Genomic DNA, 144,179 nt, shown 5'->3' with positions numbered 1-144,179 from the left:
AATGAGTAAGGGTTGTCACGTAAATAAAACATGCCAATTCGTTACCTATACAGTACACCGGTTGTGTGTTGGAGAGTAAGATAATTGTTTTTTTACCCTTCTATCTGGCAACAAAACTGACACCTTTTTACAAGGAGTCATGTTTGCATAGACCGCAATACCTGCAGTCATAATACAAACAAAGAACATAACTCTGATAATGTGCACTGTCCTTGAAGTTGATTGGTCCACACCCGAGACAGCTTTCCTTAGAGCCTAGTCTCACATGGGTTGGACCAGGTTGGACCAGGTTGGACCAGGTTGGACCAGGTCCAACCCATGTGAGACTAGGCTCTAAGGAAAGCTGTCTCGGGTGTGGACCAATCAACTTCAAGGACAGTGCACATTATCAGAGTTATGTTCTTTTGTTTGTATTATGACTGCAGGTATTGCGGTCTATGCAAACATGACTCCTTGTAAAAAGGTATCAGTTTTGTTGCCAGATAGAAGGGTAAAAAAATATATATTTTTACTGGCAAATGAGGTTCCCATAGTGTTGGAGAGTAAACCCACTACAACATTTACAATTTACTCTCACCCCTGCCCAAGGCGCTCCACACAGAGACGCCCAGATATCTTTAAGCGCACACGCGCGCGCGTGTAGGAAACCAGAGGACAGTTAAACAGCACCTGTGCACTCACTACGAAGCCATAAACATGGAACAAATTAAGCAGTCAAATAAGATTAACAATACCGAACTATACGTGTTGTTTTACAACGGGTATTTTCCTTGTTTTACGATGATGGCGCTGGTTTCAACAGTCAAGTTAAGCGAAGTGTCTGCGGCTTGAAACTATCTCGCCCTCCCTACAGGAGGCCGTGGGTTCGATCCCGACCACGACGCCTGTATTATTTGTAGTTTGTATCTCTCGCTAGCAAGCGCCATGACCTCGCCAACTTCGCCTGTGCTCAGGCGAAGATGGGCGGTTTTACAGAACGAGAAAAAACATGCTGGAAGGTGACACTGACGGCTGCTCTGTGGTGCTTCCAGTGTTCAGGGGCCTGCTCAAGGCGTGGCTCCGGCTGGAGCATGCGTACCACACACATGTCGGTGATGTGCAAGTCTTCTTCGAACGCTGGGGAGCCTGAAAAGCCCTCTGTACCAGCGTGGACGGCACCCTCGTGTTCACCTTCTGAAGCGCTCGCTCGTCACCGGTGGCGTGCGCGATGACCACCACCACCACCACGTGGCTTTTCTGTCGTGTTGTGTGCGGTGCTTTTAGCGCCACAGCGCGTGGATTTGTAGCGTTTATTTCATTTGTTTGCTGGTGACTTTGTGTGTTTCATATCAAAATCGCCTCCAGTGCTTTTGCTGCTGGCGGCAATAAAAGTTGTTTAAAAGTCAAAAGTCTCTCTCTCTCTCTCTGTGGTCGCGTGGATTTGTCTCCAGGTCCTCCGGTGTTTCCCTCCACATTTAAAATCAACGTCACGCGTTTTAGAGTATTTGGCTGCTATACATTTCCACGTGACGATAAGCCACTTGAATTGTTGCCAGATCGCTTCTGAATGAAAGAGCTATATAGCGCAGTGGGGCCTTAGCTGGTAAAATAAAAACTTAGCTTAAGTTTTATAGTTATAGAAGGGACGATGGCCGATGGGCGAGACTAACTGCGGAATGGCAGCCAAATGAGATGAACGCGCCCGAGAGGAAGTCCGTTCGTGGAGAGACGGAGCGATGGAACCGGCTCGTGGGACACGACTTGGATTGTTCCATCGGCGGCACTGCGAAGGGTGGCGACAGCTTATGGACGGCCTGCACGCAGCAGTGGATAGATCATGGCTTACGATGATGATGATGGTGAGGATTGGGTGATGGTGCACACCTCTCGATGTAGCTTCGACTTCCATTCGGGAGGTGTGCGCACTGTCATCTACACAGCGGAGATGTGTGTGTGTGTATTCGTGTCCAAATAAACACAAAAATGCCCCGAACGGGGGAGCGGTGGTGTAGCGGTTAGCGCGCTGCGTTACGAACCCGGCGACCCGAGCTCGATTCCTGCTCACGGCCAACACCGGTGACGATTATGTAAACCGGCCCTGGGTATCCCCTAGGTCGACTCAGCATTAAATGAGTACCTGGTGCGGTGTGTAAACATCGCTACTGGGGAGACAAATGCGGTCGGACGTGGTGCTGGCCACCCACCCCCTCGTGTACCGTGATGGCATTCGTAGGTGCTACTCGCTACCAACATTTGCCCACCATTTTCCGTTGAGGCTATAACGGGGGGCGGGGGGGTCGTTGTCTTTCGTGCGTCCGAACACTCATCCCGCTGCGCGTTTACAGCGATGAGCATCATCTTTTAATGCCTCTACACAATCACCGTTCGTTGTTCCACTCGCGGCCCATAATTATGGTTATAAACACCGCCGCGTGCTCCGCGCCTTGGCCAAAATGCTAAATATCGGCTTGTCCCAGCGCGATGTGTTGACTGCGGGGGGTGCGGGGGGGCTCTTTATAGATTCCAAATGTGGACGGTAATTATTGCAGAACCTCCCCGATGGTGGAAGGTTCGCAGCAGGTAGTCACATTCCTAAAGAGATTCGAGCTCGTTTCGTTGCGTTTCTCCCGAGCACGGCTGTTGTTGCGGGAGACATCAAGGACAGATTAAAAAGAAAGAGAGATGTAATTATATTAATATTCTTAGGTTTTTTCGGTAAAGTCACGGAGGTAAAAAAAAAAATTACAATTAATAAAAGTAAAATAAAATAAAAATAAAAATCACGACGTTTCGGAGGCAACACAAGCTTCCGTCTTCCACCTGAAGACGGAAGCTTGTGTTGCCTCCGAAACGTCGTGATTTTTTTTATTTAACTTTTATTGATTTAAAATTTTTACCTACGTGACTTTACCGAAAAAAAACTAAGAATATGAATCCTTGCAGTCATGAAAGCTTCAAATCTAGAATTATATTTACGTGCGGATTGCAACCAAGAGGAGTGAGCTCGTCAGACAAACTGGCGCCGTGAAAGACGACCGAGCGAAAACTTCATGTGGACATTCGTGTATTTTATCTGCCAATCTTCGCCCAATGCCGCATCGCCTCCTCCACGCAAGGCGGCCAATGAATGAAGTTGGTCACGCGCGGCCAATGTGTGGCGAGAATCAACCGGAGGGTAGTGTCTTAGGAGAGGGCGATATCACACGCAACACTTGCATTGTATGTGTGTGTGTGTACGTTGAACTTCTTTCGCACCGTACGTAGCCAACCGTGATAATCGAAGGTGTGGACGTTTCGCTGATAGATACAACACGCATCTTCGCGCAGTTGTGAGAAATCTGAAAATGTTCCCGTTGAAAGTGTCCAGCACTTTAGACGTGGCCGTTTCGTACGTCCGTCCCTCCCTCCATCAAACCAGCCAGCCAGCCAGCCAGCAAAACTTTAAAACACGGCATGGAAGCTTGTGTAAGTTGTGGGGAACAGATCCGGCGCGTCAAATGCAACCCGCGACACTAAACGTCGATTGTGCCAAACCAAGTTCACTCTCGTGAGCGGTGGATTAGCGCTCCTCCAATCAGCACGAGTTGGCCACGTACGGCGCAAAAGAAGTTAGGCACACGTGCACCGTGTATTTATTGGGTGGCCCCTACTCACGCAACCGCTCTACTTCTGTTTGTGCGTTCGCACCCACTGCCACCGAAGCGTCATCACCAAACAGCCCAGTACGTAACACGCACTATACAATTACGATACTAAATATTACCTTATACATTGTATTAAACATTACAATTGTATACTATTTATTATTATATACACGGGCATAATATGACTTTGAAACCCCCCGCCCACCTCCTACGCATTTCACAAGTAGTACTAATCCCATATCTGCATTTCCCATAAATATGCTAAATTACTCTTGATATGCAAATTATTTTGTCAAGGTGCTCTTCCCCCTCCAACCCAGCTTAAATATACGCTCCAAGCGTGGTGGTATTTCATTCAGACGCTGTCTTCCCGACAGACCTGTTCTTCACCTGAGGACGGCTGCTTGCGTTGTGGCCGAAACGTCGTGAGAATTATTATGTTTAATTTTTTATTATTTTATTATTTCCCTTCTACGTGACTTTACCGAAAGAACCAAGAAGATGAATCCCTGCAGTCACGACAGCTTTAAATCGCTGTACTTCTGTTTGTGCGTTCGCACCACTGCCACCGAAGCGTCATCACCAAACAGCCCAGTACGTAACACGCACGTGATCAAAGTGTAGAATGTAGCATCCGTGCCATCGATTTCTGCAAGTTAGAAGCACCAAAGAAAATGTTGCTTCTAATATTTGGCATCGACCTGAGAGATCCCAACCGTTGATGTTGTCGTGATCGTAGCAGCTGTTATGCCCCTGGAGCTGACACGTGCTTTTTGTGTTAAGTTCATTGTTCTTTCCCCGCACCTCCGATTAGTGTACGGTGTGAAAGAAGTTCAACATACATACATACAAGCGCGTAAATCAAATGATGTAAATGAATTGCCATACTACTCTCGTAAAAATTGTACAGCCCTTTGTCAATCCACTGATGGTTGATGTACACTCCATGTCCTATGAGTCGTAGCGTTTGACCGTACTTGAACAACAACAACGACGACGACAATTTCTACACAGCCGCCGTGACATGACAAGCGATGACGAGAGGTGACACGGCTGGCCGGTGTGTCTTGTTGAAAGTAGTGAACGTAGACGTCGGAGCAAAGTACAGTACAACAATGAATCTTGCCGCACTTCCTTTCTGCCGACAACGTAGCCCTACATTATCATCATCATCATCCTCATCATCATCCTCATCATCATCCTCATCATCATCCTCATCATAATGCTCATCGTCATCATCCTCATCATGCTCATCGTTATCATCATCATCATCATCCTCTCCTAATAATCATCATCATCATCCTCATCATCACCCTAATCATCATCCTCATCATCCTCATCATCATCCTCATCATCACCCTAATCATCATCCTCATCATCCTCATCATCATCCTCATCATCATCATCCTCATCATCATCATCCTCTCCTAATAATCATCATCACCCTCATCATCATCCTCATCATCATCACCCTCATCATCACCCTCATCATCATCCTCATCATCATCATCCTCATCATCATCATCCTCTCCTAATAATCATCATCACCCTCATCATCATCATCATCATCCTCATCATCATCCTCATCATCATCATCCTCATCATCACCCTCATCATCATCCTCATCCTCATCGTTATCATCATCCTCTTCATCATTCTCATCATCATCATCCTCATCATCATCAACATCCTCATCTTCCTCATCATCATGCTCATCATTCTCATCATCATCATCCTCATCATCATCAACATCCTCATCTTCCTCATCATCATGCTCATCATTCTCATCAGTATCCTGATCATTATCATCATCATCCTCATCCTACGACAGCAGGTGTTGATTGCCCGCTCGTCTACCACCACTCAACTCACCTTCTGGCAATCTGCAGAGCAGAGCACCCCCTGACAGCGACAAGACCACCGAATCCCGATGGATGGCAGCCCTGGGGGCAAACACCAACCCGCTGCAGACATCCACAATCCTCCAACTAGGATCTGACCTACCGAGGAACCTGCTGGGTCCTTCTCGAATCGGATCCGGACACTGCACGGAAGATGCGGGGACACTTTCCCCACGGATGGAAAATTAACGAGAATCAAGTTTGTGACTGTGGTGGTGGTGGTGGGACATCACAGCCCGTGCAAACATCACGTGACTGCCCCCAATCTCATCATTTAACGGCGATCTGAAATAAATCATGCGGCTACTCCCGAAGCAGTCAAATGGGGATATCAGATCTCAACATCAATTTGTCACCTGTTGCAATCCCCCAAAACGTCATACGAAAGAAGAAGATGATGATGAAGATGAAAAAGATGTACTCGCCGGGCTCAACAACAACAACTTGTGGTTAGCTTGCGAGATCTGGCGAGATCTGCTGAGATCGGGCGCGCAGTTCGGGTCGAGTGCTGTGGGTGCAACCGAGGACGTTAGAAGCAGAGGAGCCACACTTCACATGTCATTCCCAGCAGCCCACGGAGCTTCTTGAGCAAAAGACAAAGATCCCCCGTATAGCCTGAACAAACTGTTGGGGCGAGTGCTGTTAGCGAGCACCTATGAAGGCCGGCCCAGCGCATGAGGAGGTGGGTGGCCAGCACCACGTCCGGTCACCTTTGTCTCCCCAGTGGCGATGTTAACACACCGCACGAGGTACTCATTTGAGGCTGAGCCGACCTAGGGGGAGGCTTAGGATCGGTTCAGGTAATCGTCACCGGTGTCGGCGGCCGTGAGCGGGAATCGAACTCGGCTCGCCGGGTTCGTTGCGCTAACCGCAACACCACCGCTCCCACACACACACGCGCACACGCGCGCTCCTTGCTAAGCAGGTCACACACACAAAATGAAACTTGGGAGGATTTTTTCTCTCTCTCCCTTCTCTTCCCTCCTGCTAGAAGTGTCCCGCAGCAGTGAATGGATGGAGCGCAGTCCCCTCCGTGTCACCAGCTTAAGCGAATCGAGCCGAACGGCCGCTTTTGGCCCGTGGCATCATACATCATTTCATTTTCACTCGCACCGGCCCGTGTAAGTGCGTACGGCAACCGTGCATATCATCATTAGTGGGGGGGGGGGGGGGGGGGCTTTTCATTAGTCAGGCGGTCGTCTGCAGTTCATCAGCCGTTTTGAGCCCCGCTGATGCATCGAGTCACTCTTTTGGGTGGCAAAGAGATTTTATGTTTTCATGAAAAAGCCACTCGCGATCCCGGCGTCTGTACGGGCCTGTGAGTACAACGCCTCCGTTCTTCTTGGTTCTTTCGGTAAAGTCACGTAGAAGGGAAATAATAACATAATAAAAACAAAACATAATAAAATACAATAGTTTTTATTATTTTTTATTTTTATTATAAAATACAATATTTTTTATTATTTTTTTATTTTCCTTCTACGTGACTTTACTGAAAGAACCACGAAGATGAATCCCTGCAGTCACGAAAGCTTTAAATCCAAACGCCTCTGTTGTTACGTTTGGTGAAGGATTTTCCACGCGCAGGACGCTGACGATATGTCTGGGACAGCTGGACAGCATCTCACGTGGCATCTCACGTGGCATCTCACGTGGCATCTCACGTGGCATCTCACGTGGCATCTCACGTGGCATCTCACGTGGCATCTCACGTGGCATCTCACGTGGCATCTCACGTGGCATCTCACGTGGCATCTCACGTGGCATCTCGACCTGTGCTGCGGTTTTTTGGCCCCATGATCCCTCCTTAATAGCAGATGTACCGCACCTACGATCAGCACGGTTGGCAACGTACGGTGCGAAAGAAGTCCAACATACCGCACCAGTCACTCATCTGAAGCTGAGTCGACCTAGTGGAAGCCTGGTTCCGGTGAAGATTATCGTCACTGGTATTGGCCGTGAGCGGGAATCCAACTCGGGTCGCCAGGTTCGTAGCACAGCGCGCTAACCGCTGCACTACCGCTCCCCACAATCAATTGGAATAGCACATCCAATATAAGTCCCTGTACCTTATTCATCCAGGCGTCGTTCTGTGTGTGCTTCTGCATGTGTGTATGTCTCTTGGTGTGGTGTTGCTCTGGTTGTCCCTCTGGGCTGCCAAACAATATCTTTACCTGTGTGTGTCTTCTCTGTTATATGTACCTCGTGTCTGTCCACGAGTCCTTGTCCTCTGTTTTACGTCGGCATGTTCAGCCCAGACGATGAACACGAGAGATTTCGCAGTTTTTTGAAATACGTGGTCAACCAGGTTAGTGTCTAACTGTGTTGGTGGCCGACTGGTTTGCGTCACGTGATGTTTCTAAGGTCTGTTGAGTGTCTCGTCTCCCATCTTCTTGTTGCATTTCCTTACGTGCAGTTTGCCGTTCTCTATGTGCTATGTACGTGGTGTCTCCCTGTGTGTTTCCTCGCTGCGTGTTTCCCCCATTCCCACCTGATGATGAGCGCTTGTGTTGCGTTCGAAACGTCGTGATTTATTTTAATTTAATTGTATTAATTTACATTTTATTGTATTTCTACACACGTGACTTTACCGAAAAAAACAATGAGTATAATTTCTACAGTCACGAAAGCTTCAATCCTACATTGGAACAGCACACAGACACACAGATACATACACACACACCAAGACACAGACACAGTCACACAGACACACAGACACACAGACACACACACACAGACACACACAGATACACAGACACACACACAGACACACACACACAGACACACACAGATACACACACACACAGACACACAGACACACACACAGACACACACACACAGACACACACAGATACACACACACACAGACACACAGACACACAGACACACACACAACAACAACAACAACCGCCATTCGCCACTAAGTGGCGGTGACGTCACCACGATGCTTGTGCCAGGCCAAGTGCACACAGACACACAGCAGCATCAGCAGCAATCATCGCCTCCCTTTTGGCTGGACTAATTCACCGTTTTCAGACCAGGTGGCTTGAGTCACCATGTGGCGCACAGGGCCAGCTGCCACCGGGGGTGCCCTTCACGAAACGCGACGGGACGAGAGCTTGTTCACGTTCAAGCGCTCAGAGATGTCGCGGCGTCGAAGGAGGGACGCTCTGTCAAAACAAAACAAAAAAAACTAAAATCGGAATCATTATCCTTGCCTGGTCAATCCTCGAGGGCATCCGTCACGTCTGAAGTCGATGCATTTTGTTGTGCGATTGTGTCGCGAGGGCGTGGATTTACATTAATAGGCCGGATTCATCACACGGTGGATCTCTTAATCATCACACGGTGGATCTCAACGATCGTGATCCATTGAGCTGATGTCAGGCCGGGTGGCTTCACGCTTCGAGTTCAAATCCCGGTCGAAGAGATGCTGCTCAGTGCTTCATGAGCATCAGCATCGTCAGCGTCGTCGTCGTCGGCATCAATAATTATTGTCAATAGATTATCGTCATCATCATCATCATTAATCATCATAATGAATCATAATCAACACCGATTATTGATCACCGTAATTAATAATCATCATCGTTGGCATCAATAATAATCGTCAATAGATTATCGTAATCATAACTAATCATCATCAACACCACCAATTATTGATAATCATTATCAATCATCATCATCGTCGGCATCGATAATCATCGTCAATAGATTATCATCATCATCATAATTAATCATCATCAATACCAATTACTGATCATCATAACCAATCATCATCACCATCATCGTTGGCATCAATAATCATCGTCAATAGATTATCATAATTTTCACCATTATTTCTAGATTTGAAGCTTTCGTGACTGCAAGGATTCATATTCTTAGGTTTTTTCGGTAAAGTCACGTAGGTAAAACATCAAAATTAATGAAAATAAAATGTTTATTTTATTTTATTTTCATTAATTTTGTTGTTTTACCTACGGGACTTTACCGAAAAAACCTAAGAATATTTCACCATTATCATAATGAATCATCATCAACACCAATTATTGATCATCACAATCCATCATTTTCATCATCACGAGTTGAGAGTCACAAATTCGAGGGACTGTTTAAGACGGACAATAAAATGGACTGACTGCACCCCCTCCCAACTCAACATAGGAATGTGGAATTGCCACTGTTGGCAACACACGGCGACCAGCCGATAGGAGCACCCACGGCCGCGCTCGCCTGAGCCGAGAGACTCCGACGGTGAGCTGACGCTTATTGAGATTGACCGTGCTTCGAGAGTTCATAAATATTCCGTGCGTTTGAACGCGGAGAGTGCAACGGAGGCAAACAGAAACCGTTCAAATGTTTTTTTTATCCACCCCGTGATCAATCACGGCTATAATTCTGCATCGATTTATTTCATTGTGTTTCTCTACGTTTTTATTCATGGCCGGACACTTGTGTGGGTGTGCGTGTGTGTCGGTGTGTGAGTCTGAGTGTCCGTGTGCGTGTGTCGGTGTGTGAGTGTGAGTGTCCGTGCGTGTGTCGGTGTGTGAGTGTGAGTGTCCGTGCGTGTGTCGGTGTGTGAGTGTGAGTGTCCGTGCGTGTGTTGGTGTGTGAGTGTCCGTGCGTGTGTCGGTGTGTGAGTGTGTCGGTGTGTGAGTGTGAGTGTCCGTGTGCGTGTGTCGGTGTGTGAGTGTCCGTGCGTGTGTCGGTGTGTGAGTGTGTCGGTGTGTGAGTGTGAGTGTCCGTGCGTGTGTCGGTGTGTGAGTGTCCGTGCGTGTGTTGGTGTGTGAGTGTGAGTGTCCGTGTGAGTGTGTCGGTGTGTGAGTGTCCATGCGTGTGTCGGTGTGTGAGTGTGAGTGTCCGTGCGTGTGTCGGTGTGTGAGTGTGAGTGTCCGTGCGTGTGTCGGTGTGTGAGTGTGAGTGTCCGTGTGAGTGTGTCGGTGTGTGAGTGTGAGTGTCCGTGTGTGTGTCGGTGTGTGAGTGTGAGTGTCCGTGTGAGTGTGTCGGTGTGTGAGTGCGGTAGTGCAGCGGTGAGCTCTGCGCTGCGCTACGAACCCGGCGACCCCGAGTTCGGTTCGCGCTCACGGCCAACCAACACCGGTGACGATTATTTGAATCGGTCCTGGGCGTCCCCTAGGTCGACTCAGCCTCAAATTAGTAACCTTGTGCGGTGTGTAAACATCTGGCCACACCACCGTCACGTGCGCAGTGCGTGACCTTCATAGGCGCTTGCCCACAACAAGTGTGTTTTAAGGCTATACGGGGGATATTTGTCTGTGTACGTGTTCGCATATGAGTGCGTGTACGTGAATGCACGCGTGCGTACACGCATCAGCACACGTGCTCGTACACGCGCGCAGTTGTTTTCGAATTAGCGCATCTCCCCTGTTTTTGACATTGCGGGGGCTGGGCATAAAGCCCCCCACAGCCTCCCATAGCCCCCCCCCCACAGCCCCCCTCCCCCGATACTGCCTCGGGCATCAAGAGTTCTGTTGCTGCTGCTGCTCCTATAGAGGTCTGGCTGGGGGGCGGGGGGGGGGAGCAAAAAAAAACATAATCTGCAACTTGTATGGAAACGACTGTGGGACTGCTTTCCCATAATTACTCCCAAATGCAGGCGAGACTCTGGCAATTAATCAAAGTGACAACATTTTAACTCCACAAAGTCAAAGCGGCTGCGGTCTTCTGTCGGAGACGCGGCGCGTGCGTGGAGCCGCGTCTCTCGCGCGGGTCACAGCGCCGGGGGTCTTCTGCCAGCAGCAGACACCGTTCCGGCAATTACAAAGTTTGATTTCCATTTATATTTACGCTTGTATGTATATAAAAAAAAATTGATTACAAAACAAAAAAAAACCCAAAACGAGCTTTTAATGCTGGAACAATAATTTTCGAATTAATTATACGGCACGTTCAGTTTATTGACTCATTCGCGCGAACACACACACACACACACAACATTGTGGATGCATACATAAAAATGTGAAAAGGGATCTCTACCTTGTCATCGTTGTGTTGCCGCTGTGGGTTTGTGCACTGCGTGGGGGAGCGGTGGCGCAGTAGTTAGCGACGAGGCGAGTTCCATTCCCGCTCACGACCAACAACAGCGGCGTATCATCTTCTTGGTTCTTTCGGTAAAGTCACGTAGAAGGGAAATAATAAAATAATACAAATAAAACATAATAAAATAATTCTTACGACGTTTCGGCCACAACGCAAGCAGCCGTCCTCAGGTGAAGAACAGGTCTGTCGGAAAGACAGCGTCTGCCAAGCCTGGTGGTGTTCATTCAGACGCTGTCTCCCCGACAGATCTGGTCTTCACCTGAGGACGGCTGCTTGCTGCTATTTGTTTTGCAAATTATCAAACGTTTGAAAGGAATGGGGTTAGTGGGTTGAGGTGGGTAGGTGGGTGGTGGGTAGGTGAGTCGGGGTAGGTAGGTCGGTGGTGGTGGGTAGGTGAGTGGTGGTGGTGAGTAGGGGTGGGTAGGTAGGTGGTGGTGGGTAGGTAGGTGGATGGTGGTGAGTTGGGGTGGATAGGTAGGTGGTGGTGGGTAGGTAGGTGGTGGTGGTGAGTAGGGGTTGGTAGGTAGGTGGGTGGTGGTGGTGAGTAGGGGTGGGTAGGTAGGTGGTGGTGGTGAGTAGGGGTGGGTAGGTAGGTGGGTGGTGGTGGTGAGTAGGGGTGGGTAGGTAGGTGGTGGTGGGTAGGTAGGTGGATGGTGGTGAGTTGGGGTGGATAGGTAGGTGGTGGTGGGTAGGTAGGTGGTGGTGGTGAGTAGGGGTTGGTAGGTAGGTGGGTGGTGGTGGTGAGTAGGGGTGGGTAGGTAGGTGGTGGTGGGTAGGTAGGTAGTAGTGGGTAGGTGAGTTGTGCTGGTGGGTGGGTGGTGGTGGTGGCTAGGTGAGTAGAGGTGGGTGGTGGGTGGGTGGTGGGTGGCGGTGGGTGGGTGGGTGGTGGTGGTGGCTAGGTGAATAGGGGTGGGTGGTGGTGGTGGGTGGTGGTGGGTGGGTGGTGGTGGTGGCTAGGTGAGTAGTGGTGGGTGGTGGGTGGTGGTGGTGGTGGTGGGTGGTGGTGGGTGGGTGGTGATGGTGGGTGGTGGGTAGTGGTGGGTGGGTGGTGGTGGCTAGGTGAGTAGTGGTGGGTGGGTGGTGGGTGGGTGGTGGCTAGGTGAGTAGTGGTGGGTGGTGGTGGTGGGTGGGTGGTGGTGGTGGCTAGGTGAATAAGGGTGGGTGGGTGGTGGGTGGTAGTGGGTGGGTGGTGGTGGTTAGGTGGGTGGTGGTGGTGGGTGGTGGGTGGGTGGTGGTGGTGGCTAGGTGAGTAGTGGTGGGTGGTGGTGGTGGTGGGTGGTGGTGGTGGCTAGGTGAGTATTGGTGGGTGGTGGTGGTGGTGGGTGGTGGTGGGTGGGTGGTGGTGGTGGCTAGGTGAGTAGTGGTGGGTGGTGTTTGAATGTTTGGGGCTATCACGCAACTGCAGTCAATTCCGCGGGTTCTGTTACCGCACAGCACAGCCATTACTCGGGCCAAAGCTTTCATTTCTGTGATTTATTAACTTGTTGTCTTTCTTGGTCACATAACACGGCTAGGGGAAGAGGGGAAAAAACTCCTACACACACACACGTGTGCAAGTACTTTCATTTTGTTGTTGTAACAGCTGTGCTCGCCCACCGCCTGGACAACACAATTCCTTGTACCCGGTACGCACACGCAGCTGCGTTTTCACGGGTGACGGACCACGCTGTGGATCGCATACCCACACGCGTACACACACGTGTGTGTGTGTGTGCGTGCACATGCGTACAACAACAAACAGCACAAAGTGTGGCGGGCTTGTGCCAGGCTAGGTGCATTTTGAGTGCGCGTGAGTGGCAAGGATGTGTACAAAGACAAAGATTCCCCCCCCCGGATAGCCTTTAACAGACTGTTAGGGCAAGTACTGTTAGCGAGCACCTATGAAGGCCGGCACGGCACACGAGGGGGTGGGTGGCCAGCACCATGCCCGACCGCCTTTGTCTCCCCAGTGGCGAAGTTTACACATCGCACCAGGTACTCATTTGGGGCTGAGTCTACCTAGGGGGAGGCCCAGGACCGGCTCAGATCATCGTCACTGGTGTTGGCCGTGAGCGGGAATCGAACCCGGGTAGCCGGGTTTGCATCGCAGTGCGCAAACCGCTACACCACCGCTCCCCACACACACCAAAGACAAAGACCCACCATGTAGCCTAACATGGGCTGTTGGGGCAAGTGCTGCTGTCGAGCTCCGATGAAGGCCCGAGCACGGTGCACGAGGGGGGTGGAGTGGGGAGCACAACCGACGCCCGGCCGCCTTTGTCTCCCCTTTGCCGATGCTTTACACACCACACCAGGTACTCACTTAAAGGTAAAATTGTCCATTGATGGCCATGAGCAGGAACGGAACTCAGGTGGTCGGGTGAATACTCTTTGGTTCGTTCGGTAAAGTCACGCAGGCAAAAAAAAAATATAAATAAATAAATAATTAAATCACGACGTTTCCGATTGCAACACAAGCAATCATTTTTAGTTTTTTTTAGCTTTATTGTTTTTTTTCCTGCGTGACTTTACCGAAAGAACCAAAGAGTATGGATCCTTGCAGTCACGAAAACTTCAAATCTGGAATGGTCGGGTTAATGTCGCAGTGCGCTAACCACCTTACTAGCGCTCACCCCCCCCCCCCCTCCACACATAATCTCTCACCCCCCAGTCTCTAGAGTTACAACTTCTACAGCAGCAGCAGCCGCCACAACATCCTCATTCAGAGACTGCAAATCACCCGCCCGTGCTCTGCGCCAAAGTGAAACTAACGGAACGTCTTTCGTCTTAGTTTGCGTGACATATTTGTTTAACAATTACAACTGGCTTTGTGTTACTTCAGTTATTGTGTATTAACCCTAATCATGCCCATTATTATTATTTTTTGACCCAGCATAGCCTCAGTATTGTAAGGAAGGGGGGCCCCATTGTTGTATGGCAAATCCCATTTGATGGCTTCTGTTACAATCCACACCCCTGAGTTGACTCTACTGAGCGTGTCATGAATCCCTCCCCTCTCCCCGCCCACTGCGAAAACAGACACCGCTCCTCTTTCTCCTCCTCCTCCTCCACGCAGCTCACTTCTTCTCGTTTCTTCCTTTTCTCTGCTCCCCTCTCTTCCCTCCTCCCCGCTCATCATCATCATCACCACCCTCTCATCATCATCACCATCATCACCCTCTCATCATCATCATCATCACCATCACCACCCTCTCATCATCATCACCACCCTCTCATCATCATCACCATCACCACCCTCTCATCACCATCATCACCCTCTCATCATCCCCGACATCTTGGCCCGGTCATTCCTCCCCCTCCTGCTCCCACTCCTCGCTTGCTGCTGCTCATTTTGAGTCGTGCCCCCCACCCCCTCCTCCTCTTTGTCCGTCTCGGGGGGGGGGGGGGGGATGCCCGTCCCGTTCTCCATTTCGAATCAGAATATGGATTCGGATTCGATGATGGGGGGGAGGGGGAGAGAAGGTGGGGGGGGGGGGGCGCAGTCTCCCCATAGGACAAGCCCCACAGTTGACTGTCGACAAATTGGGACTTTATTTAATCGACTCCGGAGTTGAGTCAACCCCACGACCATAACTTAAATATATCTCAACAACAACCACAACAACCACAACAACCAAAGACTTCAAAACGACGCCAACCGTCTCTGCTGCTCGCGACCACAGCTCTGCGACGTCGACGTTCATTCGCCACGCCGCGTGTCCTTTGTGACGTAACAGCCAACGTCATCGCTCGGACACCACGCGGTACAACTTGAACAACAAGCTCACCGTGTCTATGTTTATGTTTAAACTATTTTATTTTATTTTACCAGGTAAGGCCCACTGAGCAATGCAGCTCTTCTTCAGAAGCGACTTGGCCACAAATGATAACCCACAACAAAGTGTATCATCGTCACGTGGACATTTACAGCAGCCAAATACTCCAAACGCACGGGGAGAGCAGTCATACTCCCAATAGACAACAGGCGTAGGGGGCGAGGATCGAAGCCGCGACCTCCTGCACACCAGGCGAGAGAGAAAACATCCCACGTGGTACGCACAGAGGGCCGCACGTCACGCAACGGCAGCGGAATAAGCGACGCCGTCATTCAAATTTTCATTTCAGAGGGAGCACGTGGATGTTACAAACAAGGTATCATTCTTATGCCGCGTGGCGGGGTGATGAGCTTCGTGGTGTGTGTTAGCTACGTGGTGTGTCACGTGGTGTGTGTGTTCGCCACGTGGTGTGTGATGAACCACGTGGTGTGTGTGTTAGCTACGTGGTCTGTCACGTGGTGTGTGTTAGCCATGTGGTGTGTGTGTTAGCCACGTGGTGTGTCACGTGGTGTGTGTGTTAGCTACGTGGTGTGTGGTGAACCACGTGGTGTGTGTGTGTTAGCAACGTGATGTGTGTTTTAGAACGGGCAACACCACCAATAGGTGGTGCATTTTACTCTCTCTCTCTGCTGTCCGCTATTGCCACAAATAACAACAACGACAACAACAACAATAACGACAACAACAATGACTACAACAACAATGACTACAACGACAACGACAACAAACAACAACATTGACAACAACAAGAACGAACAACCCGTCCCGTCTGCTGAGATAGACATCCATCCGATCTCGTCTCTCGAAGCGCTCTGGAACAATCTGCAGAAAAATTAATTAACAAAAATATAAACAACAACAACAACAAAATATAAACAACAACAACAACTCCCCCTTCCCCCCCCCCCTCCCAACTCCACGGTCTGGTGGCCGGCCTCCTAATTAGCTCCAGCTCCACGCGTAATGGGGGCCATTTGGGATGACTGCCATGGGATCGTGAAGGCTTTCGATGGGGGATTTAATTGAGGCGGGGGGTGGGGGGTGAGGGGGGGTGGCGGGGGGAGAAGTGGGCGGCTTCGTGCCCAGCTCTTGTTTCTGCGGTGGGGCGGGTGGGGGGGAGCAAATAAAATACGGAGATGGAATTTCAAACGGGGAGCAGATGAGGTATTTACACCGCTTGCCCTCGGGTCTTCATTGCTTACGGAATGCGGTCAAAGTGGTGGCCGGCCGCACTCGAGCTGGAGTGTGACGAGCGATGGGAAAGCCTGGGTGAGGTGTACCCGGAGCGAGAGTCCCAACACAGGGCAAGGCACGGCTGTGATGAAGCACACACTGCTTGACGTGCCGACCACGACTGCGCTGACTTAGTGATACCTCTCATTCACATCGTGTTCAAGCAACGCACTGCGGGTCTCACCAACACACTCACTCGGTCAGTCACTCACCTACTAACCCAGTCTATCACTCACCAAATCACCCAGTCACTCACCCAGTCACCCACCCACGAACTCACATACTAACCCAGTCACTCACCCACTCACCCACCCACTAACTCACATACTAACCCAGCCACTCACCCACTCACCCACCCACTAACTCATCTACTGACCCAGTCCCTCACCCACTCACTAACTCACCCAGTCACTCACTCACCCACTAACTCACCTACTAACCCAGTCACTCACCCACTAACTCACCCACTAACTCACCTAACTGACCCAGTCACTGACCCAATAACTCACCCATTAACCCAGTCACTAATCCACTCACCCACCCACAAAACACCTACTAATCCACTCACTCACCTAATCACCCACTAACTAACCCACGAACCCAGTCACTCACTCGTCCACTAACCCAGCCACTCACCCACCCACTCACCACACTACAGGTCACCTCACCTCGCGTTCTGTTACTTCCCCCACACTGCTCAACTTTGGAATTCTCTCTCGCATCATCACCATCTCCACCATCACATCTTTTCCCCAAGTTATTACTTTAATAACCTTGCTTCAACTCCAGAAGCATATCAACTCGTCTATTATGCCTGCTGTAGTGCTGTTAGTCACTGGTCGCTTGATATGGAGGGCCTTTGGGCATGTGTGGGGCAATCGTGATTTTAAATAAATATGTTTTAGCTGTTATGAAAATTCATTCCCCTTTTGCTTTCCGTCGGTAACTTTGTCTAAAAGCCCCGGGAACTAAAGCCTGCAGCAAGAGTATAAACACAAGGAAATAAAATCCTAATAAAACCCACAAATGTATAATGATGTTTTAATGCTGCAGGTTGTAAATGTCAGGACAGAAAACACCCACGCCCACACACACGCACACACCCACCCACCCACACACACGCGCACACACACACACACACAAACCCACACACACGCACACACACACACCCACATACACGCCCACACACACGCACACACCCACCCACACACACACACAAACCCACACACACGCACAACACACACGCACACACCCACCCACCCACACGCACACACACACACAAACCCACACACACGCACAAACCCACACACACGCCCACACACACACACACACAAACCCACACACACGCACACCCACACACACGCGCGCGCTGAGAAACGAGACATAATTTAGACATGCCAGCGGGAGGAAATTGGCAAGATGAGTATTTATGCGTGCAAAGTGAGATTTGTATTAGAGCCTAGACGTATAAATATCGGTATTATGTCCTGATTGTAAAACGTAATTTATATCGAGTCATTATTATTTGTACTCGAACACAGATGTTGAGCACCGTTGTTTAAGTTGCCCCTTCGGCGATGATCCACTCATAGAAGCTTTAGCAATGTTTATTATAAATTAGGAATCCCCGTGCCATGCTCTGCCTGGAGGTTCATTGACCATACTTCACCTTGAAGTGGGGGCGAGGGGGTGGAGGGGGTCCCAGGACCAGTTCAGATCTCGCTCGCCACTGATGTTAGCCGTGGCCTAGGGATCGAACTCAGAGCGGCCGAGGTCGTAGCCCGTGTGCGCTAACTGCTGCGCCACCGTTCCTTCACGAATGACATGCGTTAATCATTTGTCTTGCCGAAATGACACCCAGTGCGTGAACAATGACCGATATTTAAATATCCACACATTGCAGGAGATAAGCGGACTGTTGCATTGTAAGACGATGTTTATCCAAAAGGGGGATAAATTATGGCAAATGAAGATGAAAAATAAATGTAAAATTTTAAAAATGGGGCAAATTTTTGTTTAAAGTCTAACATTAGAAAACAATATAATCACACCCATCCTTGCTACATCATCATCATCAGCCATGATCAATCCACTGCTGGAGGAAGGCTTCCCCAAGCTACACGCTACTTCTCACGCGATCCAGCAATTTAACAAATCCATGGGGGAGCTGCAACACGAACGGATTTTAGAGGGACATTTTTTTGAATATAAAAGCACCGCCCCCCAAGAACCCCCCACTCCCTCACCCCGCCACCCCGCCCCCCCCCCAAGAACCCCCCACCACCCTTCACCCCCATCCCCCCCTCACCCCGCCCCCCCCCCAAAGAACACGAGACTCACGGTATAAAATGCAGCCACCGGCTTCTCGCGTGTCCGTGCCATCATTTCCGTGACCGTGGTTCCAGGGCCACGTGTATACCCCGAGGAAATCACTGAAGAGCAAAGGGTCCTCTTACGTACTTGGGTGTCCTGATGGAGTTGTGAGCATTGGGGGTTGGGGGGGGGTGTAAAACGGGGATGGATTTGGGGGGGTCCATTCTCGGCCCCCTCCTTCACGAACGCAGAGGTTCTCGCAGCCGCACGCACGAACGCGGTGACCCAACAGCCGCTCTCGAAAACGTGTGCACGAACACATCAACGCGCACATGTGGCACAAAGACAAAGACACACCTCCCCCCGTATAGCCTCAACAGACTGTTGGGGCAAGTGCTGTTCGCTCTCGAAAACGCGTGCACGAACACATCAACGCGCACATGTGGCACAAAGACAAAGACACACCTCCCCCGTATAGCCTCAACAGACTGTTGGGGCAAGTGCTGTTGGCGAGTGGCATCTATGAAGGCCGGCACGGCACGGCACTTCGAGGGGGTGGACAGCACCACGCCCGGATGGTTTTGTCTCCCCAGTGGCGATGTTTACACACCGCACCAGGCACTGACGTGAGGCTGAGTCAACCTACACACAATACGAAGATCTCCCGCATAGCCTTAATACTCTGTTGGGGCAAGTGCTGTTAGCGAGCACCTATGAAGGCCGGCACGGTACAGGCACCGTATCAGGTATATTCGTTAAAGGCTGAGTCGACCTAGGCGAGGTTCTGGGCCGGTTCAATGTTTCGCCACTGTTGTTGGCCGTGAGCGAGAGTCGAACTCGGGTCGCCGGGTTCGTAGCGCAGCGCTCCGACCGCTACACCGGCCCCGCCACACACAAAACAACCTCCTACCTCCTCGCGGTGCCGGACGGGCAACACTGTCGTCGGCAGTGCTGTGAGAGGAGGGCCAATGCCCATTGGCCTCTCCCCTCATGGCGTCTGTGACCACCACAGTGGCTAAACGGGGGCTTTGGACGGGTGCGAGGGGCTGGTAACCCCTCCACCTTCAATTAACCACCACTAAACTACGAATTAAACATAAACCTGTAACTAATAAGCTTGTGCCGGAGGCCCCGGGGGGACAGGCTTTTATGACGTCTCCTGGCCAAACCCCATTTGGTGGAGCCAGGAGATTGAATTTTCACCCTCGGGGCTCCTCCAGAAACAACAAAAAACCATTGCGGATGGCCACGTGGAATGTTCGAACGCTCACTGCAGAGGAGAGGCTGCCACTCCTCTGTCGGGAGCTGGACCGGTACCGCCTGGATCTCTGTGGCATTCAGGAGGTCCGGTGGACCGGTTCTGGCTCCTGCCACCATGAGGGGTGGACAGTCCTCTACTCGGGGCAGGAGACTGCCAAACAACAGGGTGTGGCTCTTCTTCTGAACAAAAGAATGAAGGGGGCGTGGGAGCGTGGCGGTGAGGTGTGGGAAGTTGTAAGCCCCAGGATACTTTGGGCTCGCCTTCCCATCAACCAGAGGCGAGGAGTGGTGGTCGTGGTTACTTATGCCCCCACCGAAGACGAACATCCGTGGAGGGATGCAGGCAAAGCCGATGAGTCAGACGCTTTCTATGACCTCCTGTCACAGGTGCTGGCTAAAGTGGCCACTCGGGACAGAGTCATCTTGTTGGGTGACTTCAATGCCCGAGTTGGTCATGATGCTGGCACCTGGTCTGGAGTGATTGGAAGGCATGGGCCAGATCAGCTCAATAATAACGGTAGGAGGCTGCTAGATTTTTGTGCAGCCCATGGGCTTGTAATTACCAACACGCTCTTCTGGCATCGGCGCATCCACACAACATCATGGATGCATGCCGGGTCCAAGCAAGAACATCTGCTGGACTACATAGTGACGGACCAGCGGATGCGAGCCCATGTCCTTGACACCAGAACCTACCGTGGAGCTGATCTGCCCTCTGACCATCGACTAGTCATCTGTAAGATGCGCCTGCCTTTCTTCCACTCCGGTGGTGGGTGTACACCCAGGATCCCATTCCAACCAAAAGTGGCCTGGTCTCAGTTAGCTGATGAAAGTTGCAAGCGAGAATTTCATCATCGCTTGCAGCTGGGGTTGGCATCGTCCCCCACTCCACGTGATGTCGAGGGTAAATGGGCGAGGTTTAAGACTGTGACTCATGCAGCTGCAATGGCTGCTTTGGGTACGCGGTCCAGACCTCCCCAGAAACCCTGGCTGACAGAGGAGGTGTTCAGGTTAATTGAGAAAAAGCGACAGGCCCACTCTCATCGCCTACAGCATCTCACGTCAGAGAATGTGGAGGTTTACCGCAGCCTTCGCTCGGAAGTTCGGAGAGCCGTAAGGCGCTGTAAGGATGGGTGGTGGTCGCGGGTTGCTGAGAAGATGGAGTCTGCCTCAGTGGCCCGTGATCACAAATCACTATTTAACTCCATCAAAAAAGTAACCTGCAGCGCCACACCTATTACCATCATTAGAGGAAAAAACGGTGATCCAATCTCCGACCCCCAGGAACAGGTTTGCAGATTTGCTGAGCATTTCTGTGAGGTCCTGGGGGAGGGAAATTCTCTCAGCCAGGAAAACATCATGGCACAAAGTGGTGATAACCCTGCTGAGGCTGCGGTGCCTCAAATATTGGAAGAGGTCACCCCCTGTGAGTGGCTGGCTGAGGTGCCAGCTGTTGAGGAAGTACTGAGGGCGATCCGGAGTCTGAGACCAGGGAAGGCACCGGGCAGAGATTATCTCCCAAGCGAAATGCTGAGGGAGGGTGGCGTTTGTGCACATATTACCCTATATGACATCATAACAACAGTCTGGACCACTGGACGGGTTCCGCAGGACTGGACGGATGCCCTGGTGGTCCCCCTCTTTAAGAAGGGGGACCGTACCGACTGTAACAACTACAGGGGCATCTCACTCCTCAGTGTGCCGGGTAAGGTCCTGGCAAGGATTATTCAACATCGCCTTGCTAGGCACGCTGAGGAGAGGCTTGCGGAGCCCCAATGCGGTTTCAGGAAAGGGCGGTCCTGCACAGATGCCATATTTTCTGTCCGTCTGCTACAGCAGAGGTGTAGGGAATTCCAAAAAGACCTACATCTCTGCTTTATTGACCTGGTCAAGGCCTATGATACCATCAGTAGGACTGGGCTCTGGGTTGTTCTTCGTGCTTTCGGAGTCCCTGACCCTCTGCTCACGATCATTAAGGACCTTCATGATGGTGAGCGGGCCCGGGTAAAACTACGTGGCCGGGAGTCGGAGCCTTTCCCTGTACACATTGGGGTGCGACAGGGATGTCCTCTGGCTCCCACATTATTTAACATCTATTTTGACCGCGTAGTTCGTGAAGCCTTCAATAGCTGTACCGGGGGAATTTACATTTGGTACAGATATAATGGGAGGCTGATCGATGCCCGGGTGCGATCAAGGGATGACTCCCTTTTGGTCAACCACGTTATGTATGCCGATGATTTGGTAATAGCTGCTCATTCAGAAGAGGAGTTGGAGACGCTGCTGCTGAGACTGGAGCGTGCCACTAAGAGGTGGGGCCTTACCATCAGCCCCACCAAAACTAAGCACCTGCCTGGGTATTTTGTACCATCAGACACTCCACCCCACAACTCCCAATTGGTGACGGGGCAGTTGTGGAGAGAGTGGAGAGTTTCCCATACCTGGGCAGTGTGCGGAAATACACACACAGAAAGACACACACAGAAAGACACACACAGAAAGACACACGCGGAAAGACACACACGGAAAGACACAGACAGAAATACACACACAGAAAGCCACACACAGAAAGCCACACACAGAAAGACACACGAAGAAATACACACACAGAAAGCCACACACGGAAAGACACACACGGAAAGGCACACACGGAAAGACACACACGGAAAGGCGCACACAGAAAGACACACACGGAAAGACACACACAGAAAGACACACACGGAGAGACACAAATAAATACGAAGCACGCGGCTGGCTGTGTCATCTCTGGTTTATTTATTCTCTTTCATCTCCTCCGGGATGGGGCAATTCGCATTCTCGAGATGCTTTGGCACGTGGACGCTCTCTTCCCGGCTTATGCGCCGGGGTGAAAATGTACAACTGTCAAGTTCGCTCTAAAACAACCTATACCTCGAGACTATATATATTCAGAGCGTGTTAGTGTTTGTATTATGTATGTATGCTTCCACATTCACACACACACACACGTATATCTATCAACAAGCCTATGAATCCAGCGACAAGATCATATTGGTCAATGTTCGCACCTGTATATTTTCTCATACATGTATTATGTATACACACACACACACAAATACACACGTATTCATACGTGCGTATGTATCTGTATTATGAAGTGATGCATCTGTTTGTGTGCAGGTGCTGGATGGATCCTTGCATTGCAGAATCGTGACAGATGGAGGAGGCTTTCATCCAGCAGTGGAATGACTCGCGCACCAGAATCTGGTGTGGCCAGAACCACGCGCAGCCGCCTTTGTCTTCCCTGTCCTGATAGCTACATATCAAATCTGGTACCCATTTAAGGCTGAGTCAACCTAGGGAAGGGGGACGTCTTAGACCGTGGCCGGAAATCGAACTCGTGGTGGCTGGGTTCGTAGTGTCAGGGTGCGCTAACCAATAGGCCCCCCACTCCTCTTCGATCCACCAAAACGCGAGGATTCACTCACCCAGCATCTAACCCGTGCTCAACGTGGCTTCTGATTTGGAGCCCAAATAGAATAATTAGCTGGGTATCGCAATTGTCTACTGGCCTTAGGCCACTAATCTCAAATCATGGATCCGCAGAGTTGGGGGGGGAGGGGACCCCTCCCTCTGAGTTACCAAATCGAATTTGGCCCGGCCCAACGCTGGTTTCAGTCTCTAAACTGGTGCCAAACTTGGCACAGGCACCGCTGTGCACTGCCCCATCGAGCACTTTGGTGCACAAAGACAAAGATTCCCCGTAAAGCCTCAACACAATGTTGGGGCGAGTGGTGTTAGCGAGCACCCATGAAGGTCGGCACGGCACACGAGGGGGGGGAGGGGGGTGGCCAGCACCACGGCCGACCGCCTGCGTCTCCCCAATGCTGATGTTTTACACGCCTCACGAGGTACTAATTTGAGGCTAAGTCAACCTAGGGGAGGCCCAGCACCGGCTCAATTAATCGCTACTCGCCACTGAAAATCGAACTCGTAGCGCAATGCGTTAACCAATAGACTACGGCTTCTCACACCACGTGCGTGTACACACACACACGCGTGCGCACGCACACATGCGTGTGCACGAACCAAACGCACATGCATATGCGCACGCAAGCACGCCCAGTAATGTTGAAAAAAAAAAACCCCAACCCCCATCACCGCCACGAGCCATCCATGTCTCCCCCGGGGCGCCCAGTCGGGGAAACGGGGGCGACCACTGATTTACTGCTCTGATTCCGGATAATAATTAAGGTCAGTAATCACCGCCTAAATAATGCAGGGTCTAGCGATCCATCATGAACCCAGCCGACTCTGTGCGTGCGTGAGTGCGTGTGGCGGACGGGTCCTTGCTGTGCTCCACCGAGATTTGTGTGAGGGTGGTGGGGGTGGTGGTGGGGTTCGGTGGTGGGGGTGGTGGTGTGGGTGGTGCGGGTGGTGGTAGGGGTGGTGGTAGGGGTAGTGGTGGTGCGGGTGGTGGTGGGGTTTGGTGGTGCTGTTGTAGGCCGTAGTGGTGGTGTGCGTGGTGGTGTGGGTGGTGTTAGGGGTGGTGTTAGGGGTGGTGGTTGCTGTGTGGATGGTGGTGCGCGTGGGAGTGGATCTGTTGGTGATGACGCTGCGCGCCGAACCCAGCCACCCGAGTTCGATTCCCGCTCACGGCCAACACCAGTGACGATTATCTGAACCGGTGCCAGGCCTCCCCTAGGGAGACAAAGGCGGCCGCGCGTGGTGCTGGCCACCCACCCTCTCGCGTGCTGTGCCGGCCTTCAAAGGTGCTCGCTAACAGCACTTGCCCCAACAGTCTGTTAAGGCTACACGGGGGATCTTTGTCTTTGGTGGCGCTGGAGAGGTCAGGGGGCAGCTGAGCAGGCAGAATAACAACAACAACAACAACAAAAGCCAAGGGGCGAGCCACCCAGAGAGACGCACACTGAGACAAGAGGCAAAGGAGACTCAATTTTGGCAAGGACGCCAAAAGCCCTCTCTGTTTGCGATGATTTATTCGACAGTGCCACGATCGCGCGGTCCGGTGCTGCATCAGATCGGTCGGGGCCGGGCGTTTGCGACAATTTGGCTCAAGAATTGAAATGCACCGTTTGTATTAAATCAACCGAGTCGCTTCAAGCCGAATTATGTTTTAAGGACCCTTCGACGGATCACTCGAGGGCACGTGCGTTATTGTGACGTCTTCATCATGTTCGACAGGAGGAGCCTAAGTATTTAGTACGAGGAATTATAATATTTTTTTATAAAAAGCAAGCGTGCAGAGATGCACGTTTGGAATTATGTTGAGAGAGAGAAGAGGTGACACGTGGTTTAGAGAACACATGCAGGCTAATGATGTCATTCAAGCTAAAATAGAGTTTTTTTGGGTGGTTAGATCACTTAAATATAAATGTGTCGCTAAACCCGCCAACACCCGACACATCCCATTAGTAAGATTTTTCACGTAAACAAATCATGGCAATTAACATAGCAAACTTGACGTGGCATGCTTTTTTGTTCACGTGACAAACTTTACTAATTGGCTGTGTCGGGTGGTGGCGGGTTTAACGACACATTTATATTTGCGCGAAAGCCCTGCTACTACAACGTGTTCAACTGCCATTCAAACTATGCTCTTTGGTTATTTCGGTAAAGTCACATAGGTTTAAAAATAATAAATCACGACGTTTCGAACGCAACACAAGCAACCGTCATCAGGTGATGAACTCGGGTGGCTGAGTTGGGATCGCAGCGTCATCACCAACAGCAACACTCCCACACGCACCACCATCCACACAGCCACCACCACCCCCCACAAAGACAAAGATAAAGATCCCCCGTATAGCCTTAACAGACTGTAGGGGCAAGTGCTGTTAGCGAGCACCTTTAAAGGCCGGTACGGCACACGAGGGGGTGGGTGGCCAACACCACGCCCAACCGCCTTTGTCTCCCTAGCGGCGATGTTTACACATCGTACCATGTATTCATTTGAGGCTGAGTCGACCTAGGGGAGGCCAAGGACCGGTTCAGATGATCGTCAATCGTGTTCGCCGGAATCGAACTCGAGTCGCCAGGTTCGTAGTGCAGCGCGCTAACCGCTACACCACCGCTCCCCCTACCACCACACACACCACCACCCACACCACCAGCCACACCACCACCCACACCACCACCACTACCGCCTACGCAAGCAAACGTCATCACCTGATGACGGTTGCTTGTGTTGCGATCGAAACGTCGTGATTTATTATTTTTCTACCTACGTGACTTTAACGAAAGAACCACATTTTATCGATTCCTGCAGTCACCAAAGCTTCAAATCAAGATCGTCATTCAAACTTTTAAGAAGAGTGAGCGTGGGGTCTTGGGACGAGTCGTAAGGATGGCCGATGGCCAACGATACGAACGGAGTGGCAGCCAAGGAATTGGACGCATCAAAGTAATTTCTTAAGTAATTCTAATTGACAATTGGAATTATGTGAGATGTTTTTTTAAAATATTTTTTTCAAAACCGAGACCTGTCCTCGATCACTATGAATCGTGTGTGTGTGTCTTTGTCTTTTGCCTGTCATTGCGTCCACGTGTTCAACGGCGGTGAGAATCCCACGTTATTAAGGCAGGGAGGGGGTCAGGAACGGTCACGTCACCACTGGTGGTGACTTTCCACAAAGCGGTAGTCATTGTATCGAGCCAGGCGATATGATGGGCCAATGTACACCAACACAAGTGCCCCTCCGACTCGCGACGATAAAGTTACACGCAACACACACTCGCACTCACTCAAGAAAGTAATCTTGAGTCTGTGAAGACAGAGGTTGGATAGCTACGACGACGAGTCTGACGATGATGAGTATGGGACCACTACGACCAGAAAGGATGACGAAGAGGAGGAGGAGGCAGTATGGGGAAGGGGAAGCAACAGGGAGCGATGGTGCGTGATTGCGCTCGGCCGCCATCTGCTCGGTGTCTGCGGGAGTCGCCCTCCGCGTGTCCTACGGGGCTGCGCGCGCGCATATGGTGAGCGCCGAGAGTGGCGACTCTGGGCCGGCCACGGCGACTGTGATGGATGCGCGGATCTCTTGTGGGGTGAGGTGGGGGGGATGTTGGAGGGGTGGGGGGGGGGACAACGGGGTGGAGGGGAGATGCAGGGTGCGCAGTGGGGAGTGTGGGGGGGGAGATTATGCGGGGTCGTGGGAGATGGTGGTGGGGGGGAGATGAGTGGTGGGGGTGGAGATTATAGGGGGTGGTGGGATATGGTGGTGGGGGGGAGATGAGTGGTGGGGGTGGAGATTATAGGGGGTGGTGGGAGATGGTGGTGGGGGGGAGATGAGTGGTGGGGGTGGAGATTATGGGGGGGGGGGGAGTGGTGGGGGTGGAGATTATGGGGGGGGGGGGAGTGGCGGGGGTGGAGATTATGGGGGGGGGGAGATGAGGGGTAGTTGGTGGCGAGGAAGAAAAATAAAATAATTCACTTCACACGAAGTGTCTGCAAGCTCCAAAATGAAAATAATGATGCTTCTGCAGTAATTTTATACGTCGGCTTTCACGACCAATATTATGACTCGTAATGAGTTTCCTCTCGGTTATAACGTCGTGTGGGTATAACGTCAATTTATAACCCCCCTCTCCCAACACCCGACAAGCCCGATCAAATCAAACTTGTAACTTCTTGGGCAAATATGCTAATTGGGTTGGTTCATCAGCAAAAACGAATTTTTTTAAAAGTCATTCTTTTTTTCTTACAATTATTTTACTGCCGTAACGCAACGATGGTAATGGTGTAATAATGACAGAGCGCCCACAGGCACATCTACCGAGGAGATGGAACGCTAAATCAAGTTCGTGTGCAGGATTGTTACATTGCAAGATCGCGAAGAGAGGTGACAGCAGATTGGGATAGAGGCCTTCATCCAGCAGTGGATCGACCATGGCAGCTGTTGATTTATCGTGGAAAAACGAAACGTTGCTGGGGACTAAAGAAACTTAATCTGTACAGCATCCAAAGAAGCATCTCCGTCTGTAGTTTCTGTATAACGTTTTAAACCACTCTGGCTCTCCGTTGTGTTTTCAGGAGTTGCGACCACACCGGCGTGTGGCACAATGTCCAACGTTTCGGACACCGTGCCGTGCAAACTTGACCTCGCTTCCTGTAAAAGCAGCTCGCAGTAGGTGGAGCGAAACGTCGGACATGGTCGTGCCCGACAACGCGTGGCGGTAGAGCTGCAACAGGAGGCTTTGAAATTCACACGTCATCTGAATAGCAAAAGCTTAAGGGCCTGGGCCAATTAACTTAATTGGGCACGAGTTTTAAAGAAGTTCCTTGTTAGATGTCCTTGTTAATCGGTATATTTGCAGCTTATTCATTGGACGACTGTGAAATTATATTTGATGGGGTCAATTTTTTACTGAGTTACTCGGTCATTTCGTGGTTAATATTGGCAACAAATGACCAGGTCATGTTCTATATTACTACAGCAATAACAACCGGGTTCGTCCACTCCCTGGCTTTCCGTATGAACATTTGAAAAGTGTTTCATTCAGAAGGAGCGGACAGCATTTTCAGTGTATATTGAGGTCGTATTAATCTATGAAGTTAATGTTTTTTTTAATTGTTATTTTGATTTGCACTTAACTCGTCTTGATATTTTATTTCACATTACGTTAGAAACATGGAGGCCCTGTTTTTGGTGCCAACTAAAGATGTTTATGAGAACATTATTTTTGAGAGCAGTTTAAATATATATTTTAAACATTGGAGGAAATGTGTTTTTTTTGGCGTTTATAAAAATTAATTTTGCTCATCGGAGCGCTTTTAATGAGAACTTCATTTACTAAAACCGTCGTGTTTAACGATTACATCCTCATATATTTTTCATATTTTTTTGTCAGTTTATCATCCCGCCGCTCATTAAAATGAATTGCATATTTTTACAACTTTCAGCGGCGAGCAGTATTTTTTTTTCTTTTTTTTCTAAAGATATTTTCATCATCTGGAATGATGACTCGTACGGCGTTCAACGCACGGGCAGCATTCTTCATTTCGCTTTGTTGCCAACTGAATATAAAACGTCTCCGTTGTTCGTGGAAATGATCTTCATCATCGTACAACACAACTTTGTACTTGATCGTTATATTAATACAAATACCCCCCCTTCCCCCCATCCCCCGTCTCCTTATGTGGGGGGCGGGAGGGCGGACGGGCGAGCGGGTGGGGGCGCACACATTTATACTTTTTTTTTACCAAAACAAAAGATGCCTTCTTTAATGCGTGGTCGAAAAAATGCTACCTTGGCATTCGGCAATGCATTTTTTTACAAAAAATGTTCCGAAAGCATTACCATGGCACGGCGCAAGCTTTATTTTATTTTTTTTGCAACAAATTAAAACGTTCCTTACGACTCCTGGGAGAGTGCAAAGGTTATTTATTCTGCAATAACAAAAAATACCATCGACTGTTTTCTTGCCTCGTCGCCCCCCCCCCCTCTGTTGTTGTTTTTGTTTTTCCCCTTCACACCAAGAACATTCTGTACCGTGTACCATCTCTCAAGATCAAGAGGGCATCGTCGTCGTCATCATCACGATCCATGGGCAGATAGCCCGTTAGGTTTAACACGCAGGCTTTCGCGACCAATGCTATTCATAATCAACGTTTTTGGGTTTAGATCGCGTTATTTATAAATGTGTCGTAACCCTCCACCACCCGACACGGCCAATCAGTAAAAAAGTGTCACGTTGACAAAAGACAAATAGTTCGCTACTTTAGCCCGTTAGGTGTCCACATTTCATCATCGCCACCACCCACCCCCCCGCTGCCCACCACTTTCCTCCCCGTCTTACAGTGCCAATATGCTCAAGTAGTGAGCCACATCCTTCTGGCACCAATCTCTTCTTGTGGTCCTCGTCGTCAAGCCGTCAAGAGGGCAGCATCGGGGCCCCTGAGCCGACCAAGCGCGCACCACCACCGCACCTCGCCAACGCCTTCCACCCTCACCGCCGGATCCCGCAGCTGACGCGACCTTCGGGAGATGCCCCCTCGGCAGTCACCAACCATCTGCTCTCAGCACTTCCCCTCCGTCACCCGACTGGTGGAGACGACTCCAATGCTCGACTCGGCTATAAGCCTCCCCCTCCACCATCCTGTCCCTAATCACATCTACGCACGCTTAGCCTGGGTCCTGGGTGGGAGCCGCAATGGTGAGATGTTGATTATCTCGCCTGGTGTACAGGAGGTGTGTGTCTATCTCTCATTATCATCACGGTGGCTAGGAGATGTTAACTACCTCGCCTGGTGCACAGGAGGTCGTGGGTTCGATCCTCGACCCCGAAGCCTGTTGCTGTATATTTGGAGTTTGTGTGTCTCTCTCTCATTATCATCACGGTGGCTAGGAGATGTTAACTACCTCGCCTGGTATACAGGAGGTCGTGGGTTCGATCCTCGACCCTGACGCCTGTTGCTGTATATTTGGAGTTTGTGTGTCTCTCTCTCATTATCATCACGGTGGCTAGGAGATGTTAACTACCTCGCCTGGTGCACAGGAGGTCGTGGTTTCGATCCTTCGACCCCGAAGCCTGTTGCTGTATATTTGGAGTTTGCGTGTCTCTCTCTCATTATCATCACGGTGGCTAGGAGATGTTAACTACCTCGCCTGGTGTACAGGAGGTCGTGGGTTCGATCCCTCGACCCCGACGCCTGCTGCTGTATATTTGGAGTTTGCGTGTCTCTCTCTCTCTCTCCGTGGTCGCGTGGATTTTTCTCCGAGTCCTCCGATTTTCCCTCCGCATTTCTTATCAACATCACACGTTTAGAGTGTTTGGTTGCTATGAAATTCCACATGAGAGGCCACTTCGTTGAGCTATCATTTGAAAAAGAGCTACATTGCTCAATGGGCCTTACTTGGTAAAATAGTTTAGGAGTTTAGTATTCTCTTCCCAATATCCAAGTTAGAGGGGTCTTTTTGGGTTAGATCGCATAAATATTTAAATGTGTCGTTAAACCCGCCACCACCCGACACAGCCAACTAGTAAGTGATGTCACGTAAACAGAACGCTTCATCAGGCGACAGCCAAATTTGAAGCTAGTTGTAATTACTGGCGAAACGTCGTACTCAGATTGTAAATGTTGTGGCTTGGCTCTCCAACACACCGGTGTTGCTGTACTAGTAGAATTGGCCACGTTCTGTTTACGTGACAACCCTTACTAGTTGGCTGTGTCGGGTGGTGGCGGGTAACGACACATTTCTATATTTATGCGATATAACCCCAAAAAAACCTCTATTATGGATGATATTGGTCGCGACAGCCTACTACGTATTAAACTAACCTACAAGTTGTCTACACCGTCATCCGCCTTGCTGAACACGTCCCACCCACAGCAGCCGTTGTTGCCTTATCATGCGGAGTGCATCCTGATCCTCGGATTTCAAACTGCCGAGAGATCACGGAGGACGGCACGTCCAGAAAGTTTGGCATCCACCGCTCCGAATCATGTCCCAGTGCGCAGTGCCACGTTTGGTGTTCTCGCCGGACTCGTTAAACACACCGGATGGAAAACCCAAAATACCATGGCCTTACATTCAGAATAAATACCATGGCATTACATTCAGAATAAATACCATGGCATTACATTCAGAATAAATACCATGGCATTACATTCCGAATAAATACCATGGCATTACATTCAGAAAAATACCATGGCATTACATTCAGAATAAATACCATGGCATTACATTCAGAATAAATACCATGGCATTACATTCAGAATAAATACCATGGCATTACATTCAGAATAAATACCATGGCATTGGATTCAGAATAAATACCATGGCATTACATTCAGAATAAATACCATGGCATTACATTCAGAATAAATACCATGGCATTGGATTCAGAATAAATACCATGGCATTACATTCAGAATAAATACCATGGCATTACATTCAGAATAAATACCATGGCATTACATTCAGAATAAATACCATGGCATTACATTCAGAATAAATACCATGGCCTTACATTCAGAATAAATACCATGGCATTACATTCAGAATAAATACCATGGCATTACATTCAGAATAAATACCATGGCATTACATTCATAATAAATACCATGGCATTACATTCAGAATAAATACCATGGCATTACATTCCGAATAAATACCATGGCATTACATTCAGAAAAATACCATGGCATTACATTCAGAATAAATACCATGGCATTACATTCAGAATAAATACCATGGCATTACATTCCGAATACATACCATGGCATTACATTCAGAAAAATACCATGGCATTACATTCAGAATAAATACCATGGCATTACATTCAGAATAAATACCATGGCATTACATTCAGAATAAATACCATGGCATTGGATTCAGAATAAATACCATGGCATTACATTCAGGATAAATACCATGGCCTTACATTCAGAATAAATACCATGGCATTGCATTCAGAATAAATACCATGGCATTACATTCAGAATAAATACCATGGCCTTACATTCAGAATAAATACCATTGCATTACATTCAGAATAAATACCATGGCATTACTTTCAGAATAAATACTATGGCCTTACATTCAGAATAAATACCATAGCATTACAATCAAAATAAACACCAAGGCATCACATTCAAAATAAACACCAAGGCGTTACATTGAAAACAAATACCATGGCATTACATTCAGAATAAATACCATAGAATTACATTCAAAATAAACACCAAGGCGTTACATTGAAAACAAATACCAAGGCACTACATTCTAAATAATAATGATAAAACAACGCAGCATTATATTCAAAGTGCATGGGACAAGGAATAGCAAGGAAAAGCTAAAATAGTATGGCACTATTTATTTACTTATTTTACATCTGCACCCCCACCACCCACCACCCCACCCTGGTCAACAAACATTGGCATCAGTGACTTTGCGCGGCTTAAATGACAGGCAGGCAGCCATCGCGTCCCTCGTTACCGGGTGGTCGCGCTCCTAATGAGACACGCCATTAATCTCGCTGACCCCGGCCAACCATGTGGCCAGCGCACTGCTGATGGCAGCAGCCCAACAGCACTCCCACCCCTCCTCCCTGCCCCCGCCCCTGCCTCCCCCCCCCACCGGAGCTTCAAAGCCCCTCACCTCAGCCAGCTTGTCCCCCCCACCAACCACACTTTGTCCCTAACCCCGTGTCTCTGTCCTTTACGCAGGCACCAGACAATTAATTTTGGTGACGCTTTTAATTTATTAATTAAGCTCTCTTTATTTCTTTAGCATTGTTGTTTTCATTCGGGGGGGGGGGGTGCTTTGGGGTTACGAGTGCGCAGCCCAAGCAATGGGAGACGCTCCCCTTGAGTGTCCATCCGGGCCGTGGAGACGAAGCAATCAAAACATCAGCTGCTCGTGTTGGAGCAGGCGCTCAGGTGGATCATCACATGGGCGGGATCGTGAGGGATGGCGGTGGGGGGGGGAGATCTTGAACCAGCAGTGGATTGACCATGGCTTGCTGCTAGCCCTGGTGGTTGATGGCACTTCCCCGCCGGAGCCAGTTTAAGTTGGGAGGTCCCTGTACGACTCTATAACGGCACCAGTGGAACGAGGGTTATTATTTTATTTTCTCATAAAATACCTAAACAATATATATTCTGATCTAAAGCTTTCGTGACTGCAGGGATTCATCTTTTTGGTTCTTTCAGTAAAGTCACGTAGAATGGAAATAATAAAATAATAAAAATAAAACATAATAAAATAATTCTCACGACGTTTCGGCCACAACGCAAGCAGCCGTCCTCAGGTGAAGAACAGGTCTGTCGATAAGACAGAGTCTGAAATATATATTTTTTTAACGCAACACATCCAGGGTGTTGCACTACAGGCCACGTGCAAAGCCACCAACCGCTCTCGGCTATGGATGAGCGTCGTTGCGTTACGAAAAAAAAGTCGTCGCGAGTCGAGAGTGGAACGAACCGGATTCAATTTATGCATTTATCTATCCTCGCGTTGATCAATCGATTGCGCGACGCGGTGGCTCTCTGCCTGCTCTCACTATGAATGGATTTCTCCCTTCGTTAACAAACAAACAAACAACTGCTCGGAGACTTTGATTAATTTGCCGTCGTGTTTTGTTGCCAAGGTTTTGCCGAGCCGTAATTTTTTTAACGCCGTTTCGTAAGGTTTCTGCGTAACGTCTCAATTTCATTCAGCTGGCTGCTTCGTTTAATCGTTCATTGGTTGGTTGATTGATTGATTAATGACCCTGGAATTAATGAATTCAGGTCACCGCGCTTGGGATGCGAGATGCGCAGGGTTCGAGCCCCGTGTCTGATGTCTCCACCCCTTTGCCATTTTGGGCCCAGCAAGCGCGTCGACTGGAGCGTCTGTGAAACAAAGAGCTTCATAGCTCATCGGATTCCTCCGGTATAAATCGAATCAATATTCTGATTCTTATCCCCCCCCCACCACCAGTGTGCAGGGCCGCGTCACGCAGTGTCCAAACAGCACTCGTCGAATGGTCTTGGAACAGAAAGATTCAAGGGAATGCTTTGGCAGTGGGTATGCAGACTAAATATCAACAAATATTCGACAGTCTTTTGAATGAAGACTGGTGTCTTAAAAACCGAGACCGATATTCATTGTTCAGCCAGTAAAAGCAATTGTTGACGGAGGCTTTCGTGACTGTAATATTACTCTGAATTATAATGATTTTATTTTGGGTTAGATAATCGTGTAGGTACGATGTTACTGGTAGGAACCTCCTGGTTACACCAGCCCACAGGGGATTATTGTGTCCGTCCGTCCGTCGTGCAACCAAAAATGGGAGGGGTGGGGATGGGTAGAGAGGGGAGGGTGGGGAGGGGCTGGGTGGGGAGGGGAGGGTGGGAAGGGGCTGGGTGGGGAGGGTGGGGCTGGGTGGGGGGTGGGTCTGGGTGGGGGGTGGGAGTGGTGGGGCTGGGTAGGGTGGGGCTGGGTGGGGTGGGGCTGGGTGGGGAGGGACTGGTCACCTCGTGGTGCCCTTATAAAACTCAACGTTTAACCTACTCACGCCGGCTTGTGCCCACCCTCACAGTCGGCCATATTTGCGGAATACACCACGCCGCCGTTGACCCTGGCCATTGACCGAGCAACCCAACGTTCCTACCAGCTCCCTCCGCAGGAATGTGTCCTAAACTATAACCCTCCACCACCCGACAGAGGCAACCAAGTCAAGTTGTCACGTGGGGGGCAAATGTGCCACGTGCTTCGTTTTTGTTCGGCGCAATCGGAGGAACATTGCAGCGCAGGCGAAGCAAAGCGTCAGCCAAATTTCACGGATGGCTACGTCCGATGCGAAAGAAGTTCAACATACAAACAACTAACCTCCCACGACTCGGACGATGGTGGGGGGGGGGGGTCCCCATCCAGCAGCGGGTCGACATCAGCGAGCCCGTATGTATGCTGAACTTCTTTCGCACCGTACGTGCGAATCGGAGTTTTAAAGAAATGAGATTTCAATGTAGATGAGTTAAAAGTGCGCATGCCTCCAGTGGCTTCCTCATAGTTATCGGGCGTTATTGCAGCCTGGAGGAGGTCGTGGTGGTGGTGGTGGAAAGGCCCAGGCACAGTTTATTTCATGAGATAGGCAACAAGTACAATGGAAGAAAAAATAATCCCGAAGTAAAACCCCCCCGGTGTAAAATCCGTCGTAAATGAATGTCCCTACAGGCACAAGGTGTGTGGGTGTGTGCGACTGAGCGCACACAAACACACACAGACAAAGATCCCCCGTATAGCCTTAACAGCCTGTAGGGGCAAGTGCTGTTAGCGAGCTGCACCTATGAAGGCCAGAACGGTAGACGAAGGGGTGGGTGGCCAGCACCACGCCCGACCGCCTTTGTTTCCCCAGTGGCGATGTTTACACACAGCACCTGGTACTCATTTGAGGCTGAGTCGACCTAGGAGAGGCCCAGGACCGGTTCAGATAATCGTCACCGGTGTTCGCCGTGAGTGGGAATCGAAGCCGGGTCGCCAGGTTCGTAGCGCAGCGCGCTAACCGCTACACCACCGCTCACACACATACACACACATATACACACACATACACACATACACACACACACATACACACACAGACATACACACACACACATACACACAAACACACACACACAAACACACGCACATACATACACATACATACACGCATACACACACATACACAAACACATACACACACACATACACACACATACACACAGACATACACACATACACACACACACAAACATACAAACACACAAACATACACGCATACACACACATACACAAACACACACACACATATACACACACATACACACATACACACACACATATACACACATACACACATACATACACACATACAACGCGACAAATGCAGAAAAGTCAAAGTGCCTCCCGACTGCGTTCGTGCTGCGTCGCTCTGCGATGTGTTGTTGTTGTCGTTGTTGTTCGCGTTGTGCCGCGTGTGCCGTCCAGCACAACCATGTCCGACGTTTCGCACCGTGCGCTGGGAGCTTCATTTAGAAATTGAACGCGATTCGGTTTCCGCTCCCGCCGCGTGGGAGCGAAACGTCGGACATCGTTGTGGCGACCACCACTCGGTGCAAGGGGGACGCAAAGTCGCACGGTTGCAGCCACTCGCCGCTTCGCTGCCCACTTTTGGTGGTGCTCATCCCCAGTTGTGGTACCACGGCCAGCAGTGGACATTCCACATTCGTATGACAGGGTCCAGTCTGTTCCCGTACGACAATCGTCGTTGTCCTTTGCACGACGCGGCGTTAGACCCGGTGGGGAAGGGGGGGGGCAGCAGATCCCATATCACTCCCCTCCGATATCAGCCGTGGCCGAGACTCGCCACTGGTTCGCCAACATCGTTCGCTAAGCGAAGCGCCACCGATCAAATATAAAAATAAATATCGATTTAAAGCTTTCGTGACTGCAGGGATTCATCTTCTTGGTTCTTTCGGTAAAGTCACGTAGAAGGGAAGTAATAAAATAATAAAAATAAAACATAATTATTTTATTTTATTATGTTTTATTTTTATTATTTTATTACTTCCCTTCTACGTGACTATACCGAAAGAACCAAGAAGATAAAAATAAATAAATAACCACCCACAACCCCCCGACCCCCACCCCGACCCCCACCCCCTGCACGCCCCCTCCTCCCCCTCCTACCGCCCACAAAACAACCATCCAGCAACACAGCTACATATTCACACGGCTCCAAATTGAAGCCATACATCACGCGCCCATATTAAATAAGCAGCAACGGGCAGCGTTTGTTTTTGAGACTTAATTACGGCAACGCCGGGGGGGGGGGCATGTGGGGGGTGGGGGGGATTGGTGCGGCATGCGCGAGCTCGGAGTTTAGGTTTGCGGGTCCGCTAATTACTTTTAATTAGTGCGCTTTTATTAGCCTAGGAAACGATGATTGAGAGGCACGGCTGGGCGCTAATTGCCATGGGGGGGAGTTGGGGGGGTTGATACCTGTGGGGCTTGGGACTCTGAAAATGAAGGTAGGGGGGGCTGCCCCCCCCCCACCACCACCCCAGCCCCCCTCGATGGCTTCCTGGGAGTTTGTGGGTTTAGGCTGAAGATGCGCGGCTCCATCATCGAGGCGACGATCCCTTTTTGGATTTTACGGAGAAAGCAGCGGCGTGGATGGGACAGTTTCTGTCTGCATACCTGGGGGGGAGGGAGTTGGGGGGGGAGGGAGTGGGGGGGAGTGGGGGGGGGAGTGGGAGGGTGGGGGGAGTGGGGGGGAGTGGGGGGGGAGTGGGGGGGGGAGTGGGGGGGGAGTGGGGGGGGAGTGGGGGGGGGAGTGGGGGGGAGTGGGGGGGGAGTGGGGGGGGAGTGGGGGGGAGTGGGAGGGTGGGGGGGGAGTGGGAGGGTGGGGGGGGGATTGGGGGGGGAGTGGGGGGGGGAGTGGGGGGGAGTGGGGGGGAGTGGGGGGGGAGTTGGGGGGGGGGGTGCCACCTGTCCTGATTTTCCCAAGATTGCCATCTTTTCGTTGTTGTTGTTGATGATGTTACTCGCTGTTGTCCTAGGGAAATAAGTATACGTCTGCCGGGCACGTTTTGGAGTCTCGGTTGTGTTTTTTTTGTCAGCTGCTGAATAAAGTCGTGAATACACCACTCGAGACACGGGACATGTTATTGCGAGATACAGATGTTTTCCCATTGCATGTCCCGGTTTTTAGTTTTTTTTGTTTGCCCCTACGAGGCGGCAGCTATAAACGCGCTGCTCACAACCCAGCAGAAGCGCCCAATCCGGGGTGTCAGGCGGGGGGCAGCAAAACGTGTGCCCTGTGTGTGTGTGTTGAACTTCTTTCGCACCGTACGTAACCAACCGTGCTAATCGGAGGAGGCGCGGTTGGCATGAGAAGTTGATGTCGAAAGTCAACCAGCCATAACGCAACCTGCTACGATGTGACACGGCATGGTTTTCGTTCCTGCCTACATAAGAAAGGCAAAGGTCCCCCGTATAGACCGTGACAGACTGTTGGGGCAAGTGCTGTTAGCGAGCACCGATGAAGACCGGCACGGCACACGAGGGGGCGGGTTGCCAGCACCACGCCCGACCGCCTTTGTCTCAATCGTGACGATGTTTACACACCGCACCAGGTACTCATTTGAGGCTGAGTCGACCTAGGGGGAGGCCCAGGACCGGTTGAGATAATCGTCACCGGTGTTGGCCGTGAGCGGGAACTGAACTCGAGTCATCGCCGGGTTCGTAGCGCCGCTACGCTGCCGCTCTCCATCACACACTCACTCACTCTCACACACTCACTCCCATACTCACACACACACTCACTCACACACTCACTCACACACTCACTCACTCACACACTCACACGCTCACACACACACTCACACGCTCACACACACACTCACACATACACTCACTCACACACTCACACACTCACTCACACACTCACACACTCACTCACACACTCACACACTCAGCCACATACTCCCACACTCACACACTCACACGCTCACACACTCACACACTCAGCCACACACTCCCACACTCAGACACTCCCACATTCACACACTCACACACACACACTCCCACACTTACACACTCCCACACTCACACACTCCCACACTCACACACACACTCACACACACACTCACTCACACACTCACACACACTCACTCACTCACACACACACTCACTCACACACTCACTCCCACACTCACACACACTCACGCACTCACTCCCACACTCACACACTCACTCATACACTCACTCCCACACTCACACACCCACACACTCACACACCCACACACTCACACACCCACACACTCACACTCACTCCCACACACTCACACTCACTCCCACACTCACACACTCACGCACTCGCTCCCACACTCACACACTCACTCATACACTCACTCCCACACTCACACACACACTCACTCCCACACACTCCCACTCACTCCCACACACACAACGCGCTCATTGACAACGAACAGGCTCACACATGCCCATGCTGGAGCTTGCTGAAGAAGCGTGGTTCTCTATTTTGGGTGGGGGGGGGGCTCCTTAGGGAATTTACGGATTACAAAAAAGTGCATTACCCATGATGATGTAGAGCACAATGCGATGACGATGGCAATAGCGCAATAACGATAGCGCTGGCGACAGGACGTGCAATATCCATGTATACATTGCGAGCATTGCAGTTTGTTGTTATACGAAGTAGCGTCTGATAGACACATCGAGTTATCCTCCTGTGGCGGGTAATGGGACTCTGTTTAAGTTCCAACTCCACGTGAATGGAACGTCTGGTCGTGAATGGAACGTCTGGTCGTGAATGGAACGTTTGGTCGTGAATGGAACTTCTGGTCGTGAATGGAACTTCTGGTCGTGAATAGAACGTCTGGTCGTGAATGGAACGTTTGGTCGTGAATGGAACTTCTGGTCGTGAATAGAACGTCTGGCCGTGAATGGAACTTCTGGTCGTGAATAGAACGTTTGGTCGTGAATGGAACTTCTGGTCGTGAATAGAACGTTTGGTCGTGAATGGAACTTCTGGTCGTGAATGGAACGTCTGGTCGTGAATGGAACGTCTGGTCGTGAATGGAACGTCTGGTCGTGAATGGAACTTCTGGTCGTGAATGGAACTTCTGGTCGTGAATGGAACTTCTGGTCGTGAATAGAACGTCTGGTCGTGAATGGAACGTCTGGTCGTGAATGGAACTTCTGGTCGTGAATAGAACGTCTGGTCGTGAATAGAACGTCTGGTCGTGAATGGAACTTCTGGTCGTGAATGGAACTTCTGGTCGTGAATAGAACGTCTGGTCGTGAATGGAACGTCTGGTCGTGAATGGAACTTCTGGTCGTGAATGGAACGTCTGGTCGTGAATAGAACGTCTGGTCGTGAATAGAACGTCTGGTCGTGAATGGAACGTCTGGTCGTGAATCGAACTTCTGGTCGTGAATAGAACGTCTGGTCGTGAATAGAACGTCTGGTCGTGAATGGAACTTCTGGTCGTGAATGGAACTTCTGGTCGTGAATAGAACGTCTGGTCGTGAATGGAACGTCTGGTCGTGAATGGAACTTCTGGTCGTGAATGGAACTTCTGGTCGTGAATGGAACTTCTGGTCGTGAATAGAACGTCTGGTCGTGAATGGAACGTCTGGTCGTGAATAGAACGTCTGGTCGTGAATAGAACGTCTGGTCGTGAATGGAACTTCTGGTCGGAAAGGCGCGGGCGTCGGAACACACGGCAACCACCTATTGCAGGACACGTGTTCGCTTTACCCCCTCCACCCTCCACCCTGCACCCCTCCACTCCGGCATTGCAACAAGAGCAATTTCCAAATTAATGACAAGTATAAATTGCCTTCTGTTCGCCGATTGCATTCGTAATGAATCCGAGCGCAAGTTAAACACATCGGAGGGGCTGTCGATGCTCAACGATTTCTGAACAGATGTTTTATTTCATTTTTTTTTAAGGCGAGTGGTTCATATTTTATGAAGATGTATGTACGGTAAATTTCTTTCGCACCGTACGTAGCCAACCGTGCTAATCGGAGCCGCGGGCGGGGGGGAAGGATAACGAACTGAACATAAAAGGCAGCTCTGAAGGCACGCGTTTCAATCTGGATTTATTTAAGAGCGCCCAGCTCCACTTGCTTCCCAATATCAGAAGGAAGAACGTTCCAGACGGCCGCAGAAACACGATGCAGTGACCGACCGACGCTGCCGCTGTGGCCTAAACGCCACGCGCGTCGCCACGTGCAATCCAGAGATTGCCAGTTCCATTGGCTCTAATAGTGTTTTTGTTTTCAATGGTCAAGTTGATTCAATCCAATCTCTGTCCACCCAACAGAATTAATCGCCACACCGCAGTTTGGTTCTATCGGAAGGTCGTGTGAGGTGGTGGTTTGGGTAAAGCGTGGGTGACTCGCCACATCCTCCGAGACGTCCTGTCAGCGTGGAAGAGAAGATCCAACATGCCCTTCTCTCTCTCTCTCTCGCTCTCTCCCTCGAGAGAGAGAAGGGAGCTCTGTCGCCCAGCAGTGTCGCGAGCGGGCAATTTGCAGGGCTGCGCCTTTAACCCGTTTACATTTTATTTTTTTCAAACCGTCTGCCTGCAATCGCTTTAGGCAAATGAGCCGCCAGGCTGGTGCGTCAAGAAGCATTACCGGGATCGTTCACAACGCAACGTTAACGCCACTCCATCTCACGCACCAAGTCCATTTATTTGATCAAAATCTCAACCTCGTTACGGGGGGAGGGAGGGGGTGGGTGGGTGGGTAGGTGGGGGGGGGGGATTTTACGAATGTAAAAAACAACAACCAAAAGGGCTTTACTGAGCGGTGGTTGTGCAGCGGTCAGTGTGCTGCGCTTTGCACCTCGAATGACCCGAGTTTGATTGCTGGCTGTGGGATTGACATCTGCACTCGTCCTGAGTCACCAATCTGCAGTGACCAGCATGGTGAAGTGTGGCCAAACGAGTCACTCCCTTCCCCCTCCCATGACCAACACGGCATGTGACGGTTTCATCCAGCAGTGGATCGAGCAAGGGCTGTGGATTGTTATCGTTAATTTGACGAAACGGCACTCAGGATGTCTGCACCCATAGTTTGATTTATATGACGCCAGCTACTTGACTAATTGTTATTCAATCTCACCATCGGAATATCACGGATCATTACTTCATTGGGCCGATAGGTTATTTTTTGTTGTTGCAGAAATAATGTTACAGTCGCCAGTTTCCTTGAGAAAGATAAACAAAGCAATGTTTTTTTGTTAGTAATAGGGCAGAGTGAAAGATACGTAGGAATATGTGACATTTCCATATTTCTATGAAAAAAAACCCCAATGGTCTCTGGAGAACAACCACGATTGTATTCGAAGAATGTTTTTACTGACCACCCCAAAAACGATGATGTGCATATTGGCCCTTATAGCATGGATCACGAACATGGACATTGATCTCTCCTCCGCCAAACCGTTCCCCGTCTCCTTGTGCACAATCACCGTTTCCGCCCTTTTTAAATCCTTTATATTAAGTTCGCTTGCTTGCGTGCTTGCTTGCTTGCTTACGACCGTGCAAATCTTTCGGTCGTTTTTTAACCCACTTCCCGTGATCCAATCGAGCTGACATTTTCCACACAGACTCGTTGTGCCAGACAATTAATTTTGGTGAAAATTTTTTTCCAAAATTTTACACTGTTTAGGGAAAAACATTTAAATATTTAATTACCAATTGCTTAATGCTGGCAGACAATCATCTGACCCATAGGTGGCAGCCATCTCAAGCCAGAGGACGAGAGGACTCTAGCCGCCACGCATATAAAGGATTTATAGTGAAAAATTTTGTTTTTACGGGTTATACTTATTAAATCCTTTATATTAAGTTCGCTTGCTTGCGTGCTTGCTTGCTTAGGACCGTGCAAATCTTTCGCTCGTTTTTTAACCTACTTCCCGTGATCCAATCGAGCTGACATTTTCCACACAGACTCGTTGTGCGTGACAATTAATTTTGGTGACATTTTTTTCTCCAAAATTTTACACTGTTTAGGGAAAAACATTTAAATATTTAATTACCAATTGCTTAATGCTGGCAGACAATCATCTGACCCATAGGTGGCAGCCATCTCAAGCCAGAGGACGAGAGGACTCTAGCCGCCACGCATATAAAGGATTTATAGTGAAAAACTTTGTTTTTACCGGTTATACTTGTTCCCTACATGCTCCTCTGAGCTGGAACAAACTTCCCCTCCACGTGAAGCGAGAAACACCCTCCCCCTGTCGAGTTTCCGCTCCTCCCTCAAGACCCCCACCTCGTCTCCCTGACCCGCTCTTCCCTCCATCCCTCGGTACCCCCGCAATTCCCGTGCTCACTGACCGCCATCCCTAGACCCCATGCCTATTCACCGTATCGCTTTTAGTTACCCTAATTGTTACCACTCCTAACCCTTGTCAAGCGCGTAAATATAAAACAAGATACAAAATGCGAAAAGTGTGCCAATTCGCGTGGGGCAGCTGAATGCTTGCAAATACACGTACAGGCAGACAGAACGAAGAGCACGTGGATTAGAGAAGATGCACAGGTTAGAGACAGAATGTTGACTGCTCAGGAAAGCACGCGGGCCTGGGGAGGACCCGGAGAAAAATCCACGCGACCACGGGGAGAGAGAGAGAAAGACACGCAAACTACAAATATACAACAGCAGGCGTCAGAGTCGGGGATCGAACCCACGGCTCTCCTGCATACCAAGCGAGGTAGTTAACACCTCCTGTTTGATTGCCAGAAAGGGTAAACATATATTCTAATTTTTTCTACTTTGCTAGTGGCCCAAAAGAACGGCCCCACGTTGCTCGAGCCAAACGACTCGAGCGATATCGCTGCGCTTAGCAAGCCAATCAACACAAAAACACACGCGCGCGACACAGGAAGAGCGAAATAACAAGATAAAGGTGCCCGTATAGCCTTGACAGACTGTTGGGACAAGTGCTGTCAGCGAGCACCTATGAAAGACCGGCACGGCACACGAGGGGGTGGGTGGCCAGCACCACGCCCGGCCGCCTTTGTCTCCCCAGTGGCGATGTTTTTACGCACCGCACCAGGTGCTCAATTGAGGCTGAGTCGACCTATCGGATGCTCAGGACCGGTTCATATAATCGTCACCGATGTTTTTTTTTTTCCACTCGCGGAAAAATCGAAACTCCGGTCGCCAGGTTCGTAGCGCAGCGCGCTAACCGCTACGCCACCGCTCCCGCACGCACGCGCGCACGCACGCACGCACGCACGCGCGTCAACTCCGCGGAGTTTGTAAACGCGCCACGGTCTCTGAACGCGACGGGGTAGGAGGGGGTGGGGGGGTTGCTGCCACGTTGACGGTCGCGGCACGCCGTGCATTCGAGGACGCCTCCACGGGCTGGCATCGCGACGTCGGGGGAGTGTGGGAGATTGAGTGCCTGCGAGCGAAGAGAAAAGACACGGATCAGCTCATTAAACCTGGCCGCCGCTGGCGCCTCGCCGCGTTAATGGCACTCCCACCGCATCTAACTCCAACTGCGAGCCAGCAACTCATTAGCGAAGTTTGAGAGAGCCAAAGTGGAGGTGGCGGTGGCGGCGGTGGTGGGATCGGTGGTGGTGGTGGCGCTGGTGGTAGCGGTGGTGGTGATAGCGGTGGTGGCGGTGGTGGTGGTGGAGGCGGTAGCGTTGGTGGTGGTGGTAGCGGTGGTGGTGGCGCTGGTGGTAGCGGTGGTGGCGGTGGTGGTGGCGGTGGTGGCGGCGGTGGTTCGCGCGCTGTGCTGCGAACCTGGCGCTTGCTGCTCACGGCCAACACCGGTGACGATTATCTGGACCAGTCCTGGGCCTCGCCGAAGTCGACTCAGCCTCAAATGGGTACCTGGTGCGCTGTGTAAACATCGTCACTGGGGAGACAAAGGCGGCAGGATGTGGTGCTGGATACCCCCACCCTCGTGTGCTGTGCCGGCCTTCATTGGTGCTCTTCGTGAACAGCACTTGCCCCAACAGTCTGTTAAGGCTATCCGGGGGGCGGGAGGATCTTTGTCTTTGTACAAACAACGGCTGGAGAAGGGCCGTTCGTTGCCGAGCGGGTCGCAATGAAGAACCCGGATTTTTGCTCCGAGTTTGGAGTGGCGGCAGATTGAGGGGCCTGAACTTCATCCAGCGAGTGAATGATTTACTTCATTTGACTAACGCTCGCGTTCTTGGGTCTTTCGGTAAAGCCACGCAGATAGGTTCAAAGAAAATAACAAATAAGTATAACCCGTAAAAACGAAGTTTTTCACTATAAATCCTTTATATGCGTGGCGGCTAGAGTCCTCTCGTCCTCTGGCTTGAGATGGCTGCCGCCTATGGGTCAGATGATTGTCTGCCAGTATTAAGCAATTGGTAATTAAATATTTAATTTGTTTTCCCTAAACAGTGTAAAATTTTGGAAAAAAATTTTTCACGAACATTAATTGTCTCGCACAACGAGTCTGTGTGGAAAATGTCAGCTCGATTGGATCACGGGAAGTGGGTTAAAAAACGACCGAAAGATTTGCACAGTCCTAAGCAAGCAAGCAAGCACGCAAGCACGCGAACTTAATATAAAGGATTTAAAAAATAACAAAAAAGGACGACGTTTCGATCGCAACTACAAGCGGTCGTCTTCAGGAAAAGGTTAACGATGTCAATTCACTTGACCGCAAATTCCGAACAACTGATGCACACAGCTTGGAAAATATGCAGCATGGTTGGCTACGTACGGTGCGAAAAAAGTTTAACATACATAACCATTAACGACTATTTTTTATTTTACCAGGTAAGGCCCACTGAGCTATTATCGCTCTTTATCAGAAGCGACCGGGCCACGAGTGGAGAGAAAAACCTGAGGATCCGGACAAATATCCACGCAACCACGGGGAGAAAGAGAGAGAGACACCGCAAACTCCAAATGTACAACAGGGATCCAGGATCGGGATAGAACTCGCGGCCTCCTGCATACCAGGCGAGGTAGTTAACATCTCATTAGGCCTTAACTGGTAAAATAAATAAAAACTAGTTTAGTTTAAATGCAGGAATTCATATTCTTTGGGTTTCTTTCGATAAAGTCATAGATAGGTTCAATTTTTATTTTATTTTTCGTGACTTTATCGATTTTGTTTCGTGCGTCAGACGCTGTCTTTCCGACAGCCGCTGTTCTTCACCTGAGGACGGCTGCTTGCGTTGTGGCCGAAACATCGTGAGAATTGTATTAAAAATGTATTTATTATTATTATTTTATTATTTCCCTTCTACGTGACTTCACCGAAAGAACCAAGAAGAGGTGTGGAGATGTTCAAACACCAAAGTGCGCAACCCTTTGCAAGGTATCAAGTCTGCATTGACCACACGTACTTGTGGCAAAACGTGCAAACGTACATGCTCTGATGATATGCATTGTCCTTGAAACGCATTGGCCATTGCAAGAGACAGCCTTCTTCATGGCCTTGTCTTACCAGTGTTCGACCAAAATGCGAACAGGACGACAATGCATATATAATTATCAGAGAATGTTTATTTGCCACAAGTATTTGTGGTTAATGCAGACTTCATGCCTTGCAATAATTATTGCACATCTTAACACCTCATGCTTTATTGCAAGAAAGGGTCAAACTTATATGCATATAAAAACTATTTTATTTCTTGATACTGGCAGAAAAAAGGTCCCGTAGGTGCACGGCGCTTCGAGCCCGCACGTGACTCTGGCGCTGCAGCGGTGACTCGCATCCCACACGTGACTCGCATCCCGCACGTGACTGACTCGCACCCCGCACGTGACTGACTCGCACCCCGCACGTGACTCGCATCCCGCACGTGACTGACTCGCACCCCGCACGTGACTCGCACCCCACACGTGACTGACTCGCACCCCGCACGTGACTCGCATCCCGCACGTGACTGACTCGCACCCCGCACGTGACTCGCACCCCACACGTGACTGACTCGCACCCCGCACGTGACTCGCACCCCGCACGTGACTCGCACCCCGCACGTGACTGACTCGCATCCCACACGTGACTCGCACCCCGCACGTGACTCGCACCTCACACGTGACTCGCACCCCACACGTGACTGACTCGCACCCCGCACGTGACTCGCACCCCACACGTGACTCGCACTCCACACGTGACTCGCACCCCGCACGTGACTCGCACTCCACACGTGACTCGCACCCCACACGTGACTGACTCGCACCCCACACGTGACTGACTCGCACCCCGCACGTGACTCGCACCCCACACGTGACTCGCACTCCACACGTGACTCGCACCCCACACGTGACTCGCACTCCACACGTGACTCGCACTCCACACGTGACTCGCACCCCACACGTGACTGACTCGCACCCCACACGTGACTGACTCGCACCCCACACGTGACTGACTCGCACCCCACACGTGACTGACTCGCACCCCACACGTGACTGACTCGTTCCCCACACGTGACTGACTCACACCCCGCACGTGACTCGCATCCCACACGTGACTGACTCGCACCCCACACGTGACTCGCACCCCACACGTGACTGACTCGCACCCCACACGTGACTGACTCGCACCCCACACGTGACTGACTCGCACCATATACGTGACTCCCACCCCGCACGTTCGTCTTGCCCGCGGCTTGGCCCCAGTTCGCCACTTGCTGCAGTCGGCAGCCCGCCACCGTGGCCACGTCACTCAACGGGCGGTGGCGGCGACGCTGATGCACGTGGCCGCCCGTAATCCAGATGTTGCGAAACATCTGGATGGCGGCGAGATGTTAACCACCTCGCCTGGTATACAGGAGGTCGTGGGTTCGATCCGGGATCTGACGCCTGCTGCTGTGTATTTGGAGTTTGCGTCTCTCTCCGTGGTGAGATGTTAACCACCTCGCCAGATATACAGGAGGTCGTGGGTTCGATCCGGGATCTGACGCCTGCTGCTGTGTATTTGGAGTTTGCGTCTCTCTCCGTGGTGAGATGTTAACCACCTCGCCTGGTATACAGGAGGTCGTGGGTTCGATCCGGGCCGTGACGCCTGCTGCTGTGTATTTGGAGTTTGCGTGTTCTCCCCGTGGTCGCGTGGATTGTCTCCGGGGTTTTCCCTTCGCATTTGGAATCAACACGCGTTTAGATTATTTTGCTACTGCTATAAATGTTCACGTGATAAGCCACTTAATTGGCCTATCAATTGTGGCCAGGTCGCTTCTGAAAAAAACCGAAACAGAATTAACAACGGCGCATACGAACGTAACGGTGGAGATGAGGTGAATGAAATAAGAGGAAGCAATGGGCACATCGGTGATGCGTGAATTCGGTCGAAGCGAAATTGTTGACAGCAAATGATGATGAATGGATTTCATGAATGGGGGTAATTGGGGAAAGCCTTCATCCAGCAGTAGAACATCGCGGATGACAATGATGATGACGATGATGATAGAGAATACACTGCACGTCAACTGATGACACTTTTACTTGTGAACTCAGCATCCGCCGTGAGATATCGCACACCGATGTTTTAATTTATTTGTTTGTTTTCACGCACATTGGCGAGTCCATTAAGCTGAGATCTTGGTGGGAGTAGCTTTAACTTATGACCTACCCCTTCCTGTATAAGCAGCCGCAATATTTGTCACTGAACTAAGATCATTCATCAACTCGCTCCCAGCTCCCGGCCAGTGGTGGGATTCGCATCTTCTGCCAGTTGCTCAACGGCTACCAAATGATTCGTTTTCTCCTCGGTCGGAAAGGCGAGAAAATGTTTGCGCACACACACACACACAGGGCTCTCGAAAAAACTTCTTCCTTAAGATAGAAGAAGAGTGAAGAATACGCTGCCTTTGAGATTAAAGCCGTGTTTCTTTACAACAACAACAAAACACGTCTTGAGAATACAAGGAGGAAGTTGCAGAAAACTATCGACTGCTATGTAGTTTTTTTTTTTACGTGGACACACTTAACGAAAGTCTGATTTATTTATTCGAGTATTTATTTCCTTAACCGATTAACCTTGCGGTGGTTTACTGGTCGCCTTTCGGTGGTCGATAAGGAATCAGAAATCTTGAATGTAAGATGTTCATCCCCAGGTCCACCAATGATCACCATCATCAGCCAGTCAACTCACTGCTGGATGAAGGACTCCCCAGTCAGTCCCCCCCCCCTCCTCCTTTGCGAGGGGTTTGGCGATTTCAGTATCAGACTGTGATGCAGGCCATCTGCAACTAAACTAAAACGATTTTTCAAAATGTATTTCACCAGGTAAAGCTCACTGAGCTACGCAGCTCGATGTTAGAACGAGCGACCTGGTCCATCACAAATGATAGCTCAACGGAAGTGGCTTGCCACGTGGACATTTATAACAGCCAATTACTTTAAGCGCATGTTAGTTCTAAATGTGGAGGGGGGGGGGGGGGAGGAAACCGGAGGACCCGCAGAAAAAATCACGACACCACGGGGGAGAGAGTGAATATGCATCATGCACACGGGACATAGTTCAACATTCGCCATATAAATACAATTAATATTAAAAAAGTAAATACAATAATTTACAGCGAACATTCACGGGCAATTTAAAACAGTCTAAGCGTTTGGTCGATTAGGGCTCTTGGGGGGCCGTTTTAAATCGGTAATAAAAGCAGACGGGCTTGCACAAACAATAAAAAAGGCCTTGTTTTATTTCAGCTGCAAAAATACGTTTAAACATAAAGCAACATTTATAACGACTGCAATTTGTCTCGCGGAGATGAGCTTAACCTCCCTTGCCGCTTCACGCAAGCGCTGCTGCTCTAGTTCCAAACATTACAAAATAGACACAGTATCTCAGTGGGCCTCACCTGGCAAAAGGAAATTTTAAAAAATAGATTGTTTTAGTTAGTTTTCTCTGGTTTTCACTCCCAAATCTACCCTTTCCGAGTGGCACTCTCAAAAAGAAAACCCCGTTCCCAGCTTGAATAAATCATCCTTGGCCCGCGGTGTCTATATTCCCTCGCAAGATTCCTAATTGCTTTCTCAGTTCGATTGCACCTGAGTTCTCCCCGCGTGCCCGCGATAAACGCCGTCTAAGGAGTCTCTCTCTCTCTTTCCTGTCTCTCGCTTTCATGCCCGAGTGGCGCGCGCAGTTGTTGTTGTTGCTGCTGCTGCTGCTGTTTGCGTCCCTTGCACGAAGCGAATTAACGCGCCACGCGCCACGCAACGCACCTCAGCGCGCGCACGCAATTAATCAACACTCCCGCATGGAAAACAACAGCAGCAATGCACACAAGCGCAGGCGGATAGGCAAGCGTCGAGACGTCTTGAATTGGGCTAGCGTGTAAAAGGCAAAACGTGCTATGTTAAAAAGGGTTATCTCTCTCTCGGCACGGCTCCGGCTGGAGCACGCGTACCACACACATGTCGGTGATGTGCACGTCTTCTTCGAACGCTGGGGAGCCGGAAAAGCCCCTCTCTGTACCAGCGTGGACGGCACCCTCGTGTTCACCTTCTGAAGCGCTCGCTCGTCACCGTGGCGTGCGCGATGAACACCTCCACCACCACCACGCGGCTTTTCTTTCGTGTTGTGCGCGGTGCTTTTAGCGCCACAGCGCGTGGATTTGTAGCGTTTATTTTCATTTGTGTTGCTGGTGACTTTGCGTGTTTCATATCGAAATCGCCTCCAGTGCTTTTGCTGCTGGCGGCAATAAAAGTTGTTTAAAACTCAAAAGTCTCTCTCGTTCTCTCTCTCTCTAGAGCTCCCGCTAGTGGGAAGTTATTCCGCCAGCAGTGACTTCGAGCAAGCAATTTCAGGGCTGCGCCCTTATGTTATTGTTGTTAAATTATGTAATAAACTACTTCAAATGAAAATTAAATCGAGGATGCGTAGTGTAAATCTTGACCTAAAGCTTTCGTGACTGCAGGAATTCATATTGTTTGGGTCTTTCGATAAAGTCACTTTAAGATGTTTTCATGTTTTTGTTTTCTGCGGTTGCACCCGATTCAAGAGCCGAATGGCTCACATGGCTATACCTAATACATGAACTTGAAGTCACGTAGATAGGTTCAAATAAAATAACAAAAAAACTGCGACGTTTCGATCGCAACACAAGCGGCCGTTATCAGGAAAAGGTGACGGCCTGTTGTGTTGCGATCGAGACGTCGTAGTTTTTTTTGTAATTTTCTTTGAGCCTATCTACGTGACTTCACCGAAAGGCCCAGAGAAGATGCGTAGTGTGGTTCAAATTCAAGTTTCATTTATTTGGTATAGCCCTGTGAGCCATTCGGCTCTTGAATCGGGTGCAACCGCAACAAACAAAAAACTAAAACATGAACAAGAAAACATCTTTATGTGAATATGTGACTAAGTGCAAACAGAAAATCCAAGAAAAGACAGCAAAATATTGCAGAAAAAAAACACCGTACACCAACGCTGTGTGCAAAAATCCCAGTGGGATGCAAGTCTGGGCAGCAGAGGGTAGACCAGCGACGTCCATTGGTGTAGCGGCACTTCTCTTCTCAAGTTGTCGATGCTCCTCGTGCCTTCATGGAACCCTCCCCCCACTGCCAGGCCAGATGACATCCATCAAAATGACCCCTTGACGTTTACAGGGGCTCAAGTTTCACGGTTATTTATTTATTTATTAGGGATAGCCATGTGAGCCATTCGGCTCTTGAATCGGATGCAAACGCAACAAACAAAAAACAAAAACATGAACAAGAAAACATCTTAAAGTGACTATGTGCGAACAGAAAATCCAAGAAAAGACAGCAAAATATTGCAGAAAAAGCACCGTACACCAACGCTGTGTGCAACAATCCCAGTGGGACGCAAGTCAAACAACAACAACCACAAGACAACTTAGATTAAGGCCATCGTGCCGACCGGCACAAACACGCGCGCATTAAAATAAATGGACAATTAATTATGGTGTTTACGAGACGTGTGTTGAAAACGTGTACAATTTAGTTTTTTTAATAAAAAAAAACTCGACGAAAATGTAGATATAAGAGCAATGCATACACAATCGCCTAAATATTATGGTTGACAAAAAAACACACCCACATTTGGAAGAGGCGACAGGGTAATTATCTATTCTTGGCAATGATTGAAGGCGGGCCGGGATCAAGACGATCAAATAAAGGATGCGAGTGAGAGCAGGGCGGAGTGCTGTTGTGAGATTTAATTCGATAGAGGAACACAGCAAAGTTCTTACCGGTTCTCTGGCTCAGTAAGCCGCCCGCATTCTAAAGGGTTCAGTCCCGGGTTGTCTTTTTGGTGTGAGGGTTGGTTCAGCCCATCATCCCACCCTCTGGAGGTCGATACAATAAATACCACCTTGTGGGGGGAAACAACGGTGGTTGTCCTCTGGCAATGTGGAGCCTTCGCCACTGGCTGCCCTAAGGGGTTCTTTAAATCAGGGGATCAGCACCAATGCTTGAACGCTCATTTGAGAAGGAAAACCACCGAGGGGTTCCTTTGAATAAGAAGGTTGTCAATCAGTGCATACTTCCTGGCATGACACGTGAATCGTAAAATGTAGACTCTGACAGGTGAATCCACTGCTGGATGAGGGCCTCCACACAAGGGGCCGGTTGTAGGGGTTGACCTGATTGGATAGTCGGTTAGGGGTTGGGCTAGCGTCAGTGGGAGGGTTTGTATCAAAGCATGGTTAGCTAATTGGTGAGGGGTAGCGGGGGGGGGGTGATATTCGTGGATGATTGGCTCCTGAGAAAGGGCAGGGTTAGCGATCGATTGGCTAGTGCGGTTATGGGTAGGGCTAATATCTATTGGCTGATTGGCTAGTTGGTGAGGGGGTGGTGTGAGTGGGAGGGCTCGAGCTCACGCGTGATTGGATAATGGATTAGGGGTAGTGGGGGTGATAGTCGTGGCTGATTGGCTCCCGAGTAAGGGCAGGACTAGCAATCCATTGGCTAATATGGTTATGGTTCGGAGTAATACCTATTGGCTGATTGGCTAGTTGGTTAGGGGTTGGTGTGAGTGGGAGGGCTCTAGCTCACGCGTAATTGGCTGATGGGTTTGGGGGAAGTAGGGGTAGCGCTAAGTGGCTGATTGGCTAACTTCAGGATTTGGGGTGGAGCCAGAGACAGTGGGAGGGGGAAGAATACTCGTGGCTGATTGGTCAGTTGATTCGGGTTAAGCAGGGCCAGCATTTCATTGGCTAGTTTATTTCGGTCAGGGGGAGGGCGAGCATTGGATTGGCTTGTGGATTTAGGTTGGGGGCAAGGATAGCTATTGGCTAGTAGATGTGCATTGAGGGTCGTATGGCTGCAATTTAATTGGCGATTGCCCTGCAGACGTTTCACTTTAATGCTGTGGTATATACAGCTGGATAAATATCCATGATCAATCCACTGCTGGATAAAATGCCTCCCCAAGCTGCCGCCACCCTCTCACGCGATCCTGTGATGTAATTACTCCACCCCAGCCCCTTGCACGCGAGCGGATTTCATCGCTCCACCTCCCCAGTGGACGTTCTCAACGGCGACGTTTCGCTCATTGGTTGCCACTCCGGTTATTATTCCGATGAGGAATCAAAACTCCACATTTAGTCACACGTGTTTAGACTATGTACGTTACTTGGCTTCTACGAATGTCAAAATGATAAGCCGCTTTTGTTGAGATATCATTTGTGGCGAGGTCGCTTTTGAAAAGAAAGTTAATACGACAGTGGGCTTTGCCTGGTCGGATTGGTATGGTTTAGTTTTACTTGTGTGTGTTTTGGTGATTAGATTTCTTGTACACTGCACCCCTATCAAGTTTTTTTTGTATTGTTTGTTGTTGGAACGTTCTTACCCGCCCCGACTGGAAATTTGTGAAAAAAAGCTTTATAGCTCATCGGATTCCTCCACTATAAATACTGATTCTGATTCTGAACCGCCCGTGATTAATTCTGCGTTCTGAAGCAGAGCGTGCTGATGCTTGCTGTATATTTGGACTTTGCGTGCCTCTCTCTCTCCCTATGATGGCAATGAATTTTTCTCCACCTGTGTATAGTTTTATCGACGGAGCTCAACGACCGTATAAATAATAAAGTCATCTCGTATTTACAGCCCTGAGCCAGTGTTGGAAATTCCACATTACTATGGCGAGACCGGGGGGGGGGGGGGGGAGGGCGTGGTAGTCTCTCCCAAAGAGTGGTCGTAATTTGATTCACCCGGTGGGAGGGATGGATGACGGAGCTGAGTCAACCCCACAAACACGATTTCACTGTGTCACAAAAAAAGTTGTTCCTGGGTAGTAAGTGTTATTTCCTAATTGCTTATGCCTCAAAAGTACAGAAAATGGCTATTATTTCCCACAAACTTTGCTTTGTTACCAAGACAGTGAAATTTAGAAATTTACCTACAGTATTTTCAATGAGAAAACGTGTGCATTTGTGTCTATCGTTCACAAATTTCTGGTCACAAAGCTAAGTTTGTGCGGAATAATAGCCATTTTCTATACTTTTTAGGCATGAGCAATTAAAAAAGTAACACTTAGTACCCAGGAACAAAAATTGTGTGACATAGTGAATTTTCAAATCGCATTTTTTTAATTTCCGAGCCTCTCGCTCTATAGCCGCCCAGCCACCTGATTGGTGGCGAGAGACACCGTTATCACACTCATAGGATTAGTTACACGGTGGCTAGGAGATGTTAACTACCTCGCCTGGTACACAGGAGGTCGTGGCTTCGATCCCGGCCCTGACGCCTGCTCCTGTATATTTGGTGTTTGCGTGTCTCTCTCTCATCATCATTACGGTGGCTAGGAGATATTAACTACCTCCCCTGGTATACAGGAGGTCGTGGGTTCGATCCCGACCCTGACGCCTGCTGCTGTATATTTGGTGTTTGCGTGTCTCTCTCTCTCAACAGCATCACGGTGGCTAGGAGATGTTAACTACCTCGCCTGGTACACAGGAGGTCGTGGCTTCGATCCCGACCCTGGCACTTGTATATTTGCAGTCTGCATGTGTTCTTTCTCTCTCTCTCCATGGTCGCGTGGATTTTTCTCCTGGTCCTCCGTTTTGTCCTTCCACATTTAAAATCAACATCACGCGTTTCGAGCATTTGGCCGATAGAAATTTGCACGCGGCGATGAGCCGCTTTGCTGAGCTATCGTTTGCGATGGGCCAGGCTACATAGAGCTCAGCGGGCCTTACCTTCTCAAATGAAAACAATTGTTGTTTAATATTTTCCCCGCCCTGATAGATAGACGTCTGACGGAGCAGCTGCGTTCATATTCGCACGACGTTTATTTGCATAGCAGCCGCCGCAGCATCTCTTCTGGACGCAATTACGGCCCAAGTGGGTGTCGTTACTCAATCATGCTTTGCGCCTTAATAAAAGCGCGCTAATTAAAAGTAATTAATGGATGTGCAACGACAGGACGAGGGGGGAGGGGTGGCGGGGGGCGGATCGGTGGTGGTGGAGGGGGGGGGGCGGGGGGCAGGCTGGCCGACGCAATTCAGCCCAAAACAAATGTTGGCCGTCTTCGCTTATTTAATATGGGCGTATGATGTATGGCTGCAATTTGCTCACGTGAATATGTAACCGCACGATATGGGGGTGAAGGAGGTGGGGTGAGGGCGTGGGGGGCGGGGTGGGTGGGTGGAGGGGGGTTTGTTTATTTATTTTGGGTGGGTGTTTGTGTGTTTTATTATTATTATTAAGCTGTAGTACACTCGGGCAGAAGACGACCGCTGTCGCGAGTGATTATCTCGTGATAAAAAGTTGGGGAGGAGGGCGGTGCTGTCACGGTGTCTGTTGCTTTGTAGCGGTCGTCATGTTAATTGGGGGGGGGGGGGGGGGGGTCAGATGTTAACTACCTCGCCTGGTATGCAGGAAGTCGTGGGTTTGATACCGACCCTGACGCCTGCTGCTGTATATTTGGAGTCTGCGCGTCTCTCTCTCCCTCCCCGTGGTCGCGTGGATTTTTTTTTCTCTCGGTCCTCCACATTTAGAATCAACATCACGCGTTTAACACGTAGGCTTTCGCGACCAATATCATCCATAATATAGGTTTTTTTGGGTGAGATCGCTGTCGCTTGATGAAGCTAGTTGTTATTACTGGCGAAACGTCGTACTCAGATTGTAAATGTTGTGGCTTGGCTCTCCAACACACCGGTAAGTGCTGTACTAGTGACGAATTGGCCACGTTCTGTTTAGTTGGCCGTGTCGGGTGGTGGCGGGTTTTAACGACACATTTATATATTTACGCGATCAAACCCCCCCAAAAAACCTCTATTATGAACATCACACGTTTAGAGTATTTGGCTCATGTAACTTTCCACGTGATAAGCCACTTCGTGGGGCCATCATTTGTGGCCAGGTCGCTTCTGACAAAAAGAGCTCCATCGCTCAGTGGGCCTTACCTGGTTAAAATAAATAAATAAAAAACTCTTTTGAGTTTTATTTCGATTTAAAGCTTTCGTGACTGCAGGGATTCATGTTCTTGGTTTTCTTGGTTCTTTCGGTAAAGTCACGTAGAAGGGAAGTAATAAAATAATAATAATAAAACATAATACAATACAATTCTCACGACGTTTCGGCCACAACGCAAGCAGCCGTCCTCAGGTGAAGACCATTCAGACGCTGTCTCCCCGACAGACCTGGTCTTCACCTGAGGACGGCTGCTTGCATTGTGGCCGAAACGTCGTGAGAATTATTTTATTATGTTGTATTCTTAGTATTGTATTACTTCCCTTCTACGTGACTTTACCGAAAGAACCAAGAAGACCGTTGAGTTTTATTACATAAAATAAAACGCAGCGAAACGTCAGACAATCCGTGCCGAACAACACTTTGCCTCTCATCTGAACTGGTCCCGGTTCAGGCGAGAGCCACACCGCTGTTGATCCGTAGCAGCCCCGGGCACCGAATCCAGTTGGTCACTGGGAATCCGCATTCATCTCTCTCTCTCCCACGTACACCACTCGCGACTACAATCAGCAACGACAGACGCGGCACGCTGACCGACTGTCTTTCGCGTGTGTGTGCACGCTAACTATATTCAAGACCCCCCCCCCCCCACCCAGTGTTTGTCCGTGGCCCCGCGCGCCCCGGCAACTATATTCAGATGTAATGTATTCGCTACGGCGGCGACACAATCCGCGGAAAAGGCCGCTCATACATAAAAGATCGTTGCGATTGCTTGGCACGCGTGAGCTTGCAATCATCTCATCTCCCCCACCCCCCCCCGCTGCTCCTCCTTCTCTCTCAAGAACCGGCAGACCTCGCTCCCACTTGTTACGTGACCCCCCTCCCCCAAACCAGTTTGAAACGCGACGCGCTGCACTGGCCGCCTACTGAACACACGGCCGCGTGTACGTTCTGCCGACTCGTCGTCAAGAGTCACCGTCAGTCTGCTCCGTACGATCTCGCCGATTAGCGCCACCCGAAATCGGCTCCCGGCTGCGATGCGCGGCTCGCGGCGACCCGCGCGCGCGTGAACCTCGCGCGCGTGACCCACACGGCCGTCAGTGCCGGATGAAGTTCGTGCGGGGGCCTGTAGCATGATGCTATAAAGGGGCCCTACATTATAATATAAAAAACACACAAATATTAAAACACGTACATTTGTAACTTGCAATGTAAAGTAATTGTATTTTTTTCATTTGCTATACGGCCAGCTAATACGACAAATCGCTAACCTTAAACACCCAGTCGTTCATAAAAGTTGAAGGCAGTATTGTACTATAGTAATAGAGCAAGTGCAGAACCGGAATTGATAGCTTGAAAGCATTTAGCGCGGGGCCCATCAAAGTGCGGGGCCCGTAGCTACTACACATGTAGCTACTACACATGTAGCTACTACACATGCAGCTACTACACATGCAGCAGCTACTACACATGCAGCTGCTACATATGCAGCTACTACTACACATGTAACTACTACACATATGTAGCTACTACACATGTAGCTACTACACATGTAGCTGCTACTACTACACATGTAACTACTACACATATGTAGCTACTACACATGTAGCTACTACACATGTAGCTACTACACATGCAGCTACTACACATGCAGCAGCTACTACACATGCAGCTGCTACATATGCAGCTACTACTACACATGTAACTACTACACATATGTAGCTACTACACATGTAGCTACTACACATGTAGCTACTACACATGCAGCTACTACACATGCAGCAGCTACTACACATGCAGCTGCTACATATGCAGCTACTACTACACATGTAACTACTACACATATGTAGCTACTACACATGCAGCAGCTACTACACATGCAGCTGCTACTACTACACATGTAGCTACTACTACACGTGCAGCTGCTACATATGAAGCTACTACATATGTATCTACATATGCAGCTACTACTACACATGTAACTACTTGTGCTACGAGGATAATCCGGCACTGATGACCAGCGCAGTGTCGCGGGTCTCCGGCACGAAGGGCTGGAACACGCCACCAGCTCGCGCTCAGCGGATCCATCCCCGAGTCTGAGCCAGGTTCTGCAACAGACTCACAAACGGTGTTTTTTGTCGTGTTCCCAGAGCCCACTCCAACGCGTGATCGATACGCACTCGTGATGTACTGGACTCATAAGAGTGCGCGATAACAAGTGTTCTTCTTACTCAGCTGAAGGGCCTCCACACTACACGGAACTCCACACGAGAGAGAGAGATAGAGCCCGCTAGAGAGGGGTGCTTTTGCCGACTCTTTCGCACAGGCCACGCATCTGTGAAATAAGTTGGAGTGCCCACGCTTTACCCCACCGACAGGGAGACATCCCGATCGGTTGCGGTGTGACCCATTCACACGGCTGGTTTGGACGGAGATGGTGGGTTGGGGAAGAATTTGACGCCGAGCTCATCGGAGGGACACCGTCCGACCACGCTCTGCTTGAGAGATGAGCGTTGAATCGCAGTCAAATAAGATGAAACATTGAGATACAACAATGAGATGAAACAATAAGATACAACAATGAGATAAAACATTGAAATGCAACAATGAGATAAAACAATAAGATACAACAATGAGATGAAACAAAAAGATACAACAATGGGATAAAACAATGAGATACAACAATAAGATACAACAATGAGATGCAACAATGAGATAAAACAATGAGATGCAACAATGAGATAAACAATGAGATGCAACAATGAGATAAAACAATGAGATACAACAATAAGATTCAACAACAATATAAAACAATGAAATACAATAATGAGATGAAACAATAAATTACGTCTCTGGGCTGGGAAAACAAATGAAATGTGCGATTCATTTATATGTGGGGAGCGGTGGTGTAGCGGTTAGCGCGCTGCGCTGCGAACCCGGCGATCCGAGTTCGATTCCCGCTTCGCGGCCACCAACACCAGCACCAGTGATGATTCTCTGAACCAGTCGTGGACCTGCCCTAGGTCGACTCGGCCTAGAATGAGTCCTTCGTGCGATGTCTAAACATTGTCACGAGCCGGGCGTTGTGCTGGCCACCCACCCCCTCGTGTGCCGTGCATGTCTTCATCTGTGCTGCTCGTCAACAGCACTTGCCCCAACAGTCTGTTCAGGCTATAACGGGGGTCTTTGTCATTGTGCGTGTACACGTGTGTGTACACGTGTGTGTCGGTGTGAGCACGTGCGCGTGTGCATCAGTGACTTTGCGAAATTGCGCTGATTCAGGCTGCGTTAATTAAACTTTAATTGGACGCCGCATTGTGTATGGCCGCGGATTATTATGCTGACAGTATTCCCTCGGTTGTTCGCTGCATTATTACTGACTAAATGACAAATGAACTATGGGCAAATGCTCCCCACCCCCCACCTACCCCCCCCCCCATCGCTCCCACCCCCCACGCCCACCCCCCCACGCCACCCAAATGAGACTAGTCGTCTCACACAGTGAATATAAAATGCTCCTTAATTTAATGACGGAATTATCTTTTGGCAGGAGGCGATTAAATTTTGGCAAACAAATGAGGAACAACGAAAGTGATTCTTGCTTAATCTGGTTTTCTTAACTCTAAATTGAAAATCATAAATTATTAGGGGAATTAAGGGCTTATTCTCTCAAGTTCAAATTAATATAAAGGCAATAGAAACACATTTTCGACCCGTCCCAAAGTTCTTACAGTCCAAGTTTAAACAAACTCCAGTCCATGCTACACGGACGTGTCTTTATGTGTACACGCGTTCCACGTGTGTTTATGTGTACACGTGTTACACGTGTCTTCATGTGTACACGCGTTCCACGTGTGTTTACGTGTACACGTGTTTCACATTTGCCTGTGTACACGTGTTCCACGTGACGCAGGCAGCGCCAGTTGCTTAGCGCGTCACGTGTTTAACAATCATCCGGTGCGTGCAGCGTGGTGGTGGGCCTCGAGGATTGGAGTTGGGGAAACCCTTTCTTACACTAAGTTCCCGTGGGATTCATGTTTTTTGTCATATAGAACAACTTCGGTTGTTATTATTATGAGATAACCTTTAACCGCCCGCTGGAGAGATATACTGGACATATATGATATGAAATCAAACTATCTCAGGAGTGTACGAATACAATACATCGAATAGAATAATACGATAAATATCCAACACAGTTAACATTGTTAACTAAAGATATTAACGATCGTGATGAAGAACAATTTGAAAATCTCTTGAAAGCCAAATTTATTACACCGCTCTGTCACATTACACCATAGCATAATTGTTATTAACAGATATACAATATATATTGTATTATTCATCAAAAATAACGTGTGTTTTTAATATCAGCAATTAAATAGGCTCCCTATTTTTTTTATGAGAGAACCCATTTGATATTAATGTTCTATTTAATAATAATGACGCTAGTACCTAGTTACCATTCCTGAATAAATTACAAAATATAACTTGTTACTTTTTAAACAAACACGACTGCGATGAATATTTTAAAAGCCTACAATATTTTTACCTTTTCCACTCACCATCATTATCGTCATCATCATTGTAGAGTGGGGTAGTTATCACACAGTGTGCAGGCGGTGCAACTGCACCGGGGCCCACGGGCCGGTAGGGGCCCAGACACCGAACTATCAAGTGGGGGGAGGGGGGCAGGAGGGGGGGGCAGGAGGGGGGGGGCAGGAGGAGGGGGCAGGAGGGGAGGGGCAGGAGGGGGGGGGGCAGGAGGGGGGGGCAGGAGGGGGGGCAGGAGGTGGGGGGGCTCAGGAGGGGGGGGAGGTGCCCCATTTAATTTCACCAGGGGCCCGTGCCAACCACGCCACGTCACTGTAATGATATCTTTGTTGTAATCTCATGAATGTCAAAAACCATCATGGCCATTGTCAACAGCCTCCTTATGAACGGGGCTTCATTTCGGCGGACGCGGAAATATTTGTGGCGCCCGGCACACCACATCCAGCCGAGCTCTCCCTATGTCCCCGTGGGCTACTTGAATCGCGTGCCGCCATCTCCTCCCCTCTACGAGCAGCTTCCCCACTGTGCAAGTGGCAAATTAGACCCCTGCTCGTAATTATCAGTCGTCATCACTACCAACACCTTCAGCACCATCATAAACATCCTCTTTGTTGTTGTCATATCACAACAACACACCTCAAGTGTCCCCTACACCTCTCTCGATCTGTAACATTTATTCACGTTTTTTTTATTCGAGAGCGACTTGGCTTTTCGTCTAAACGTCCAATTCATCGTGCCACGTCGCCCCCCCCCCCCTCTCTCCCCTCTCTCTCCCCCCTCTCCCTTCTCTCTCTCTGCCCCCCCCCCTCTCTCTGCTCCCTCACTCTCGACCCTCTCTCTCCCCCCTCTCCCTCTCCCCCCCTCTCCCCCCCTCCCTCCCTCCCCCTCCCTCCCCCCTCCCTCTCCCCTCCACTCCCTCCCTCTCCCCCCTCTCCCCCTCCCTCCCCTCCCTCCCCCCCTCCCTCCCCTCCCTCTCCCCCTCCCCTCCCTCTCCCCCCTCCTTCTCCCCCTCCCCTCCCTCCCCTCCCTCTCCCCCCCTCTCCCCCCCTCCCTCCCTCTCCCTCCCTCCCCTCTCCCCTCCACCCCCTCCCTCTCCCCCCTCTCCCCCTCCCTCCCCTCCCTCCCCCCCCTCCCTCCCCTCCCTCTCCCCCTCCCCTCCCTCTCCCCCCTCCCTCTCCCCCTCCCCTCCCCTCCCTCCCTCTCCCCCCTCCCTCCCCTTCCTCTCCCCCCCCTCTCCCCCCCTCCCTCTCCCCCTCCCCTCCCTCCCCTCCCTCTCCCCCTCCCTCCCCCCTCCCTCTCCCCCCCTCTCCCCCCCCTCGCTCTCCCCCTCCCCTCCCTCCCCTCCCTCTCCCCCTCCCTCCCCCCTCCCTCTCCCCCCTCCCTCTCCCCCTCCCTCCCCTCCCCCCTCCCTCTCCCCTCCCTCTCCCCCCCTCCCTCTCCCCCTCCCTCCCCTCCCTCTCCCTCCTCTCCCCCTCCCTCCCCTCCCTCCCCCCCTCCCTCCCCTCCCTCCCTCTCCCCCTCCCTCCCCCCTCCCTCTCCCTCTCCCCCCCTCCCTCTCCCCCTCCCTCCCCTCCCTCTCCCCCCCTCTCCCCCCCTCCCTCTCCCCCTCCCTCCCTTCTCCCTCTGCCCCCCTCTCTCTCCCCCCTCCTCCCTCCCTCTTCCTCCCTCCCCATCCCCCAAACAACAAAAAAGAGCCCAGGTTCTCGCGATCCATATCCACGCCGACATCCGACCGCCTAACAATTGGTTGCCCGGCGGTCGGGTGAGCGATGGGGCTGACTCTGTGGGTTGTTGAGGGAGATGGTTGGGGAGACGGGGGGGGGGGGTGCGTGGGTCTGTTGAGGGTTTTGGTGTCGCGGGGAAGTGGTGGGAGAAAACGTGATCATTTTAAGTGGTCGTGCGACACACGGCATGTGAGGCCACAATTAATGCCACTGGGCCCTGCGCTTGAGCGATGCTGACCGGAGTTCGATTCCCGCTCGCGGCCGCCAGCACCGGTGACGAATAACCAAACCGGTGGTCTGGGTGCCTCAAATTAGTTTGCACTTTACCCGGCTCAATAGGTGCTCGCAAACAGCACATCGGTGACAAGTTGCATTTGAATTTGTACTGGGCCTCCCGTAAACGATGACCACGTGGGTGCCTCTTGTCTTGTGCGTATGTATGTTGAACTTCTTTCGCACCGTACGTAGCCAACCGTGCTAATCGGTGGTGGACAGAGACAAATGAGGATTGATGATGGAGTCTTCGTGGTCAGCTGTGCTCACCCATGACCTGGGCTTCTTTCCTGGCCGTGACGAACGACTTTGTTTTTTTTCCTTCAGATTATTATTATTATTATTATCCGAATCTGGCCTGGGGTTCCCCTACATTGATTCGGCCCAGCACGACTTACCTGTTGTGTGTGTGGTTCGAACATCAAGCGCTGGTAACCCGGCCTCTCCGTGTCCACCCGCGCTGGGGCGCACGGCTGTGTGTGCACATCGCACCGAGCCACGCCATTCAGTGGGGCCCAGGCACCGGTCTACTGAGATGGGAGATTTTGAACAGAGATGGGGGGCGGGCGGGGGGGGGGGGGCTCTCATCTCACTAACTGCATCAGGGCCCATGCCAACCGCGCTACGCCACTGGGATTAAGTCGACCGGGCACGGTGCTTGCATCGTCAGCCTGAAATAGGTGCTCGCTAACAGTCGGGATAACCTCTGCGCCTGTTTGTATGCGCATGTGCACATAGCCTGGTACAAGCGTCGTGGTGACGTCACAGCCACTTAGTGGCGATTGTTGTTGTTGTTGTGTGTGCGGTAGTGTAGCGGTTAGCGCGCTGCGCTATAAACTCGGCGACCCGGGATCGATTCCCTCTGACACCCAACACCGGTGACGATTATCTGAACCGGATCTGGGCCTCGCCTAGGTCGACTCAGCCTCAAAATGATACGACGAGGGCGGCCGGGTGTGGATGCTGCCCCCCCCCCCCACACACATCGTGTGCCACCGTGCCGGCCTTCATAGGTGCTGCTCGCTAACAGCACTTGCCCCAACAGTCTGTTAAAGGCTGTACGGGGTGGGGAGGGGGGTCTTTGTATTTGCGTGCTGTGTGGCTTTATGAGCGATTGTGCGCGTCAGTGCGGTTTTACGCGCAAGGCTCACTCGTCAGGAACGGGGGGGGGGGGGGCGAACGGCGCGCTCAGAGAGTAAAGAGAGAGAGAGGAGCAATTTATGAAGATGTCAGACGGGGCCGCGTGGACTTTGACATCGCAGCTGACTCATTCCAGCGGCCCGCCACCACCCCCCTCACCCCGACCCCGTAGCCTCTTCGCCGCACGACAACCCCAGCTTGTTATAAATCTCTTAGGGGGTTATAACGATTCAGCCGCCACAACGCCCCCCCCCCCACCGCCAACATCTCTCCGTCCCTCCCCTGACCCTTCACTCCCTGCCTCTCCCTCCTCCTCTTCCACCGATTTGATGAATTGTCATGATTAAGGGTCACGATTTGAATCAACGATCGAAAAGCTTTTTGTTTCTATCTCGTGGTGAACGTTGCAGCAACTCGTGGTCGCAAAGAATAAATGTGAACCTCTTATATATTGTAAAAAATACTAAATAAACCCCAACATGTATTATTGTTGTTGTTAATATCACCCCTCTTTTGGTAAGTCCCTGCTGGATTGAGAGGCCTCACCATGGCGTGTCCAGGGGTCATGAGCATCGTTGGACCATAACCTCCACCGTGCTGTTCATTGGCCGGTTAGTTGAAGATGTTGGCGGTCGTGACGAAGCTACCACCAGGACCGGTTCAGCAGACGGCACTCGCCACCGAGGATCACCTGGGCCAGGATTCGAACTCGGGTCACCGGGCTCACAGCACAGTGAGCAAAAACCACGGTGACCTCCCACCCACCATCACCACTCACCCACCCACCCACCATCACCACCCACCCACCATCACCACTCACCCACCCACCATCACCACTCAGTGGCGATGATTTTTGCACACAGGAGCAGGCAGTCATTTGAGGCTGAGTCGACCTAAGGGAAGCCCAGAACCGGTTCAGATAATCGTCACTGGTGTTGGCCGTGAGCGGGAATCGAACTCGGTTGGCCGGGGTCGTAGCACAGCGCGTTAACCGCTACACCACCCCTCCCCATACGTGTACATATCCATCCATACACACGAACATATATAGATACACACACTCACGCATACAAACACACACACACAGAAATACATACACACGCACGGAGACAATCTCCCCATCGTGTAAGGACGCAAGGGCAATTGTAATTGTGAGCAGACAAAAAAAACCCGTAAAATTCAACAAAAATCCATACATCCAATGGACAAACCCTTGATCCAGCCCCCTTCATGTGTATCAACGAGGGCAGCACTGAGTAATGAGCCCTCGTGTCGAGCACTCGAGAGGTTTCCCGTTGCTGCAAGTGAGCCTCAGCGGAGGCCGCCTTTTGGACTTCTCAAGCCCAAGAGACACGAGGCGGCCAAGCCGCATCTCATCCCTCGGGTTCACGTCACCGCGGGTCTGCTCCCAGCCAGGAGGTGATGATGGCAAACAAAGAGATGCAAATTCTTTTTGTCAAGGCGCTCTTCCCCCTCCAACCCAGCTTTAATATACGCTGCCAAGCCTGGTGGTGTTTCATTTAGACGCTGTCTTTCCGACAGACCTGTTCTTCACCTGAGGACGGCTGCTTGCGTTGTGGCCGAAACGTCGTGAGAATTATTTAATAATGTTTTCTTTTTATTATTTTATTATTTCCCTTCTACGTGACTTTACCGAAAGAACCAAGAAGATGAAAGATCCATATTCTTGGTTCTTTCGGTAAAGTCACGTAGAAGGGAAATAATAAAATAATAAAAATAAAACATTATATTTAAATATATGCTCCAAGCTTGGTGGTGTTTCATTCAGACGTTGTCTTTCCGACAGACCTGTTCTTCACCTGAGGACGGCTGCTTGCGTTGTGGCCGGAACGTCGTGATAATTATTTTATTATGTTTTATTTTTATAATTTTATTATTCCCTTTCTACGTGACTTTACCGAAAGAACCAAGAAGATTAAAGATCCATATTCTTGGTTCTTTCGGTAAAGTCACATAGAAGGGAAATAATAAAATAATAAAAATAAAACATTATATTTAAATATATGCTCCAAGCTTGGTGGTGTTTCATTCAGACGTTGTCTTTCCGACAGACCTGTTCTTCACCTGAGGACGGCTGCTTGCGTTGTGGCCGGAACGTCGTGAGAATTATTTTATTATGTTTTATTTTTATAATTTTATTATTCCCCTTCTACGTGACTTTACCGAAAGAACCAAGAAGATGAAAGGGATGGGGGTTTTCTTCCTATTCTTCTAAATTCACTTGCTCAGAGGTCTGTCAATGCAAAAAGGCCCGTATTCACTCACGTTCATGAAAGCGGATTAATCACATGGAAGTCTATCGATTCTCTGAGATGGAGATAATCAGCGTGAGCTGTATTTGCGTTTACGTTGCTCTATTAATTCACATTACCCCCATTTACTTTCAGGGATGTTACATTCATTAATTGCATTTAACCTCCATTTAATTCTGCATTTCATAGAGCTCTATTGCTTAATTCATTCAAGGAATATCAATTCACTTAGAACTAAAGTGAACACCATAGTGCAGTGCTTATGTGTGTGTGTGTGTACTGTGTGTGTGTGTGTGTACTGTGTGTGTGTGTGTACTGTGGGGAGCGGTAGTGTAGCGGGTAGCACGCCGCGCTACAAACCTAGCGACCCGAGTTCGAATCCTGCTCACGGTCAACACCGGTGACGATTATCCGAACCGGGCCTGGGCCTCCCCTAAGTCGACTCAGCCTCAAACGAGTACCTGGTGTGGTGCATAAACATCGCCACTGGGGAGACAAAGGCGGTCGGGCGTGGTACTGGCCCACCCACCCCCTCGTGTGCCGTGCCGGCCTTCATAGGTGCTCACTAACAGCACTTGCCCCAATAGTCTGTTAAAGCTATACGGGGGATCTTTGTCTTTTTTACTGTATACATAGAGTTGTCTTGCATTAGACATAGCCATCAACTTCGTGGTGAGAGATAAGGATTCCGGGATATCGCGAGAGGATAGAGAAATGCAGTGGATTGCTGTCCAGGTCTGGGTCGCTCAAAGAGAGACCTCAACGGACACAAATATCGATCACTTCCACATATTCCCATTTTGTATTAATTAAACAAAGAAGTTAATCACTAGGCTCAGTCAATTGCCACACAATTCTAACAACGTAAACGGCAATAGATGTGGATACAACAACACATCAGACGGCACTGCTAATTGTTTTTGTGACGTTATTTGAAATCTCCTTGTGGATCGCCGTCGCGTGAGAGTGGACAGAATCAGGGCGGCCCTAAACAACACCACCACCACCACCAACAACAAAAACAACAATAACAACACATCTATTTTGTTCCTACAAGAAAAAAAATTTCGAGTCCGACCAAGAACGTGACCAAGTAGAAAGAGGGCAGACAGACGGCCGTGTTGATGTTTTGACTCCGAGGTTCTCTAGCCTGGTCTCTTCCCCCCTCCGCCTCCTCCTCCTCCACTTGCTCTCTTTGACCCTTCAACGGAGTCATTATCAATGCAAACTCGGGAGCCTCCACTCGGCTGCAGACGAATGGAATTTCTGGCCAGGGGGTGGTGGTGGTGGGGGGGGGGGGGTCGAGAGAAGGGGGAGAGAGAAAGGTGGGGGGGGGGGCACTCGCTTCTTGGCAGAGTTCTGAGAATTGTGTCGCAGAGAGACGAGGGCAGTAAAGGACGGACAATGGATATTTACCCGCTGGGTTGTTGTTGTCTTTGTTGTTGTTGTCTTTGTTGTTGTTGTCTTTGTTGTTGTTGTCTTTGTTGTTGTCTTTGTTGTTGTTGTCTTTGTTATTGTTGTCTTTGTTGTCTTTGTTGTTGTTCAGACTGCACGGGACAAAAGGCACGCGGGATTTGCGCGGGGAGTGGAAATTGGGGATGATGGAGGTAGCGGCATTTGCCGAGGGGGGGCTCAGAAATGCACTCGGGTGTGCATTAGCAAGCAGGGCTCCAGGCTCCGAGGAGTGGCTGGTGAAAGGGATTCGCCTTGGCTGCGTTTTCTTGTGCGCTCCGTGTGTTTGTACGCACCATAAGAGGTTGTTTTTTGTTTGGGTTAGACCGCGTAAATATAAATGTGTCGTTAAAACCCGCCACCACCCGACACAGCCAACTAGTAAGGGTTGTCACGTAAACAGAACGTGGCCAATTCGTTACGTTTTGTTAACGTGGAATGTTTTGTCCACCTCACACAACCTTACCCATTGGCTGTGTCGGGTTGTGGCCGGTTTAACGACACATTTATATTTACGCGGTTTGCATGTTCATCGCAAGTATATGTGGTTAATGTAGATATGATTCCTTGCAAAACGTTTGTGTCTAGTGTTTTAACATCTTAACACCTTAATAGAGGTTTCTTTTGGGGTTAGATCGCGTAAATATATAAATGTGTCGTTAAACCCGCCACCACCCGACACAGCCAACTAGTAAGGGTTGTCACGTAAACAGAACGTGGCCAATTCGTCACTAGTACAGCACACCAGTGTGTTGGAGAGCCAAGCCACAACATTTACAATCTGAGTACGACGTTTCGCCAGTAATTACAACTCGCTTCGTCAAAAAAATATGTTGTTTTAATGACACGTTTTATATGTACGCGATCTAACCCAAAAAACCCCTCTATTATGGATGATATTGGTCGCGAAAACCTACGTGTTAAACTAAACCGTAGCACTTATTTGCAATATTACGTCACTGCTTTAATTAAATTAAAATAAAACGTGGAACGTAAGTGAAAGCATTTCAATAATAAAAAAACAAATTTAAACCGCGTTTTAAATAAGTTCTTGTTTTTCGATTTAAAGCTTTCGTGACTGCAGGGATTCATCTTCTTGGTTCTTTCGGTAAAGGCACGTAGAAGGGAAATAATAAAATAATAAAAATAAAACATAATAAAATAATTCTCACGACGTTTCGGCCACAACGCAAGCAGCTGTCGAGAAGACAGACCTGTTCTCTACCTGATGACAGCTGCTTGCGTTGTGGCCGGAACGTCGTGAGAATTATTTTATTATGTTTTATTTTTATTATTTTTTATTTCCCTTCTACGTGCCTTTACCGAAAGAACCAAGAAGATAAGTTCCTGTTCTTTTACACCGTTGTTGTTGAAAACATATCTCATGGCGGTTGTCAGTGGGGCCCCCCAAACTCATAGCTTTGCCCCCCAGGAGGTTGGGGGGGGGGGTGGTAAGGCTTCCCCTGCCAACCCACGACTCGTCACGCTAATGTTCTGCAGCCCATCCATGTTCACTGAGTCGCGCTGAGACCGCCACGCTCAGGATTTGCCCGGAGCTGAGCCACGGCTGAGGCCGCTCGCTCGCGCCTCTTGGGAGGCGGCTCAAGCCTGAGTGTTTGAGGCCGCGAGTTGGTGCTCATTTCGATTTAAAGCTTTCGTGACTGCAGGAATTCATCTTCTTGGTTCTTTCGGTAAAGTCATCACGTAGAATGGGAAATAATAAAATAATCAAAATAAAACGTAATAAAATAATTCTCACGACGTTTCGGCCACAACGCAAGCAGCTGTCATCAGGTAGAGAACAGGTCTGTCTTCTCGACAGCTGCTTGCGTTGTGGCCGAAACGTCGTGAGAATTATTTTATTATGTTTTATTTTGATTATTTTATTATTTCCATTCTACGTGACTTTACCGAAAGAACCAATAAGTTGGTGCTCATTGCCAGTGTGTTCGTGTGGAGCGGTGGTGCCGCGGTTAGCGCGCTGCGCAACAAACCCGGCGTCCCTGCCAAGTTCAATTCCCGCTCGCGATCCCCCCACAACACCGGTGACGATTATCTGAACCGGTCCCGGGCCTCTCCTAGGTCGACTCAGCCCCCAATGAGTACCTGGTGCGGTGTGTAAACATCGCCACTGGGGAGACAAAGGCGGGCGGGCGTAGTGTTGGCCACCCACCCCCTGCCATCACAAGGCGCTCTTTGCTAACAGCACTTGCCCCCACAAACTTTGGCAAGGCTACACGGGGAATCTTTGCCTTTGTTCAATGTGAAAATGGCGAGTTTCATTATCTGTGTATGCAAGTGCGTCGCTGCCGTCAGGTGAGTGATTGGCCGTGTGGTTTTCACCTGGAGCTGCTCATTAGCGGCAGCGGTGAATACCTGGGAGCGAACAACGCAAGGAACGCGCGCCAGGTGTCGGGTCTGGCGTGCGTGCGTGGGCTTTAAAACATTCACGTGCGTCAAGTTGTGCGAGAGAGAGAGGGCACAGCCCCGCGTACTCAATCCTTCTTGCTGTCACTCGGGCATGTTGGGGGTCAAAGCCAAGGTGAGAGGGATCGGAATATTTTTTGAATGGTTTTTTTTTAGAAGTCGACCAAATTCGTTTGATCTTATTTTTCCGTTCTGCAAATGTTTTTTGTTGTTGTTAAAATACTGTAAGTATTGTTAGGAAAAAACAAACATTTTCCCCGAATATCTGCAAGAGGAGTATTTTACGAACGCAAAAAAAACAAAGAACACTGGGGAGACGAAAGTGTCCGGGCGTGGTGTTGTTTTAGAATCATAGCATTGAAGAGTAGGCCAAATAATGCTGCCGATTCAGAAATACCAGTAGAGAGGGGATCTCTCTAATGCTCTCTCTCTCTCTCTAGTTGAGGCCCCGATCATCAGCGGCGGCGTGGAGCAAGCAATTGCAGCCTTCTGGAGTAACCCATTCGTTCAAGCGTCCTCGTCGTACGCCTGTCGAACGCCATCACGTGCAATGAGCGCGCGTGGTGTTTGACGATCTGTGTGACAACAACAACAACAAAATGCTCCTTGTTTACACAAAGCGTGGACAACTGGGAGTGCGCGTCCCTTGTTAAATAAAGTCTCACTCAAATTTGTGCCATCCAATCTCCTAAAGTAAAAGAGTCTGATATTTCCCAAATACAACACCCCCCCATCCCCCCTCCAGAATTCGAAGAATTTCTACCACGTTTTCCTGAGAGAGAACGCTCACTTTTGGGGGTTGGTTTTGTTTTTGTTTAAAACAAACCACTATTTAAAGCTTTCGTGACTGCAGGGATTCATCTTCTTGGTTCTTTCGGTAAAGTCACGTAGAAGGGAAGTAATAAAATAATTAAAATAAAACATAATAAAATAAAATAATTCTCACGACGTTTCGGCCACAACGCAAGCAACCGTCCTCAGGTGAAGACCAGGTCTGTCGGGGAGACAGCGTCTGAATAATTCAGACATTCAGACTGTCTCCCCGACAGACCTGGTCTTCACCTGAGGGCGGCTGCTTGCGTTGTGGCCGAAACGTCGTGAGAATTATGTTATTTTATTATTTTATTACTTCCCTTCTACGTGACTTTACCGAAAGAACCAAGAAGATAACAAACCACTATGTTGTGTGTTGCTTCGTGGCTGATGTTTTTTGTCACCAGCCCCCCCCACCACCTACTCCAGGCATTACGCATAATCCGCAGCAGGCCAGGCAGACAGATGACCTTTAATTAGTGCCAGGCGAGAGTCACGTTGGGGCCAGGAATCTTTTGTTTACAAAGAGCGGCCCGGGTTTAAATAAATACAGCAAAACGGTTCAGCTCTCTGCAGAAGAAACCCACGGATTTAGAGAGCGAGACGTGGACTTTCATAGGAGACCCAGATGTCGACTTGCATAAAGAACAATAGATTTGATGAAACCCATAGACGTGCGTTTTTACTGGTAGGAACTTCCTGGTTACACCAGCCCACAGGGGATTATTGTGTCCGTCCGTCGTGCATTAAAAAATGAGAGGGGTGGGGCTGGGTGGAGAGGGGAGGGTGGGGAGGGGCTGGGTGGGGAGGGTCGGGAGGGGCTGGGTGGGGAGGGGAGGGTGGGGAGGGGCTGGGTGGGGAGGGTGGGGCTGGGTGGGGGGTGGGAGGGGTGGGGCTGGGTGGGGAGGGGCTGGTCACCCCGTGGTGCCCTTATAAAACTCAACGTTTAACCTACTCACGCCGGCTTGTGCCCGCCCTCACAGTCGGCCATATTTGCGGAATACACCACGCCGCCGTTGACCCTGGCCATTCACCGAGCAACCCAACGTTCCTACCAGCTCCCTCCGCAGGACAATGTGTTTTTGTCTGTTTCCGTAGACTTACAGTAGGTTGTCTACTAGATCACACTGACCAGCGTGATGGTCTAACAGCTCCCACATGAATAACAAAACGGGGTGGGTGGGGGGGGCTTCATCCAACAGTAGATTCTGACAATAAATATTAAATAATGTAATTATATTATTGCTGCCATCTTGCCAGGACCACCTTTGCAATGAGACATGAATCGCAAATGTTTGTTGATAAAATACTGCACTTTTATGATGATGATATTAAAGTCAAATTCTTGGTTCTTTCGATAAAGTCACGTAGAAGGGAAATAAGGCAAAATAAAATTATATTATTTAGTATTACATCTTTTTTTTTATTTCCCTTCTACGTGACTTTACCAAAAGAACCAAGAATATGAATTCCTGCAGTCACGAAAGCTTTAAATTGATATTAAAGTGGTAAACTTTCGAAACATTATATTTTAAATAACATTACATAGTTTTATATATATATATAATATATACGCCTGCATTTATCCTCCCTGTGCCTCTCCTCCTTATCATCTAAACCATTTGGGTTAATAAAAATAGTCAATTATCTTAATAAAATAATCAATCAACAGGAATTGCTGAATATTCAGCCTTTAGCACGGCTAAAACTCTAATTTACAGATACCTAACCGCACACGTGTAATGTCATTTTAACGTTATTGCGACGTAATTGTAACGTTATTGCAACGTAATTATAACGTTATTAATTCTAGATTTGAAGCTTTCGTGACTCTTAGGTTTTTTCATTTTTTTCGGTAAAGTCACGTAGGTAAAAAATTAAAATTAATAAAAGTAAAATAAAAATAGAATAAAAATCACGACGTTTCGGAGGCAACACAAGCTTCCGTCTTCAGGTGGAACCGTTACAGCACGACTGCTGTATCAAGATGTGCTTGTGTTGCCTCTGAAACGTCGTGATTTTTATTTTATTTTAATTTTATGAATTTTAATTTTTTACCTACGTGACTTTACCGAAAAAACCTAAGAATATATAACGTTATTGTAACGTAATTGTAGAGTTATTGTATTTCAAGTCAACTTTGAGCAATGGTGCGATCGCAACGACTGAACGCATCGTCATGAGCCATGTGGTCAATCCACTGCTGGATGGAGGCCTCCCCGATCCGCCGTCGCCTCCAGGGCGGTCGCCCTCTTGCGATGATCCTAAATCGACAGCCAGCACCCTCGCGCGCGGGAGCCGAATTCGTCGCTCCGTCTCGCCTCGGTGGACGCCCCGACTCAGAATCGTTCCCGACATCGCGTTGGCATCTCTGCCGCGGAACGAATCTGTCGCGGTGCAATCTGCCCGACAGGGACCTCCACGCGCTCTCGTAGAGATGCACGAGCGTGGTGAAGTGACGAGTGGACCGCATTCGTGATCAGCCCAATGACCGCCAATGAGTAACTATTCGAACATTTAACGAAACGTTTTATTTGTTTATTTTACCAGCTCTTTTTTCAGAACCCGACCTGGCTGTCACAAATGATAGCTCAACCAAGTGGCTTATCATCGCGTGGAAATGCATAGCAGTGGCCAAATACACTAAACGCGTGTTGATTCTAAATGTGGAATGAAAAAACGGGAGGACCCGGAGAAAAATCCACGCCTCCTACATACAGAGAGAGAGACACGCAAACTCCAAATATGCAGGCACCAGGGTCGGGATCGAACCGACGACCTCCTGCATACCAGGCGAGAGAGTTAACATCTCGCCACCGCGGCGCCCCCCATTTGCTTGTGAAGGACACCCCAACAATGTCCAGGGCGTGGCTCAGCGCCTGGTCACACAGGGTCCGAGACTGGAGTTTGAGGAGCACTGACCTCCAAAGAACGCACCTTCGAAAGGAGTTCAACATACGGTATGTATACTCTTAGGTTGTTTTAGGTAAAGTCACGTAGGTAAAATAATAATAATAATAATAAAATAATAATAAATGAAAATAACTAAATTAAATCACGACGTTTCGGAAGCAACACAAGCCTCCGTCATCAGGTGTAACTGCTCCAGTCAAATTAAAGTAGATATTTGTTAAACGGCCACCAACACAGCCAATTTCAACCCTTTGTGCTACCCTGAGTAGGTGTGCCACGTGGTAATCACGAACTAAACGATATGCATTTATATTATTTGATTTCACTGAATTTAAATATACTATTTCAGCATGTCCAGTTATTATATTGTATAAGGCCACAAACTCTGGCCAATAACACGAACGCCACCAGCACTGCACAAAACTCAGCGGTATTTTACCACCACACGCAATATGGAGCAAAGAAATATATTGGCTCGGATACGAAACCTATATTTATCTTTTTAATATAGGGACACCAGAGATAAGATATTAAACTAACTCAGCACAAAAAAGGGGTCTTCAATTTGACAGAGATTATCGAATAAAGCTGATATTAAAGCAGAGAAAGAGAACCCTAATCATATTGCCTCAAAATCATCTCTGGAGAAAACGCAGCGATTCATTGGCGAGAAGAGAGTGCACGCGCGCGTGTGTGTGTGTGTTGGGGAGTGGTGGTGCAGTGGTTCGCCTACCACGCTACGAACAAGGCCACCCGAGTTCGATTCCTGCTCACGATGAGTACATTGTGCACTGGAGAGACAAAGGCAGCCGGGCGTGGTTCTGGCAACCCAACCACCCCTTCGTGTGCCGTGCCGGCCTTCATAGATGTTACTCGCCGAATAGCACTTGCCCCAAAAGCCTGTTCAAGGCTACACGGGGGCGCTGATTTTTATCTTTGTCCGTGGTCCTGGGCCTTTGCCGAGGTCAAATCGGCCTTAAACAAGCACCTGATGCAGCGTCATGAAACACAAGTCTAGTTTGTTGTCATTCCCCCGAACCTCCGACTAGCATGGCTGAGAGAAGTTCAAACAAACGAGCACACACATGCCCCCCAAGAGACAATGTTTTAGGCTGGAGAGGCGCGAGGCACCTTTGCCTTTGTGCAGCTGTGCACGTGTGTTGTTGTTGTTATTATTGTGCGTTTGTTAAAGTCGTCAAGCTAAGCAGTCGCGACAGTCCTGTGAGCGATATTAATGAGCGGTGATGAATGGGGAGTGGGGGGGGGGGGGCACGTGGCAGGGTGAAGCCGGCTGCTAGAATTGTCCAGCAATGACACTGGCCACACCATCAATAACAACGGCAATAGCCCAGCGCGTGCCACGAGGCCGGGTTTCTACTGGCCCGGCATGCCATCAATAATTAACAACAATAACAAACATATATTATACGTGATACATATTCATATAACCATTGGAACCTCATTTGCCAGCAACAAAATATGATTGCTTTTTTTACCCTTTTAGCTGGCAACAAAACGGACACCTTTTTTTTTTAAAGGAGTCATGTTTGCATTGACCACAATACCTGCAGTCAGAATGCCTTTTGGCGTCATCTGGTCCAACACCATGTGAGACTAGGCTCTAAGGAAAGCTGTCTCGGGTGTGGACCAAACAATTTCAAGGACAGTGCATATATTATCAGAGTTATGTTTTTGTTTGCATTCCGACTGCAGGTATTGTGGTCAATGCAAACATGACTCCTTGTAAAAAAGTTGTCAGTTTTGTTGCCAAATAAAAGGGTAAAAAAACGATTAACATATTCATATCATCGTAGATGTGTTAGTTAAGAAGTTAAGCACCGGTTTGTAAAATAAATAAGAATTGTCTCCGTCTCGCCAGATGAAAATTAAATACAATTTTTTTCTTTTACATCCCATCAACCGCACAGCTTTTTCTTGGAATGCACAATATCAGCAGCATTGGTTGAAGACGGGCAACACTGGACGGGTTTCAACAGTCAGTGTCTCATCAGTGGAGTCGCGCTTGCTTGCATCGACGCCGGTGAACTGCGAGATGGTTATCGACAAAGGCCCCCCTCTCTGTTAGGCATGAGTCCGAGTTCGGCTCAAAATGAAATCGTGAATATTTACCCCCCCCCCCCCAAAAAAAATCGTTGGCGTCGTCGGGGAGAATACAAATAACAAATTAGATAAGCAGGCAATTTCTCCGGTTGGCAGTTACATTCACGTTTTATTTATTAGATAAAATAACAATGCATTCATACGTTTTAACATATGAATATGCCACGCAGATTGGTACTGGCGAGACACGCTTTATCATAATGTTACATAGTTTAACACGTAGACTTTCGCGACCAATATTATCCAAAATAAAGTAGATTTTTTTTTCGGTTAGATCGCGTACAGTTTACATAGAGAGCAATAGTAAGAAGTAAACCCGTAAAAACTAAGTTTTTCACTATAAATCCTTTATATGCGTGGCATCGGGGCGGCTAGAGTCTTCTCGTCCTCTGGCTTGAGATGGCTGCCACCTATGGGTCAGATGATTGTCTGGCAGCATTAAACAATTGGTAATTAAGTATTTAAATTGTTTTTTCCTAAACAGTGTAAAATTTTGGAAAAAATATTTCACGAAAATTAATTGTCACGCACAACGAGTCTGTGTGCAAAATGTCAGCTCGATTGGATCACGGGAAGTGGGTTAAAAAACGACCGAAAGATTTGCACGGTCCTAAGCAAGCAAGCGAACTTAATATAAAGGATTTAAAAAGACTCAACTCGTATCATTAACATCATCACCTTCCTCATACCGTGTGTTTGTCATGGGGGGTTGTTTGACCATACTTCACCACGTTGGTCAATGCGGCTTGTTGAGTGAAAGCGCCCCGTGCGTTGACTGGTTCCGATTCCACCCATCACCGATGTCAGTCAGCCAAGGCTGGGAATTGAACTTGGGTCGCTGGGTCTCTTAGTGCAGTGTACTAACCGCTGCGCGACCACCCCCCACACACGAAATACAGACACACACACACACACACAAAAAAAGACAAATATCTCCCCAATAGCCTTAACAGACTGTAGGGGCAAGTGCTGTTAGCGAGTACCTATGAAGGCCGGAATGGTACCCGAGGGGGTGGGTGGCCAGCACCACGCCCGACCGCCTTTGTCTCCCCAGTGGCGATCTTTACACACCGCACCAGGTACTCATTTGAGGCTGAATCAACCTAGGGGAGGCCCAGGACCGGTTCAGATAATTGTCACCGGTGTTGGCCGTGAGCGGGAATCGAACCCGGGTTGCCAGGTTCATAGCGCAGCGCGCTAACCACTACACTATCGCTCCCCATATGTATACACATACATCACACACACACACGCACACATGCACACACACACACACGGGTACTATTTATGTAAATGTATACAAATACACCGTGCACACAAACAGACCAGACGGGCCGGTGACGTTTCTCCCCCCCCCCCCCCTTCGACCGCTCCTTCCCCCCCCGAGACGAAATTTATTTGCGTCCAGATTTCCCTCTTTATGTTTAACCAGACACGCCGATTATTCATTATTTGCTTTTTCAATTTCATGTTATCTGTGAGTGTGCCGGCTGCGTCTGGCTACACGTGTTAACAATCTATCCCGGCCTTCGTGTCACGTTCGGCTCCGTCGCTTTTGTGCAGTGACCTCATCTGTTTGGGGCCAACGCCCCCTCACGTCTCCCTCTTATCTCCATCGCGTGGATATCCTCGCTCCACTGCCCCCCCCCCCCCACCTTCGAATCACTTCCAGCCTAGCCTGGGCCACCACCACCACCTTCACCGCTATCTCTACCACCACCTTCATCCACATCTCCTCCACCACCACCACCACCACCATCCCCATCTCCTCCACCACCATCTGCATCCCCATCTCCTCCACCACCACCACAATCTTCATCCCCATCTCCTCCTCCACCACCATCTTCTTCATGTCCCTCTCAACCACTACCACCACCTTGATTTTCGTCAGCAGCACCGACACTAACATCACATCTACCATCTTCACCACCACCACCACCACCACCTTCATCGCTATCTCTACCATGAGCATCATCATGACAAGATGGCATCGCAACTTGTCACCAATCCGTACGGAAATTTACGTTTTTTTTTTACTTTTTATTGTATTGGTGGCATGTATGTTGATCTTCTTTAGCAACGTACGTAGCCAACCGTGCTACTCGGAGGTGCGAGGGAAGGACAACATTCAGTACTCTATGGCGAGCGAGCGGTGCATTGCCCTGTGTCAGAGAACAGCCCTGGAAGATGACTCCACAGAACTGCTTCCGAATTCACTGCAGAAAGGCCTGCCGAGTGATCACCATATACCAATCAAGCGAAACAACTTAAGTCTCAGAGCTGAAATGTATCCAAAGTAAGTGATTCAAAAGTCGACACGATTTATGCTGATAATGTACGGATTTAAGTGCAAAAACTATTTGTTGTACTGTACTGCCCTTCTCATCTCCCACGTCTATGCTCCTAGATTTGAAGCTTTCGTGACTGCAAGGATTCATATTCTTAGATTTTTTTCCGTAAAGTCACGTAGGTAAAAAATTAAAATTAAAATTAATAAAAGTAAAATAAAAAAATCACGACGTTTCGGAGGCAACACAAGCTTCCGTCTTCAGGTGGAATCGTCACAGCCCGACAGCTGTATCAAGTAAATGAGAGATTACAAGAGATACCACTCCGTATATATAACCATTAGACGGAAGCTTGTGTTGCCTCTGAAACGTCGTGATTTTTATTTTTATTTTACTTTTATTAATTTTAATTTTTTACCTACGTGACTTTACCGAAAAAACCTAAGAATATGTCTATTCTCCTCTTCTTCCCAAACCCATCTCGACAAGCGTGATGAAGTATGATTTAAAAAAACAAGCGCCCGATCCCCCCCCCCCCCTCCCATATGACCCTCACAGCACGGGGAGGCCTTCATCCAGCAGTGGATTGACAAAACTCCAAACACATCTACAGCCCCCTCCCTCCCCCCAACCTTATACACGTGCGGAGTTTTCTCCGGGTACTCAAAGTCTCTTTCTCAACTCAAAGCTCGGACAAGTGCTCGATACATCAGCTTCCCCACGCGCACATATGTATCCACCGCTACAATATAACGCAGTTTAAATAATATAATCATAACAATAATTATGTTATTTATAAAGAGCATTTCATCCAACCCTGGCTCATCCAGCCACAGCCTCCCAGGTGCTGTGTATACCCCCCCACCTCCCAAAAAAAAGCCACGTGGATATCCAACCAAACTTTCACCATCGGTTCTAGATTTGAAGTTGTCGTGACTGCAAGGGTCCATACTCTTTGTTTTTTTTCGGTAAAGTCACGTGGGTAAAAAAAAATAATTAAATCACGACGTTTGCCTCCGAAACGTCGTGATTTAATAGAGTTTTTTGTTTTATTTATTTATTTTCTACCTACGTGACTTTACCGATAAAACCAAAGAGTATTTCACCATCGGAGCAACTACTCTCAAAAGAATAACATTGCACAGATGCGAAATCCAACTGGACACAGTGCACGCGTGCCAGATTTGACATCGCTTGGCAAGGAGACACGGCAGCAGTGGCAGACGGGCACGAAGCATAACCACATAACTCGTGGAAACTGAAAGAATCAAAACGACCCGGTCAATGGATATTGATGGTGGTGGTGGTGGGCGGCTTTCTGCTGGGTGGCCAAAGAGAATCTGAATCTTTATTTATCCTGGAGAAATCTTATGAGCTATTAAGCTCGTTTTCACAGATGTCTAGTCGGGGCGGGTTCAAAAAGCTTCAACAATAAACAATACAAAAAAAACGTATAGGAGTGAAAAGCATAGGGAACATAAGCAAATCAGGAAAAATAAATACGTAAAACAGATAAAGTGCAACATCAGAATTCGAACATTGATTTATACTGGAGGAATCGGATGAGCGATAAAGTTATTTTACACAGATGTCCAGTAGATTGCATGAGTACACCAATCCCCAAGCTTCGGCAAGGCAACAAAACCAGTCCCAGACCACACCAAGACAAATATAAAGATCCCCCGTATAGCCTTAACAGACTGTAGGGGCAAGTGCTGTTAGCAAGCACCTATGAAGGCCGGAACGGTACACGAGGGGCCGGGTGGGCCAGCACCACGCCCGACCGCCTTTGTCTCCCCAGTGGCGATGTTTACACACCGCACCAGGTACTCATTTCAGGCTGAGTCGACCTAGGGGAGGACCCAGGACCGGTTCAGATAATCGTCACTGGGTGTTGGCCGTGAGCGGGAATCGAACCCAGGTCGCCAGGTTCATAGCACAACGCGCTAACCGCTACACCACCGCTCCCCACAGACAACACACAAACACACACAGTCCCACTCAATACAATTTTCACATGAAAAAAAAACACATTCCGCAGCGAGGGGAACGATAGCGGCTGAGAGTCGCGCTCTCGAGAAGAAATCCGCGGATATATAAGATCCGGGACTCTCCTTGGCAAAGAATGAGTGGCTGATGTCTCAAAAAAAGCTCCCCAAAGACACTTCCGTTGGACGGTGGAACAACAGCAGCAGCAGCAACATAATCCACCACCGCCGCATCTCAAATAATAATAAAAACACTCGATGTAGATAAGAAGGCGACGATGGCGGTATAGGTGTGTGTGTGTATACCGGCGTTATGTATGTACATATATATGTGTGTGTTTGTGGGGTCTCTGGCGGGTGGTGGCTAGGAGGGGGGGGGGCTTAGGCAGGGGAGGGTGGGAGGGTGGGAGCTTCGCTTCCTGCAGAGGGATGCGGGTTTTTGAGAAAATGAAAAATTATCACCAATCAGGGGCCTGGAGAGAGAGGGCACATGCTGTCCATACATCACACGGCGTCTAATTTAAACCAAATCGGTAAGAAAGAACGACCCACCGCAGTCCTCCATCACTCACGCTGACGGCTGCTTTCCCAACAAAACAATGTAAACTGGCAGCCTGAAAATATGATTTTTTTTTTTACTGTGGGAAGGGAGGGGGGGTGAGCACTAACACACCAAACACACACAAACCCCCCCCACCAAAAAACCCACCCACCGCCCCACCCACTGCCCCAGACTGTTGGGGTCGCCCAAATTGCGCGTCCACGTCTCTTACATTCTTCATCAGTCACGAGGGGGCCCAATGTTCAGAGAGGCTAAAAAGCCCCTCGGAGCTAAACACACAAATAAACGGCGCGAGCACTCAAGGCGAACGTTTCTGCCGTTCGGTGTTTACACTGGGAATCGCCGCTGCCTCCTCCTCCACCTCCACCTCCTCCACCTCCTCCTCCACCTTAGCCACCACCTCCCTCCTGCACCCCCCCCCCCAAAACTGCCCCCCCCCCAACTGCCCCCCCCCCTCTCTCTCTACCCCCCCTCCCGCGCCCGCCTCTTTGGAAATTGCGTTGCTTCGCGCAGCAATAAATGAGACTCAAATTGCATTTTCATTTTGCGATGTTAAATATTTTAAAAAGTAACCTTTTTCGCCATTCAAAAACGCATGGCATCTGAAATGGTTTTTGCTAAGCATGCGTAATGCGTTTTTTATTCCGGGCTATTTAAATTATTTCGCAGATGCTTTCTCTGTGCGCGCGCGCGCGCGTGTGTGTACAAAGACAAAGATCCCCCGCGTAGCCTCCAACAGACTATCGGGGCAAGTGCCGTTAGCGAGCAGCCCTTATGAAGGCCGGCACGGAACACGAGGGGGTGGGTGGCCAGCACCACGCCCGGTCGCCTTTGTCTCCCTCGTCACAATTTTTACACATACCGTACAAGGTACTCATTTGAGGCCGAGTCGACCAAGGAGAGGCCCAGAACCGGTTAAAATATTCGCCGCTGTTGCTGAGGGTCGTGAGTGGGAGAAGTGAACTCGGGGTCTCTCTGGGTTCGTAGCGCGGCGCGCTCACCACTGCGCCACCGCTCCCCGCTGTGTGTACACACAGAGAGAGAGACAGAGGCACGGACCGCCTGTTTAGTCTCAAACCGTACGCGCAAAGGTCGCGGTTTCAGCTACCAGCAGTGTATAAACTCCTATTGAGATGACAGAAGAGATACAGAGATGTAGTGGGATGATAGCAGCTACAAGCAGGCTGTTGTGTTAATTCCATTGCTGATTGGGATTTGAATTCGAGCTGGTATTTGATAGTTTTTTTTTAAATCACGAATCGCGTGCCCTCTCCCCCCCCCCCGTAACCCCTGCGCCATTTGGGGTCGTGCACTTTTACTTTGTTCGGTTGTTATGCCTCGTCTCACCGACACTCGGAAACCGCGTCTACAAGTGATGTTTTGTTTGTTTGAATAAGTGCCGATATAGCGCTAATGAAACTTGCCTGGGAAATGCACAGGCTTGGGGGGGGGGTGAACACGCATGCATGTATGTCAATGGCGAGGAAGATACATTTTTATGTTTGGTTAACGAATTCATTGGCGATGCAGTGACTGAAAATGCCATTCCATCACCATTCTCGTTCGTCAACACAACCAACTGAGTAAAATATTCCTACATTCATCCCGCATCAACACATTATTGCACTCGCCAACGACAATACACACACCGGCCCTCAGTTTATACCGAGCGTCTCCACGCCGGCACACGTGGTAAGCTGACACGTGGTAAGCGGGACACGTGGTAAGCTGACACGTGGCAAGAGGACACGTGGTAAGCGGGCAGGCGCACCACCCGCTTTGGTCGCGCCACCGTGGCGAGATGTCAACTCCATCTCCTGGTATGCAGGAGGTTCATGGGTTCGAACCCGACCCCCGACGCATGCGTAATTTGGAGTTTGAATCTCCTCCGGTTTTTCCCCCTCTGCATTTAGATTCAAACACGCGTTCAGAGAATGTTTGGCTGATGTAAATTCCCACGTGGTAAGCCACTTCGTTGACTTATCATTTGCGTCCAGGTCGCTTCTGAAAAAAAAACCAGCTACAGTATATGGTCTCAGTGAGGTGCCCTTACCTGGTTAAAAAAAAAATATCAACAATTTATCCCCCGTCAACTTTGACTGACATAGCCACTCGCATCTCTCAACCGCTGTCCCACAGCTCCGTAGGCCACACCCCCACCGCTCCACTAACCCGGCCTACCGGTCTGGTTGCTCCACCCTCTCTAGGTTTTGTTTTCGTGCCGTAGCAGCAGCAGGAGGAGGAGGCTTTCGGGACGAATATTATCCATGAAAGGTTTTTTGTGTGGGGGGGGGGGGGGGTTTAGATCGCTGAAATATAAATGTGTCGTTAAACCGGCCACCACCCGACACAGCCAGGTGGGCAAAACATTCCACGTTAACAAAACGTAACGAATCGGCACGTTTTGTGCACGTGACAGAGCAAACTCATTGGCTGTGTCGGGTGGTGGCGGGTTCAACGACGCAGTTATATTTACTCGATCTGGACATGCAAAGAAGTGAGAAAACGTACCAAAAAATGGGATTTTTTAAAACCCCGAAGATCTCAGCGCATCCTTCAGTAACACCGGGAAGGGGGGGGGGGCAGTGCGGCCTTTCTGAAGCCACCGGCACCGCTCCGGTCAAAGGGGGACAATCCCGGTAGCTTTAATAATAAACTCAACTCGCGGCGAGCGGCAACACACTTCATTATCCGCGCATTCACTTGTCCGATCGCAAAATGCGCGCAATTACTTAAGCGCCGTCCGTTCTCGCGAACTCCAAATGCAAGCCACTTTTAAAAGAGGTTAAGCGCTTTCCAATGACACAACATTTAGCCTAATAAATGCTGTTGTCTTTGTAGTTGATCACGGACTCTTGGATGGCAACCGAGAGGGTGAAAAAAGCGGTTGTGGAAGAAAATTTGGTGTAAGCGCATCCCGGTGGGTTTCAAAAGCCACTGGATGTGTGGACCGTTGAACTTCTTTCGCGCCGTACGTAGAAGTTCAACGTACATGGGGAATCGTGGGGCGGGGATAAATAACCTTCACCCACGTGACTTTACCGAAAAAAAAACAAAGAGTATGGATTTTATTTTTCGATTTCAAGCTTTCGTGACTGCAGGGATTCATCTTCTTCTTGGTTCTTTCGGTAAAGTCACGTAGAAGGGAAGTAATACAATAATAAAAATGAAACACAATAAAATAATTCTCACGACGTTTCGGCCACAACGCAAGCAGCCGTCCTCAGGTGAAAACCAGGTCTGTCGAGGCGACAGAGTCTGAATGAAATAGCACACGAGCTTGGAGCATATATATAAGCTGGGCGCCTTGACAAAGGAATTTGCATATCAAGATGAATTTAGCATATTTATGGGAAATGCAGGAATGTGATTAGTACTACATATGCATGTGCATTATGCAGGATTAACAGCATCAAAGGGAGAGGATATGGGAAATGCAGGTATGTGAATAGTACTAATTCAGCATCAAAGGGAGGGGATAGGGGTAGCATTAATAAAGAGAAGGAGTGTTAATAGTATGTAGCTGCAGTAACTAAAACCAACACGTAAACAACTAAAGTATAAACTACATAGTATCAAAAAAAAAGAGTATGGATCCTTGCAGTCACGAAAACTTCTAATCTAGAATTTACACAACTCCACTCACCCTCCCCCCACGATTGTGGGAGCGGCATCCCAGAGCAGTGCAACCGTTCGTGTCTGCGGAAGTGTGTATCATAGAACTTCATCACATGGGAGTAAAATACGCCTTTTGTGTTTAATTCTCAAGAATTGTGGCCCGATAAAGTGACAACTCAAACTGAATGTGATTGTGTTTAGTGCAGTCATTGGTGGCCATGCTGAGACCATCGACTTACTAGACTTGAGAACGTGGTTTTATCATGGGAGGACTGACCTAGATTTGAACCCAGGCTCTCAGAAGTTGCCAGCGTTGTGCTCTAACCTCTGACCCTCCTTGTCCACCTCTGCTGCTGACCTTTAATACGCACACAATCAGAATCAATTACTTTACTTTGGATTCATATATATTTTATGCGATTGGGTGGAGTGGTGGTACTGTGAACCCAGTCATCAAAGTTCGATTCCTGTCCACGGCTAACATCGCTTCATCAACACGCAATGACCAACGTGGCCATCTGTGAAAAACAGCTTCATAGCTCATCGGATTCCTCCAGTTTAAATACATTCTAAATAAAGAATCTGATATGGTACAAAACCACAATCCGTGGCTGACCGTGACACGGAGATGCCCTTATCCTCCGGAGGATTAAGAATATCTGAAACTGATGATATTTTATCATTCTCATACATAGCATGCGATTATTCCACGCGATCGCCTGCAAGCCACAAGAGGAGCTTTAACAACGCAACCCAACAATGCATATCCAAAACCCGCAGCCGTGGAAAATTAATGGCATGGGAGCGAAGGTGTGAAATCGAAGGTGTGAAATCGAAGGTGTGAAATCGTTGCAGCCCGAACGTTCAGGCAACGTCCGTGTGGAGGTGGGGTGGGGGGAGCCGTCGGGGATTTTTTTTTCCCGTGAGATTTTTCTTGATTTGGGAGACCCGCTCTTCCGCTCATCGCCTTCCCTTCGTCCAAAACGCCCTGGGGTCTCGTCCCAGCAAACCATCGCCAGATGAAGAAGCCCGCATGAGAGGAGCGCCGCATTCACAAGACGAGATGAAGGATAACCGCGCGGATTAAGCACTGGGCGGTGGGGGGGGCTGCTGCTGCTGCTGCTGCTGCTTGACTGATGATTATAAATAATTGGAAGGCAAGTTTCAAAAAAAAAATGATGTGGGTGGGAGAAACTTACCGAGTGCTACTTAGCGATTTACAACGTAAATAATGAGTATGAATGGTGCCGTTATGCATCGCATTAATGTTTATTAATTCCGGCGAGGAAATGCGCAGCTAGGTTTTTTGTACATTGAAACAAATATTTTATTTATATATGCACGAGACTCTCTGTCGGGGCGGGGAATGGTTAGCACACTGGAATTGCAAGTCCAGAGGTTACCGGTTCGATAGTCACCCCCTTCTCCCCCCCCCACCGCCTGTCCACCCACCCAGCAGTATGAATGGTTACGCCAGAGTTAGTCGAGGGGCAGGTCACGTGTGGTGGGGTAAAGTGTGGGCACTGCGACCTCTGTCAAGACGTCTTGGCCAGCGTGCAAGAAAAGGCCCAAAATGCAATCGATACCGACTCTGTAGAGCTGCCCACAGTGGAGGCCGTAATGCCAACAGTGGCGTGAGAAAGCAGTGACAGGTAGCTGCCCATTTACATTTGGCTGTGGCCACCACACGTGGGTACGGCGGTGGAAGGCCTTGGAAGTCACTGCAATGGAGAAACTCAAACCCAGGTCTTCTGTGCTGCTGTCTCAGTACTCCGACATTGGAAAACAATAATAGAAATAATACTAAAGATGTCCTTTATTCACAGTCTCACAGCTCTTTTCGGCGAGGACCCTGCTGTTACATTGGGCAGTTTGGTGAACCCCAATCACGATTGTTTGGCTTTGTGTGTGGAGGGAGGGGAACTGGAGAAAACCCACTATGCATGCAAAGGGACATAATATTTGAAAGCTGCACAAAATTGGATTTACTAATCTAATTATTTAAAAACAATCCATCTCTTGGCCACCACCCAACAGCCCTAGCCTCCAGTGTCCAGCGTTTCCCGGCAGTCTCCCCCTCTATCCACGTGCCAACCAGGATCAACACCTGCTTAGCTTGTGAGCTCTGGCGGGATGGGGGCGCATTCCGCGTTGTTAAGCCAGTGCCCCGAAGCAGCCAGCCACCTCCACACGCGGGAATGATTTTCCTTCACCGAGGGATCAAGGGTTGACACGGACCCCAGCTTCCACGTGGTGCTAATGCGAATCACCTGGCTGCAGTCGACGGGGGGGTTTGAAGCCATGCACCTGGGCTCGGAATTCTGCATGTGCCAGGTGTGTCGCGTTAGAAGCTTCTAGACCAAGCGGTCTAGAAGCACCCTATTTGTGTATGTATGTTGAACTTCCTTTGCACCGTACGTAGCCAACCACTTTAATCGGAGGTTGCGGGGGAAGGACGAAAAAATTAACACAATAAAGCAATCGTAAAGAAAGGAGTTGTCAATCTAGATTTAAAAGTGCATAGCTCCAGTGACTTCCTAATATCCGAAGGAAAAGCGTTCCAGACGGCCGGAGAAGTGCACCTGATAGGCAGTGACCGTCTTTGTATATCCTATCCCAACATTCAGTCTTTGTAGCCGATCACGGTGCAGTATTTAAGTATTCAACCATCACAACTATAATAATTTAATAGGTTTCGTTCCATGCTTTCCTTGTCACGCATGTCAAATGGGTTTAAGATGCAAGCCAAATGCGCACAGATCTATAACGATAACAATAATTCATAATTGATTTTTGGGTTAGGTCACGTATCGATCGGACCAGATTTGTGTTGTGAAACCCTCCACCGCTCGAGACAGCCAAACAAACGACTCTTGTCACGCGGTGTGCACGTGTTCACCTTGACTCAAATTTGGCGTGAGACACGACGTTTTGTTTGGGAATTCTGGACATCATTGACTGCAGGTATTGTGGTCTATGTAAACATGACTCCTTGTAAAAAAGGTGTCAGTTTTGTTGCCAGATAGAAGGGTAAAAAAACAATTATCATATTTTTACTGGCAAATGAGGTTCAAATGGTGTAAATGCTTACCCCGAGCTCTCATACTCTGATGGTGCATTGTCTTTGAGTTGTGCGCCTTTTGGCGTCATCTGGTCCAACCCATGTGAGACTAAGGAAAGCTGTCTCGGGTGTGGACCAATCAACTTCAAGGACAGTGCACATTATCAGAGTTCTGTTTTTTGTTTGCATTATGACTGCAGGTATTGTGGTCTATGTAAACATGACTCCTTGTAAAAAGGTGTCAGTTTTGTTGCCAGATAGAAGGGTAAAAAACCTATTATCAATTCTGGACATATTTCGAAAACGAAACGTCGACTGTTGCTTAATGTGGATTGAGAGAATTGTTATTTACAGTGCCGAGACTAACTTTTTTACTATTTATTTAAATTTTACCAGGTAAGGCCAACTGAGCTCTATAAGCTTTTTTTGAGAAGCGACCTGGCCGCAAATGATCGCTCAACGAAGTGGCTTCTCGTGTGGAAATCTACAGCAGCCAAACGCTCTAAACGCGTGATGTTGATTCTAAATGTGGAGGGGAAAACCGGAGGACCCAGAGAAAAATCACGTGACCGCCGGGAGAGAAAGAGAGACACGCAGACTCCGATATACAGGCGTCAGGGTCGGGATCGAACCCACGACCTCCTGATGAAAAATAAGAATAGGTTTTACCCTGTTCTGGCATTAAAACAGGTGTTAGAATGTTCAAACACCACACAGATACACCCCTTTTAAGGCATAAAGTCTGCATTAACCACACGTTATTATGGAATAACCTGCAAACAAACATGCTTTGAAATATATGCATTGTTTTTATGACCTCCTGTATACCAGGCGAGGTAGTTAACATTTCGCCACCGTGCCACCCTAATAATAACAATCATTACTGGCGAGTTGACAACGCTTTATAAAACGTGGCAGTGTTTATCGATTAGGCCGTGTTAAAGTTGGTGGAGGGCTATACCGACGCAAATTTGGTCAAAATAGATAAGCAAGTTGTTTCCGTCACATAACCGTCTCTCCACACACACACACAAAGATTACAAATATCTTTAACATCTCACCCCCCCTCCCCCACGACTTTCTGGGAGTGCAACATTTCAGCAGCATTGATTCAACACAAGCAAAACCGTGGGCCCGTCGGTTTAAACCATTAATGAATTAATCAAGCAACTAATTAATTGATCAATCCACCAATTAATTCATGAATTGATACATTATTTAACCCTTTACTTATTCATTTAATTGTGTTGTGTGACTGACAGCATGAGGGTTGCAGGTGTCACAGATTGTCAGTTTGCAGTGATTGGAAGCTTTTATGTTGAGCGACCTGTAGGTTATATATATTTTAGGCAATCTTTATTTGCTACTTGAAGTACGTCAACGCGTAAAAATAAGCACGTAAAAATATGAAATATGATTACAAAAATGACGGGAAACTGATATGGCAATACCTGTCATATCGTGAAATTGAATATCGCATCGTATCGTGAAGAGTTTTATCACCGCAAGATCATATAACCGTTAATAACGTGTAACTGTAAACCAAGGTTACGATTTAAACATTTAGGGGGTGATAACCAGCGGGGTTGGTGGGGGTTTTTAACGTATGAATCCTATGACCTGCACTGTTTCATTTGCTTTTATGGATTTATTTTGGTGATTTTCGAAAAAAAATTTGGTTTGGCCATGTTTGTTTGTTGTAATGATGGCCATAATCTAAGTTGTCTTGTGGTTGTTGTTGTTTGACTTGCATCCCACTGGGATATTTGCACAGGGTTGGTGTACGGTGAATTTTTTCTGCAATATTTTGCTGTCTTTTCTTGGATTTTCTGTTTGCACATAGGCACTTTAAGATGTTTTCTTGTTCATGTTTTTGTTTTTTGTTTGTTGCGGTTGCACCCGATTCAAGAGCCGAATGGCTCACAGGGCTATACCTAATAAATTAACTTTGAACTTTGAACAGTCCTTCAGGGGGGTAGTGGTCTCACCGTTCTCGTGCGAGCTGTGGCCAGGAATCGCACTCGGGTGGGCGAGTCTATAGAGCACGAATCTATCGGGAAATGTTCTTCAGTGCAAGACCCGCGGGGCCACTGGGCGGCCCGTTGTGGCCTTCAGCGCGGCCCATGACATGCGGTCGCAACCGGGTACCCGATACCCGTACCCTACCCGATACCCGGCTACCCGTTCCCGGCACGGGTAGCCGTTTGCGACCTTGGTGCGGCCGGGTACGGGTAGGCCGTGAGTCACTGATGAGTAACCGTTTGTCACTCATTTCGGGTAGGGTACGGGTACCCATTTGCGACCCTGGTGCGGCCGGGTACGGGTACGGTTAAGGAATCAAAACCCGTTTGCGACCTCTGCTCTGCTGTCAAACCCAACAATCGTTTCAAACGTGTGGCGAAAGTGGGCCCTCTTTGAAAATGTGTGAAAAACACTGCGATCCAAAAACTGCACCGCAGTTCCACGGAGGTGGGGGGTGGGGTGAGTTAAAAAAAGTCTCTCGTTTTTCGTCGAATTACCGCCGGCGGTTCCAAATCTCAGAGCTGCAGTGCAGAGCCGGGGCTAATTGCACGGTTTGTTTAACTAACGTCCCAGCGAGGTCAGTTTCCTTGGAAAGCCAGCACTCCACTCGCGTGATGGCGGTGGTGTCGGGGCACTCGGGACTTTATTTTTTGACGCTCCAAAATGCAATCAAAATAAGCCGAACGATCATGTTGTCTCCATGTTTATTGTACTCAATTTGCCTTAATTAATTGACGGCTTCACGGAAAATAAACCGGCACGGTGTGTTTTCTTTCGTTTGATGTCGTTGTCGTTGTAGTTGTACAACGGCTGGAGTGTTTTAGTTTAACGCCGCTTTCTTTGCCGGGTGGTCCCGTCGGCTAAAACGTTTCACCTCTCCGACGACAAAAGGACTTTGGAGGCCTCTCGCGCCTGACAAATCGCGCGACCTGGGACGGAGTCGACGCCACCAGCCCGTGCAGGCAGAGACTCTGGGAACAACGTTTGTTGACTGCTGGGACCGAATCGACAATCGCGCAGAGCGGATCGATACTTGCATTCATAATTAATTCGGGTCCCCTCTTTTCGCAACAAGATGGGCAAGCGCCGTGCGGATAAAACGAACCTCCTCCACCGCATCGACCCCCCACCAACACCCACTATGCCACCGCTTCCACGCAGACAAGCGAAAACACATGCCGACAAAGAAACCACAGGGCAACATCGCAGACTGTTGGGTTACGGCTGTTAGCGAGCACCTATTAAGGTTGGCAAAGTGCACGGATTGATTTGGCGTGGCCGCCACCACCACCACCACCACCACGCCCGGCTACCTTTGTCTCCCGAGTGCTGATGTTTGCACACCGCAACAGATACTAGGGGAGGCTCAGGAATAGTTCGGATATCACCTTCCACCGACGTTAGCCATGGCTTGGGAATGAAACTCAGGTTGCCGAGTTCGCGACGCAGTGCGTCGATCTCTGCGTCACCTACTCCCCACGACGCATCGTGATCGTCGTCACCGTCATCAGAATCATCTCATTCCCCCCGCCACACACACACACGCGCGCTCGCACGCTAAACGCGAGCAAGTTAATCAGCCCGCGTCTTCAACAGCTTCGTAGAGACAAAATAAGGCCATTTATATTGTAAATGGAAACCCACCCACACTCCGGTGGGAGCCCCGGGTAGGTAACGCCCGGAGATTCCGGCGGGTGGCGTTGACCCGCGCGCTCAAAAAGTCTTCATTGCGCATTTATCCGTCATCGATCGGGGCCCTCCCAGAGCCGCGCCAGAGCCGGGTGGAAATCACGGCGCGGCCTACAGGGAGAGACGGAGAGAGGCAGGCAGAGAGAGAGAGGCAGAGAGAGAGAGGCAGAGAGAGAGAGGCAGAGAGAGAGGCAGAGAGAGAGAGGCAGAGAGAGAGGCAGAGAGAGAGAGGCAGAGAGAGAGGCAGAGAGAGAGAGGCAGAGAGAGAGGCAGAGAGAGAGAGGCAGAGAGAGAGAGGCAGAGAGAGAGAGGCAGAGAGAGAGAGAGAGAGGCAGAGAGAGAGAGGCAGAGAGAGAGGCAGAGAGAGAGAGGCAGAGAGAGAGGCAGAGAGAGGCGACACACAGAGTGGGGGGGGGGGGGGTAACGGAATTTCGGTGTTCACTGCTATTCCTTCAAATCCGCGTTAAGTTGTACATTTTCACGACGGCACGGTTTTTTTTTTCCCCGACAGAACGAACGAACGAGATTCTGGTAGCCCGGAGGGGAAGGGGGGGGAGGTACGGGGGGGGGGGGGGAAGGTGGGGGGGGGCTGCATTTATCGAGCGAGTGCGCTCCGCTGAGTAATAGCGGTAATGGAAAAGGCTGGCGAGGCCGCGATTGCCCCACGCTAATTTCAGGGCCGGACACCGAGAGTCCGATTAGCGAAGCTTTTAACGCGTCATAAATCACACGCCGTTGTGTTTCCTGTGCAATAGGAATAGTGAGGAGGGGGGGGGCAATGGCAGGGGGCTACTTCCCCCCTCCCTTCCCCACCCCCCCCCAAAGGTACCTGTCAGTGTCGCTTAAAATCTCCGTTTGCACAAATTTGGCCCAATAAGAGTGCAGGCCAGGCTTCGACTCGCCACGACCGCCACACACGCGTAACCCTCCTCTCCTCCGCTGTTTTAAAAACATGTTGGGTTTTTTTTCCCATCAGGCAGGGTCCACTGAACTATATAGTTTTTTTTTTTTAGAAACGACTTGGCTATCACAAATGATAGCTCAACGAAGTGGCTTATCATCGTGGCCAAAGATTCTAAACGCGTGTTGATGTTGATTCTAAATGTGGAGGGGAAAACCGGAGGACCCAGAGCAAAGTCCACAGCACCACAGGGGAGAGAGACACACAAACTCCAAATATACAGCAGCAGGCGTCAGGATCGGGATTGAACCTACGACCTCCTGTACACCAGGCGAGGTAATTGACATTAATTTCGGATGATCTGAAAGTATGATGACATGGGAACAAAAATTGCCACTAGTGTTTATCCTGCCGAACGTGACGCCACTTTTGTAGGCACGAAAACGTGTGAAATCATTGTGTCATGTAAATTAATCGAAAATGTTAGTACAAATATAAACAACAATAAAAAAAATCGCAATTTTACCTTCCAAAAACTCAGTCCGAATATATGTGTTTCGATATTAAATGCACGCTTAAGATTAGGCAAAAAAAATGACATTGTATACTGTATATCCGTTTGCACAATTCCATTACAAAAATCCCTTTAATCACAAACCTCGCATCAGCGCAGAACCTCAGCACGCCTCCCCAGGGGATCGGCTTCCTCAAAGAAGGGTCGATACGGTTGGTGAAAGAAAAAAACGGGGTCCTTGCAAAGGAAGGCGAAATTTAAAACAAATCGGACGACCTTTTGACCTATACGCATGCCCCTCAGCTTGACCTCCAATAAGTCAATCACACGCCACGAGCCCATGTCCCGGGTCCGAGGCGTCGTCTCTCACCGCGCAAGCGGCGACGTTACTCACCACGACGATGACGATCGCCAACCCAAGCGCCGCTTAACCTTTAAACTTCATATTGCTGCTGCTGCTGCTTGCTGCTACCACCTCTGCTGCTGCTGCTATACGTTGAGAGGCTGGTCATGTGACCGTGTGCAGATGGGACTCCCCCCCCCCGCTCATCCCAGGGGCACGTTTTTTTTTTTTACGCAGTTAAAAGTAACCCACATTTTGGCCCACCATCACCACCTAACACCACCAACATCACCTAACACCACCATCACCACCTAACACCACCAACATCACCTAACACCACCAACATCACCTAACACCACCATCACCACCTAACACCACCGTCACCACCTAACACCACCAACATCACCTAACACCACCATCACCACCTAACACCACCAACATCACCTAACACCACCATCACCACCTAACACCACCATCACCACCTAACACCACCAACATCACCTAACACCACCATCATCACCTAACACCACCATCACCACCTAACACCACCAACATCACCTAACACCACCAACATCACCTAACACCACCATCACCACCTAACACCACCAACACCACCTAACACCACCATCACCACCTAACACCACCATCACCACCTAACACCACCAACATCACCTAACACCACCAACATCACCTAACACCACCAACATCACCTAACACCACCAACATCACCTAACACCACCATCACCACCTAACACCACCAGTCACCACCTAACACCACCATCACCACCTAACACCACCATCACCACTAACACCACCAACATCACCTAACACCACCATCATCACCTAACACCACCATCACCACCTAACACCACCAACATCACCTAACACCACCAATCATCACCTAACACCACCATCACCACCTAACACCACCAACATCACCTAACACCACCAACATCACCTAACACCACCATCACCACCTAACACCACCAACATCACCTAACACCACCATCACCACCTAACACCACCATCACCACCTAACACCACCAACATCACCTAACACCACCAACATCACTAACACCACCAACATCACCTAACACCACCAACATCACCTAACACCACCATCACCACCTAACACCTACCAACATCACCTAACACCACCATCACCACCTAACACCACCATCACCACTTAACACCACCAACATCACCTAACACCACCATCATCACCTAACACCACCATCACCACCTAACACCACCAACATCACCTAACACCACCAACATCACCTAACACCACCATCACCACCTAACACCACCAACATCACCTAACACCACCAACATCACCTAACACCACCATCACCACCTAACACCACCAACATCACCTAACACCACCATCACCACCTAACACCACCATCACCACCTAACACCACCAACATCACCTAACACCACCAACATCACCTAACACCACCATCACCACCTAACACCACCAACATCACCTAACACCACCATCACCACCTAACACCACCAACATCACCTAACACCACCATCACCACCTAACACCACCAACATCACCTAACACCACCATCATCACCTAACACCACCATCACCACCTAACACCACCAACATCACCTAACACCACCAACATCACCTAACACCACCAACATCACCTAACACCACCATCACCACCTAACACCACCAACATCACCTAACACCACCAACATCACCTAACACCACCATCACCACCTAACACCACCATCATCACCTAACACCACCAACATCACCTAACACCACCAACATCACCTAACACCACCATCACCACCTAACACCACCATCATCACCTAACACCACCATCACCACCTAACACCACCAACATCACCTAACACCACCATCACCACCTAACACCACCAACATCACCTAACACCACCATCACCACCTAACACCACCAACATCACCTAACACCACCATCACCACCTAACACCACCATCATCACCTAACACCACCATCATCACCTAACACCACCAACATCACCTAACACCACCATCACCACCTAACACCACCATCACCACCTAACACCACCATCACCACCTAACACCACCAACATCACCTAACACCACCATCACCACCTAACACCACCATCACCACCTAACACCACCATCACCACCTAACACCACCAACATCACCTAACACCACCACCACCACCTAACACCACCAACATCACCTAACACCACCATCACCACCTAACACCACCATCACCACCTAACACCACCATCACCACCTAACACCACCAACATCACCTAACACCACCATCACCACCTAACACCACCATCACCACCTAACACCACCATCACCACCTAACACCACCAACACCACCTAACACCACCAACTTCATCTCCGTTTTTACCGCCAATGCCAGCTGCAACACCGTCGACAAAGACACAGATCCACCGTATAGCCTACACAGCCTGCTGGGGCAAGTGCTGTTAGCGAGCACCCATCCACACCACCACAAACGGCACAAAGACAAAGAACCCCCATATAGACTTAACAGACTGTCGGGGCAAGTGCTGTTAGTGGTACTTCGCACCAGATACTCATTTCAGGCCGAGTCGTCATAGGGGAGGCCCAGGACCGGTTCAGACAATCATCACTGGTGGTGGTGTCCGGTCTCGCCACACTACCGTTCCCCACGAACCCCACCAGCAACACGACAGACAAAGATCCCCCGTATAGCCTGAACAGACTGTTGGAGGCAAGTGCTGTGAGCGAGTAGCAGCACCTATGAAAACCACCACCACCACCACCTTCCAGTTTATCTATTGTATTTGAATCGCGAGGTGAGTGGTGCGGGTGGGACAAAGAAACTTGCCCGTGTCTTTAAGCCACCTTCGCTTGTATAAGCCACGCGTAAAGCGGCGAGCAAGGGATCAATTCCGGGCCTGTAATGATTCGCCCCCCTCCCCTCTCCCTCCCCTCCCTCCCCCGCCTCTATCGTTTGATGAATTGTCACGATTCATGGTCGCGATTTCATTTAGGAATCAATGTTTTCACCTCTCGCTGCGCCGTGGCCGCTCGTTTCGTTCACCGTTTGGGCGTTTGCTCATTCAACCCCGCTCGCTTAAACGCAACGCGAGCACAGGGTACTTATATTGAAGAGGGAATACTTCATGTTCTTGGTTCTTTCGGTAAAGTCACGCAGAAAGGATGATTGCTTGCGTTGCAGTCGAAACGTCGTGAGAATTTAGTTGTTTTATATTTTTATTTATTATTTTATTGTTTCCCTTCTACGTGACTTTACCGAAAGAACCAAGAATATGAATCCCTGCAGTCACGAAAGCTTTAAATCAGGGGATACTTCGTCAAGAATGTGTGCTTGAATGCGATCACAAAATGCATCCTCACCCGCCTAATAAAATCCGGATGTTTTATTCGTTAACATTTTATCAATGTCTCCCTGTGTATGGGCACGGTGGTGCAGTGGTTAGTGCACTTTCAACTCCGCGGCTTGCATTAAACAAAGACAAAGATTCCCCATATAGCCTTAACAGACTGCAGGGGCAAGTGCTGTTAGCCAACACCACGCACAGCCGCCTTTGTCTCCCTAGTGGCGATGTTTACACATCACACCAGGTACTCATTTAAGGCTGAGTCGACCTAGGGGAGGCCCAGGACCGGTGTTTGCCGTGAGCGGGAATGGAACCCGGGTGGCCAGGTTCGTAGCGCAGCGCGCTACCCACTACGCACCACCGCTGGGCACGGTGGTGCAGTGGTTAGCGCGCTGCAATTTGAACTCCACGACCCCCTACTTCGATTCTGCTCACGGCTTGCATTAAACGAGCCCCCCCCCCCCCCCATGACCGGCAGTGACACAGGGCTGTACAATATTATTGATATTATTATGTCATTACATGATATATACATGCATGTATAATGCTCGTTTACCCATGACAATTGCTAATCGGTTGTTTAGCCGTATGCTCGCGTGTTCATGTACGATTGTTATTTTACTCGATGTCAGGAGCAGCACCCTCCCACTTGCCGTTCTGCAGCGGGTAACGTGCATTGCATCACAAGCAAATATCTATCATGAATTCTCAAATGCTGGAATTGAGTCATGTTAAGTGCTGCAGCAACAACATTTAGAAGGGTCTGTTTGGTTCTTTGTTTATTGTTATTACAGTCGTTGGTGATCGGGCTGGGAACATCAACTCACGTTCACTTTTTTTGAGAACCAGTTTTTTTGTTTGTTCTAAATCGCAGGCGGCCGCAACCTCGATTCGAACCGAGGCTCTCAGCGGTGCCGGCGTAGGGATTGACCTCAAAGCCCACCCCAGCCAGCTACAATGTAAAACCCAACCTCCCCGCCCCCCCCCAAATGAAAGAACAAACAGCTTGAACGTGATCTCACGTACAATAGGAAACGGTGTTTCCGTTACACATTTCCGTGCAGTATCAGCAGCATCAGCAGCATCAGCAGCAGCAGCATCAGCAGCAGCAGCAACATCGCAGTGCAATGATCGCACGCTCTCGCCGTCACACAGAGGTCACGCGCGTGTTGCCCCGCACTAAGTTTGTGCGCTAACAATGCGGAAATTCGTTGTTTAAAATTGTGGAAGGCATGGGGGGGGGGGGGGTAATTACATTTGTTGTACCGTTACAAGAAAGGAGAAAACATTGCGGCCGCTTGGCATGCAACGCTCGGGCAACTTTGAAACCGTAGACTCAAGCAAGCGTTGCAATGCTCGGTCGTACACCTTCAAAAGTCTGAACTTTATATCTAAGATTCTTATTCTTGGTTCTTTCGGTAAAGTCACGTAGAGGGGAAACAACAAAATAATATAAATATAAAACAATTGTTTTATGACTTTACCGAAAAAAACAAGAATATGAATCCCTACAGTCACGAAAGCTTTAAATCAAAATCTAAGATTCTTGATTCTTGTTTAGTTTTATTGCCCTTTGACCTCGGTTAAACCGAGTGTTGCCGCCGTGGTGTAGCGGCCGGCATACGACACGGCACTCGCGATTTTCGCCAGGGCTCATTTTGATCTCCCCGGCGCGGCAGTCGAACCGACTCCACTTTTAGAATACGCTTTGAAGCGCAGTTTTGACTGAACTCCGGTCTCAAAGCCAGGGCCCTACATGAAGAAGGTTCTGAATCAATATTCCTCTACCCAGGTGATGACGATCCCTCCAAGCCAGTTTATTTATCTTGAACACACTGGCTTCCTGGAACCTTAAAATACTTTATTTATTTCTGCCGCAAGTGAATGGAGGCAAATAGAATAATTGTAGTCACGTGACAACATCATCAGTTGAACATTGTTAACTATTTTACTATTACGATACGACACTTGTGTAAAAAAAGACGGGTAAAGGCGTAGCCCTGAAATTGCCGGCACATGCCACTTCGAGTGGAAGGGCCTCCACACGGGAGGGAGCTCCAACGAGAGAGAGACGCTATAGAGGGGTACATTTGCCTACTCTTCCACGCAGGCCACGCGTCTTGAAATACGTTAGAGTACCCACACTACACCCCACCACAAGGCTGTGGTATATCCATTTAGACCGCTGGGTGGACAGCGTTAAGGAAGAAATGTAGGCAATCTGCCAACCATTCATTCACAGGAATTAATAAAACGTTAAAAATATATTGGGCACTCCCAATGTCACAATTATGATCGTATTATTCCTTTATCGTGCTCTAAAGTTATTGGATTGCATAACTTCGTTTCCGCACTCGTCCCCCCCCCCCCCCCCCCACAACTTGTTAAAATGTGGCCCCCTAGGACAGGGCGACTTCCCTGTACAGCAACGGGGAGGGAAACTGGCTTCATCACTGCAACGTCAACTCCCCACATCTGCCGTAATGTGCCCGCTGTACACTGCAACGGGGAAACCTCGTGGCAGCTATTTATATTAAAAATAAACAGAGAGGATCTATTTTTCTATCATGGGAATCTGCAAACAAAAATGTGCTCGAAGCGGGATTATATTGCCCATGATGCTGTTTTGTATACACCCGAACGTGAAGCGTCTTTGCATCGCTGAGGCTTGGGTGAGTGAGTTTGGTGTCTTAGTGGATGAGCGGAGTTGGTGGGTGGTTTAGTGAGTGGGTGAGTGAGTGCGTGGTTTTAGTGAGTGAGATGAGTGGATGGTGTAGTGCAGGGGTCCGGCAACCAGAGTAACGAGACGTTTTTTGTTCGAATTGGATGAACAGCAAAAAAAGCGCTCAATATTTCAAGGGCCGCAATGCATTGCGTGGTGAATACGGGACAGGGTGGTAGGTCCTTAATGAATAACGTCACGAAGTAGCAGCCCTTTAAAGAGTCGCATGCGGCTCTAGATCCGCAGGTTTCGAACCCCTGGTTTAGCGAGTGAGTCAACGGGTGGGTGAGTGGTTGAATGTTGTTGTGACCTGCAGTGTTAGGTGGGTGGTGGTGGTGGTGGTGATTCCTCCACTCAAACATGAGGTGGAGAAATCACGGAGCGACGTTCACGGGGAACTGTAGCGATTAACGATTCACAGGAGGCGACCGACTCCCCGATGAGCGAATTCCTGGAAGTGAATCGGACACTAACACGAAACGTGTAATCGCGATTGACGTCAAACATGACGACGTTCTAGATGGGGGATCAGCAGAGGGGAACCTTGGCACGAGTGCAGTCAGCCAAGAACAATCCTAACCCCCAGCATTTCAGCCCTTTTTTGTGAGCCAGCCATCATTAATATGGCACGGAGGTTGCCGATTTGGTTCCACTCACGGGGCAGGCTCGGCCTCGAGTTCCGAAAGACTCTCACGAGATCCCCGTCATCAGCAAGTGGTGGACCGAGGAATTTGCCTCCCGTAGCGAGCGACGCTCCTTCCTGCTCAGGATGCCGATACGATCCGCTGGCGATGCCTCCTGGTTCTTTTTATTTTGCTCACACGCAGCTAGAGTGACATCTGCTGGAAATGTGGTCCAATAACCCAACGCGTCTCTCGCAGCACATGCTAAAAAAACAGCAAACGAGCGGATCCTGAAGTCTCATTCATATATACAGGTGCGCTTAAATTTCGATATAAAGCTTTCGTGACTGCAGGGATTCATCTTCTTGGTTCTTTCGGTAAAGGCACGTAGAAGGGAAGTAATAATAAAATAATAAAAATAAAACAATAAAATTAAATTCTCACGACGTTTCGGCCACAACACAAGCAGCCGTCCTCAGGTGAAGAAACAGAGCTGTCGGAAAGACAGCGCTCCAATGAACACTGCTCAGCTTGGCAGCGTATTTATTTTATTATGTTTTATTATTTTATTATTTCCCTTCTACGTGAATTTACCGAAAGAACCAAGAAGATATACAGGGCGCTTAAACGACTCAGAGACGCGAGGAGGAACCACAGACGAGCAGGAAGACAGCAAGCCACGTGGTGAACCAGCGCCAACAACAATTGGCCAAGCTCTGCGGTCCTCTATATATCGAAGGTGTTTATCGGCCAATTCTCGAGTGTTTATTCATGTGAGAGGAAACCGGAGCGCCCTGTAGAAAAAAAAACACGCGTGCGAGGGCGCAACACTCGATCCCGTGCAGACGGAAAAGGTGAATCCCACGCAACATTCGTGCGGTGACCCACCAACCCTCGCTGCTTCTCCAGTGCTGGCTTACAGGCCACGTGCGTAGCCATCAGCGGCCGGCATATCGGGATATTTAGCTCAAACCCTGTTGTTGTTGTTGTTACGGACTGTATGGAATGCCTCTTACCACCACCAACACCACCAACAACCACCCATCAAGAGTCAATGACCTGTCGTGATTCAGGGTTGCGTTTAGATTAAATCATCTCAATGTGTTATTGTCGCCTTCGTCCCGTGTGTAGACTACGCATGCAATGGCTGTGGCTCTCACGTTAACAAATAACACGTAACATCACCTTCGCCATCAGCACCATCAGCGGCTGCCACGATATATCCACTGCTGGATTAAGGTGCTCCCAAACTGTCGACATTCTATCGCGGTCCTGTAGTTCAACGAACCAATTCGCTCCTACAACAACAGCAACGAGCCCGCTTTAACCGCTCCATCTCCATGGCCCGCGTCCTGTTGACTCCCCATCGCCGTTCCTGGGCTGCCATTCCGTTATTAGCCTTGACCATCGTCCGTCATCCCTCGCAGCGACGCGTCGCACCCACGGACGCCACTCAACTTTTCCCAGCAGCACTATGAGACCTCCTTTACCAGTGGCAAAATATAGTAGTAGGTTTTTACCCTCTAAACTGGTACAAAGGTGTCAGTTTTTGTACCAGTTTAAAGGGTAAAAACCTACTACTCTATTTTGCCACTGGTAAAGGAGGTCTCATAGTGTAAATGCTTACCCCGAGCTCTCAATACTCTAATAGTGCGCTGTTTTTGAGTTGTACGCCTTTTGGCGTCATCTGGTCCAACACCAATGGAGACTAGGCTCTAGGAAAAGCTGTCTCGGGTGTGGACCAATCAACTTCAAGGACAGTGCATATAATTATCATCATCAGAGTTGTTTCTTTTTGTTTGAATTTGGACTGCTTGTGTTGTGGTTATTGCAAACACGATGCCTTGTATAAAGGTGTCAGTTTTTGTACCAGTTGAAAGGGTAAAAACCTACTACTATATTTTCCCAGCAGCTGTCAGAACGGAGCACGTCAATAGCCTTGCGCGTCTTCTCCAATCCGCGCGTCTACTCAACGGAATTCCGAGCGTGCGTCTATCCGTCGTGCTTCTTAGCACAACTCTTTCAACATTCGATATCACGCACGTGGCTTGCGCGCTTTTCAAAAACGCGGAGGCGACTCAAGGAACGACCTCCCGATTCAATGCCGTTCGTTGGGCCAGAAAAAATGAGAATTTCAGATTTTTTTTGTTGACAAAAACCTTGTCAGCGACTGCCACGTGGTGGCTGCTTTTAGGAATTGCGTTTCTCGACACTCGCCGGGTGCGCGAGCAGCCTTGGGGTGCACGGGGCGAGGTGGGTAATGTGGTCACAACGTGCGCGTGCGTGTCCCCTAGTTCACGTGACGGATTCATTTAACGGAGGAACGGACGAGGTTCCACTCTGCGTCCGAACAGACGATTGAGCGAATAACAACATCTAAAATTACATCATTAATCCGCTGCTGTGAACCCATACGCAAGAAGAAGTCACCGACGATTATGTCATTAGAGAGCCGCTTTACATCCGCTCTACGGTCATGCTCTGCCAGAAGCCGATGAAATAAAATAAGTAACATAAAACACTTTTTTTTAAACACGCTTTTATGAAATGTACTAGTAATGGAAGAAGTCCACGACTCCATGAAGTGGCCCTCAGCTTGCCATAACGTACTGTAAGGGACCCTAGTCAATTACAGCCAACGTGAGTTGAGCGTGGACAATTAGAGCCAAGCCGAAACATAACATGTAAAAAAGATTGTTCAAATTTGTATTTTTATGATAGAATATAGTATTGTCATCAGTATGACATAAGTATACCAAGTTTGCAGTCGATACCACATTGGGAAGTGGGTTAAAATTGAGTTACAAGATTTGAGGATGCAACAACAACGACAACAACAACAGACAGAGTGAGTTAATACTGGTAGGAACCACCTGGTTCCACCAGCCCACAGGGGATTATTGTGTCCGTCCGTCCGTCGTGCATCCAAAAATGGGAGGGGTGGGGCTGGGTGGAGAGGGGAGGGTGGGGAGGGGAGGGTGGGGTGGGGAGGGGCTGGGTGGGGGAGGGGCTGGTCACCCCGTGGTGCCCTTATAAAACTCGTTTAACCTACTCACGCCGGCTTGTGCCCGCCCTCACAGTCGGGCATATTTGCGGAACACACCACGCCGCCGTTGACCCTGGCCATTGACCGAGCAACCCAACGTTCCTACCAGCTCCCTCCGCAGGAATGTGTTAGAAATCGTGTAATGAAAAAAACGTTAATTCGAGACCCAAACATGTTACCTTCTGGCAACATGAGCGGATTGATTCTAGATTTGAAGCTTTCGTGGCTGCAAGGATTCATATTCTTAGGTTTTTTCGGTAAAGTCACGTAGGTAAACATTTTTAATTAATATGAATATGAGCGGATTGTTTTCCGAGTCGTAATTTCATCCCGAGCAGAGTAGGAAACACTCAATGCAATACTTTTATCTTAAACAAAAACACCTATACGTTAACATCGCATTACGTACATAAGTTGCACGGAAAATAACTAGCTTATCCTATCACTCATAAGAACATTTACGTAGGAACACAAGTACTGTAATTGTAAACGAATATGAAAAACCGTGGCTGCCGCAGTGGCGAGATGTTAACTACCTCGCCTGGTATACAGGAGGTCGTGGGTTCGATGCCGGCCCTGACAACGCCTGTAAATGTTGAGTCTACGGTGTGTCTCTCTCCCCGTGCTCGCGCGGCTCCCCCCCCCCCCCCCCCCGGGTACTCCTGTTTTTTCCCTCCACATTTAGAACATGCACATCACGCGTTTATTAGAGTATTTGTTTGCTAAACATTTCCACGCGACAACGCACTTTGTTGAGCTATCATCTGTGGCCAGGTCGCTTCTGAGAAAAAGAACTACATCGCTCAGTGGAGCCTCACCCTGGCGGCACAAAAACACGTGTTTAGTTGAAGTTGATTCGTGTCGCCGTTTCGGGTGGTGGACGGTTGGTCACGTGACACGTGACTCGACCAGACATTGTATTACGAATCTCAAATATTGACTGCGAAAAGCCCGATGCGTTAATTCATCAATGGGGCCGTCCATAAATGACGTCACGCGATTTTGGACGATTTTTGACCTCCCCCCCCCCCTCGTCACACGGCGTCACAAAAGTCAGACCCCCCCTCCCTCAAATATGACGTCACAAAGCTCTGCCCCCCCCCCCCCAAAACCATATTTACATTTTGAAAACAAAACATGCTTCAAATCGCTTTAAACTATTGTCATTGTAGTGCGTATTTAATGTGGCGCTGCACTCTGATGTTGTAGGAGTGTTGTTATAACAATTAGAGTTGTTATAACAATTAGTGTTGTTATAACAATTCTATATTTATTTAAATTTGCGCATTTTGATGTGACGTCACATTTCTCAACCCCCCCCCCTCCCCCTCGTCACACATCGTCACAAATGTCTGCCCCCCCCCCCCCCTAGGTGCATGACGTCATTTATGGACGGCCCCAATCTAGATATTTAACAATGGAAATTACGCGATAAAAGCACCGCCAAGTTACGTACCGTCTTCATGGGCAGCTATGTAGTTTTGGGTCCCGCATGCATTTCTCATTTGCCTAACCCCCCCCCCAACTCCCTCTGCCCCCTCTAATTCCGACCCAGAGACGCGCCTCCCACGTGACTGCCCGGCCAGGGCCACAGCAACTCCGAGCCGTGGCCACGCACTGGCAATAACCCAATAAGGAGAAAAAATGCACGTTCAGTATGAACCGTGTTCAACTTGTGAACATTTTCGTTTGTTTAGCATTCGTTTCGCTTTATTTATTTATTCCAAATCAAAGCATATTTTATCCTTCGCTGAATTTTAATTGCCAGGCAGCGATATAACATTTTGCAACATTCTCCCCTCCCCCTCAGCCACCATCGAGAAGCTCTTAGCACAACAAATGGACATTTCTCAAATCGCCATGGAAATTAATGTCGGCACCAAACGGCCCTGCCCTGAATGAGTGTGTGTGGGGGGGGGGGGGTGTTATTGAAATACTGCAGCCGCATTTCAATAACGCTCCAAATCCCAGTGGGATTATATTTTGAAAGCAAATTGATAGCCATTAAAAGGCATGCCGCAAATTAAAAGCACACGTCAGAGTTTTTTTTTTTAGGATCCTGATGCACCAAAGTGTTATATGTTCGAATGAACATTTCATAATCATAATAATAATAAAAACATCTATTTTCTATGGGATTCAAAAAACAAACTAATTACTCTTCAAAGAAAGATATTTAGGCTCTGTCACCAAGAGGCACGGTATTGTTTACAAAAAAACATTCAGCCTGGAATAAAAAAAAAGGAAAGAAATTCCCATTTTGTTCATATAAATAAGGCACGCAATTACCTTGAAATAAATTTTATATTTTTAATTACCTATTTAATATACTGCTCGTTAATTTTGTCTGCTTACTTTTGAACATTTGTGGCCGCTAGACATTGCGCAACTGTGTGAAAAGCCCTCACTTTTTGACGTAAAAAGAATGATAGGTGATGGGTGATGTTTGGTGGGTTATGGTGATGGTGATGAACGATGGTTAATTAGTCTTGTGTGATAAGTGATGAGTGATGGTTGGTGCGTTATGGTGATAGTTGGTGGATTATGGTGATGGTGATGAACGATGGGTGATGAGTCATGTGTGATAAGCGATGAGTGATGTTTGGTGCGTTATGGTGATAGTTGGTGGATTATGGTGATGGTGATGAACGATGGGTGATGAGTCATGTGTGATGGCTGGTGGGTGATGAGTGTTGAGTGATGTTTGGTGGGTTATGGTGATGGGATGAACGATAGGTGATGAATAATAGGTGATGGCTGGTGGATTATGGTCATGGTTGGTGGGTTATGGTGATGGGTGATGAGAATAGAGGTGGCTGGGAGATCAGGGGCGCTGACCAGGCACCACTCAGAGTCTGGGTTTTCTCATTGGCGTTTCACGACACCCGCTTCTCAGCAGCCAGCAAACGTGTTAGTCCCACCGGCACCACCGACGATGACACAGACAGAACCGTAGCACCGCGGGCCGTAAAAGGAAACAACAGCAAAAATATGTCACGGGTGCATTGTTCACCTAAATGGGGGGGGAGGAGCGGGCACACCTTCCGCCAAAGCAAACGTAGCAAAGAGGCGCATTTCTATCCCTCCCCAACACACACACACACGGCGCAATAGTCTCGGAAATGTAAAGTGGCAGGCGTCAGATCCCGTTAGGCGCCAACTCTTTCATACGCTGAGCCACGCGAAATGGTTACGGAGGGATCACTTTACAATTTCGCTGAGTGCACCATGCATCGTCTAATTGGCAAGGCACCGCTCGGTGGCTCTTCAGCAAACGCCGTCGTGATTGACAGCGTTCTCATATCCCGCGCCCCTGTGGAGCACATTTCACATTTTGCACACTCAATGCAATGTCTCTCTCTCCAACCCCCCACGCCACCCCTCCTCCATCAATGCTTCATCCCCGATCCGTGCAATCGGCATCGCGCCGCGAGACAGAGTGTAATCCGTCCGGATCTCTCCCGCGCGGCAGAGCAAACATTCGAACTCGACAGCGGCCCGTGGAAGTGAATGTCACAGAGCTGCCTCCGAGACGCCTTCAAATGACCTCTGGCAGCATTCGGGCGACCTTCTAATCCGCACGGTACGACAGTGATGGCCACACAGAGGCGATTCTACTTCCCAAGGGGGGTGGGGGGGCACTACATATTTCAAGCTTTTTAAATAGGGCCCTACACAATAAAACATAAACATTCAATTTATTTTCTCTGGTAAATATCAATAAAATACCAATCTTCAAGGTCTCAAGGGTGCGGTTGCCGTCATTGCCCCTTCTCACCCCCCTCAACCCTATGCACCCCCCTCCCCCCACCCCTCACATCCCCCTCCTCCCCTGGATCCACCACTGTGTTCATCACATGCGAGTCAAACCAATATTTAATTCTCAGAGATAGAATTTATCCAAATAAAGTGCAGAATCAAGCGCAATGCGATGGGTTTTTTGTTTGTTTGTGTTGTTTTGTGCTCTCATTTGTGGCAGGTCTGACACGATAAACCCACGACACTCTGAGAATCTGATTAAAATTACTGCCGGATGCCTGAACTCAAATTTCTTAGCTCAGTGCTCCGACCTCTGAGCCGCTCAGCCACCTCTCAACATCTTTTTAGGTTGTTTTGAGTTCCATAAATGTGGGGACCTAGCTGTGGATGGCGAGTCAAAGAGACGGGTTAAGGAGGGAATAAACAACGAAGAGGAATTGGGGCCACGCCGATGATGCGGCAGTTAAATCGACTTGTAAAATTCGAGTTGGGAGCGGATAGCAGGCATCGTGAGACGAGCGAGACGAGAGGCGAGAGACGACACTAACTAACGAGAGAAGGGCAGGGAAGCCGAGGGAGACGGAGGAAGGGAGAGATGGCGGCGAGAGACGACATCACGGACCTCAGAGGCCATTACAGGACAGGAACGACTTTAGGGGAAGGAAGCGATGGAAGGAAACGGGGGAGGTTTTTTTTTTGTACAGCACAACAGCTGTGCCCATGACACCGTGACATTCACACCAGGTGGCCACGTGGTTCGGAGGTCAGAGTGTCGAGCTTGACAGCGGCGAGAAACCCAGGGTTCAAATACGCGATGAACCGGCGTTCTCAAGTTGATGGTCTCGTCCCGCCTCTTACAACGACGACTGCTCGGGAGGGAGAGAGAAAAAAAAACTCCCCACAAAAAGACACGTCCGCCACATTCAAATTGTCTCTGCACTTGTCGAAAGATGACATCCAAAAAGTAGCACATCGGTCTGACCGTGGTGCGATGACCGTCACTCTACCGTGGCAGGGCGGGTGGGAAATGTGATGCCCTTCATCCCTCTGGATATCAGATGAGACGACATTGCCCTTCGGGCAGGTCAACAATGTCAGTGTATCGATACTCAACTGCGCTCGTTCCAATGATCAGCTCCGAAGCAGTTGTGAAATCCTAAAGAGTTTTTTTTTAATGTGTCGTTAAACCCGCCGCCACCCGACACGGCCAATCAGTGAGGTTTGTCACGTGAACAAACACGCCAATTAGTTTGCTGGTTCAGCACCTCGGTGTGTTGGAGAGTAAACCCACGACATTTACTATTCGAACACAGCGCGACGTTTCGCCGGTGATGACAACAACCAGCCTGATCGGGCCAGACAGCCGGCGTCGTGAAATGTCCACATGCCTCGTCACAAATGACAAACCCTGAGCAAGGTGAGTCAGAGAGAAGGGAGAGAGGAGAGAGAGAGAGGAGAGAAACTCCCTTGCCAATTCCTCGCACATTCAGAACGCACCGTGGGCACATTCCGATTTTGTTTTCATTCGTTGGCTGTGGAGAGATTCCCCGATGAATTATTCACACGCGCGATGGACTTAACACCTCATCCGGAGGGAGAGAAAACAAAGGGCATTTGTTTGACGAAACGCGGCAACTGCGCCCGAGTTATGCGTTTGCGTCCTCCTCCGACAGTGGCGTAGCTCTCGAGTGTGAAGGCGGTGCAACTGCTCTGGGGGGGGGGGGGAGTACCACAAAGAGGGGGGGTCACATTTATTTAATCTCCAGGTCCCATAACACCCACGCGATGCTGGACCACCTGCACAGAGACCCATATACTTGCACAGATACCCATAGACTCACACAGAGAATCCATAGACTCATACAGAGACCCATAGGCCCACACAGAGACCCATAGACTCACACAGAGACCCATAGACTCACACAGAGACCCATAGACGTGCATAGAGACCCATAGACTCACACAGAGACCCATAGACTCGCATAGAGACCCATAGACTTACACAGAGACCCATAGACTCACACAGAGACCCATAGACTTACACAGAGACCCATAGACTTACACAGAGACCCATAGACTCACACAGAGACCCATAGACTCACACAGAGACCCATAGACGTGCATATAGACCCATAGACTCACACAGAGACCCATAGACTAACACAGAGACCCATAGACTCGCACAGAGACCCATAAACTCACAGAGACCCACAGACTCATACAGAGACCCATAGACTCGCACAGAGACCCATAGACTCACACAGAGACCCATTGACTCGCACAGAGACCCATAGACTTACACAGAGACCCATAAAAGTGCATAGAGACCCATAGACTTACACAGAGACCCATAGACGGGGCCCGTAGCTCCTACATATGTGTAGCTCCTACATATGTGTAGCTACTACTACATATGTGTAGCTACTACTACATATGTGTAGCTACTACTACATAAGTGTAGCTACTTATATAGCTACACTTATTTAGCTACTTTTGGTACCAGGATGATCCGGCACTGGGTGGAACGATTGAACCGGAAGCCCCCCCCCCCCGCCAGCACCCCCCCCCCCCCATTTCATTGCAGCATCACGGCGCATGGCAACTGCGCTGCAAACTCGACGTGCTGGTGAATAAAAAAGTAAGCAAGCTCGGAATAGTCCAGCAGCATCAGCAGGAGCAGGAGGAGGAGGGATCGGCAAAACTAAATTACAAGAAGAGACAATTTGTGTATCTTCTTGCAATAAAAAAAACCTCAATATTTTAAGAGCCGCGATGCGCTGCGTGGTGAATACGAGACAGGTGGTGGTTCTGAGTGAATAACGTCACGAAGACGACGCGGTCCTTAAAGAGCCGTCGCATGCGGCTCTAGATCTGCAGGTTATACTGGTAGGAGCCTCCTGGTTACACCAGCCCACAGGGGATTATTGTGTCCGTCCGTCCGTCGTGCATCCAAAAATGGGAGGGGTGGGGCTGGGTGGAGAGGGGAGGGTGGGGAGGGGCTGGGTGGGGAGGGTGGGGCTGGGTGGGGGGTGGGGGGTGGGAGGGGTGGGGCTGGCTGGGGAGGGGCTGGTCACCCCGTGGTGCCCTTATAAAACTCAACGTTTAACCTACTCACGCCGGCTTGTGCCCACCCTCACAGTCGGGCATATTTGCGGAATGCACCACGCCGCCGTTGACCCTGGCCATTGACCGAGCAACCCAACGTTCCTACCAGCTCCCTCCGCAGGAATGTGTTTGACTCCTGAGATAGTGGATAATAAAAAAAACTCAACAAATGTTTTGTTTGTCTTACCAGGTAAGGGTCACAGAGCTATGGCGATCTTTAATTTCAGAAGCGACCTGGCCACAGATGACAGCTCCACGAAGCGGCTTTGTCACACGGAAATGCATCGCAGCCACATTACTCTAAAAGCGTGATGTTGTTTCTAAACTGTGGAGAGGAAAAACCGGAGGACCCGGAGACAAATCCACGCGACCACGGGGAGAGAGAGAGAGACACGCAAACTCAAAATATTACAGGCATCGCCAGACTTGGGATCGAACCCACGGACCTACTGCGTACCAGGCGAGGTAGTTAACATCTCGCCACTGCTGCACCCACACCCCCGGTATTTCTCTGCGCTTGGCCTGAGCAATGGTCCCAATAAAAAGCGACGCGCGCTTAGGGGAAACACGGCGAGTCGGCGCTATATAATATTTCTCAGCCGCGAAGTCTTGGAGAGATGGTGGCGTAAGAGAGCGGAGGTGGCGATTACGAGCGTTGAATCTTGAGACGCGCCGGCATGCGCGAGGCTCACGAGCGAGGGTTGTGGTGTGTGCGTATGTTACGCTAAACTTCTTTCGCACGGCACGTAGGCAAACCGTGCTAATCAACAAACTAAAGACAACACGCAGTCATCTTCTTGGTTCTTTCGGTAAAGTCACGTAGAAGAAAAGTAATAAAATAATACAAATAAAACATATATTATTTTATTATATTATTTTATATTATTATTTAATATTATTCTTTTCTTATGTTTTATTTGTATTATTTTATTATGTTTTATTTGTATTATTTTATTTCTTCCCTTCTACGTGACTTTACCGAAAGAACCAAGAAGATGAATCCCTGCAGTCACGAAAGCTTTAAATCGAAAAATACAACACGCAGTTTTAAAGAAATTCGTTTTCAATGCAGATGAGTTCAAAGTGCGCAAGCTCCATTGGCTTTCTCATAGTTATCCGGCGTTACTGCAGCCTGGTGGAAGTCGTGGTAGAAAGGCCCAGGCATTGTTAATTTCATGAGAAAGGCAACAAGTGCAATGGAAGAAACAAACAACCCCGAAGTAAAATCCCACCCCGCGGTGTAGAATCCGTCGTAAACACAAAACGCAGTTCTAACGAAAATTCGTTTTTCAATCTCGACGATTTCAAAGTGCCACAGCTCCCAGTTGCTTCCTGATATCGGAAAGGGGAAGAGCGTTCCAGACGGCCGCAGATGCGCATCTGAACGCGCGCACGATGCAGCGACGGTTCTTGTTCGAGGGCGATCCAGAAGCGAGGATGACCGAGACGATGGTTGTTTATGCTCCTTGCCGAGATCAGCGAGGTATTGCGCTTCATACGCGGCAAGATTGTTCCAGGCGATGTGCACTTGAAGTGTCGAAGGCTCGACACTTAACAGCCTGTAAGGGCAAGTGCTGTTAGCGAGGCACCTATGAAGGCCGGCACGGCACACAAAGGGGGTTCTGATGGCCAACACCACGCCCGGCCGTCTTTGTCTCCAAAACGTACCGCACGCCCATATTCCGAATGAGCTGATCACCAGCCTAATCCTCTTAATTAAAGCACTGTAATTGTATTGCCGGGAACGAGGCTTACGTTCGCTTTTTTTTATTAGCGGCAACCAGGCGCTGCTTTATGAAGGCGGCTTAAACGGGAATAGCGCTTCAAGCGACTCAAAATGCCAATGACCGAATCCAAGATGCAGATGGTCCAGGACAGCGCTCGAAGGCGCAAACATGGTTTCTTTTTTGTGATATTTGCGCTAAGCCTGTGCGCGTGTCATCTACACTGAAGGAGGAGTGGGGGGGGGGGGGGAGTGCACTGAGCTTTATTAGACGGTCATCTTGCAATATCTATTCAGCTCTATTCCGGCGTCCTTATTATTGAAATAATTCACGGGGAAGGCTGTTAACTCCCAATCGGCGGCGAGGCGAGCTCGGGGGGGGGGGGGAGAGTGCCCGGAAGTTTGACTTGAGGGATGGTTTTAATTTTGACCACTTTGAGGGCAGCATTCGCTATTTGCGACGCTGGCTTGGGCTCGCGTACGTCAGACCGCGAGCTTGAGAATAGCGGAAGACATGTAGCACAAGGACAGAGATCGCACGTAATGGAGTTTTTGGAGCAAGTGCTGTGAGCGATTCGCGACTTCTTTCGCACCGTACGTAGCCAACCGAGCTACTCGGAGGTGCGGGGTGGGGAAGGATACGAAACTTGACACGCACAGACACACGCAAACTCTTCTTCAAGAAATTAGTTTCTAATCTCGATTTAAAACTGCATAGCAACAGTGGCTACCGAGCATCACGACAGCGGTGTGGTGTTGACAAGACCAAATTAACTATATGGTTCTACAGAGGCATTGCGTTGGTTGTGAATGGGCCCTGGTGCAAGGAATTCAATGGGTGCTCCTCCCGTCGACTTCACTCCCCCCACCCCGCGTCTCTCCAACCTGGCACCCGGACCCATCAGACCCATGAGCCGTAGCGCAGTCGCACCGCCTGCACACCCGGCGAGAGCGCCGCGTGTCCGCGAAGGTCGCGCAAAGTTTCTAGCCGGTACGGCCTCAACGTTCCTACAACCAAGGCACGCACGCAGACACGTGTGAGATTTCATTACTTTATCTCTCTCGCGCGCGCGCGCGCTGCGCTCCGCTCTCTCTTAATCGACTTTGGGTCGTCGCCTCTCCCGCGCGCTCGCTCGCTCGACAACCCACGAGCGCCCCGAGGGAATCGCAAATTCGCGCTCATTTCATAAACATCTGTCGGGACTACCGCCACCCTCCCCGGGACCACCATGGCAGCCCCCCCCCCCCCCCCCGCAATAAACTCGATCCGCACGCTCGCCGCCGCCAGCCGCGAAATAATAAACGGGGCGAGCGATGAATTCCCTCTCGCCTGGGACGTGCAGGTGACGCATTGCGAGCGACACCGCAGCGCCTCTGTAGAGACGTTTTTATTTCGCTCTCTTTGACAATTCACCCGACACCCCCACCCCCGTCCACAGTAGAATGCCAAACCCCACACTCATTCTCCATCCATCCATCCCAATCTTCCCCCTACCCCCCCCCCCCCCCCCCACTCACTCTGCATCAATTCCCCGGCTGTGATTAAGCGCGTTAATCCAAAACGCGATGTCGCACGGGCGTTGTGCATGATATAGGCGCCCACTGTCGCCGCTTTTGATAAAATGTCACGGCCACCTATCTTCGGGCTACGATGCTAATGAGAATATCATTTATTCACGCAAGGTAGAAGAAAAATAACAGCGGCAGCAACTTATTACTGAGTCGAAAGAATTGTGTCGTTTCAAAAGGGGTCCGAGATGCTCGGTCGAGTAAAAAAAAAAATGTTCGTACGAACTACGGCACTGAATTTCCTTTATGTGGGAGGTAGAAGAAGTTGTTAATCCAGAGCCACGCCCGGCCACCTCTGTCTCTCCCAGCGCGGTTGCTTTACGACACGCCACGTCACCAGGCACTACAATTTGAATGCCGAGTCAACCGAGCGGTGGGCGCACTTGTAATTTACCTACACGGGGCACCACGGTGGCTAGGAGATGTTAACTACCTCGCCTGGTATGCAGGATGTCGTGGGTTCGATCCCGACCCTGACGCCTGCTGTTGTATATTTGTAGTTTGCGTCTCTCTCTCTCTCTCTCTGCGTGGTCGCGTGGGCTTTTCTCTGGCTCCTCCAGGTTTTCCCCTCCGCATTTAGAATCAACATCACGCGTTTAGAGTGTTTGGCTGCTGTACATTTCCACGTGATGAGCCACTTGGTTGAGCTTTTATTTGTGACCCAGGTCGCTTCTGAAAACTATTCCAGCTCAGTGGGCCTCACCTGGTAAAATCTCTATATAGTTGAATAGTTTACATCGCCGGGAATCAAACCTTAGTTTCACTGCACGGTGACAACTGGTTGCGTCTGAAGAAGAGCACTCAGAAGACATTCCACAGAAACATACTCGCTGTACTGCCCTGTGCAACCACCGCTTCAATCGCCCCTCTGTATGATCCACCAGCCATTGCCAAAATTTCATGTGCACTCGAGAAATGATGGCCAAAGACATTTCAATCGCCCCGTTGCCGAGATAAAAACAACAACAACTGCTCGCGTGCCAGAGCAGACGTCAACAATCTCGCCCGATAATTCCGCCGGAAATCGCAAAAATCCGCTGTGGAACGACGACAGAAAAGGACTCGGGTCGCACATCGGGCAGCACTGAAGACTGGAACGGCGGGGCCAACGCAGACATCGTCCCGAACGACCGACTCGTCGAGGCAATCACCACCACCACCACCCAGCCACCAGGAGGCTCTATAGGGTCGCAGGCGTGCTCGGCGACTATTGTGCCGAGGTTTAGGGTCAGGTCTAGGGTTAGTGGCTCGTGCGAGGGTTAGGGGCTGCATATAGATGAAGGTCTATAGGGTTTTAGATTTGAAGCTTTCGTGACTGCAAGGATTCATATTCCTAGTTTTTTTTCGGTAAAATCACGTAGGTAAAAAATAAAAAATAAAATTAATAAAAAGTAAAATTAAAATAAAATTAAAATCACGACGTTTCGGAGGCAACACAAGCTTCCGTCTTCAGGTGGAACCGTCACAGCACGATAGCTGTATCAAGTGATTTTACCGAAAAAAAACCTAAGAAGTCTATAGGGTTACCGGCTAGTATCGGCGCAAACACAAATAACGCCTGCATTGCACATGCAAGCTTTCGCGACCAATATCATCCAATTGTCTGGGTTAGATCGCGTCAACGTGTAAGCGTGTCGTAAACCCGCCTCCACTCGACGCAGCCCGAGTGGAGGGGAAGTGCGTCGCGTTGTGAACAGCGCCACGTTCACAACTCGAGCGAACGACGACTTTTCGCCGTGGCCATTACGACAACGGGCATCATCGTCGTCGTCGTCACCACGATCATCATCGGCAGCGCCATCACCGGACTCACAGACTGCGCAAAGCTGAAGCCATTGCATGTGCTGGGTCAGCGGCGGCGGGGGGGGAAGGCGGTGGGGGTGTGTGGGTGGGGGGGGCACGACCGATGTTTTACAAAATCCAGCCCCCCCGCCAGTCTCTCCGCTTGATGTATTTTGGTAATCATTTCTCAAGGCGTGATCGGGACACGTCAACAGCAACGAGAGAGCGGCGAGAAACAGCAACTGGAGACCAGGGACGGCGGAGAGGGGGAGGAGGGTGGGGGGGTGGAGCGATTGTTTCAAAAGTGTGCCTCTCGCCGCCCAACATCCATCCCCTCCCGCGCGGCGTGCGAATATGAGTCGGGTCGGCGGAGTGCATTCATCGCTCCGCTGTCTCTGTCTCTCTCTCTCTCTTTCTCCAGATCAATCCGGGGGGTGGCATTCGAGGAGAACGCGGGGGGAGTTTGGGGGGGGGGGGGCGAGGTAGGGGGGCTACTTCGTCCTCTAATTGGTGAGATGAGCGAGGATTCCAGGCGTACAGCAGCAGCCGCCGCCTCAATTCCCCACCAGTACTTTCAATTGTCTGCCACTTGCTCTTTGTAATCGCGCGCTCGCTCGCTCGCTCGTCTGCGTTACGTTGCGAAGCTCAAGCCCCCAGGATGCAAAGGGGACGCGTCACGCAGTGATTTTTGCAAAGCCGCGCTGGTGACCCCGCATAGGTAGAGGGCGGCGCGCTGTGGATGTGCGTGGAGCCGAGCCGAGCTGAGCGAGCGAGTGCCCGGGCGCAAGCTCAGCTCTGGAGCATACACGCGTGCGTAGGCACACTTATGAGCATTCAAAATGAGACTTCAATTTGATGTCCCTCTTTCCCTCCCATCACCTCCCCCCTCTCTATTTGGTCAAGCGAGAGCTCGTATTGCAGTGACAGAGCTCCCCTGTTAAGCCTCTCATAAGCCACTGCGGGAGCATAGCGCACCGTGAAATCCATTACCGTCAATTGCATTTCAGATTTTCACCGTGGTGGAGGCAGCTCATGGCGAAGACCGTTCACAGGGCTCACCTCGCCAACCTTGACACCTGGCCTGGCTCTTCGCGGATGAGGAGGGGGGGGGGGCACCGTGAAAGTGATTAACCGCTAAGTACAGGGTGGTCCGCATGTCTTATGACCCCGGTGGGGAGATGTTATCTGCCTCGCCTGGTATACAGGAGGAGGTCCCTGAGTTCGACCCTAACCCTGACGCCCGCTGTGTATTTGTTCTGTCTCCCCGTGGTCGCGTGGATTTTTTAATCCTTTATATTAAGTTCACTTGCTTGCGTGCTTGCGTGCTTGCCTGCTTGCTTACGACCGTGCAAATCTTTCGGTCATGTTTTAACACACTTCCCGTGATCCAATCGAGCTGACATTTTCCACACAGACTCGTTGTGCGTGACAATTAATTTTCGTGAAAAAACATTTCCAAAATTTTACACTGTTTAGGGAATTTTTTTTAAAATATTCAATTACCAATTGCTTAATGCTGGCAGACAATCATCTGACCCATAGGTAGCAGCCATCTCAAGCCAGAGGACGAGAGGACTCTAGCCGCCACGCATATAAAGGATTTAGAGTGAAAAACTTTGTTTTTACGGGTTAATTTTTTAAATCCTTTATATTAAGTTCGCTTGCTTGCTTAGGACCGTGCAAATCTTTCGGTCGTTTTTTAACCCACTTCCCGTGATCCAATCGAGCTGACATTTTACACACAGACTTGTTGTGCGTGACAATTAATGTTCGTGAAAAATTTTTCTCCAAAATTTTACACTTTTTAGGACAAAATATTATATTTAATTACCAATTGCTTAATGCTGCCATGCAATCATCTGACCCATAGGTGGCAGCCATCTCAAGCCAGAGGACGAGAGGACTCTAGCCGCCACGCATATAAAGGATTTACAGTGAGAAACTTTGTTTTTACGGATTATACTTATTTTTATCTCCGGGTCCTCCGGTTTTTCCCCCCTCCACATTTAGAATCAACGTCACGCGTTCAGAGTATTTGGCTACTGTTAGAAATGTCCACACGTTGATAAGCCACTTCGTGGAGCTATCATCTGTGATAGCCAAGTCGCTTCTGAAAGAGCTGTGTTAGCTCAGTGGGTCTTACCAAGTAAAATTTAATTTTAAAAATAGCTTCATTGTAGTTTTCATTCTATAAAACGTAACATTTCCTCCGAAAGCTTTATTTGAAATGAGAAATTAATATGCAAAGAGAGTAAGGTTTATTTAAAACTGAAATTAATGTGCAAAGGGAAAAACAATGCCTGGGGTCAATTCAATTGGGGGAGGGGGGGTCACAAGACACCTGGACCACCCTGTAGAGTGAACTTTGGTGGGGGTGGCGGGGAGGATGGCGAGGGGGTATCAAGGGGCACAGTGGTTGGTGCAGGGCTCACCCCCAGGTACCCCTTCTCGCGAAAGCCCCCCGACACGACGCGATTGGGGTCTTCACGCCCCACCCAGCTGTGAGCGTGCCAACGGCATCACCGCGCCGCGTTGTTTGGTCATGGCGCGGGGGGGAGGGAGGGGGTGGGGGCTTATTTGCCCATATTTCACCACACTGAGCGGTGTGGCTTGCCGAACGGCGATGACCCAGGACAACGTGCAGATACCGCTCCCCCCGTCGACGCACGCGAGCCGTGGCAGGCACACAAATTCGCGAACCCAGAAGGGTCGGTCGTTGGCGCAGCGCGCTGATGATCGTCGCTGGCCACCCGTGACGCATCAAAATCGTTACCGCTGCCGCCACGAACGATGCGAGAACGTTGCAGTGTCTTCGGCGTCGCCGTTGTTCCGTGCCGATGCTGTGCGGGCGACACGCGCTCGTGCACAACGTGAACCCGTTGTTGTTCGTACGCGCGCAAGAGCAAAGCCGAGCGGACCTTAATGATGATTTATTTACTCATTGAGACTCAAGACCCGTTCAGGGGCGGTCCTGCTGGATTTGGGCTCTTTGACCAATTCCCCTTTAGAAACAAATCGGCAAATGAGCAGAAATCCCATCATCATGGGCACATCAGTGGAGGTCATTTTTTAAAAAATATATAAACGAGTGGTCAGCTTTACACCAGCGATGAGAAGCGGGCTCGTGAATGTGCGAATACCTACAACTATATCTCTCTGATAGAAACCGCGTCATTTACACCCATCCCAGAGGAGCTTTAAAAAGGGCGAGTGTGGGGGGTGGAGTGGGGGGTAGAGTGGGGGGGGGGGGAGGTCTCCATCAGAACAGGAATCCACACGCTCGCTCTCTATATATATGAGACACGCAGCGTTCCGCTGAAATAGACCGCGGCTTGATCTTCACGTAGTCCCCCCTCCCCCTCGTGCGAGTGTGTCCGAGTCTTGTGTCCGCGTCAGCCCGCAGCAGCAGTCACTCACCCGCCTTGCACTCACTCACTCACTCACGCGACCCTCTCTCACACCCCATTCACCGATGGAAGCCAAGGCGGTGTCTGCGATGCTTCTCCTAACTCTGGCCAACTGTGTCCTCGTGTCTGCTGCGAGAGGTTCCTTCTCGTCCATGGAGGAGGCGGCGGTGCCAGACAGTGACAGCTCCCTTGCCAAGGACTACCTGGCGGAGGTGAGTGGTGACAGGCACACCTGTCTGTCTGCCTGTCTGTCTGTCTGCCTGCCTGTCTGCCTGCCTGCCTGCCTGCCTGTCTGTCTGTCTGCTTGTCTGTCTGTCTGTCTGCCTGTCTGCCTGTCTGCCTGTCTGCCTGTCTGTCTGCCTGTCTGTCTGTCTGTCTGTCTGCCTGCCTCCTGCCTGTCTGTCTGTATGTCTGCTTGTCTGTCTGCCTGTCTGCCTGCCTATCTGTCTGTCTGCCTGTCTGTCTGTCTGTCTGCCTGTCTGTCTGCCTGCGTGTTGTTATACATTTAAGTGGAGAGCGGTTGGAGCGCTGCGCTACAGAACCTGGCGACCCGAGTTCGATTCCCGCTCACGGCCAACGCCGGTGACGATTATCTGAAACGGTCCTGGGCCTCCCCTATGTCGACTCAGCCTCAAATGAGTAGCTGGTGCGGTGGGTAAACATCGCCACTAGGGAGACAAAGGCGGCCGGGCGTGGTATTGGCCAACCCACCCCCTCATGTGCCGTTCCTGCTTTCATAGGTGCTCGCTAACAGCACATGCCCCAAAAGTGATTTGGGCTATACGGGGGATCTTTGTCGTTGTTATTAGTTTATAGTTGTCAGAGGTAAAGGTGCGGCCCTGAAACTGCGAGCACGCAATTGCAGACGCGTGTTGCACGAAGCAGGCATAGCCATAAACTTTACTCAGCCACAACACTTGCCTCCAAAGTGTGTCAAGGCTATACGGGAGACCTTTGTATTTATATGGCACTTTGCGCGACCTCACAATACATTAATTGGTGATGAGCTCTTTGATAATGACTGGTTGCACTTAGAACTCAGTGCTCACTGCTCAGGCTGAGTTGGAGTCAGGATTATGGGCGTAAGGCACTACCACTAGATTGAGTACAAGGTAAGCTTATCTAAAATTACCCGATATTATTGTGCCCCATCAGCTTTACAAGTCGTAAATACATCGAGGTGGACGTGGAGTGCCACAAATAATAATGCCCGGAACAGCGTTCTGGAATGTTCCGGCTGAAAAGTACTCACCGCTTACATTACAAAGACAAAGGCCCCCCGTAGAGCCTCCACTGACTATGAAGGCCGGCACAGCCCACGAGGGGGTGGGTGGCCAGCACAACGCCCGGCCGCCTTTGTCTCCCCAGTAGCGATGTTTACACACCAGACCAGGTACACATTTGAGGCTGAGTCGACCAAGGGGAGGCCTAACACACACACCGACACGGGGCACACACGCGGACACAACGTGTGTACTTGCACGCTGCTTTGCGTGGTGACAAAGCCCCACGAGTGCTTAAGCATAAAATAAGTATAACCCGTAAAAACAAAGTTTTTCACTCTAAATCCTTTATATGCGTGGCGGCTAGAGTCCTCTCGTCCTCTGGCTTGAGATGGCTGCCACCTATGGGTCAGATGATTGTCTGCCAGTATTAAGCAATTGGTAATTAAATATTTAATTTGTTTTCCCTAAACAGTGTAAAATTTTAGAAAAAAAATTTCACGAACATTAATGTCTCGCACAACGAGTCTCTGTGGAAAATGTCAGCTCGATTGGATCACGGGAAGTGGGTTAAAAAACGACCGAAAGATTTGCACGGTCGTAAGCAAGCATGCAAGCACGCAAGCACGCAAGCGAACTTAATATAAAGGATTTAATAATCGGCCGGCGGACAACAGGGCACAGGCGAGCTTCCGTGTGTACTTTGAGCTTCTTTCGCACCGTACGTAGCCAACCCTGCTCATCGGAGCTTTCGTATCCACGCGTCGCGTTTCGATATCGAGGCAATTCACAGAGTACGAACTTTTTTAAGCGATGCAATACGAAGACGATGGTGACCCCAATTGGTTGAAGTGAATTCGAATGATGTTCAAGAAAGGCTCGAGGAGCAGCCGAAATATTTCCCGAAGTACATGCGTGTACTAAATAGTAAGTGGGGGGGGGGGGGTCTCTGCTCAGGACTAGAATGAGTTTTATTTTCAGTTTTCGTAAGTATCTGGTGAGAATTTCACAAGAATGACAGATCACGTGACAGATCACGCGTATAAAGAGCTCGACGTAACGCGGCCCTTCGACTTGAGCGAACCAACGAGGAAGCTGGAATGTCATCAGACGTTTACAATGTTGGGGGTCGCTATAGCGGAGGTCGCCGATTTGGTTTCACTCTAGATTTGAAGCTTTCGTGACTGCAAGGAATCATACTCTTAGGGTTTTTCGGTAAAGTCACGTAGGTAAAAAATAAAATTTAAATTAATAAAAGTAATAAGAGAAATAAAATAAAATAATAAATCACGATTTGGTTTCACTCACGGACCGGGGGGGCAGCCTCAAACTGGAGCTGCCCCAGCGCTGCTCACGCGGGGGGATACGAGATCCGTCAGCATCAGCATCATCAGCAGCAGCAGTTTACTCTTTAAACTATTTGTTATTAAATCCTTTATATTAAGTTCACTTGCTTGCGCGCTTACGACCGTGCAAATATTTCGGTCGTTTTTTAACCCACTTCCCGTGATCCAATCGAGCTGACATTTTGCACACAGACTCGTTGTGCGTGACAATTAATGTTCGTGAAAATTTTTGTTCCAAAATTTTCCACTTTTTAGGATAAAAAAAATTTCATATTTAATTTAAAATACCAATGTAAAAAAATGAAACTCTTACTCAAGAAAAACAGAAATGAATAATAAAATAAAACCGATGCCACGCATATAAAGGATTTATAGTGAAAAACTTTGTTTTTACGGGTTAATTTTTTTTACCAGGTAAGGTCCCACTGAGCTCTACAGCTCGTTTTTTTTAGAAGCGACCTGGCCACAAGTGGCTTATTATCACGTGGACATTTATAGCGGCCAAATTACTCTAAACGCGTGATGTCGATTCTAAATGTGGAGGTGAAAAGCGGAGGACCCGGAGAAAAATCCCACACGGCCACGAGAAGAGAGAGAAAGAGAGAGACATGCAAACTCCAAATATACATGCGTTCGGGTAGGGATCGAACCCACGACCTCCTGCATACCAGGCAAGGTAGTTAACATCTCGCCACCGTGTGGTAGTGGAACAATTAATACAACTATGTTCAATGGCAACAGTCACCGTGTCATGGGACACGCACGCGTTATTATAATAATAACAACAGCAACAATTTTGGAAGCCCTTTGTCAAGAGAAACTTTGATAAATATCGTTGCACCGCGAACACAATGTCAGAATCACAGTATTTATTCCTGGAGAAATCCGATGAGCCTTGAAGCTCTTTCCCCCACAGATGTCCAGTAAAGACGGTCGCGACTTGAATGCACCACTATTATGTATGATAGTATTACTATTATGTATTAGGCGCACTTCTGTATTATATATAACCACGTGAATTGACGACTTCGTTTAACTTGCACATTACATTAGCCACCTTCGTTCACAATAAACACATTACACTTTTAAACACACGTGATTTTTTTTTCTAAAATCGACATAACATGGAGATGCGATAGCAACGTTCCAAGTAGTGCTGTGCATCTCGCAATGTGTACAGGGATCTCGCTCCTGTCAAACAGCGATTATAAACAACAATCCACTGCTGGATAAAGGTCCGGTTACACACGGAAGAACAGACATGCCAATATATCAATAGGAACATGAGGAGGTAGACACAAGAACACATCGGCATGATGATAATGGGTTTGTGTACGAACCCGGCGACCCGAGTTCCAGTACCGCTTTGCGTGTGCTGTGTGTGCACGTGCTATGTATCGCACGTGCGTGTATGTGCTATGTACCACTGTGTGTGCATCATCACCACCTCTACTTTGTGTACACGTGTGCATCATCACCACCTCTACTTTGTATAAACGTGTGCATCATCATCATCACCACTATACTACCACCGCCGCCTCGTGCACATACGTGTATGTGCTATGTACTCTCACCACTGTGTGTGCATCATGACCACCACCGATTTGTGTACACGTGTGCATCATCACCACCTCTACTTTGTGTACACATAATCATCATCACCACTATACTACCACCGCCGCTTCGTGCACACACGTGTGCATTACCACCTCTACATTGTGTACACGTGTGCATCACCATCATCGTCACCACTATACTACCACCGCCGCTTCGTGCACACACGTGTGTGTGTGTGTGCACGTGCTATGTATCGCATGTGCATTTATGTGCTATGTACTTTCACCACTGTGTGTGCATCACCACCACCACTTTGTGTACACGTATGCATCACCATCATCATCGTCACCACTATATTACCACCGCCGCCTCGTGCACACACACACACGCGTGTTTGTGTGCACACACACACACATGTCTGTGTGCACACACACACGTGTTTGTGTGTATGTGTGTGTGTGTGCAGAGTGTCCACGAGGACCCTTACCGGGATAGTTTCGACCGCGCTTCTCCGGACGTCGCGGTTCCCTCCTCGTCCGAACAGCTGCTGCTCGGCCGCCTGGCCCGCGCCTTCGTGCACTTCCCCCAGCGGTTCGGACGCGATGGACCATCGTCCCTCTTCCAGCCACAACGGTGAGCGCCGTGGACTCAGCTTCACCTCCACCTCCCCCCCCCCATCACCCAACTCACCGCCAGCGGTCAACTGCGTTCGGCGCACCGTGCGAATGCAGAGACGCCCGCGCCCGCCGCTGCGAAAACCCCTGGGTTGTTATGCCAGCCCAGAGCTGGTGCGTCCCATCAAAATAAACAAAGATCCATATTAAATTTCGATTTAAAGCTTTCGTGACTGCAGGGATTCATCTTCTTGGTTCTTTCGGTAAAGTCACGTAGAAGGGAAATAATAAAATAATAAAAATAAAACATAATAAAATAATTCTCACGACGTTCTTCACCTGAGGAAGGATGCTTGCGTTGTGGCCGAAACGTCGTGAGAATTATTTTATTATGTTTTATTTTTATTATTTTATTATTTCCCTTCTACGTGACTTTACCGAAAGAACCAAGAAGATGAAAGATCCATATTCTTGGTTCTCGACGTTTCGACTGCAACACAAGCAATCATCACCATCAGGTGTGACATCCACAGAAAAAAAAATTTGAAAAAGTGGCGGTTTGTCCTAATGTCAGTACCATAGACAGCGATTTGGCAGTTGGCCTGAACAGACCATGGGGGGGGGGCAAGTGCCGTTAGCGAGTAGCCACCTATGAAGAACGAGACGGCACACGCGGGGGGGGGGGGGGGGTGCCAGCATCACGCCCGGCCGCACCAGGTTACTCATTTGAGGCTGAGTCGACCTGGAAAAGGCCCAGGATCATTGACCACTGTCATTGATCGTGAGCGGGCTTCGAACTCGGGTGACCGGGTTTCGTAGCGCAGCCTGCGCCACCGCGCTTCAGGTGTGACAGCACCACGTGCTCGCACACCAGGCGTTCAATTCCGGTTCTGCGAAGAAGCCAGTCAATTTCGAACACCTGCGGTCGAGATCACAGCTCCATGCACACACAAAGATCCCCCATATAGCCTTAACAGACTGTAGGGGCAAGTGCTGTTAGCGAGCACCTATGAAGGCCGGCACGGCACACGAGGGGGCGGGTGGCCAGCACCACGCCCGACCGCCTTTGTCTCCCTAGTGACGATGTCTACACACCGCACCAGGTACTCATTTGAGGCTGAGTCGACCTAGGGGAGGCCCGGGACCGGTTCAGATAATCGTCACTGGTGTTGGCCGTGAGCGGGAATCGAACTCGGGTCGCCGGGTTCGTAGCGCAGCGCGCTAATCGCTACACTACCGCTCCCCACACCACCATGAACACCTGAGTTCAATCCCAGATTGACCGCTGGCTTCAGACAGCGTCTGATAGCAGTTGATGGTGCTGTACGTGTATTGAACGCAGCACCACTGTGTGTGTTGAAGTTGTAAGAGTACGACCATATAGTCTAGTGAAACAGACTCTCTGACTTCTAAAGAAGCGCGGTTATTTTCATTCAAAAAGCTTTGGGAAATAAATGAAACGTCTTTGTCTTTAATATTAAGTGTTCTAAGTCAACAAAGAGGCGATATTGGAATGCAAATTCAACGTAATAACCTAAACTACTCTTAAACAAAAACAAATATTTTACCAGGTAAGGCCCACTGAGCTATCAAGCCTTTTTCAGAAGCGACCTGGCCACACCCTCCACGCTCTGAAAACCCGAATTGTTGTTTTAATTCCTTTCACCAACTCAATTCCACGTTCAAGTCCAACCTCGTCCCACCGTTCACGCTCGAGTGCCCAGCGTTGAAGTTGTCCATTTGTCTACGAGGTTCAAAGCGACCGGCCGCCCTGGTTAATGCTGCGGTTGCACATTCACAGAAATTAAAGGCATAAAGAACACATTCACTTCACAATGCGCGTAAAAGAAAACAGGTAACCGTGGCGTCATTGGCAAGAGCAGGCCACTGTGTGCCCACAGTTGTGAAAAGGCCACCCGAACACAGAATCCGATTAGGCCCGGACAGGCGTGAACCCCTAGCGGAACCCTTACCCATAATATAGGCTTTTTTGGGTTAGATCGCTTAAATATATAAATGTGTCGTTAAACCCGCCACCACCCGACACAGCCAACTAGTAAGTGTTGTCACGTAAACAAAACACGCCAATTCGTCACTAACGACACATTATATATTTACGCGATCTAACCCGAAAAAACCTGATAATTGGTTTTTTACCCTTTAATCTGGCAACAAAACTGACACCTTTTTTTACAAGGAGTCATGTTTGCATTGACCACAATACCTGCGGTCGGAATGCAAACAAAAAAAACATAACTTTGATAATGTATGCATTGTCCTTGAAATTGATTGGTCCACACCCGAGACAACTTTCTTAGATTCTAGATTTGAAGCTTTCGTGACTGCAAGGATTCATATTCTTAGGTTTTTTCGGTAAAGTCACGTAGGTAATTTTTTTAATTAAAATTAATAAAAGTAAAATAAAAAAAAATCTTTTTTACCTACGTGACATTACCGAAAAAAATTAAGAATATAATTTTCTTAGAGCCTAGTCTCACATGGTGTTGGACCAGATGACGCCAAAAAAGGTGTCAGTTTTGTTGCCAGATAAAAGGGTAAAAAAACCAATGATCATATTTTGCTACTGACAAACGAGGTTCGAATGGGACCAAAAAAAACCTCTTATGGATGATATTGGTCGCGAAAACCTACGTGTTAAAATGGCACCCTGACCTTTTACACTTGAACAGACTCAAATGTGTAACCAATTCGATAAGGACTCTATTCCTCGCCGGGCCCCCCGTGTTTGCGCTCCGTGCAGATTTGGCCGTGGATCGAACGCCGACGAGGACGTTCCGCCCAACCTCTTCTACCGGCGTAGCTGGGGAGCGCCGGCGGAGAAGTTCTGGATGCGCGCCATGCCCCAGCGCTTCGGCCGCAAGAAGTGACCGCAGCGACGCGGACGACACCACCCCTCATCGCCACGAGGGCACCAAACCAGCAGCGCCAGCACTCACCAACACTACCCACTATTCTCTCAAGAGCCCACACCCACCACGCTCTCAAGATCCCACACCCACCACGATCTCAAGATCCCACACCCACCACGATCTGAAGACCCCACGCCCACTACTCAATCAACACTCCACACCCACCACTCTCTCAATACCCCCACGCCCACCACGCTCTCATCACCCCACACCCTCCACTCTCTCATCACCCCACACCCACCACTCTCTCAACACCCCACACCCACCACGCTATCAACACCCCACACCCACCACTCTCTCAACACCCCACACCCACCACTCTCTCAACACCCCACATCCTCCACGCTCTCAACACCCCACACCCACCACGCTCTCAACACTCCACACCCTCCACTCTCTGAACACTCCAAACCCACCACTCTCTCAACACCCCACACCCACCACTCTCTCAACACCCCACACCCACCACTCTCTCAACACCCCACACCCACCACTCTCTCAACACCCCACACCCACCACTCTCTCAACACCCTACACCCACCACTCTCTCAACACCCCACACCCACCACTCTCTCAACACCCCACACCCACTACTCTCTCAACACCCCACACCCACCACTCTCTCAACACCCCACACCCACCACTCTCTCATCACCACACACCCTCCACTCTCTCAACACCCCACACCCACCACTCTCTCAACACTCCACACCCTCCACTCTCTCAACACTCCACACCCTCCACTCTCTCAACACCCCACACCCACCACTCTCTCAACACCCCACACCCACCACTCTCTCATCACCCCACACCCACCACTCTCTCAACACCCCACACCCACCACTCTCTCAACACCCCACACCCACCGCTCTCTCAACACCCCACACCCACCACTCTCTCATCACCCCACACCCACCACTCTCTCAACACCCCACACCCACCACTCGCTCAACACCCCACACCCACCACTCTCTCAACACCCCACACCCACCACTCTCTCAACATCCCACACCTACCACGCTCTCAACACCCCACACCCACCACTCTCTCACACCCCACACCCTCCACTCTCTCAACACCCCACACCCACCACTCTCTCAACACCCCACACCCTCCACTCTCTCATCACCCCACACCCACCACTCTCTCAACACCCCACACCCACCACTCTCTCAACACCCCACACCCACCAGTCTCTCAACACCCCCACACCCTCCACTCTCTCAACACCCCACACCCACCACTCTCTCAACACCCACACCCACCACTCTCTCAACACCCCACACCCACCAGTCTCTCAACACCCCACACCCTCCACTCTCTCAACACCCCACACCCACCACTCTCTCAACACCCCACACCCACCACTTTCTCAACACCCCACACCCACCGCTCTCTCAACACCCCACACCCACCACTCTCTCATCACCCCACACCCACCACTCTCTCAACACCCCACACCCACCACTCTCTCAACACCCCACACCCACCACTCTCTCAACACCCCACACCCACCACTCTCTCAACATCCCACACCTACCACGCTCTCAACACCCCACACCCACCACGCTCTCAACACCCCACACCCACCACTCTCTCAACACCCCACACCCTCCACTCTCTCAACACCCCACACCCACCACTCTCTCAACACCCCACACCCACCACTCTCTCAACACCCCACACCCTCCACTCTCTCAACACCCCACACCCACCACTCTCTCAACACCCCACACCCAGTACTCTCTCATCACCCCACACCCACCACTCTCTCATCACCCCACACCCACCACTCTCTCAACACCCCACACCCACCACGCACTCAACACCCCACACCCACCACTCTCTCAACACTCCACACCCACCACTCTCTCAACACTCCACACCCACCACTCTCTCAACACCCCACACCCACCACTCTCTCAACACCCCACACCCACCACTCTCTCAACACTCCACACCCACCACTCTCTCAACACCCCACACCCACCACTCTCTCAACACTCCACACCCACCACCCACCAGTCTCTCAACACCCACACCCACCACTCTCTACACTCCACACCCACCACGCTCTCAACACCCCACACCCACCACGCTCTCAACACCCCACACCCACCACTCTCTCACACACACCCACCACTCTCTCACACCCACACCCACCACTCTCTCAACACCCCACACCACCACTCTCTCAACACCCCACACCCACCACTCTCTCAACACCCCACACCCAGTACTCTCTCAACACCCCACACCCACCACTCTCTCATCACCCCACACCCACCACTCTCTCAACACCCACCCCACCACTCTCTCAACACCCCACACCACTACTCTCTCAACACCCCACACCCACCACTCTCTCATCACCCCACACTACTCTCTCAACACCCCACACCACCACTCTCTCAACACCCCACACCCACCACTCTCAACACCCCACACCCACCACTCTCTCAACACCCCACACCCACCACTCTCTCAACACCCCACACCCACCACTCTCTCAACACCCCACACCCACCACTGCTCTCAAACACCCCACACCCACCACTCTCTCAACACCCCACACCCACCACTCTCTCAAACACCCCACACCCCACCACTCTCTCATCAAAAAGACCCCCACACCCACCACTCCTCTCAACAACCCACACACCCACCACTCTCTCAACAACCCACACCCACCACTCTCTCAACACCCCACACCCACCACTCATCTCAACACCCACACCCACCACTCTCTCAACACCCCACACCCACCCCTCTCTCAAACACCCCACACCCACCACTTCTCTCACCACCCCACCACCACCATCTCTCAACCCACCCCACACCCAACACACTCTCTCAACACCCCCAACCCACACTCTCTCAACACCCCACACCACCCACTCTCTCACACCCACACCCACCACTCTCTCAACACCCCACACCCACACTCTCTCATCACACCCACACCCACCACTCTCTCATCACCCCACACCCACCACTCTCTCAACACCCCACACCCACCGCTCTCTCAACACCCCACACCCACCACTCTCTCAACACCCCACACCCACCGCTCTCTCAACACCCACACCCACCACTCTCTCATCACCCCACACCCACACTCTCTCACACCCCACACCCACCACTCTCTCAACACCCCACACCCACCACTCTCTCATCACCCCACACCCACCACTCTCTCAACACCCCACACCCACCACTCTCTCAACACCCCACACCCACCACTCTCTCAACACCCCACACCCACCACTCTCTCATCACCCCACACCCACCACTCTCTCAACACCCCACACCCACCAGCTCTCTCAACACCCCACACCCACCACTCTCTCATCACCCCACACCCACCACTCTCTCAACACCCCACACCCACCACTCTCTCATCACCCCACACCCACCACTCTCTCATCACCCCACACCCACCACTCTCTCATCACCCCACACCCACCACTCTCTCATCACCCCACACCCACCACTCTCTCAACACCCCACACCCACCGCTCTCTCAACACCCCACACCCACCACTCTCTCAACACCCCACACCCACCACTCTCTCAACACCCCACACCCACCACTCTCTCATCACCCCACACCCACCACTCTCTCAACACCCCACACCCACCACTCTCTCATCACCCCACACCCACCACTTTCTCAACACCTCACACCCACCACTCTCTCATCACCCCACACCCACCACTCTCTCAACACCCCACACCCACCGCTCTCTCAACACCCCACACCCACCACTCTCTCATCACCCCACACCCACCACTCTCTCAACACCCCACACCCACCACTCTCTCATCACCCCACACCCACCACTCTCTCATCACCCCACACCCACCACTCTCTCAACACCCCACCACTCTCTCAAGACCCCACACCCACCACTCTCTCATCACCCCACACCCTCCACTCTCTCAACACCCCACACCCACCACTCTCTCAAGACCCCACACCCACCACTCTCTCATCACCCCACACCCACCACTCTCTCAACACCCCACACCCACCACTCTCTCAAGACCCCACACCCACTACGCTCTCAAAAACCCCTCCAGTCACCAACTCCTCTCATTAACCTCGCGCCACCCTGTTTCTGTAACCCCATTTGGCCACTCATCCAGCAGTGGATCGCAGCTGCTGCGTAACCCCCCCCCCCCCCCCGCTGCCATCCCCGCCCTGAAACCCATTCCGCAGTGGCAACCCCAAAGCCTCTTCCCCAGAAGCTCGCCCCGTCGCGTTTCTGTGATGCCACGTGGTCTGTTTGTCTGCTCCGTGTCCCTCTAACGCAGGGTTTCAGTTTCCAAACTTGTGTTTCGCTTAAATAAATGTCGTTGTTTATCTAAATCATGATGAAACGTGCGGTTTTTATTTTTTGGCTGATTGAATTAACGGATTGAAAAACACACACACATGACGTGCATCTCTTCAAGGCGGTGCCTGCGTAGCTTGGGGACAAGGGCGCTGACCCGGCGTGTTTGAGAACCTAGGTTCAAGTCTGGGTTGGGTTCAAGTCTGGGTTGGGGTTCATGTCTGAGTTGGGGTTCAGGTCTCAGTTGGGGTTCAAGTCTCAGTTGGGGTTCAAGTCTGGGTTGGGGTTCAGGTCTGGGTGGGGTTCAGGTCTGGGTTGGGTTCAAGTCTGGGTTCAAGTCTGGGTTGGGGTTCAGGTCTGGGTTGGGTTCAAGTCTGGGTTCAAGTCTGGGTTGGGGTTCAGGTCTGGGTTGGGTTCAAGTCTGGGTTCAAGTCTGGGTTGGGGTTCAGGTCTGGGTTGGGTTCAAGTCTGGGTTCAAGTCTGGGTTGGGGTTCAGGTCTGAGTTGGGGTTCAGGTCTGGGTTGGGGTTCAGGTCTGGGTTGGGTTCAAGTCTGGGTTCAAGTCTGGGTTGGGGTTCAGGTCTGAGTTGGGGTTCAGGTCTGGGTTGGGGTTCAGGTCTGAGTTGGGGTTCAAGTCTGGGTTGGGGTTCAAGTCCGGGTTGGGGTTCAAGTTTGAGTTGGGGTTCAAGCCTGGGTTGGGGTTCCAGGTAAACCGGGTTCTCAAGTTGACGTTGAATTCGAGCTCTGAGGAGTTCACAGCATGTCAGCGGTGTCACCGTCATACGACAAACATACTCGGAATTTGTATTTTTAGTTATACTGCAGGAGGAACCCGATGAGCTATCAAGCGTTTATCTACGGGGGACAGTGCGCGGAAAAGTTCGCCTTGAATGCGAGGCGAGGCGTTAACTACCTCGCTTGGTATACACGAAGTCGTGGGTCTGGTTTCCGACTCTAACGTCTGTATATTTGGAGTTTGCGTGTCTCTCTCCCCGTGGTCGCGTGGATTTGTTCGCCGGGTTCTGCGGTGTTTCCCTCCACATTTAGAATCAACGTCACGCGTTCGGAGTAATTAGTCTGCTATACATTTCCACGTGATAAGACACTTCGTTGAGCTATTATTTGTGGCCAGGTCGCTTCTGAAAACGACCTATACAACTCAGTGGGCCTTACCTGGTAAAATAAAAAAATAGTTTCATAATTTATAGTTTTAAAGGATCTCAGAATTATTTCTACGAGATGTACCTACACAGAGCCACGTTTTGACACGCTGCTGCAATGTGAGAACTCCAAACAGAATCTGCGCCTCATGGTGCGACCTTGATAGTAGCACAACTGGAATAAGATTTGGACAAAGACCACGACATCTATTTATTAAAAAATACGTTCTTTTTAACGATGTACCCAACGCAAGCTGAGAACAAATATTCACAATAAAAGTACTTCCACTTATTTTTTTCTCTCCGCCAAATTCATTTAAATTGTATTGAGCTATAGATATCGATGTGTCCGAAGAGTGCAGGAATGTATCGTGCTTACAGCTAGAAACTCAGTGTACCTCCCAAGCCACCGCTCAAGAGGTTGTTCTCGCAGGCTGCCCACTGCCGCTGTTTGCTAAATCAATCACGTGGCTGCTTTCCTTCATTAAACCCATTTTACTGGTAGGAACCTCCTGGTTACATCAGCCCACAGGGGATTATTGTGTCCGTCGTGCAGGGAGGGGCTGGGTGGGGAGGGAGGGGCTGGGTGGGGAGGGTGGGGAGGGGCTGAGTGGGGAGGGTGGGGAGGGGCTGGGTGGGGAGGGTAGGGAGGATCTGGGTGGGGAGGTGGGGCTGGGTGGGGAGGGGCTGGTCACCCCGTGGTGCCCTTATAAAACTCAACGTTTAACCTACTCACGCCGGATTGTGCTCGCCCTCACAGTCGGCCATATTTGCGGAATACACCACGCCGCCGTTGTCCCTGGCCATTGACCGAGCAACCCGACGTTCCTACCAGCTCCCTCCGCAGGAATGTGTTCATGACCTCCACAACGTACGTGGGTAGCTCGTGTTTCGTGTGCCTGTGTGTGGTGTTCCAGTCATTTCAGTCAGCAAACCCATTGGCACCTGGGTTTGTGCCGTGACCTCCTGCCAGCGGGCGTTCGACACCTAACGTGGCCTTAAAGTGCACCTAGCCTGGCACAAGCGTCGTGGTGACGTCACCGCCACTTAGTGGCGAACGGCGGTTGATGTTATTGTGTGGGGAGTGGTGGCGCAGTGGTTAGCGCACGGCGGGCCCGAGTTCGATTCTCGCTCACGACCAATAACGGTGGCGAATCATTTGAGCCGGTCCTGGGCCTCCCCTGGGTCGCCTCAGCCTTAAAAGAGTACCTAGTGCGATGTGTGCACATCAACACCTTGGGGAGGCAAATGCGGCCGTGCGCGTGGTATTGGTCACCCACCGCCCCCTCTTCATAGCTACTCGCTAACAGCACTTGCCCCAACGACGCGTGTGCCTATACGAAGCGGGGGGGATCTTTGTCTTTGTTTCGTGCGTGAACGTTTGCAAAGTGCCTGCATATGCGTCAATTTCTAGGATTGCGAGCAAGACCACGTGGGAAATTCAATCGCTGGAAAATCAAAATATAAATCACTTTGCAGGTCGTCCCGCAGAGAGACATTTCACTCAGCCGCCTTTTGAAGGCGGTGGCCGCCCCCCGATTAGATTTGTGCCGTGCATCGAGATTTTCACGCGAATCAAAGCCTCCCCCGAATGCCACTCCCAGCGTGCCATTGATGTTCTTGGAGCGCACATCTCCCTCATTGGCCCAGAGACGGCGGTGGAAATTCCACATTCCAATGGCACTCGCCAGTTCGAGCCACTCGTATAGATTCGCATCTGTACAATACAGATCAGGACCCGTAAAAACAAAGTTTTTCACTATAAATCCTTTATATGCGTGGCGGCTAGAGTCCTCTCGTCCTCTGGCTTGAGATGGCTGCCACCTATTGGTCAGATGATTGCCTGGCATCATTAAGCAATTGATAATTAAATATAAAAAAAATCCTAAAAAGTGTAAAATTTTGGAAAAGAATTTCACGAAAATTAATTGTCACGCACAACGAGTCTGTGTGCAAAATGTCAGCTCGATTGGATCACGGGAAGTGGGTTAAAAAACGACCGAAAGATTTGCACGGTCGTAAGCGCGCAAGCAAGTGAACTTAATATAAAGGATTTTAAAAGAGATATTTTTTCTCGAATTCGGAAGAAAAAAAACCCAAATAAACGCAACATCTCAAGAGCCACAATGCGATGTGAGTAACGCCACGCAGAAGGTGCCCTTAAAAAGCCAAATCATGCGGCTCAGCAGGTCAGGTTGCCGACCCCTGAGAGAGATAATGTACACCCAGAGCCGGATTATCCCGGTAGCACAAGTAGCTACACGTGTAGTAGCTGCACGTGTAGTAGCTGCACGTGTAGTAGCTGCACGTGTAGTAGCTGCACGTGTAGTAGCTGCACGTGTAGTAGCTGCACGTGTAGTAGCTGCACGTGTAGTAGCTGCACGTGTAGTAGCTGCACGTGTAGTAGCTGCACGTGTAGTAGCTGCACGTGTAGTAGCTGCACGTGTAGTAGCTGCACGTGTAGTAGCTACGGGCCCCGCACTTTCAAGGGCCCCGCGCTAAATGCTTTCAAGCTAAATCTAGAATTGAAGCTTTCGTGACTGCAGAAATAATACTCATTGTTTTTTTTCGGTAAAGTCACGTATGTAGAAATAAAATAAAATGTAAATAAATAAAATAGGATTTTAATAAATAAAATATTAATATAAATAAAATAAATGTATTAATTTAAATTATATTTTATTTTTACATACGTGACTTTACCGAAAAAAACAATGAGTATGCTTTCAAGCTATCAATTCCGGTTCAGTGATTCTGCACTTGCTCTATTACTAGAGTACTGTACTGCCTTCAACTTTTATGAACGACTGGGTGATTAAGGCTCACGATTCGTCGTAGTATCTGTCTGTATAGCAAATGAAGAGATACAATTACTTTACTGTGCAAGTAAAAAAATGTGTGTTTTAATATATATATTTTTTTTAATTCAGGGCCCCTTAATAACACATCCTACAGGCCCCGTACGAGCTTAATCCGGCACTGTGTACACGTGCGCCGCTTTGAATATTCCATTGCCGGATGAGGGCCTGCCCCATGCCACGCGGATTGTGGGACTTAACTCGACCGTGCTTCGTCACGCTGGTCAGTCCGCTTTTTGCTGAAGGTGGGGAGCATAGACATAGGAGGATAGTACAGTAGAACAATGCATTATGCTGGCCGCAACATGGTCCCAGAGCAGCCTGGAGCAGCTCAAATATTCGCAGTGGTCACCCACACAACCGCTCTTAAGAATACGGTACATATTCTTGGTTCTTTCGGTAAAGTCACGTAGAAGGGAAATAATAAAATAATATAAATAAGATCATTTTTATTGTTTTATATTTGTATTATTGTATTCTTTTCCTTCTACGTGACTTTACCGAAAAAACCAAGAATATGAATCCCTGCAGTCACGAAAGCTTTAAATCAAAAGTTAATACGGTAGATAGTTGTTTTAAATGTTTTATTTTGAATGCTTGGCACGTGGCAGGAAGGCAGAATACCCACACTCAAAATCCGAACGGGTAGATTCATCAACCCTTGCTGATCTCGTCGAAGAGCATAAACTATCGAGCAGTGGATTAACAAAAGATCTTTAGCACCTGAATGTATAAACAAAAACACGAAACGAATTGGCTTTCTGACATTTAGGTCTCGAGTCTTACGAATGGCGAGAGTGTAGCAGGGCAGTTAATAAATGTCAAAGTCTAAAAAGGCGACGCCGTTTAGGGACTTCGTTGGCAGTGGTTTCATGAGCCTGGGTCACAAAATCATCGCCGCTCATCCTTTATTAACATTGCCCGGTGGGAGAGACACGTGACGAGTATCCCACACGTTTCGATCAAAGTATGAAAAAATAAGAATAAGTTTGACCCTTTCTGGCAATACAACAGGTGTTAAGATGTCCAAAAACCAAATATAAATCTTGACTTAAAGCTTTCGTGACTGCAGGAATTCCTATTCTTGGGTCTTTCTGTAAAGTCACGTAGATAGGTTCAAACAAAAGAATAAAAAATAACAGAAAAACTACGACGTTTCGATCGCAACGCACGTGACTTTTCCGAAAGACCCAAGAATACCAAATATAAAGCTTTTGCGAGGAATCAAGTCGGCATGAACCACACGTGGTACTTGTAGTGGCACATGCAAACAAACATGCTCCGATAATCTATTCATTAAATTTCGATTTGAAGCTTTCGTGAATGCAGGGATTCATCTTCTTGGTTCTTTCGGTAAAGTCACATAGAAGGGAAATAAGGACGCTGTCTTTCCGACAGCCCTGTTCTTCACCTGAGGACGGCTGCTTGCGTTGTGGCCGAAACGTCGTGAGGATTTTATCTTATTATAGTTTATTTGTATCATTGTATTATTTCCCTTCTACGTGACTTTACCGAAAGAACCAAGAATACGCCACTACATTGTCATTTAGTACAAAAAAGCAGCAGCAACAACAACAGCTCAACCATTCTCCATTCACAAGTGGACGATGGCTTCCCTGTGCCACGCGCGGTGTCAAACTGTCCCCACGTGCTCGCTGAGCTGGCTTCCGTGTTGCCGAACGAATGCATTGGAAGGTCGCACTCGTTACACGCACAAACACACGAATTGCTTGCCACGAATGAACCACAATACCTTGTTCATCTCGTCAAGGAGCATAAACCAGCATCCTTGTCAGTAGCTGCTTTTTTGGCTGGCCATCGAACAAAGACGGCCACTGCATCGCGCGCTTACAAATGCGCTTCTGCGGCCGTCTGGAACGCTCTTCCTCCCGATATTAGAAAGTCACTAGAGCTTCGCACTTTTAAACACTCTGCATTGAAATCTCATATCTGTAGAACTGCTTTTAGTGTTTAGTTTGTTGTCCTTCCCCCGCACCTCCAATTAGCACTGTTGGCTACGTACGGCGTGAAAGAAATTCAACATGCATGCATTGGTCACGGTTAGGCAGAACTGCTGCCATGGCATGTGGATATCAGTATCAGTACGCTAACCGCTGCGCCACTGCTCAAACCATTATTTACTGCATGGTGATGAGTGGATGCTGCTGTGGTGTAAAGGTCAGCACACTGGACTTGCAACCTAGAGTTCTGAAGAAATGAGTTTTCAATCTAAATTTAAAAGTGCATTGCTCCAGTGGCTTCCTCAAATCATCCCACCTCTGTTAGGACAGCAGTCTAAATCGGTTCCTCAAATCATCCCACCTCTGTTCGCCCAGCAGTCTAAATCGGTTCCTCAAATCATCCCACCTCTGTTCGCCCAGCAGTCTAAATCGGTTCCTCAAATCATCCCACTTCTGTTCGCCCAGCAGTCTAAATCGGTTCCTCAAATCATCCCACTTCTGTTCGCCCAGCAGTCTAAATCGGTTCCTCAAATCATCCCACCTCTGTTCGCCCAGCAGTCTAAATCGGTTCCTCAAATCATCCCACCTCTGTTCGCCCAGCAGTCTAAATCGGTTCCTCAAATCATCCCACCTCTGTTCGCCCAGCAGTCTAAATCGGTTCCTCAAATCATCCCACCTCTGTTCGCCCAGCAGTCTAAATCGGTTCCTCAAATCATCCCACCTCTGTTCGCCCAGCAGTCTAAATCGGTTCCTCAAATCATCCCACCTCTGTTCGCCCAACAGTCTAAATCGGTTCCTCAAATCATCCCACCTCTGTTCGCCCAGCAGTCTAAATGGGTGACACCACAGTTAGTCGATCGGCAAGTCGCGTGTAGTGCGGTAAAGTCTCGGTTGCTCCCACCTCTTCTTCCAAGACGTCTTGTTGCCAGTGTGGACGAGTAAACAAAAATACCCGCGAGAGAGGATCTCCTTTGGTGGAAGTTATTTTTTCGTCTGCCCGCCCACCCGCCAGCAGTGACATCAGCAAGGTATTGCAGGGCTGCGCCTTGACGTTTGACTAAATCAATAGCGGGGGAAGCCTATTCCAGTTGAATTATTTCTCCGCGCGCAATTGTGGTTTAAGGGTTATTACGCTTCTGCTCTTGGATTTTCCATTGACACATCTGACGCGTCTGCATATTGCCCCGAGTCTCGCGTGGGCCCTTATGAGGTGATGGGGTCAGGTTATGGGTTTTTAGGAGTCGGGAGTTAGGGGAGCGGGGGGGGGGCTGTGACGGGGGTGGGGGCGGTGGATGCGGTGCCGTCCGATCATTGAATGTCCACCGCTTTACATATCAGCGCGGGTCAAACGACCCATTAAATTGGGAAATTGCCAGAAGAAAAGCCCCTTCCTCCGTGCTTTGTGCATTTCCCGTGGCAATTGTGAAGTTTGCTTCCGTGGCAGAAATGCGTTTTATCGTCTAAACAAAGCCGTGATCTATCCACCGCTGAATGGAGGTCTCTGAAAAACCGTCGCCACCTCTCGTGGTCCTGTAATGGAATGACCCGTCTAGAATCTGCACACGAGCAGATTTCATGACTCCATGCGAACTCTGGTCATTCTCCTAGGAGCGGCTTCTGGCTGGCTATCGGACAAAGACGGTCAGTTGCATCGCGCGCTTTCCGATGCGTTTATGCGACCGTCTGGAACGCTCTTCCTTCCTATATTAGGAAGCCACTGGTAGCCATGCACTTTTAATTTTAGCTTGAAAAACGATTTTTTTTTCAGAACTGCTTTTTGTGTTTAGCTTGTTATCCTCCCCCACCGCACCTCCACGATTGTCTACGTCCGGTGCGAAATACATGTTCAACGTGCATATACGAACATCTCCGTGGTGGTCGTACTCGCTGGCACGTTCCTTATTTAGCTTCGTTCATCATCCATCGTGCCTTCTCGTCACACGTGCTGCTCAGGCCCACTGACGTTTCTCCACACTCGAGAGGACGTCTCCAACTCGTGCGTAACCTTGAATCCATGCGTTCCTCTCTTCGTCTCCCGGCCTGCCAATGAGTCTCTTCACTAACGATAACGTAAGCATTGTACACGTCTTAGATGTTTCCCCCCGCCCCCCATACAACGACATCTTACGGGATCTCTCGTACGATTTAAAAGCAGCCAATAAAAGTACGTGGACAGAATGTGACCTTCGCCAATAGGGAGACAAAGGCGGCCGGGCGTGGTGTTGGACACCCTCCCCCTCGTGTGCCCTGTTGGCCTTCATAAATGGTCGCAAACAGCACTTGCCCCAACGGTCTGTTAAGGCTATCCAGGGAGAGGGTTGTATTTGTGTTGATGCTAAATCTAACCATGTTGCTGATGGATCATTTCCACCCAATTCAACATATCTCTGGGAATAAAACAATACATATAGCTTATTCCTGTGTATATTGTTGTGAGTAAACGACTGCCATGTTCAGAGTGCAGTGCGCGATAAACAAGGCACCAACGCTCAACGTCACTGCCATTAAAACCCGTTATTCTGTTTAAAAAAGAAACCCATCTCAAAAGAGACTGCCATCCATTTGTTTGAAGTGGCACAAAGGCAGCATGCTGCATATTTTCAGACAGTTACTGGAAGTCGAGGCAGTTATTATTTTGTGGAAAATTGTGGGATTTAGGGCTCTTATGATATAATTTCATGCTTACCGACCCACGTAATCACAGGGCCCAGTGGCATCGATTAGGGAAAAGAGGGCATTTGCCGTTGCATTTTTGGGGCCGTTATGCTCCCCTATACGCGGCTCTCAATCAAGCGATCGTTTTCTGGGAGATAATTCCACACGTTCTGTTGCCTATGGTCAAGTGTATGTATGTTGAACTTCTTTCGCACCGTACGTAGCCAACCGTGCCAAGCGAGGGGGTACTAAAACAAATCGTCACTACCGTGCCCGATCTCATCGGATCTCAGCAGCTGAGGAGGGATTGAGCCTGGCGAGTCCTCGGATGGTGAAATGCGTGTCTGGGACATACCGTGTAGGTGTCATAGGAATGTGGCAGCCCTTGAATGTGATTTCGCGTGACCTCTTCGCCATGGCCGGCAAGGCAACACAACACTTAGTCATGTTCTTTGTTTTGTTTTAATCACCAACTCTTCTTGGGCAACCCATTTCTCTCTCGGATAAGTCCCGAACAGCAACACAACTTAATACTCATAGCTTGTTAATGTTGCATCGTATCTCGACGAGAATGATCGTGACCAGCCCACCCCCCGGCCCCAACTGTTAGAAACACGCGGGCAGAGCGAACGCACCGACACTCGCAAAGTTCGCTTGGGAAGCGTGACAAAAAAGTTACCAAACGAACACAAGAAAAAAAGAGAAAAATCCCACGAGCGACCACAGTCTTGATTTGAAGCTTTCGTGACTGCAGGAATCCATACTCCTTGGTCCTTTCGGTAAAGTCACGTGGGTGACGACCGGGGAAGGAGAGAGGGCGGCGCTCCCGGCACGAGAGAGTCGCAGCGCATCAACAACTTCGCGGTGATCTGCTCCGCGGATCGGGGCGGGGGGATATTTCCCTAACGGGCAGTGTAGATCGCCGACCACTTACAGGACTTAGTGGCCCCGTATTTAACACGTTTCGTAAAGAGCAGCGCGGCCATCCACCGGGGAATTTCGCGCACCGCCACCGCCCATTGACGGCGCGCGCATTTCCATTTCGGCTCAGGGTCTGGCCCCGTGTTTAACGCGCCGTGCGGGAGCTCGTTAAAGCCCTCCTCTCGGTCAAAAAGCGAAGGCTCCCCGGAGTAGCGGAGATAACGATTTGGCGAACAACAGTTTTATCCTCGTCGGTCAGTGCCCGCCGAGCTGCACTGGATTCCTGTTGCCGAAAGAACGCGTTACGGGAAGGTCGCGCTCGTTACACACACACACACAAAGAGTTCACGCCACAATTTGAGCCACCAATAAGCTCGCTGAGCTCGTCAAGGAGCAGAAGCCATCATGGTGCGAACTGCGATCATCCTCGCAGCCAGCAGCGCCGGCGTTTGGCTGAGCCATTGAACACTGCTGAATTAGGGTATCTGCAAAACCGATGGAATGACCCGTCTAGAATCTGCACACGAGCAGATTTTATGACTCCGTGCGAACTCCGGTCATGCCGGTAGCGGCGGCTTTTTGGATGGCTATCGAACGAAGATGGTCAGTTGCATCATGCGCTTTCAGATGCGCTTCTGCGGCCGTCTGGAACCCTCTCCCTTCCCATATTAGATTGAAAACGAATTTCTTTCGAACCGCTTTTTGTGTTTAGTTTTTTGTCCCCCCCCCCCCCCCCGCACATCCGATTAGGACGGTTGCCTACGTACTTTGCGAAATAAGTTCAACATACATACATACATCCTCTCCCTCCCCTCTCTCTCTCTCTCCCCCAGGCCCATAAGTCACTCCGCTCTTTGATGACCTTGGCTAATTGCGCGCCGCCCTGATTCATCGTTGAGGCTCGAAACGTGGACGCCGCGGGCTCAGCGGTGATAGCGGCGGGCAATCCTCGCGGCCGTGTGTAACGAGGTGTGGCGTTGCAGTCGACCCGAGTAGTAAAAGGCAATTTGAAGAGCGAGGCTTTGCAAACCGTTCGTATTTCTTTTAGATTTACCGGGTTTTTTTTTTGCTGCCCCCTTGCCAGGCGAGATGATGGGGGGCTATCGACCCAGCCCCTCGTGAGACCCCGAAAATTGGTATTTTATTGATATTTACCATGCATTACTCTCGGGCCCTATTTAAAAACCTTGAAATGTGGGACCTCGCCCCACCCTTCTCCCACTTCCTCTCTCCCCCCTTCGCCCCCCCACTCCCCACCTGGGAAGTTCTAAATCCACCTCTCTCCCTTTGCCACAAACGATCCCAACCCTGCCACTAGAAACAGAGGTCATTTAGTACTCCGATATTCAAATACAATTTACACACACACACAAACGCACACAAATACACACAATGACAACCCTCGCTAAATATTTCACAATTTAGCCCATCGTGAGTTGAAGTGAGATGCCCTGTTTATGTTAAAAGCAGGCGTGGCTTTGTCAGATGAGTTGTCGTGGAAGTGCACAGCAAGGCAAGAATCCACTGCGCTCATGAACGGCGATTGTCTCCGCGTGTTGTACTGCTCTCCGATGTGCACCGCCGTGTGCTCTTTCGGCACCGTGTCCTACGTTTCGCTCCACGTGCTGCTGGGAGCTTTCTTCACGAACTGAGTTGGCAAGCAAATTGAAGCGAATCATCAGACGACACGCGGCACAACCATCACACACAGCAAATCGGAGCGCAATCCAGCACGACTGCTCAAAACCGAGGCAGCCCAATGTTTTGTTACGTGTAGAAATTCACGAGCAATATTAAAATTCCAAATTTTTTTTTATTTTGGGTGAGATCATCGTGTAGGTATAAAGTCTTTTTAAATCATTTATATTAAGTTCGTTTGCTTGCTTGCTTGCGTGCTTGCGTGCTTGCTTGCTTGCTTACGACCGTGCAAATCTTTCGGTCGTTTTTTAACCCACTTCCCGTGATCCAATCGAGCTGACATTTTGCACACAGACTCGTTGTGCGAGACAATTTATTTTCGTGAAATTTTTTCCCAAAAATGTTACACTGTTTCGGGTAAACAAATATTATATTTAATTACCAATTGCTTAATGGTGGCAGACAATCATCTGACCCATAGGTGGCAGCCATCTCAAGCCAGAGGACGAGAGGACTCTAGCCGCCACGCATATAAAGGATTTAGAGTGAAAAACTTTGTTTTTACGGGTTATACTTATTTTTGTTCATGTATAACCCTCCACTACCCGATATAGCCAATCAAGTTGTCACGTGATGGGCCAAACGTTCCAATTGATTTGGTCTTTCAGAAATACCGGAGGAGGAATGTTGAAAAGCAAGCGACGTTTTTAAAAAAAAAAAATTTCGACGTTACAACCATCAATCGTCGTCGTCGTGTGTTTAATAAAAATAAACTCGGCTACTACGCAGTAATAAATATAATTCGCTTCGCCATGAACGCACGAACTTTGTGAGACTGGATGTAAGATCAATTTGGGGGTTTTTCCGGTCTGTTTGATGTGAAAATTAGCTGACAAAAAATATAATCTTGCCATTTTAGTCACAAGTGAATGCACCCTCCAGAGATGAATGTAACAATTTTAAGAAATCAACCGTATTTATTTCTTTACGGAAGTATTAACGGACTCTCAAGACTCCGCGGTTCTTTTTTATTTATCTGATTCAATTAAATGAGAGTTACATTTCGTGCAAGGGAGGAAACCAGAGAAAACTCACAACGCACACAAAGGGAGTAACACTTCAAGCTCCACACAGATCAATTCAAGAATCCATTTCTGTACCATCATCTCCTGGCCACCGCACAAGCCAAAGTACACAACGCTTGAACTACGGTGACGAGATGTTAACTACCTCGCTTAGTATACAGAAGGTCGTGGGTTCGATCCCGATCTTGACGCCTAGAGATTGCGTGTCTCTCTCCCCGTGGTTGCATGGATTTTTCTCCGGGTCCTCCGGGTTTTCCCTCCACATTTAGAATCCACACGCGTTTAGAGCAATTTGCCTGCCATAAATGTCCACGTGATAAGCCACTTCGTTGAGCTATTAATTGTGGCCAGGACGCTTCTGAAAAAGAGCAACACAGCTCAGTGCGCCTTACCTGGTAAAGTAAAATAAAAAAAACAACATCGTTTAATGTATCCCCCGGCAATCTCCCATTCAAGCGGTAACCAGGCTGAAATCTGCTCAGCTTGTTTGCTCTTTGCGAGGAGATGTGGTACACGCAGGGTGGCTGACTCATTCAGAGGCATAAATTACGTGAAATTTACAATGCGTTCTGTCCCGGGGGGGGGGGGAGGGGGGGTTTTGGGTAATGTTGATTTGTCGAAGGTTTAGCTGAGACCACAACAACTCAGCGTGTGAAAATCTTCCCCCCGCCGCCCCTATTACTCCAAGCTGTTAATCAGAGCTGAGTCACACGATCTCAAGGGTAAGAGCTCATTACTGAGCTCCATCCATACTCATCTATTACTATTATTACTACGACGCTTCTTTACCCAGGAAAAGCCTCGTGACTCTTCTTTTTCGCAGGAGTGTCCAGCCAAATTTTAGCAGTAGGGGGCAATGATTGCTATGCGGATTCCAAATGAGTAATTTGCGGGCAATTTTTCTGTTATCCCTAATAGGTTTTTGGGTGAGATCCCATGAATATAAATGTGTCTTCTTGGTTCTTTCGGTAAAGTCACGTAGAAGGGAAATAATAAAATAATAGAAATAAAACATAATAAAATAATTATCACGACGTTTCGGCCACAACGCAAGCAGCCGTCCATAAATGTGTCGTTAAACCGGCCACCACCCGACACAGCCAATTAGTAAGGTTTCTCACGTAAACAGAGCATGCCAATTGTACATTATATACATTCATTAATCCCCCACCCCCTCTGGTCTTCGCACGTGAAGGGCTCACAAGTGACGCCATCACATCCATCCCTCGATTACAAGGAAGGAAACAGGAGGAGGATTTCTCCACAAATCTGCCTGCCGCCTGATGATGCCGGCTGTTGTAATTGTTGGCGAAACGTCGTGCTCGCGTTGCCAATGTCGTTGTGGATTTACTCTGCAAACGCACCCGTGTGCTGTGCGAGTAACGAATTGTCATTCTCTGTCGTTGTAAATTTGAAGCCCAGTTACGCCGGTTACACGAAACGGCACTAACCTTGCGGATGACATCAATGGGGTTTATTTTTTTTAAACCGTCCACGGTAATGGAGAAGAACCCAGTGGCCAAGACTGTGGCTTCACTCTTGTGTTTTAAACGTACG

The 144,179-nt window shown here is 49.5% G+C and overlaps 1 long non-coding RNA gene across 1 annotated transcript; it reads right to left on the bottom strand.

Annotated features, from left to right (window-relative positions):
• Positions 1-62,803: 62,803 nt before the first annotated feature.
• LOC133349691 (uncharacterized) lies at positions 62,804-123,416 on the bottom strand. The gene is made up of 3 exons (XR_009755976.1): positions 122,952-123,416; positions 67,930-68,060; positions 62,804-63,630 (listed from the first exon to the last, which is right to left on the bottom strand). It is a non-coding gene; the product is annotated as an uncharacterized LOC133349691 (long non-coding RNA).
• Between the last annotated feature and the right edge of the window lie 20,763 nt (positions 123,417-144,179).

Source organism: Lethenteron reissneri, chromosome 31, assembly GCF_015708825.2.
Source record: "Lethenteron reissneri isolate LAM-NWPU_2019-01 chromosome 31, ASM1570882v1, whole genome shotgun sequence".
Lineage (NCBI taxonomy): Eukaryota > Metazoa > Chordata > Hyperoartia > Petromyzontiformes > Petromyzontidae > Lethenteron > Lethenteron reissneri.
Note: the sequence above shows the minus strand (reverse complement) of the source record. Positions and strands in the feature narration are given on the sequence as shown.